General features: G+C 38.4%; 5 protein-coding genes across 13 annotated transcripts; 4 read left to right on the top strand and 1 right to left on the bottom strand.

The window, feature by feature from the left end:
* Positions 1 to 14805: 14805 nt before the first annotated feature.
* opn4b (opsin 4b) lies at positions 14806 to 40104 on the top strand. Its single transcript, XM_084435097.1, has 11 exons — positions 14806 to 15284; positions 23301 to 23443; positions 24354 to 24487; positions 28917 to 29120; positions 29217 to 29388; positions 29644 to 29808; positions 31152 to 31259; positions 33306 to 33492; positions 34137 to 34349; positions 38919 to 38984; positions 39174 to 40104. Exons 1-11 carry the CDS (start codon positions 15141 to 15143, stop codon positions 39357 to 39359), a joined length of 1722 nt encoding a protein of 573 aa, XP_084291223.1. The 5' UTR covers positions 14806 to 15140; the 3' UTR covers positions 39360 to 40104.
* Positions 40105 to 46965: 6861 nt separating this feature from the next.
* On the top strand, positions 46966 to 73922 carry ldb3b (LIM domain binding 3b). 6 transcript variants are annotated; one of them, XM_084434118.1, is made up of 10 exons: positions 47021 to 47077; positions 47314 to 47533; positions 56440 to 56591; positions 62981 to 63056; positions 66756 to 66778; positions 67351 to 67551; positions 69049 to 69078; positions 69645 to 69811; positions 69993 to 70029; positions 73348 to 73922. In XM_084434118.1, exons 2-10 carry the CDS (start codon positions 47438 to 47440, stop codon positions 73442 to 73444), a joined length of 879 nt encoding a protein of 292 aa, XP_084290244.1. In that variant the 5' UTR covers positions 47021 to 47077; positions 47314 to 47437; the 3' UTR covers positions 73445 to 73922. The 6 variants fall into 6 exon arrangements, with proteins under 6 accessions (XP_084290242.1, XP_084290244.1, XP_084290246.1 ...); XM_084434119.1 differs by having other exon boundaries at positions 47044 to 47181; XM_084434120.1 differs by lacking the exon at positions 69049 to 69078.
* A 1659-nt stretch (positions 73923 to 75581) lies between these two features.
* On the top strand, positions 75582 to 108967 carry bmpr1ab (bone morphogenetic protein receptor, type IAb). Its single transcript, XM_084433464.1, has 13 exons — positions 75582 to 75802; positions 84240 to 84369; positions 92947 to 93194; positions 103794 to 103965; positions 104079 to 104181; positions 104265 to 104364; positions 104669 to 104765; positions 105049 to 105184; positions 105365 to 105557; positions 106049 to 106346; positions 106502 to 106677; positions 106796 to 106926; positions 107631 to 108967. The coding sequence occupies exons 3-13, from the start codon at positions 93122 to 93124 to the stop codon at positions 107754 to 107756; spliced, it is 1605 nt and encodes a 534-aa protein (XP_084289590.1). The 5' UTR covers positions 75582 to 75802; positions 84240 to 84369; positions 92947 to 93121; the 3' UTR covers positions 107757 to 108967.
* mmrn2b (multimerin 2b) lies at positions 108954 to 118457 on the bottom strand. 2 transcript variants are annotated; one of them, XM_084433462.1, is made up of 8 exons: positions 118146 to 118457; positions 114852 to 114971; positions 114627 to 114757; positions 114406 to 114468; positions 113626 to 113727; positions 112531 to 112949; positions 110950 to 112438; positions 108954 to 110727 (listed from the first exon to the last, which is right to left on the bottom strand). In XM_084433462.1, exons 1-8 carry the CDS (start codon positions 118343 to 118345, stop codon positions 110309 to 110311), a joined length of 2943 nt encoding a protein of 980 aa, XP_084289588.1. In that variant the 5' UTR covers positions 118346 to 118457; the 3' UTR covers positions 108954 to 110308. The 2 variants fall into 2 exon arrangements, with proteins under 2 accessions (XP_084289588.1, XP_084289589.1); XM_084433463.1 differs by having other exon boundaries at positions 114651 to 114757; positions 118146 to 118422.
* An 11991-nt stretch (positions 118458 to 130448) lies between these two features.
* sncgb (synuclein, gamma b (breast cancer-specific protein 1)) lies at positions 130449 to 141133 on the top strand. 3 transcript variants are annotated; one of them, XM_084434191.1, is made up of 6 exons: positions 130616 to 131011; positions 134057 to 134098; positions 134179 to 134306; positions 134577 to 134594; positions 137274 to 137321; positions 139601 to 141133. In XM_084434191.1, exons 1-6 carry the CDS (start codon positions 130891 to 130893, stop codon positions 139607 to 139609), a joined length of 366 nt encoding a protein of 121 aa, XP_084290317.1. In that variant the 5' UTR covers positions 130616 to 130890; the 3' UTR covers positions 139610 to 141133. The 3 variants fall into 3 exon arrangements, with proteins under 3 accessions (XP_084290318.1, XP_084290317.1, XP_084290319.1); XM_084434192.1 differs by lacking the exon at positions 134577 to 134594 and having other exon boundaries at positions 130449 to 131011; XM_084434193.1 differs by lacking the exons at positions 137274 to 137321; positions 139601 to 141133 and adding an exon at positions 136818 to 137267 and having other exon boundaries at positions 130617 to 131011.
* Positions 141134 to 144179: the final 3046 nt, after the last annotated feature.

Here is a 144179-nt window from a genome sequence, read left to right as displayed (position 1 = left end):
TTTATTTACCACAGCCTTTGACATGTATAAGCATCATTTTAAAAACACCTGTCCATGTCTGCAGTGCATATATTCAATGCTTATATAAAGATTAAACATATTTAATGTTAAGCATATCCTTCTACTTTCAACATATATTCATATTTTAGTGACTACTTTGCTTAAAGGTGCTCTAAGAGATGTCACGCGTTTTTTAGACCAAAACATTTTTTGTCACATACAGCAAACATCTCCTCATCTCCTCATCATCTAAAAAAACGCGGTCTCTGTAGACAGCCCAGGCTCCACAAACGGCAACAAAAACAAACTGGCCCAGCCTGGACCACAAAACATAACAAACAGTTTTCCAGCCAATAACCGACAAGAATGATTTGGAGGTGGGGGTTGGGGGGTTAGTGCGCGTGCACATGAAGGGGGGTGTGGGGAGTGGAGGAGAGAGAAGCATGAAGAGGGAAGTTAGCTAGAGGAGAGATTTCCTAGACAATTGCTAACGTTAAAATTTTATATTCTTGAGAATTTTGATATGGCCGACACAGAACCAAAGAGATGACGTTCCGATGAACAAATAACAAAGAATAGGGAAAAGGAGAAGGAATGCGTGAAGTCCCGAATTTACATCGGAAAAGCGTTCAAAAGCTGGTGAGAACTCCGCCGGCAGAAGGGCTTCCAATCCGACATTCAGGTGGCTCTGTTTTTGCTGGACAGGTGGGTAAATCCAGTTTTTTTTTTAAATGGTTCATGACTGTTTCAGGAAGCACGGAAGGGAGGGGGGTGGGGGGACGGGATGAGGAGGAGGAGGGAGGGTCGAGCTAGCCTCCATTTTGTTTGACAATACTTTGAACGTCAACAAGAAGTGACGTCACCCAGCATCGCTTAGAGCACCTTTAACTCATTGGTAGATCTTTATTGTTTTTTTTTACTTATTCTTTGCCATCTAAATGGTTTTGCTCGTTTCAATAGGTATGTTTAACAGTGTGTATGTTTCATGCACATGTATTTATTGCATTACTGCAAGGTTACACAAGGCTTTATCGTGGATGCTGAGGAACTGTAAATCCTAAAAGCTGTTTAGTTTAGGGCTAAAACCGATGATGGATACGATCTGGCTCCCGTGTTTGAAGGTCATGCAGTCAATTCTTTTGATGCAAGAGTGTATGATCACAGAGGCTTTTTAGACATGGTGCATGACCTACCATTACCTGCGAGATGATGCACTGTTATTGGAAACCTCTCAGTGCTCTCTTTATAGTGCTCTCGTTGAATCCTTGTCGCTTAGACCATTGTGTCCTCACTCAAAGAAATGATTAAGTGAAGTTTCCTGTCAGATGTGCGGTAAATGTCCTTTGTGAAGATGAGCAGAATTGGTGTGCTGTTAGACTGCTTCGCAAGTTGTTGATAAAAATCATTAGCTTTTTCCTGAAAATGGTTTCAAATTACCCAGAATTATCAGCCTGCCACTAGTGTGCAAACTGACTCAATTATTGGCTTCATTCAAGTCTACAGAGAAATGTTTTACTTACCGTCTATCATCTGTTACTTCTGTATTTAATCTTTTGCTCTTAAAAATAAAGGGGGGTTCAGTGATGCCATAGAATAAACGTTTTACTGTAGGTTCAGAAATTAAAAATTTTTCCCCTTAGTTTGTAGAACATTTTAATAATCTGAAGAACCATTTTCAACTATAAAAAACATTTTGTGCAATGGAAATGTTCCACAGATGTTAAAGGGATAGTTCACCAAAAAATTAAAATTCTGTCATTAATTATGGACCCTCATGTCATTACAAATCCATAAGACTTTCATTCATCTTCAGAACACAAATGAAGATCTTTTTGATGAAATCTGAGAGCTTTCTGTCCCTCCATTGACAGTTACGCAACTACCACTTTGACGCTTCAAAAAGTTCATAAAGTAAAACTATTCCATATGAATTGAGCAGCTTAGTTAAAATTTTCTGAAGAGACACAATCACTTTATATGATGAACAGATTTCTCTAATGTGACTGTGACTTAAGACCTATACTCGAATAGACTAAAAATGAATATATTTAAAAATGAACGGTAGTACAGGCAATTCTGGAGAGGCTAGCAATAGCAAGCTAACTTTGAAAGCATATAAGATCCCATCCTCCTGAAGGATTACAAATTTAAGAATCTATTTCAGATATGCTTCCTTACATACTGTAACATCATGGTGAATAATATTGTATTTAGCTTTTAAGGTTAAGATGATGATATCACACGAATGATTCTGCTCAGCAAAGTTGCAATTCCTGTTTTCTCCATTGTCACCTTTTGTTCTGCAAATGGCTTTCGGAGCCCAAATGGCTTTCGGAGCCCCTGGCCCAGACGTTGAATCGTTAGGCTGATTGGATTAGCAATGCAATAGTGTGTTATGCTGATTGGGCCTGTTTCTCTTGAGCAAGCCAGATAACCTGCCAAACTGGTTTTTCACTTGATAGAATCAAATCATCACTACCTTTGTATGCTTTGCTTTGCTTTGCTTTGTCTCCACCTCCATAAGTCCCTCCTCCTAAAATGGCTATAAGATACCATGTAAAGTTATGTTAGATTAGATTGTTGGATGACTGCAGCAACGCTCAGCGAAATCCTCAATAAAGAAAAACTTCTGCTTGAACGATATCCCAACATCTCCTGGTCTTGCTTCGATGAAGGAATAAAGTTTCCAACACTCCCTTCAGAGCGTCTCCAAAACCACGCCTCCTTCAAAACACATGAACACACACAGCAAAGTCTGCAAAGCTTCACGAGACGAGAGTCGGCGTTAAATGACCTCATGTCTCAAAGCACATAACATTACAATAATAATGAATGTAAACAACTTACAGAGCTCGGACTTGTGACTAAAAAAAGACTAAACTGACTGCTACAGATTCATTTCGGCGTTGATAGTGTTGACATAGAAACGCATAAATCCGAGTCTGAAGACTTGATCCACTCCTAGTAGAATGTCACGTTACATCTCGTAATTACGGTTACAACATGGCATGAACGCAGCATAAGCTTGTTGTTTTGGTTCAGGAGGAACTGTAAAGGGTGGCTGCTGTTTGTTTGTGGCACAGAATGCAATGATTGGACGAACATATTTTGGTCCTGGGATTTCTACATAAGATAAATATACATGTTTAATATTCAGACCACTTCTATTAGTGATTGCTATCAGGATGTGAGGAGAGAACCAGTATAACAAAAAGTACCTGTAAACGACCAATGACCCTTTTTTTTTACACAATGAATGTGACATTCATTTGCTTTTGCTACTGTATTCATTTTACATTTACATTTATTCATTTAGCAGACGCTTTTATCCAAAGCGACTTACAAATGAGAACAATAGAAGCAGTTAAACTAACAGTAGGACAACAATATGCAAGTGCTATGACCCTTCTCAGTTTAATCTAACGCAGTACGTTAATTTTTTAATTTTTTTTTATAGAATAGAAGAGAAAGTGTTTGTATTACTGGATCAAGTGCTGTCGAAAAAGAAACGTCTTCAGCCATTTCTTGAAAGTGGCTATGGACTCAGCAGCTCTGGTTGAGTTAGGCAGATCATTCCACCAGCAGGGAACAGTCATGGTAAAGGTCCGAGAAAGAGATTTTGTGCCTCTTTGAGATGGCACCACAAGATGTTGTTCGTTTGCAGAGCGCAAGTTTCTGGATGGCACATAAGTCTGAAGTGGCTGTGGAGCCAGTGGTTGTTCTGTAGGCAAACGTCAGTGACTTGAATTTGATGCTAGCAGCAACTGGCAACCAGTGCAATTTTGTGAGGAGAGGAGTGTCGTGCTCTCTTCGGCTCGTTAAAGACCACTCTGGCTGCAGCATTCTGGATCAGTTGCAGAGGTTTGACCGTGCAAGCTGGAAGACCAGCCAGGAGAGCATTACAATAGTCCAGTCTGGATAGAACTAGCGCTTGGACAAGGAGTTGTGTAGCATGCTCTGATAGGAAGGGCCTGATCCTCCAAATGTTGTACAAGGCAAATCTACATGACAGGGCAGTTCTAGCAATGTGGTCTGTGAAGTTCAATTGATCATCAATTACCACTCCAAGGTTCCTGGCTGACCTTGCTGGAGTTATGGATGACGAGCCAAGCTGAATGGTGAAGTTGTGATGAAGTGTTGGGTTGGCCGGGACCACAAGTAGCTCTGTCTTCACAAGGTTTAGTTGAAGGTGGTGGTCCTTCATCCAGCCAGAAATGTCTGTCAGGCAGGCTGAGATACAATCAGCTACCATCGGATCGTCAGGCTGGAATGAGAGGTAGAGTTGTGTGTCGTCAGCGTAGCAGTGATAGGAAAAGCCATGTTTCTGAATCACAGATCCTAGTGATGTCATGTAGATGGAGAAGAGAAGTGGTCCAAGCACTGAGCCCTGAGGCACTCCAGTAGCTAGATGTTGGGTCTTAGATGCCACACCCCTCCACGATACCCTAAAGGACCTACCTGAGAGGTAAGACTTGAACCATTAGAGTGCGGTTTCCGAGATGCCCTTCATCTTTAGGATTGACAGGAGGATCTGGTGGTTAACTGTGTCAAAGGCAGCAGCCAGATCCAGCAGGATGAGAACTGAGGATTTGGAAGCTGCTCTTGCCAGTCTCAGAGCTTCAATTATGAGAGCTGGGCAGTCTCAGTTGAGTGTCCGCTTTTGAAACCAGACTGATTGTTGTTCAAGAGGTTGTTCTGTGTAAGGAAGGAAGAGATCTGGTTGAAAACATCTCGTTCAAGTGTTTTCACAACAAATGGAAGAAGAGATACCGGTCTGTAATTTTCCAGATGTGCTGGATTTAGAGTGGGTTTCTTAAGCAGTGGGGTTACACAAGCCTGCTTAAATGCTGTGGGAACGGTACCAGTGTGAAGAGAGGTGTTTATGATGTGTGTGAGTGCGGGTACAACTAAGGATGAAATGGCTTGAAGTAGGTTAGTGGGAATAGGATCAAGCGGACAGGTGGTAGGGCGATTATAGAAAGGAGGAGTTTGGAGACTTCTGCCTCTGAAAGTAGAGAGAAGGAGGGTAGAATGTGTGTGTTAGCTGGTAAAATGTGTGTGTCAGTTTGTGGATTGGTAAATTGGCCGCTGATGGTGGTTGCTTTATTTATGAAGAATGTGGCAAAATCGTCAGCTGTTAGGGTTGATGAAGGAGGAGGAGGAGGAGGGTTGAGAAGAGAGGAGAAGGTTTTGAAAAGCATGCGAGAGTCTGAAGAAGAGAGTATTCTCTTGAATACGAGAGTATTCATGTGGTCAGATGCCATGTCTTGAATCGGGTGAGTAATCTTAGGCAATGATACATGTCACTATGGCTACATCCCCTGCACACTGAAGTGTGAAGGACTCTCATCAATCACCACCAATTGTCGGTTCACTGATTTCAAAAGCGATTTCAGAACACAAGAGAAAATAAGTCTATTATGTCACTCCAAGACCTCTCACCTCTTTTGCAGTGCAATGAGAAGCTCATCTTGTCACCAGGGCACGAATACTGTAATGTAACTTCCTGATCAATAGAGTTTCCCATGTATTGATTTGTCACATGGAAAGTGGCAGTCAGAGAGTTATTAAAAAGCAGTGTGGTGCAGTCTGCATCCCACGTGTCCGCCGTGTTAGAGTTTGTGGTAATGATTCATAACAAGCAGCATTGTTATGGTCTGGATGTTCCTTTAGATGAGTCAGTTTTCCCTTAAACCACTGCTGCCTGCTTGATGAGAACTTAGTGTACGAAAATCCCATTTCAGGGTTAAAATATATTTGTAATAAAAAAAACATATTCATTTATTGTTTAATGAGAGGATAAAAAGATTCATATATAAAAAATTTTTTGCTATATTGCCCAGCCCTAGTTGCTGACCTTGTTTTGTAACTTTATTTCTGTGATTTAAGAAATAGTATTTCTCTCACTATTGTTTTTATAATGTGCATTTATATTTATAACTTCCTTTCCATGCTATAAACGTTTGTGGTTTAGTCTATTTTAAATAGATATTTCAGAATAGCTTTCCATTCGGTTTACTTTCCTCACTTCTTTTCCCTTTGCTGTCTCACCTGGTGCCTCCTCTGACACCTGTGACTGATTCTCTGGGCTTCCTCTTGCAGTTTTTCATTCTCTCTCTCTCACTCCCTGCCTCTTAACTCCATGTCTCCACACATTATCTCACCCAGTGCTGTTTGCTCATGCGACCCCTGTTTATGAAAGGGACGCGAGGCTGTACCTGCGTGTGTTTCAACGTGGGAGGGAATGCTGTGGGATGGGATTATTGTGGGATTTATGTTCTTTAAAAAATCCCATCTCCCTGTTTTCATGGTAATCCTTCCATCAGTGTAAATCCAGGCGATTCAGAGAAGGCTTCTAATCACAGCAGACCTCCACTCTGATGCTCTCTGACATGACTTAAGTCTTTTATGTCTTCAGAAAATCCACCATTTCCCTGTGGCACAGTGAAGTCAACAGAAAACACTTTTCCGAGGCGTAATTCTTTGACCACTTGCCCAATAACTGTCTTTATTCTCAAGTATGACTGGATGACACAAGATAAATGTAGTGCAGTGATGAGTCAGTGATGAGTGCGATGTACAGACATGGATTCATATAATGAAAACTACAGATGTATCTTCGTCACCTCTCAAAGTGTTAAAAGGTCTTTGAAGTCATTCTAATATTTACTTAAATGGGACAACAAAACTTTGTTCTTCTACAAATAATGGAAATTAGAGTTAAATTATAGTGATAATATACAGCGAAAGATATACATGTTTGATGTAATCAATGACTTTCAATTTGAGTTTTTCCAACTAGTCATATCGAAGTAATCCAGCATCGTGACAACACTAATTTGTAAAAATATACATATATATGCACTAGTCCACTTATATATGCCACGTATGGGTTGTATTTAAACACGACGAAGAAGATGAATCACAAATCAAGTCTTTAGATAATCTATAAGACAAACACTGAGGAAGAAAGGAACATAGCACAACACATATACACTGACGAGATCGGACAAAGGACTGAAAGACACAGTGAGTATATATACTAGAACTAATGTGATAAGTGATAACCAGGGCACAGGTGAATGACATTCCTAATTAGACAGACTGGGGAAAACTAGGTCACAGGGACTGAACCAAAAACACACAAGATAGAGCATACGTGTAACAATATATTATTTGCTAAAAAACATTTATAAAGACGGTCATAGAATTATCATAAATGTTATCATACGATTTCCTACTGACGATTTCTAAAACATCCTTACGCATACACATACACACACACACACACAAAAAAAATCTAAAATGCATCCTATATAATTTAATGAATCATATATAATTAATTAATTCATTTCAGTGACAAATTTATTAAAAAGCAGTTGCTCATATAATGAAATAAATGCATATTGTGATTGTCTGTTTATCTTTAAGTTTTAGTAAACAATGTTAGATTATTTCTCTCTCTCTCTCTCTCTCTCTCTCTCTCTCTCTTTCTTTCTTTTACACCAAATTCAAAGATTAATGATAGTGATCCTTGCACTTCAGCTACACAATCCCACTTCATCCCTGTATGAGCTTTGCACAATGCAGAGAGTCACTCGAGCGTCTGAAGCACAGGCGGAAGCCACAGCACCAGATGTTCACTCTGACAACTGTTTTTTTCATCCCATATTTGCCATCTCACCTCTTGTATATCATGCATTGTGCATTGCAATCTATGTGCAATGTGATTTTAAAAGGAACGACATGGCTGGTGTCAGGCCATATGTGAACCCTGTGACGTTAATTTGATCATAAATGATTAATGGGGCTGCCCAGAATGGCATCTCTGTTCCCACTGTGTTGGATGGTGCTAATGATCCTATTCGATACACGTCCCTCATATCTGTGCAACGGAGTGTTACTAGAAAGCTCATCTTCTGCACGAGTATAACAAAGTTTTCAAAAGGTATGTCAGTGCAACAGATAAAAAACCTCTCACAAGATGGGTATATCTAGGATCTGCATGTCCTCTGCCAGAATATTGATTTCTTCGCTTGCTTCCAGGTATCTAAGTGCCTTAGGGGCATGTAAAGTCAATATCTGCAAAACACAATTGAGGTCACACACTGCAGGAACTTTTTACACTTTTTGAGTGATACAGGAAAGCATAAGCTCGCCTGGTAAAGGAAGCTCTGGTTTGAGTGATGGTGTCTACCACCACTGGTTGTACAAAATATACTATATGACCAAAAGTACATGGACAACCCATTAATGGGTTTGGCATGGTCCCTTCCAATTTAATTCATTGTGTTCACTGCATAAAAAGGCAAACAAATAAATAAATAACCCCCGTCTGTTTATGTACAATCTTTTATTCATATATATTTCAAATATAGCATTTTAGTATACAGAATGCAATAAAAAAATGATATACTCTACAGTTTCTTTGTGAATTAAATTATTACTTTTACTCAGCAAGGATGCATTAAATAGATCAAAAGTGACAGTAAAGACATTCATGTTGCAAAAGGTTTCTGTTTTGAATAAATGCTGTTCTTTACTTTATTCATCAGAGAATCCAGATTTTTTTTATCACGTTTTCCAAAAAAATATTAAGCAGCACAACTGTTTTAAAAATGCATAATAATAGGTAGGCTACTTGAGCACCAAATCAGAATTAATTCTGAAGGATCATGTGACACTGAAGACTCAAGTAATTACTGTTGAAAATTCAACTTTGATAAAAAACAGTTTTTCTAAAACTCAGAGGTGATTGGGGCTCCCAAGTGAGATCCTATTTGTCAGTCAACATAATGTTGCAGTGATTGACAGATGGGGAACAGCTTATAAATTATACAAAATTATGTTTTTTTAGTTTAATTTTTTAAAAATGTTTAAGGGTTGTGTTTAGGGGTAGGGGATAGAATATACAGTTTGTACAGTATAAAAATCCTTATGTCTATGGAAAGTCCCCATAAAACATGGAAACCAAACGTGTGTGTGTGTGTGTGTGTGTGTGTGCTTGCGTGCGTGCGCAAATGTGCGAAATGAAAATGATGCCATAGCTCTTCAATACAAATGTAGAAAAAATAAGATAAAAATAAAGAAGGATTATTGGAACAAGGTGAACATAGAGTAAATATAAGTCACGGTCTATGTTGGATATGATTATGAAAAGATGGATTAAACTGCAGAATTTAAATAGGGAATTTGGAACACATGTCCTCCTGAGACAAAAGAAGAGATTGGTCATATTACTCTCCTCTCAGACTCCAACAGGCTGGTGAGGTAATTTTACCACTTCAAATCACCAAATAACCCTGTCCAATTGGAACTACTTGTAGACGTATGAATTTTTGGCATAAAGGCTTGGCAATCCCTCAGTGCTTTCCTTCAGTTGTGAAGTGCTTATCCTTAGGCTTTAAGACAGATTTATTTTCTGATTATGTGCAAGTGGAGGCCATTGTTGCACCTGCCATTCCTATGAGTCTGGACAAGTTATCGTTGTTGACAACTATCATCACTTAGTGACAAGATCCCCAAAACAGATGTTTCATTTAAAAGTAAGGCAAACAGAAATAAATGAAAATGAACCAGAAATAAGTAAACAATAAATAAAAGATACATGTAAATGATTATATTTCAAATTATATATTATAAAATATCTAAATGTTGTGATGTTGTTTAGAATTAGTGTTAGAAGAACTGTTGCCAAACATATGTATAACATGCTAGAGACATAATAATCACTGCAATAATTATCCAATTATGAACTCTTAAGCATCTGCCTATTTAAATCTAAACAGCAACATTTTGCAATAGCAATCAGGGTCCAAAAACGGTACTTGTAAAAAAGTAATAATCAGCTAATAACATAAAAATTTGTATGCCTAAAGTTATGTAATTGGCCTCAACTTCATGTGTCTTTGACAATTAGCATAACTGGTGTGTGATCAACAAAGGTTGTGTGTTCAAACCACACTTAGGCTATTCTTGAATGCAATATTGTCACTGAACTCTTTCATTTCATTTATTTTATTTATAAAGCACAATTAAAACAACGTAATGTTGACCAATGTGCTGTACAGTCACACAATGAAATTAAATGTACTTTCTAACAAACATCTGTAAAGAGCCTCTTGCCAATCAACCTACTGAACCAAACGCTAATTCTAGCTAATGTAATTTCAGGTTTCGTTTAAAATAACCTAAAGAGGCCAGTCTAAGATGTAAAGGTAGATTATTCCAGCGTTTTGGAGCTGCACTGAAAAAAATGATTCGTTGAAGTTAATCAATTTTTTTATGGTAAATGGTTGCACACAATTGATTTTAGCTATATTTAAACAAATACATTAAGTTGAACTAAAATTGATTAAGTTCAACAATGCATTTGTTTAAATGTAGCTAAAATCAATTGTGTGCAACCACTTACCATCATTTCTTTTAATTAAATTCAACGAATCATTTTTTTCAGTGTACAGCAAATGCCCGATCACCACTCAATTTCAATCTAGTCCTTGTAATGTCTAGGATCATCTGATTTGCTGATCTGAGAGACCTAGAATGTTTATGTATATGAAGGAGATGCGCAAAGTATGGTGGGGCCAAATTATGCAATGCTTTGTATACAAAAATCAATAATTTAAAATCAATTCTGAACTGCATATAGGCAACCAATGAAGTGATGCTAAAATCGGTGTTACATGGTGCTTTTTACGAGTCCCTAGCAGACGCATTTAGAACCAGTTTAAGACGATTCAATAGTACTTGGCTGACACCCATACAGTGACCCACATACAGTGAGTTACAATAATAGTCGTACAGAAATAAAAGCACGACTAATCCTTTCAAAATCACTGGAGGACAAGAACGGTTTTAACCTTTTAACCTTTGCTGTTGATCTTAAAAAGGAAGAAACAAGATTTTACCACTGAATTGATCTGTTTGTCAAATTTCAAAGAACTATCAAATTGGACACCAAGGTTCTTCACTACAGATTTACAGAAAGGGGCTAACTCTCCCTAGTCAAAAGAGTTTTGAGTGTCAGGGGCAATTCAAATGAATTGTATGTGCCTTGTACAAATAATGCATTTTCATGAAAGGAATAAAAGAGAAAAATGAAAAATGTGACATCCAAAATTTAACTTCTTGTAAACATCTCAAAAGTGACTCAAATGACCTTTTGTCCTGTTTCCGCAACAGTTATGAACCAACCATCCTTGTAATACGCTATTGAATATTACTGATATTTATTTATTCATTTATGTTTTTATTTTGTTTGTTTCTTTGTTAGTTACAAGTGATAGTATTAGATTTCAAAACATGACTCAGTTGACCTCCACATCGATCAGACACATCATAAACTGTCATCTTTGCTGGCTTAAAGCTTAACAGTTATTTATGACATTTTTCCTGTGGGAATCTCCTGTGAGTTTTCTTTTTATACACAATGTCAAAAGCAATAGGGGATTTAGGAGTCGTAAGGCTGTGTCTTTAGATGGCCATCTGTGGGTTACCTGACCTCTTAATTAAAGCAATGGAATACAAAAAAACCCAAAAAACAACAACAACAACACACTTCAATGGTTGAAAACTCCATTATGACAGACTCCATTCAATGCACTGTTAGCAGGGTAGGAAGTGAAGGATGGAAAACCTCCTTCATAAGACTGACAAAGAGCGCAGATTGTAAGGTCAGTTTGTGTGGTCTGTATTGGATGAGTGCAGCTTCCCTTAAATGGATAGTCGTTATTAACTCACCCTAATGTCATTCCAAACCTATATGATTTTATTTCTCCCATAGAATATAAGATAAATTATGCAGACTGTTTTATTTTTGATCTGCACTTATCCTCATTTAAAAAGAACGCAAATGCACCATAAACATATCATTAAAAATGAGAGAGATGTTATTCACTGGAAATCAGCCCTGAGAATCAGCACTGTATCAATGAGAGGTTAATAAATCATTCTTTTAAATTAGATTTGTTCAATAAATTGGTGGATCTAGTTCACAAAACTGCTTTGAATGTGTCATTGAATGTCTCACTGACTCATTGATTGGGTCTCAGCAGTTTTAAGCTCAGTGGAGGTCTCATTATTTAGAGTTTTTACGTACAATAATGTTTGTAATTTCACCATTGTAACAACATAAAATATTGCTTAAGTTGAAAACCATCGCTGCTGCTGAACCATTTAGAAAAAAAGAAAGGGAAAGAAAGGGAGGGGGAGGCAAATCCATAGCAAGAGACTTTTACCTCCGTTAATTTATTAAAAATCCGTTGAGTATTTGACTTTCATCGACTTTCAGAGGAGGCTTGCCTCCCTTCATTTATGAACCAATCATTGTAGATACATAATTTATGTGATCATTTGAACTTCTCCCGCTGATAATCTATAGCAACTACTTTAACAATTGAAGGTAGATAAATTGAATATTTAATCACCATTCAATTTACTAAGCTGTCATTCAACAGCTACAAATTAAAAATAAAGGAAGACCCCATGCATGGGATGTTTTTTCTTCAGGTGATAGGTGAGTGAAATTATATTTATATCGTCTTGCATATATGTGTTATGTTATTTTCTTACATTTTCTGTCTAAAAGTGACAAAAAAACAAAAAATGTAAGCAGTTAAGCAAAAATAGACAAACAATTCCCAGACCTCTAAAATTGAGTGTGCCTCCTCTATTTTAAAACCCACCACCACCACTGATCAGTTTATTATAACATCAGATGCCTTGAATCATTTCACATGGGTTTTATGATTCCTTCATGTTTCTGAAAATCCTCATCCATTATAATTGCATGGAAAAGCATTACCAGTACTCTATTCAGAATGTCCTTTTTCTGTGTTCCAGAGAACAAATTGATTTGGGAATGACTTTGACAGAATTTTCATTTCTGGGTGAACTATCCCTTTAACTAACCCCCACATCTATACCGGAAAGTCCAGAAAAAAAAAAAGAAAAAAAAAAACATTGTTCCTCTTAGTCAACAAGTCTACACGTGATTGTTGAAAATCTCATGACTTGACGGTCTTCATCTTTGCTCTTTGGTGCCCTAGTTTCTCAAACAAGAGATATTACACAAAATAATCCTTTTGATGAAAACCATAGATAACTATGAATGTGGGGCTAATTACTTGCATTTCTTTCAAGGCCAGGCTTTAGAGATGTCTTTAACTTAACTGAATGTTCCAGGTTAATTGTCCTCGAGATTCCAAGAATCAGAGGTCAGCATCACCTGAAATATTTACCAATTGCTTCTTACTCTTCCTTCTATTCTCTCTCCAATCTAATGAAAAACTGAAAACACACTAGCTAGCATTCCTACCAGTGAAATGAAGATGTTTTACCTCACCATGGCACTACAACCATTTTCAACACAATGCATTCCAACTAGATCTGCTGGGATTTGTCCATGCATTGGGCAATGTGTCTCATGACACTGGAAAGCCAACAAAATTGCAGGAGCCGAATAAGAGGATAAGTCTTGTGGAAGCAGTGACAAGCACCTTATACACAAAAAGCTTTGTATAACAGTAGATTTTACCCAAATTAACTCCATAAATCTTTTTTTTTCTCTCCTTAAATAACAGTGCTGCCCTTTGTTAGTAATTCATGACCCATATTCATGTACTTCCTCCTAAAATACCTCCAGTGGTCAAAATACACAATTATACATTCAGATGGTCGTACTCGCACATAATATAATAAATAAAAGAATAAATAAATAATGTAACACTATATAATATAATAATTGATATAAACTCCCTGTCAACTGCTTTTTTTTACTGGAAATTTCTTAACGTGTAAATTAACATAAAAAGATGTAACATCTGGGACAAACTGACCACATTTCACTGAAATTTCATGAACAGAAATGGAACAAAGAGTCCTTGAACAAAGGGGGGTCTGTATCAGTCAGTATCTTGACCCCTGCTGCTTTAAGCAGTGCATCTTGTCCTCAAGGACTGCAGCAGATTTGTCCGTTCTTGTTGTGAGATGTTACTCCAGTCTTCCACCAAGGCATTTGCAAGTTAGCAAAGACATTTAGGGGGACACAGGGATTGGCACTGCAATTACGATCAGCTGTCCTTGCTGTCTCCCTGTTTAGGCATCTTACATAAGGACATTGCAGTTTATTGTTCTGGCCACATCTGCAGTCTACATCATGTCTCTCTGCAGCAGGTCTAGGCATGTTCATGCAGGTGAGTAGGGCTCTGGACACCTTTCTCCTGGTGTTTTTCAGAGTAGAAACGTCTCTTTAGTGTCCTAAGTTATTGGAACTGTGACCTTAATTGTCTCCCGCCTGTAAACTGTTAGTGTCTTAAGGACTGTTCCACAGGTGCATGTGCAAATATTGTTTATGGTTCATTGGACAAGCATTGTTTAAACTCCTTAATCAAGATCTGTAAAGCTTATTTGGATTTTACAAAAATATCTTTAAAAATACAGTATCCTGAAAAAAGGGATGTTTATGTGGTAACAAAATATTTTATTAAACAAATTTATTTAAATGAATGCATAGTCAGCAGTGTGCAGCTTGTGTGTGTAATGCAGTTGTTGTTCATGACATTTTAATTGTTAGCTCTGGGGTTCACTCTGAATTGGCATTTTAAAAGTAGCCTATGTCTGTGCTGCTGAGCTGACCGCATGTTTATTAAAGCTGTTTCTGAATCTGAACTGGATAGGTGGTTTGAGAGAGAGAGAGAGAGAGAGAGAGAGAGAGAGAGACAGAGAGACAGGGGAGGACTGAGGACTGAGCATGTGCAGGTTCTTTACATAGGCTATATGAACATCCTGTTGGCACATATTCACATGGGCAAACAGGCACACAAGGCTTACGCTTGGTGTGATTATGAAGGGCTTAGCACAGGGCTGTTGTTGTGTAGTATGTGGGATGCTTGAGTTTGCTTAACTGAGCATTCCTCCTCATGCATACTGGAATCGGCACATGGTTACTGGCATTGACAAACTCATCACACACACACATGTTGGGCGCAGTTGACAGCTTAGTTCTAGGTTGCAGACAGATTGGCAGAGGAAGACATCCAACACATTATCATATAGTAATGCTGTTTCTCAGGTTTAAGCTAACTCTTTTTGCGTACCAACTCTGAGCTCCTTTCCCTGCGCCCGCCGTGTCCACTGCGATGAACGCTTCGCGCTCGGTCAGCATGGGAATCCCCACTCAAGTCCCTAACGGCACCGCGGTGAGTGCGGACACACTGGCCCCGTGGAATTACAGCGCAGTGAGCGCGCACAAGCTGATGGAGCTGCCCGCGCGAGCCACTACGGTAAGATGATGGAGTTTGTATTGAACCATGTGTTTAGTGGTAGGGTGCGCACGGATTCTGATTCTTCTGTGAGCGTATACTACTCTGTTGTAACGCATTTGATCATGTGTGTTGGATTTTTAGAGAGTTGTATATTATTAACGCACACTAAAAATGGAACAAAAATACTGAAAGTTAACGCTCAGAGCGCGTGCGTAATCGGAGGAGCGTTGGGAAAGTTCAACCGTTTCAGTTTGTTTCAGGCGAATTGGGATGACTCCCTCCAAAAAGGTAGTTTAAAAAAAGTACATGGAAGTATTTTTACATGATGCACATGTTATGTTTTAGACGCGCTTTAGTACGTTTCATTATCCACAAAAGTTAGAAGAAGTTGCGTGTTGCGTCGACGATCATTCGCTTTCGGGTATTTTTTTTTAAACATGCCCTTTTCTTGTGCTTAATTACAAATTTAGTTACCAAACGTTTATTTTTTTATTTTATTATTTATATCTGTATGAGAGGAACCTCATATATTCAGTTTAAGTCTCTCCAAATGGACGTGCAGGGATTTGCCTTATAAATGTTTTAGCTACTTAATCACGCCTCATTGTTACTGCCTCTGGAGAGTTAGATGTGCGTGGCATGGTTATGCATAGTTGATTCACACACAATTGTAAGTTTAATGAAGCATCGAAACGTATTGCTCGTGTCAAAATATACAATTGAGACATACTGTCTTAAAACACCAACAAAGGATAAACCAGGGAACTTCATGCTCGTTTTAATTAGGAACATGACCTAAAATTACTGCATGAAATGATGTTCAAATTTTTTTGAAATGAAGATAGATCTATATATCCATTTTGTGAAATTATTTTTTATAGTTATTGCTCAACAACATCAGAAATATGTTCCATATAGGTATTTCTTTGGTTAGCATGTATCAAGTTAGTCTAAAGAGTAAACTAAATATAATGGCATTTTGTCTTTTTATTCCGTGTTTCGCTGTATTGCCCACATAGCTACATGCAGCCTATTAATTTAGTTTTAGAAACACATTTTATGCAGGTTAGACACTTGTTTAAGAATGTTTAAGAATAATTGAAGTGGTACTCATTTCTCATGGTGATAAAATGCAGACATATTTGGATCAAGTCTCTATATGTCTAATCTGTGTGGTGTCTTCGTGATAGTACGCAGCTGGATTGCAGCTGTTCGCAAACACCCGCACACACACCAGAGGTGTTTCAACCCTGGAATTACTCAGCAAATTAGCTTTACCAGACCTGGACAAATCAGACTGAGTAAAAATCAGCCATATTCAAATAGAAGTTATAAAAGTAGTCCTATAGGATCATGTGGGGATCTCGCACATGGGATTCATTTAAACTATTCCTGGATATTTCCTGTTTGCCGATTAAAATGAGTAGCCTACTTGGGCATATAGAAAATGAATTCGGGAAGAAACAAAACAAATAAAATATACCAAACATGCATAATGTAGTGCAAGAGAGCAAAATTTGCATTTGCCTATATCATATCATTTCATCACATGAAAATGATATTGTAATAGCATAGTAATGAGGAAGAGCTTCATCCCATTTTAGTGCTTTAAAACCATTTTTTGCTAAAACATAATACTATCCAGGAAAACAAAAACTATTTGCTGATGCTTTACTGACAGTTCCACACAAATGCTAGGGGACTGTGTAGTGCCATATGAATGAGTGTTATGGCATTTTTCAAACAGACGGGGGCCCTGTTCCTATCATGAATCAATACTTTATTTATTTTTAATATCATACGACACAGCTTGCATTAATATTCTGAGGTGATGTGAATACAAAGCTTAACCTCTATATCTTCCATTTCCCGAATTTGATATTCTTCAATCCATGTAGCCTATTATTTTCTCAAACATCAACGGCAGTCATTGTGAATCTAACTAGTTATTTTCACCCAATTATGGAGCACTATAAATTAGGGTATGGAATTATTTACTGATCTGAACCTTGTGTCATTGTGTGTTGTTATCCCTGCTGCTACGTATTATATTCTGTGTAACTGTTTTCACCTCTCACATATCCAAACAATAGACTGATTATAGGTGTGGAGAGAATCAATGTGTGGGATATAAAAAGTGATGCAAATGTGAGTTTGAAAAGGAGCTTGAAAGGAAAAAGGAAAGTTCATGGTAGTACAGGGACTACAGATAATACAAATGTTTAAAACTGCGCCAAATACATTTGTAATTGTTGGTGAGGCTCTCACAGTTTGCCCACAGCTATATTTGATTATCTATCAGTCAAACAGGTCATGTGATGATACTACTTGACAATTAGCCATTATATATTTGGTTGTCAGGGTTTGAGGAGATGAGGCGAGGACTCAAATGCAGGAAACTAAAATAAAATAAAATCTACCCTGAGGGGGAAAACAACACATACTTGACTTGACAACACACAGGAGGAACAAACAAGTGTAGAAATACAAAAACAAACCGACACAGGGAGACTAAATGGGGAGAGCAAACAAAGTATAACGAGGGAGGACAGGTGGGGCAAATGAACCAATAATCTGGTAACAAGATGGCCGGGGTTAGACAATGAGCACAATCCATGTGCTCACACCAAACATGACAAACACATGAGCACATGGGCCAGCAAACACAATCACCAGCCATGTGCCCCAACAAAACAAGACATGAACACGCAGCTAATGAGAACACTCATAAGCCACGCGTTCACACAAAACATGTCAACATGAAAGCACACAGCCATAAACACAAGCTGCGTGGAACACGGCACAAGACAAAGCACGACATGAAACAAGGCACAGACAAGACAAAACAGGAGTGTCAGGGCTCTGTCACAAAACCAAGAAATAGACTAGACAGAAGCGACAGAACCCTGACATTGGTTGCATAAATTCCACAATCCAAAGGCCTGAAATAAAATTTGAGAGATGCCCATGTGGTCTCAAAAACAACAGGTGGAATCAGCTACTTTTTTATTTAAATAAAAAAAGCTAAATACATGCATTTGCCCAACAATAGTGAAAATATCAATTGACCATGTGTTTGGCTTTGACAATAAATGCTGTTTTACTCTGAAATCTTGAAAAGACAATAGTACAGGTTTTTCTGGGTAATTCACAAGGCCAACATGGCCCTGTGCTGCTTTAATGTTCTTCTGGATCTTTGACGGTTATAGGATTTCAGCCTAGCATGGTATTCTGTTGGGATGCACTGCTACAAAATGATTTATTACTGTAGCATTTTAAGGTTTCTTAGACGTAGACTTCTCCTGCATGATTTGATAGATACCGATACAATTTCTGAGCCATGACTCCCTAATGTAAATGAATTTTACATGAAATGTTCAAGCACTGGCTGTTGTATTTGAATGTTGTCATACTTTTGACATATTTAAACATCAGAAAGACTAAGACAATGAAAATAAGAGGGAGAGAGATTTAAACAGAACATCTGTTCAAGCTCCAGTGACTTTTCCGTGTCCTTCAAGGCTTCCGGACATTAGCATTCTTCTCAACATCTGAATTGATAATTCTTCATTGAGGACAACATATTGTTGATTCTTTAGTACCACTACAATACCATTGTTTATTTATATTTATGCATCTGATAGATGCTTCTAATTTTAGCACCGTACAGTTGTAAGGTAAATATTTTATAGCATGACCTTAGTCATTAAAACACTAGTTCAGCTCCTGACAAAGACATGGAATAATAATGAAAGATGTGCTGTGTAAGATTTTCCTTCAAGTGCATGTGTCATGTCAGATAAAGCAATTCAACTGAAATCTTTGCGATGCGATTGTTAGAAGATATATTTAACCCTCTGAAGCATTAATCATTTAATTATAAAAGGAACAATTAGGGCCTACCTTTTTACTTCAAAACAAGAATATTATCCTTCTCAATCTAATTTCACCAAATGATAATAGTAAATATTCCAGAAGTGCCTGGTGCATCAGAAATGTTGCATTTATAGAAGGCTAAATATTCCAGAGGTGCTTGGGGCATCATTTTGTCATAAACTGAAAAAGACACAGGACAGTCATATAGAATTAGTGTAAGGCCGTGTGTCCACCAAAGTTTTTTTTTTTTTGCTCTCTCAAACACCTGTGGCTTGACGTTTTCAGAAGAACACCTGCCATTTTCAGCTTGCTAAAGATGCTTTGTTGGACACACAGCCTAAGGGTCAAAGGTAACCACTCCGGGTATTTCGGATGTAGCATCACACCCGGAATGGCTAAAAATGGCTTTCAAAGATTTGTCCACTGTTGTGAAGACACGCATCTGAGGGTTAAATAATGATTCACTACGGGACGAACTACCAATGAGATGCCAAGAAAAATGGGTCATTGGTATCAGTTAAAGCATGCATAGACTGAAATCATCAGCACCTCTGAGCTGCACATGTCAGAGTGCTTTTTGAAAATTGTCTCTCGATATCTCGGTATAATGTTTTTCCCTAGTAATGTTGTAGACATCATTCAACAGGAATTTGTGCAGTTTGAATTCAACTCCACCTTCCCTCAGGAAAGTTCTTTCAGGAAATACACCCCTGTTCTTTGTGGAAAGGTCTCAGCTTTTGTTGGACTGGCGGAATAGATAATCTCCCCAAAAATAACCTTTTTTTTTCAAATCAGTGGATCAGCCGTCCTTTATCACAGTTTCTGCTTGAGAAGTTTGGGGCCGTGGGCTTCAGAGACGTTCCTTACTGATCAGGAAACTGTCAGCTGACGGATTTGTAATTGATTGTGTGCTTTGCTCTTATCCAGACTGTTTCTGCTAGCCATAAGCTTTGATAAGTAGGACGGCACAGACAAACAAGTTCATTCAACACAATCTGTTGCTCTCAGTCTTTTAAATAATGAAAACATATCAATAGCACTTAAACTGGTAAGTTATTTGGATTATTTAAACGGAATTAAATTATTTCGGATCTTAAATAGCATGGCATCAGTCTCACTCAACTAATGGTACAAATAAGCTCCTTGCGCTGTGGTGAAGTGTAATTTCCTCTATATCCATTTCTGTCTTTTTCTCTTTTTCTCCTTGTCTCTTTATATCACTCACTGAATATCAAAGTGATAGTGACATTTTAAGAGCACTTCTCATCAGAATCCTCCTTCCAAGTAGCAGCGCATGCTCTTGTTCAAATCCCACGTCGACAGTCTTTACAGAGAAGCACTGACATATGAGGATTAAAGCAAATATCAGTTCTGTCTCTTCAGATTAGGTGAAATGACAGTCGAGGCCATGTGCATTGGACACTGCTTTCTGACTTGCTTTCTGGAGTCTTCGGAAATTGTGCCGTTGTTTTTTGGGTGGTTATTTCATTTGAATAGTTACTGCCTATATACCATTCAAAAGTTTGGGATCAGTTCGATTTTTTGAACGTTTCTGAATAAAGTCTCTTATGCTCACCAAGGCTGCATTTACAGTTTTTGATATATAAAAAAAGTAATATTGTGAAATATGTTTTACAATTTAAAATATCCTTTTTCTATTTGAATATATATTGAAATATAATTTATTCCTTATCAAAACAGTTGTGCTGCTTAATATTTTTGTGGAAACCATGATACCTACGAGTTTTTGAAATTTGAAAGATAATAATTTATTTAAAATTAAATATTTTGTAACATGTCTTTACTGTCACTTTTGATCACTTGATGTGTCCTTGCTGAATAAAATGATCAATTTCTAAGAGTTAAAATTGTCAATTTCTAACATGTTTTTTGTTATACATTATACAAATTCAAATGTTATACATTATATGTTAGTAGTGCAGCATGGGCATACAAATGGCACTGTTTGCTGTGAATAAATCTACTCTGAGTTCCCTTAACATGATGGAAAAGACAAGGTAATAGTGAGGCAGAATTCATTTCAGTTCATTTCAGTTTTGATTTTGAGTTCCTGTGAGTGACACCTGATTCAAGTTATAAATGATCACATTGTAGGAGAGCACAAACCATGATTTCTGCAAACCTCCCGCTGTGTAAAGAAAAAACCCTGTAAATGAGAGGCACCAAAATGAAAAAGAAAAAAGAAAAACACTGCATTCAAGAGCTGTGTGTTCATAGATAGCCTGATATGTGTTTACATGGTTTTCCTGCATACAGACCTGAATGGGTGGATAGACAGGAATAGTGAGTGACTTGCTGAATCACGTCTTGCAGGGTGTGAAATAATTGGAAGCAATTTTAATCTGTTGATCATTTTGGTATAGGTTTGTCAATTGATTGACCAACAGATTGTTGAGTGGTAGAAATGAATAACAGTCTTGGCAGAGAATGTCATTCATTGCAACCTAAACAAACTGTTAAAGTTTGTTTTGGGGAATTGCAACCGTATGCGTTATCATGTGCTGCAAACCAATTATTGTATTACTTTTGAGACCAATAAAGCAGAGTATCGCATGTTGGAGTGGATCAATTTAGGAAGTGTTCATGATTGACCAAAGTTAAATACGGTTCTTCACAAGCTTTACTGAAACACAATGTTGCCTTCTTTTGTTCAGGGCTTCGGCTTGAACAAGTCTTTTAGACTGAACTGAAAAAAAAAGAAAAGGCAATTTGTACTCTCTCTCTCTCTCTATATACATTTTCTGAAACAGTATTAAATGGTAAGCATTTAAAATCTAATTTAGAATCGCCCTTTGGAATCTAATTTAGTCAAGACCCGCTCAAACATTCTTTTATCTGTTACTTAAAATGACATATTATAGCGCACTAACTAAAAACTTGGACGATCAAGAGCCATCTGATAGGATTAGTTGTGACCAAAAAGATCAGCATTATCTTATCAAGGTTCTCACACCTGCTTTTGTTTTAAGATTAATTTTATTCTCAGCTGGTTGTAGGAAATATAATCGGATTCATAGTTTAACCCACTTCTAGGATACAAAATCCAATTTAAACCTGGATAAAAACAGACAGTTTATGGATTTTTTAGATTCTACACTATTTCTATATATAATCAATTAAGATCATACAAAGTCAGATGTTCTTTTGATCATTTTCAAGAGCATGATCATCAGGTTTAATGCTAAATGTATTAAACTAAAACAGTGTTTTTGCAGAAAAGAAAGTCTTCTTCCATTAGTAGTGGAGGGGGATCTACTTCAATGAGATGCTAAACTTATTTAAGGACCCATTTATTTTCCCTCTGTTATATCATGAGCAAAGATGTCCACATACACACACAGTGCATTAATCTGCCGCTGATGTGGCAGATTATAAACTCATTAGTTCTAAATTGTCCTCTTCTCTCACTTTGTATTCGAGATACTGAGCAGTCTTGCAATATCCACTATCTATACAATCTCCACATCCCCTTCTTCAAAGGCTAGCCATAAACTTTTTTTTCCAGTCATTGTTCAGCAGAGTGTTTTATTTATGAGAAATGTCAATGATTGCCATAATGTACTAGTCTGTATTACTCATCCATTGTATGCTCTAACTATGAAAGTGACCTATAGTGTGAATTCCACTTGTTTTGCTCTGGCTGGCTTCAGCCATTCGAGTCAATCGAGTGGTTCAGTGAATGATAGAAGTAAATGGATAAATTGAGGCTAAAAGTGGCCGACTAAGACGTTGACACTGGTGAATCAAACTAGTGTTTGATGTACTAATTGCCTCTTAAGAACTGAGCCTGACACAAGGGCGAAAAACCAAAAGTGGGCACCGCTTGCCATTCTAAAAGCTTTTGTGTTCTCTGTTCCACACACTAATAAGTGAATGCAACAGCACAATCCACTGCGTCTTCAAAAACACTAAATATGTCTGCTTAATTCTATCTCAGCTGGCTATTGATGTATTAAATGGGTGTTATAGAGGTTTTAGGAACTAGGGGATTTGAAACTAATGGTATCTTGGTGAATTAAGATATTAATAACTTTATAAGTAATGTAAAACTCAGTTATTAAGTTTCAATGTCCTTTAGTACATTGTCCTGATCTGAAAGCATTTTTTTTCTCTCTCTGTCTCTCTCGCTGCCCACAGGTGGCAATGGTGCACGATGTTCGATATCTTTTCCCCACTGTGGATGTCCCAGACCACGCTCACTACACCATCGGCTCTGTCATTCTGGCAGTGGGCATCACCGGCATGGTGGGAAACTTCTTGGTCATGTATGCCTTCTGCAAGTGAGTCTAGGCTATATCTTGTTTGTGTGATAGCCAATGAAATTCTTGTTAGATCTGCTCATCTGGAGTCATGTTTGCACTGCAAACTGCATATTAAGATTTAGACTGGGTTTTGCCAAACTGAGCACTGCAGGGGATTCATAAATTGATGAAAAGCTAATAGTTAATTACATATGTATATAAAAATTTAAGTTAGAATAAATTAATAAAAAACAAAAAAACAATCAAAATAAAATGCTTACCAAAAACTGCATATGACCATTAGCATCATATAACCTTGAACATGTGAACATGCTGTTATAGTATTGAAATATTAATTTAAAATCTCAGGGTAAAATATAAAAAAAATATAAAAAATTCCCAAAGTTTGGGTATCTCTGATTTAAGGCCTGTTCTCACCAAGAGCAGTAGCTATAAATATAACGATAATGATAACTATATTATATATAACGATATCTTCCTGTTTATTCTGAGTGTGCTGCAGTTTTGTCGTCTGGCACTTTAAATGCTTGAGCCCTTTAAAGCAGGAAGGATTCTGATTGGCTGATTCATCAGCTGTTCTGAAAGTGATTCCAAATGATATTATTTCTCGGTGCCGTTATCGTTATAGTTATGGTATGGACTTTTCTCTTTTATATTTAGAATGATTTTTAGAACTACAGTATATCTTTATATTTATAGTTATTGTCCTTTCTAAATGAGAGAAATCAGGGAACAGAAAATATGATGTTATTATATAAAACCTAATTAATTATTATATATGAATAGGTATATAATTTTAGATCCATTCATACAATATATTCTATTTAACATTATTGTATATAAATAAAACAACATAAAACACCACTGCCATTGATGAGCTTCTTCTTTCTTTGACAGTTTTTGACAGTTCTTTTGTGCATCTTTTCAGGAGTAGGAGTCTGAGGACACCTGCCAACATGTTCATCATTAATCTGGCTGTCACTGACTTTCTGATGTGTGTCACTCAGACACCAATCTTCTTCACCACCAGTTTGCACAAGCGATGGATCTTTGGGGAAAAAGGTAATCCAGCTGTCAGAAAATCATGGGCACTTGATCAAACCCATGGTTCATTTCCCGGCATTCAAAGCTGCGCGCACAGATGCTAAGAAACAGTGAGATGTCAAGACAACTTTGCAGGGCATCTTTTAACATCCGATTATCTACACGCGACTGATTCTAGTGCAGATGAGAAGAAAGAATAACAGATAATGATAAAGGATCTCAGCTGGAGAGGGATTATGCATTGATGCATAACTGTATCCTGGTGAAGGAGAAGAAACACCTTAGTGTCCAGAGAGGTTAAAGCGTATCTAGAAATGAATCAGTGTTCGGTTAGCTTGAACTCTGCAGGCACTGGAAAAATGTTTTCGGCTCACCAGACAGATAGTCTGATGAATCAGTGCTCAGAAAAATAATTAGGGATCATTTTGGCTGTTTTTATCAAGCTTTGTTCCATTGGGAAAACAGTGATTATATTTTCATCATCATAGGAAATATAAAATCAATCACATTAAATGAACCGTTTAACACAAGTTACACTTTTTGGGGAAATAACAAACCTAATTTGTTTATAGTGCCTTTTCTGACTCATATGATTTAATTGATAAATGATCATTTTTCACTGTAGTTTCTATGTTTCTAGTTTCTAAACTCAGAGGTTTGCTTTCCTGATCAGACAAAACTGAAAAAAGTCAGAGGGGAACTGAATGACTGCTTACAGATTGTTTCAATTGCTAACAAGCATCTGTCAATACCGAAGTCACATTTTCAAAACTCTTCACACATTCAGCGAAACAGAAGTCTATGCGGACCAAACTGTGAATCGTTTTCCATTTCTTTCACACAAAATGCATTCAATGACCACATTTTCCAAAATCTGCACTGTAAAAAATTATCGTGATTTTAACAGTAAAAGACTGTAAAAATGCTAAAGTGAAAAACTGTTAATTGGTTAACAGAAAGTTTGCGTACTATATACGGTAAATAACTGTGATAGATCTAATGGTACATTTTACTGTAAAATACCGTTAAATTGACAGTTTTTGGAAGTAAAAACGAACAAGTCATTGTATAATTTACAGTGAAAAAACGTAAATTGACATTCCCACAATTCCCTGCGTGACACTTCACATTTGATGTATTTTTGTTGAAATAACTATGTTTCGTCATAGTTTTCTTAGTTTTTTTTATAATCAGTTATCTACATTAGGGTTTTATGTTACAATTAATGTTGTTAAATGAATGTGTATTGTATTTAAAAAATTTCATGTGTGTTACCATGATGGTGTTTAATGTTTGTGTGAATGACACTATGCACCTTCTATAGCCTATATTAATATTAACTTTCTTGTGGAAGAACTACTTGTGATGAGCTTTGATTAATCATGTAACTCTCATTACTGCTGAGATTGTTGGTTTGTCAGTGTAATATTATGGTACAAAACAGATATTAATACTTCAATAGGTCGGTAAATTAACATTATATCATATTACTGAAATCCAATGTTAAATATACATGTTTAAAATGTTAAATTTACATGTAACTCCGTAAGTATGTTTACGGTATTGTTCTGGTAACCACAGCTGCCAGTTTTTTTCCGTAAAAAACAACGGGATTTTTTTTACAGTGTGTGAACACTTTTGTCATTCATACTTCACAATCTGCAAAACACTATATTTCCATGACATTTTTTGAATGCTAACACACTGCTTTCAAAACTTATTGAAAGCACATTCAAATCAGAATGACTGCAAACTCTGTGCATTTCTGCAGTAATTCTGCAGGGCCGACTACAGCTGGGACTCCAAAACTGCACATACGAGAAAATTACAATAAATTACTACAGTTTTTTTTTTTCAATTGCTAATAAGCATTGTTTAATACTGAAGCCACATTTTCAAAACTCTTCACACATTCAGCGAAACAGAAGTCTATGCGGACCCAACTGTGAATCGGTTTCCATTTCTTTCACACAAAATGCATTCAATGACCACATTTTCCAAAATCTGTGAACACTTTTGTCATTCATTCTTCACAATCTGCAAAACACTATATTTGCATGACATTTTTTGAATGCTAACACACTGCTTTCAAAACTAGCAAAACAGCATTTCTGCAGTAACTCTGCAGGGCCGACTACAGCTGGGACTCCAAAACTGCACATACGAGAAAATTACAATAAATTACTACAGTTTTTTTTTTTTTCAATTGCTAATAAGCATTGTTTAATACTGAAGCCACATTTTCAAAACTTAGTTTTTTGCATGTAAATTACTATATGTAAAGATATAGAAAAAAGCAAATAGCTGCATTTCTCATTCCTTCTTTATGCTGTAATACAGTCAGTAAAATGAAAAGATCTTATTCTTTTCATATAATGAATATTAATGTGAAAAACAAACATTCAAACGTTAAAAATAAAAGTTCATCATTAATGTAAAGTTCCCTGTTGTTTGTGTTTTTTAGGTCAGTGTGTTATGAATGAAATGTATGTTTTCTGAATGAGAAATGTTGCCAGTGTTATGGTGGAACGAGTTTATTGAGACATATATGAAGTGTTTTGTTGGTGTGAGTGAGATTAACTGATTGGCCAAGATTCATCTTGGAAATGCAGACTATATGAAGAGTTTTGAAAAAGTGGCTTCAGTATTGACCGATGCTTGTTAGCAATTGATAAAAACTGTAATGCTATAGCCAGTGTCTCCAAACTATTTTGACAGTATTATTGGTTCATATTGTTTAAAAGTTTATTTCACATTTGTTCAGTGTGTAGTCCTAAAACCCAGAAGAGAATTTGCATATTGAGACATTTTCTCTCAATGGGTTTTCAGAATAGCAGTTAGTGCATCATGACTGAACCTCTCCATACAAAGGCATTCTATTACAAATGTGATCTCTCATTATAGAGCTCTCTTAAATCTATTATTTCAGTTAGAAATTTCAATATTTAACATTAATATACAGGTACGTGGAATTTATGTGGTGCTGTAATGCTAGGCTTTCAAATAATGGCACTGATAAAACGTCAGGTCATCCGTGGATCCCTTGATCACTGATGGTTTAAATTCCAAACCTTTTAAGCACTTAAAGTGTGTTCTTTGAAGTCAAGTAACTGCTGTATGATTGATGAAGTGGAATGAGCTCACTCAAACTCTCTCGAGGTCTCTCTTCAACCTGAGGTATCTGTGAGAGATCTGCCATGCTTCTTCTGAATGATGTTCCTTAAAAAACCCGAGAAATGTGACATCGGGACCCACTCACAGAAAACTATGAAACACCCATCCACAATCATCTTATGAGTTAGACCCCTTTGCGGATCTTAAAGCTTACTAGATCAGAATTTGACATGCTTTATTTATCTCCTTTAGACATCGTCTTGTTTAGTCATACATTGTTCATATTGCTTCATTGTTAACATTTTATCCAAGGTGTTATTGTAGTTTTATATGCAGAAAATCATTGCTCCGCAATACTTTTTAATATTTTTTTCTAAAAGTGCTATAATGAGTGCAACCAATTAAATTATAATTAGGCTAATGTTCAGTCAACCAGCCATTAATAGCAAAAAATATAAACCTTAAACCTTAAAAAATATAAACCTAAAAGATCATATGTTTATACATTATCTCTAGCTACACTGCACTGCACTGCACTTACATATACACAATATTCAAGAATTATGAAACAGTAGGCAGGGCTATAATTGTCAGGATTTGAGTTTATTTGTTCATGTTTAGAGTTTGTTTTTCCTGTTCAGTTCCTCTCTGAGTTTTATGTCAATCTCAGTTTATTTCCTAGGTAATCTTCTACCCGTTAATTAGTTCAGTCTTCCTCCATTCACTGCCTGTTTGTATCCTTGGTTACTGATTGTGTTAGTCCTTCGTTCATGTGTCTTGTAAATTAGTCTCATTAGTTCCTCAGTAGTTGTTTGCCTGTGTATTTTAGCCTGAGTTTAATCCTGTCTAGTTGTCTGTCTGTTCCGTGTTTTAGAAATCCGAGTTTGAGTTTGTGATTAATAAAGACTGCTGCATATAGATTTCCTGTGACAATTAAAGACGAGTTCCCAGCAATATTTAAATTAGTAGCCAATAAATATGGGACAAGTTAGTGACAATTCCAAGTAATTATAGATTCGCAGGGTTACATGGGTTTTCATTATTATTATAATTACGCATCTACAGTTGCCAGCATGTACACCGTGAATGAATTAACAGGTATTTCTATGTTGATAAGGGGAAAAAAATAATAGGCAGTTTTCAGGAGCAGGAGTGAGGTGGTTGATTTAAATGTACTCTTTATGGCCTGTGGTATGATTTATTACTCATAAGAAACAATGTGAACTGAAGGACTTGCTTTATGAATGCAGTGCTGGATTACATATTTGGTGCATTATGAAATGCAATAATGTTTCTTTTTACATTATTTCTTGGTATTTCTCTCTCTCCACAGGCTGCGAGTTATATGCATTCTGCGGCGCTCTGTTTGGTATCTGCTCAATGATGACGCTCATGGTTATTGCGGTAGATCGATACTTCGTTATCACTCGTCCTTTGGCCTCGATTGGCGTTATGTCACGCAAACGAGCCCTGTTGATACTCTCCGCTGCTTGGGTGTACTCTATGGGCTGGAGCCTGCCCCCATTCTTTGGATGGAGTAAGTGCTTACAAACATTCAGTTTTGTCTAAGGAGACAAAAGAGGCATTTAATTTTAAAACTGTGTATAAGAAAAAACGTGTTTTATATTCACAGGTGCGTATGTTCCTGAAGGTTTGCTAACATCCTGTTCGTGGGACTACATGACCTTCACTCCTTCAGTACGCGCCTACACAATGCTGCTCTTTACATTTGTATTCTTCATCCCCCTCTTTGTCATCATGTATTGCTACTTCTTCATCTTCAGGGCCATCCGGGATACCAACAGGTAAGCACTTTTACCATTTCTGTGAGCGTGTTTGACCACGGGTCTGAACCAGAAAGAGGAAGTATACCATTTTTTTGTTAAGGGCAATTGTATTATTTATCAAAAAGAGATCCATTTTAGATTAGTGCTGTGTTACGGTGTTCTTTACAAAAGACAAAGATGATCAAATCTGTTTGTACGCTTTGATGCATGTTCCGTCTCTTCCTGTGTGTACTGAATCTGTTTGTTTACATGTCTATATGATGGGAATAACAGAGCTGTGGGAAAAATCAATGGAGAAGGAGGACTCAGAGACTCTATCAAGAAGATCCACCGAATGAAAAATGAATGGAAGATGGCAAAGATAGCGCTTATAGTGATCCTGCTGTATGTCATCTCTTGGTCTCCATACTCCTGTGTAGCTCTTACTGCTTTTGCTGGGTAAGAATCAACATGTCTTACACCCACAATCCATAGCTTTTTTTTTTTTTTTATACATCCTTCTTGATTATGTTATTTAATTAGCATTGACTTTAGTCAGAAGCAACTTAAACTGCTAAACAATTTTGACAGATAAACGCACACTTCGGTTGTCACTGTGCTTACACATGATATTGACCATTAGGGATTTCAATTATTTGTTCAAGACCTTCAAGGTAGAAATGAGCAGAGATTAAATATAATAAAATAATCCATTTATCTGAATCATATAATATAGTGTGTTCCATGTGAGAAGCAGATATCTTTTCAAGGTAGTTATGTGTAGCCAAAGAGCTAGTGATGGGTCATTCATGAACGAAAGACTCGTTTCCTGTAAATTATTTTTGACTTCATTATAATGATTTCTTAATTCAGAATATGATCAAGATTGCATAGGTGGATGTGTTCAGGGAATTTGCCTGTTAAAAGTATAACATATAAAGCCACTTAAATGAACAAAATGACTCATTTTGATGAACGAGATCGAACAAGAGTCAGTAAAATGATCCGAACTTCCCATCACTACAAAGAGCTAGCAAACTACCTGATACCTGTACCACAAATATAATATTATTTGTCACATTTCTAGTTTTTGTTCTGGATCTGTTTTTCAGTTCGGTTCATGTCTGATTCTCATTGTTAATCTTTCTAGTCTGTTAATTAGTTCAGTTGTCCTCCGTTCCCTTCCTGTTTGTTTCTATGGTTTCTGATCGATTTTAGTATTCTGTTCAGTTGTGTTTTGTTAATTAACTCATCAGCTCCTTTGTTAACCCTAATGTATTTAAGCCCTTAGTTTCAGTCCATTCCTGGTCTTGACATTTTGTTGTTATAATATCAGGTTTTCTCAAGCTGGGGGTTCATGAGTGGTTTGAGAGTGAACTGCAGGTGTTCATTAATTGATAAAAGAAAATAATTAAATCATGAAAATGTAAAAAAAAAAAATGAAACATTTAGTAAAATATGAAATATTTAATTTCTTTACCTGCATGTTAACATTAGATAACCATAAGCAAGCAAATATATTAAAGGTTCATAATCTTTATAATAATATAAAATTATATAAAAGACTCTTATACTCTTTTAGTCTCATGATTTCTTCCATCAACCCCTCAGAGAAAATGTGTCACAGACTGTTAATGATCACATGTACCTGATGCTACATTTCCTAAGGACTGTATGGTTTTACTCACCACCTCTTTGTAGTCTAAAATGTCTGTGTGGAGCTGTGATGCGATGTCATGCGGGTTTGAAGAAATGAATGCATTATAATGTGTAATGTTATGTCCCTTTTACTCTTTCCACAGATATTCTGACATGCTCACACCGTACATGAACTCTGTGCCTGCTGTGATTGCCAAAGCATCCGCCATTCACAACCCAATCATCTATGCCATCACTCACCCCAAGTACAGGTATGATGATGCTGATGAGAGTAAGCCTTTTTACATAGTTATCTATTCTGCTGCATTTAAAAAGAATTTGCAGTATATTCATGGATACTAGTTGCAGCGCATTCTCATTCATTTTAACAATTTGGTACAATTATATGGTGATTATAAACTGTAACTTCACAGTGAACAGCAGCACAAAATAACTGTGGTATAGCAGCATAGTGTTTTTGTTTCAATAAATTGTTGTATTGTGGCGTAACCAGTGGCACACGATGCCAAGCGTGATGTGCGGCCAGCGACACCAGTTGTAAAACACTTTGGTTCTGCGTTGTAGAGTTAGACACAGGACAGCAGGCGGCGGTTCACTTGGAATCTTTTATTCATCCCCTGATATAAAACACAAATAAGCAGCTTCTTTGAGAGTGAATTGTCTTGTTCTCTATAAAATAAATATGCACACTGATCACCATTTGATCAACACGTGCTCTTATTTTCACATATTTAGCAGAAGACAAAAATATAACCCAGAGAGTAAAATGACAAAAATAATCAAGTAAAATAACATTAAACACATGAATTGGAGTAAAATATAGATGAAAAAGCAATAATTACAATAAATAATAAATAAGATCATCAGAAGTCAAAAGAAACCTACCTCTCCCGTGAGATTACAATGTAAAAGGGAAGAGGATTAAACAGAACAGGAAGTTATTGTATAGCGCTAAGTCCACAAAGATAAAAATAAAATAAGTTTTTAGGCAACTGAGTATCTGTGACAGTTATGTTGATTTGTGACATCACAACAATTAAAGGGGAAAGCACTCATTTCGATCAGGCAGCTACATCAGGTATATAAATTAACAATTTTGTGTGAAATCTACTTGATGATACATCTATTTAACAGTATAATTTCTATACCTGTTACAGTGGCAGAAAATGACCAAGCTTACATGATTTTATTTTAAAATCCTGTATACACACACTATAGGGGTGGGTAAGTTTTTTTTTTTTTAAAGCATTATTATGCTCACCAAGGCTGCATTCAAAAACAGTAAAATGGGGAAATATGATTACAAAATAACAATAATGAAATAATTACATAATATAATCAAATGTAATTTATTCCTGTTCTGGCAAAGTTGAATTTTCAGCATCATTACTCCAGTCTTCAGGGTCACATGATCCTTTAGAAATCATTATAATATGCTGATTTGCTGCTCAATAAACTATCAATGTTGAAAACAGTTGTGGTGCTTAATATTTGTGTGGTTTTTTTTTATGAATAGATTTAACATTTATTTATTTAAAAAGTATTTTGTAACATTATGAATGTCAAACGCTTTTGATAAATTTAACACATTCTGGATGAAAGGATTAATTTCTTTTTTTACTGACCCCAATATTTAAAATATATATATTTCTTTTGTAATTTATTTGAAGTTCCTCTTAAATATTGTAAAATCCTGGCAATATTTTACACTGTATTGATGTGCACAAAAATTGAAAGACCTTGGCAGCATATTGAGGCACTGAAGCGCGCCGATTCAGTTTCCATTGCAAAGAGACCTGTCCAGTGAAATGAAACATTGCTCCACAAACATGCATGCTGCGTGCTTCAAGGCCAGACAAACCCAAATTGATCAGCGGCTTTATGTACAGAGTGCTAGCGCAAATACCTTGAGACGACAGAGGTAGATTCTGACCTTTAAAAGTCAGCTTTACTTCAGATTGATCTGCTCTGGATGCATTGGGCCATGTGTTGCTCATAACAGATCTGCGATGGGCTGCACAAGATTAATGCCTTATGATGAAGCAACTAAATAATGAAGTCATCATTTGCCCATTCCTTTTGCCTCAATATGACATCCTTTTAAAGGATTGATCTGAACTGTTAAGTCTGGTTTTGAAATAAGAAAACACAAACACAAAATTCCATCGCCACTTCAGTCACTTATTTCATTGACAGCTCTGGAAAGTCGATGTGAATTGCAATTTGACATTTCCTTCATTTTCCCGCCCTTTTTCACAAATCACCCCTTTCTTTCTTTCTCTCTCTCTCTCTCCCAGGTCTGCCATTGCAAAGTACATACCATGTCTGGGAGTGCTGCTGTGTGTACCTCGTAGAGAACGGTTTATGAGCAGTAGCTTTATGTCAACACGACGCTCCACTTTGACTAGCCAGTCCTCTGAGACCAGCAACAACATACACCGTGCCGGGAAAGCACGCTTGTCCTCTGTGTCTGACAGCGAGTCGGTAAGAAAACACCTTTTGGCAAACAAACTCTATACAAGAATTTATATATATTAATTTCTGTACCCTGCAGTTAATAATGTTGACCAAGTACACACTGTAATAGGTACGTCACCAAGTGAACTGAATTGCCTTAAAAGGATAGTCCACGCCAAAATGAAAATTCTGTAATCAGTTGCTCACCCTCGTTCCAATCCTGTTTGAATTTTAATTTAAATTTTTTTTTTACCAAACAAGAAAATATTTTGAAGAATGTTGGTAACCAAACAGTTTCGGTTTCCATTGACTTCCATTGTATGGACAAACACAAACAAACAATGAAAGTAAATGGGAACTGAAACTGTTTGGTTACCAAAATTCTTCAAAATATCTTCTTTTGTGTTCTGCAGAAGAAAGAAATGTATACAAGTTTGGAACAACATTGCGTAAATTATGACAGAATTTTCATTTTTGGATCAACTATCCCTCGTGTAATATGTCGGCCAAACATTCTCTTATGCATGCCATTGTGTAAAGTATGTTTCTGGCCTTTCTCATTCAAATGATCACAGAAATCTCACAATTATTTTTATTTGATTTTTATTTAAGCTTAAATCGTGCACTTCTCCTTATTGGATGAGCATTGAGTGTTTGTTGTGTATGGACAGGGCTGGACAGACACTGAGGCAGATCTCTCCAGTGTGACTTCACGGCCTGCTAGTCGTCAGGTCTCATCTGACATCCGGAAAGATCCGTCAGATATCAAGCGCACCAGCTCTCTGAGGCTGAAGGTCAAGAGCAGAGACTCTGGTATCTTCGACAGAACCTCAGCTCAGAGTCTAAATGAGCCGAGCGTGAACCGGACCAGTGCATACATCAGTGTAAGTAAAAGTCTTCAATAAGTGTCATATCTCACTTCATTAATCAGAAGCTTCTCAGCTCACTCAGCGCTCCTTGATTTATGAAATTAGGAAGCCCACATTCATTTTTAGGGAGGAAACGACTCCATCAGATTTAAAATTCATTTGGAAATTTAATTCCATCCTTCATATCTTGAAGTTCACTGCCCTGGTTTCAGTCAGCGTAGTTCGTGACAAAAGTGTCCTCAAAAGTGTGCATGGTTGTATGTGCTCTTCTGTTATTTCGTTTGACTGTACATAAAGTTTGAGAGAGAGATTTGTACTTCTTTCACTGGCTTTTCTCTTAGATGTAGCGGTGCGGAGCTATAACTTTCTAAAATCTACATTTGTTCTTCAATAATGATACATTTTCTTTTCCACTTGAATGATAAATCATGAGGGAACCTTATCATAAATAACACTTATTATCGAAAGTCACTTCTGAATCTTCAGCACGGAACATTCAGTGCGGCCATTGTAGTCTGTTTCCCAAAGAAATGACTCTTTTGAGACACTTCTTTTTAGTGAATCAGAAACAGTGCAACCAGTGTTAGCTTGATTCTCAAACGATTTAAAAAGGTGCCATTAGTGAATTAAACACAATGAGAATCAACTAATGTACAAACAGTCAGTCGGTCTAGTCAGATTCCTAAATGAATGACTTGCAGAACAAATGAATGGTGATTTAGAAATGTACAGCTCAACTAGTGCAGTCCAATTTGTAGTCCAAACGACTCCTACAAGCCAGTTATTTTTAGTGAATCAGAAACATACAGTGCAATCAGTGTAGACCAGTTCCAGAAAGAATCATGAATGAACGACTCTGAGTCAGTTCTTTTAGTAAATCAAATCAACAGCATAAAACTAACTGTGAAACTCAAATATGACTGATTGGTTGTTATATGAAAAAAATATAAAATTAAAGAAACGTGTTATGCTTTTTGCCAGTGTTAGGGGTTAACAGTTTAGGACCCAAGGACCAGATGTTTGAAAGAAGACCCGGAGTCAGAATTAAAAAAAGTTTTACTGAAGATAGTTTGCAGTTTCATCAGCAGAAGTCAGCTTCAAGACTCACACAGGAGTTCGTAGGCTGCCCCGCTTACAGTTACAAAGATCACAGCAGTTATACCATTTCCAAGGTCTAAGCTAAGTCATTGCTTACAGGTTGAATGATTCTGATTGGCTAAGAAATTGATAAACATAGTAATTTTCCACACATATACAGATAGACAGAAGCATATCTCCATAGATTATGCAGCTGACACTCGGACCCTGAAGTTAGGCACGCCGTGACCTTCCAGGTCGCAGATTTGGGTGGCTGGGTGCCAGCATGTCTCGAACAACAACTCAGTCAATCTCCAACAATGCCAATGGTTCCTTAACCTGTAAGCAAGAAGACTAACACACACACCGACACACAGCTTTTCCAAGGTTGGATTTGGCCAGGCTCTAACTATAAACAGGAGTCTCGTCTCAAAACATCAAGATAATGCGTTCTTTCTCAAGAAGAGCTACATTTTAGTCTAACTGGAAAGTAAGGCTTTAACTGAGAAATGGTCCCTTAAGCTAACGGCTTAAACGACCCCTATGTGTTTTAACATGTTGAAGACCTTTCTCAACACAAAACATTTCCCTTTTTTATTTCTTGAAGCCAGGTTAAATGAGAAAGCACTGTTACTGCATTCAGATATCAAATACTGACATTAAAGAATACATGAAAAGAACATTTCAGTAATCACACTGGTAACTTCTATAACAAAGTAAAATCTCCAGAGAAGTCATTCAACTCATTTGATATTTAGAAGGAAAAATATTGATTAATTGATTATAATCACTCATTACATATACATTGAAGCAGCAGTAGATTCCAATCCACTCCCTTCACCAGTATTAGTTTTTATAAAAATGAAATTTTACCACATTCTTGTTTTTTATTATTATTATTATTAAATGTATAGTTAAGGCCAATTTGTAGACTGCATTTATATGGCTTTAAAGGTGCATTGCGCGAGAGTCTGAGTTTTCGCAGAACTACGCCCCCTCTGGCGGCAAGCGAAACTGCAACCAGAGGTGTGCACGCTCACGGACCACACGCACACGCACGCTTGCACGAGCTCGAGCTGGTCATAACCCAAGGAGCATCAGCCGCACAAATCTTTTGTTTACAATCATAATGTCATCAGAGGTAATAAAGTTTTAAATCTGCAAGTAATTTAAAATATGTGAAAGGAAAGGCAATTGAGTAAATAACACACTTATGTGTGAGGGAAAAAATGGGGGTAGTAGAAAACTTCGTTTTTTATTCCCATCTATCTCCATGTTGAACTGTGTTATGTGTTTCCTGTATCCACTTATGACTATTATTATGGAAACACGTTCATGAACAATATAAGTTATAACTTTGTAAAAGCTCAAAATTGTAATCATGATACCATACCATACACAGTCGGTCAACAAAGTACACCCAAATGTCTCAAGGTAATAAACAATCAAGTGGCACTATGACGTTACCATAAAAGCCAAACAGGCTAATCCGCCGAAGATTTGCGGGGGTTTAGCCTGTTTTATTGATCAGCTAAGTAGCATATTCCAATAGCAATACATCGTAATTAAGCAGTAATTTGCTCAAAATTTGTGTCTAAGTATCTAACTTATATATCAGCATTTTATATCACAATCATTCTGAACCTGATCACTGACAATGGTAAGTTAGTAAAACCTATTCCGATTGTACATTTATCTAGCTTACGCTAAAGCATTACACATTTTATGGATCGTCATTTATTGTCATTATTGGCCGTATCAGACATTAGAGAATGGGATATATCTTACCTTTTTATCAAGAAAAAAGCCAACTGAGGATCCCGTTTGAGCCCTAGAGCAGACCGGAGATCTCTCCATTTGTTGAAAGCCTTCCCTATGTTTACTCTCGTCTTACCCCGACGCCTGTCTGACTCCAATTTGGACCTTTTGGTTGCACTAGACAAAAGTTCTCTTTTTTTTTTATCTTACGTGGAGTTTGCGTTGGTGTTTGAAATGAACTACAAGCCGGTCTCTTAGAATCCATTTTCTACGGAGAATGGCGGCGTCGGCGCATACACAATCACAAACCTGCCAGACATATGAGCGTGCCGTGAACGCGCATGACGTCACGCCCAGTCTCAGATTCCGACCCGAATCCCTCTTATTTATTTTACTGTACAGGATTATAGAGGCAATCGCAGTGATCAGAGAAGGGCTCAGTCAGCCCATCAGGCAATTGTTTAAGCATGTATGGGTTAGAAAACGGGTATTTTTAACATGAAAAGTTGCGCAATGCACCTTTAAAGCAACACTAAGTAGGATTTTTTACCTTCAAATAATGTTTCCAAAATCGTTTCAGTGGTTCATCAAGTCGTGACAGGGTGAAAGGCACTTATGCCACCGCTTTGCGGTCCTTTATCTGGTATATCCACGCTATGTAAGATTGCCAGATCGGGTCGCGTTTCCGTAGTTCTAATGAGACATAAGAAAACTACAAATTTGACTTGCTTTACGGCAAGCGTTACAATTGTTGATTCCAAAGCCGGTGCTAGATAAACTGTGAGCGTGCATGTGCGACAGTAGGATGCGGTAGGCTAAATTATTTACGACAGCGGTAATGGACAATTCCGCTTCCAACCTGTAGGGCGACCGCAGAGGAAAAGGTCCTTGGTGTTGCTTTAATTAGAATTTATTTAGGAAGCATTTGACATATTCATTGGTTTTATTTTATATTATTTTAAACTATAATATGATCATATGGTTTGTGGCATTTTATTATTTTGCATTTATAATTTTTATTTGTCTGAACAGAACTGTGACCCATTTTTGGATGGCGACACGCCATTTGAGAACCATTGATCTACTTCACTGAAGGGATTGCACAACATAAAGTAATATCAGACAATAACTCTCTCATATTAATGGACTTAAACAAATCCTGCTTTTGTGCCTATCACCAGTCAAAAGGATATACAATGTAATAACATTGTTTCTAGTTTCCAGTCACAGACACTTGATTCTAATAAAAGATCTGCTCAAAAAGTTCTGTTCATTTAAAAAAATGGTAATCAAATTGATTCCGCTCCTAAAGGCTCCCTTTGTTAATATAGTGTTATTGCACACAGGTCTTGAGCCAGTAGAGCATGTGAAAGATGTACAGTGTGGATCAGTGCGCATGACGTTTCTTTCAAGTGCAGGCTTGAATGAGGGTCCATTACATTGATATTAAGCCTGCTTTAATTCTCCTGCCCTAATCTGCTGGTTTTAGAGAGATAATCCCCATAAACAGAAGCTCATCCCATGTCATCAAGATGAACAGCATCAGCGTGTCCACTGGGTGGCACCTTCTGCTCTGCCCTTCCACCTTTTTCTTTTGACTGGTCACAGTCCGTTTAAACACTGTGCAAACTTAATCAGTGATTGAATATCTGAACTTTAAGAATGAGAAAGAGAAGTGCTGAACTATGCAACTATGGCAAACCCTCATAATCGTCAATTTCATTCGTATCTCCCCTCTCCCTCTTTCAGATGGCAGGCGACAAAGAAGAGATCTCCATGGCTGAGGGGAGCCTGTCCAGTTGTCTTTCGTCCTCTGTAAGTGCTCTTTTCGGACTGGGTTAGGTTCTAAATAACGTTTGAGTTACAATTATTAACATAGGATCCCAGTCACTTCATGTACTAATTCAAATGGGATTGATATATCTATCTATCTATATATATTAGTTATTTAAAATTGTATTTATTTATTTCCTCACTCACTGTCTTTTCTCTGTCTACATTTAGCCAGATATAGTCTCAGACAAAGTTGATGAGAAAAGACTGTTGGTTCGGATCCCTTCCATCATTGTGACGTCAGAGTCCAGTCCAAGCCTCCTCTCAGTTGGGTGCAGCAGTGGCTCCTCCAGACAGCTCCCAGGTGCTTCGGTGGAGGAAGCCTCTGTCACCGTGGATCCTGCTGGCATTGACTGAATACGGGCTACACTACCACTGACTTATACTTAAGGACACAATCTCAACAAACTCTTGGTCATCTGACTTGTTCTTTCCACCATTTTGTCTCCTTTACACAGGGCTCAAAATTGAACCTGCATGCTGTTACAACTGACATCTGAAATTTGGCAGTGCTGTTATTGTTGTATACTTTTGCCTGTTTCGAGGTGGAAAATGGGTGACCACAGCCTACAAGATGAACAAGGTCTGTATTTCTATAGGAAAGTAGGGTCAGGACACCCTTTCGGGCTTCTTTCAGTGGTGTGGAGATGATCCTCTCCTCTCAGGGAAGAATTCGTCAGATCTGAAAAGCAGCAAACAGTGATTCAGTTGTGGATTAACACTGCTCTGAATGTTTTCAGATACATCCATCCCTTTAGTGAGCTGCTTCATTCATTGAAGCTTGTGCTTTAGGTCATTGGAATAAACTGTTCCCAGTGCCTGCACAAGATCAAACACAACACATGATCTGTGACTTGAAGATTCTAACGCCTAGTTTTTACCCAGCCAGAGATTTTGGTCTCACTATAAAAAATGTAGAGCCCTGTCTACAGGTGTAAAAGTGGATATTTTGATGTTTCTTTAAAGGTGAAGTGTGTAATTTCATGTACAAATGTAAAAATATTTTCATTGTAATGGCTGATAAACGATATGATACTTACATTCTATGCTATTTTTGTCTACATTATTTAAAAAAAAATAAACGTTTTAAATGATACAAGTGAATTTATGCATCACAGCATTATAATGTACAGTCTGAAAAATTAATATAAATATTCCGATTTGATAAATATTACATTTATCAAGACTTCAAACAGATTAACTTTGCCATCATCTAATGTTCACTGGGAATTGCGCATGCACAATTAAATGCCCAATAACTAAAATCTAATATTGGGAGATAACTGATATGGTACAGATATATTATGCACCCTTAATTTTAAGATTGAAAGATAAATAAATAAATAATTTAATAAAACACTTCAGCTTTAAAGTATCAGGTATTCCCACCAACATATTCATAATGAAATAAGCACTTTGAGAACCAATGACCAATGATTTTTCTTGCTGCTGATCAAAATACATTTTTTGTCTTGATTATAGTTTATATATATATATATATATATATATATATTTTTTTTTTTCAGAACTGTATGGCCTATACGTATATTTATCTATTGAATGTTAATACGAAAGTTTGCTCCACAAATGATCTTGACTGTATGATTTTTAATGCTTTTGTGTTGTGCCATGTTTCTCAATCCACATGTGAAAATCCCCATGGTTGTGATCACCTGCATGCTTTCTTAATGTAAAATAGGCTTTTTTTGATAGAAATATTTGGTTTTAAATGTTTTTCATTCTCTGAGCAGGCTACAATAACATCAAAACCCCTATAAATGTGAAAATTGTCTTTTAAATTCCACCGACTGGTCTCAGAGCCTGTGGCTGTAATGAACTGTACCTTTCAGATGCCTTTCTGCTGGATTTCAGAGATGCTTTAGTGGGATTAATATGCCAGTTTCTGGGAGTCCTTAGGGATTAGAGGGGAAATGCTTTTAACAAGATTAGTTTGGGGGAAGTACTCAGCCAGAACGCTCCATTGCTTTTAAAGGCTGCTGTGTTCTCAAAGTTACATACACTTTCTCATATAATGGTCTCTGAAACAGATCAAATTCAGACTGTCTCTCCTGAAATATATGTTTATCTTTTTTCGTTTTGAGGTAAATATGCTTCGTAGATGTTTTATGATTTTCTATGGGGTACTTGGCCTGCATATTTACTGATGTTGCCAGAATGTTCACCTGATTAGCAACTCTTCATTTAGCATTGATACACATTTAGCAGTAGACACCTACTTTATATCCAGTCACTCACAGTTATCAAGGAGGTCAATAGTGTGTCCTGCTGACTTGCATGTGATTTGCTGCCTGGACGCCGTCGGAGTGACATAATCAAGTGCTATATGAATGATAAGTTAGCTTATCAGCAAAAGCCACAGGTCATACATTATATGTGTGATAACATTTTCACTTCTTCATTGCCCTTCCCTATGTTTTCGTGACTCCTATTATAAAGCTGTCATCATATTATATTTATATGTGCATGGTAAAGTTCATACAGTAATAAAAAAATAAAAATAAAAATAAACTTTTTTTACCAATGCACCTAAAAATGGCAGATGAACTGAGAAAAAGATTCTTAAAACTTCATAAAACTGCATATGTCATAATTTTTTATTAAAACATTTGGTCCCACTTTATATTAGGTGGCCTTAATTATGTACTTACATTTAAATTAATCATTTGATACAATGTAATTATTGTGTACATAGCCTACATGTTTTTACATTGTAAAAATACATGCATGTAATGACATCTGTAATTAATTTCTATAATTACATTTATAATTACACTGTTAACCCATTCCTTACACCTTAACCTACCCTTAAACCTACCCATACCACCACACCTGTCCCTAACCTTACCTGTATCCCACCTCAATAGCAGCAAAAGTGTTTTGCAATAAAATATGAACACAATAAGTACATTGTACTTTTTTTTTTAATGTAAGTACATAGTAGTTAAGGCCACCTAATATAAAGTGGGACCAAACATTTAGATGTTTCTTCTCATATACAGTAATTGTGATAAACAGTGCAGCATCATTTACAGTCTCTATGAAACGGTACCCATCAAAAAAAAAAAAAAAAAAAAATTAAAATTAAAATCCTTTATAATTTCGTTCCTTATATTTGTTTGTTTAGGTGATTTAACGTTACATATGTTTTGGGGGAATTTTTTTAGTTAAACTTATGGCTTTATGATTCTTACAGTTTCATTTAAACCACTTGTGATGAGTAAACCAAAGTGTGCATGACACATCAGTGATTTGGGTCGGCATGAAATGAAAGTTGCAATAGTCTTTTCTTTCGATTGTGACATATATCCAAGTGAAACGGCTTGTCAAACAAGAAAAAAATAAAAATAATGTAGGGCAGGACTTGATTTTGACCATCTGGGATTGATTGGATTATGTGGTTTGCCATTGCTGTGATGTCATTTGAGTGACAGTTTGTCCCGCCCTCACGCCAACAAACATGTAATCAATTAAGATATTTTTACACCTCAGAAATAAAGACCTCATTCACCAGCCAAGACTAATATCACAAACTCCCTTTCTAAAGCATTCTATTCTATTCAACTATTTTTCTTCCATTTAACTATTAAATATTTATATGGATAAATTTCACAAATATGAAAAGAAATTAAAAAAGGCTATTTTTCCATAAACTGTAGAAAAAACCTTGAGCAGCCATAAAGTATATATGTACGCAGCTGCTGGCTCTGCATTTATATAAGATTCACTCTGTCTGATTTCTACAATGAGCTCTGAACAAGGTCACAAGCCCCTGGAGATAAGATTAAGGAGTAAACAGCTCTGTGCCATTGACTCTTTCCCTTGTAGCAATTTATAATAAAGCCTGGACTCTCTGACCTAAATTAGAGGTGATCTGAGTATCTCTGCTGACCATACTGGAGTCACTGCAAAACAATATTTAATAGTTCTATAGCTTTGGTATTTAAAATGTATTTATAGTTCTCCTAATTGTGGTACTATATTGTGTTTTCTTCACAACCGTTCTTCATGCACATGTTGGATGGCCAAAAGCATTAAAATTTTAGTCCATCTTGCAATGAGTGTGTGATTTCACTTTAATTTATTGAATGATGTATTTGGGTGATTGATAATGTTAATAAATAATATATTCTAATCAGTATTATGAATTATGCTTGCATGTAAGAAAATATATATTTATGCTTTTGGGTTTCAGAAATATGTTAAATGTGCAATGTAGTTCAAATACAGCTTTATTTTACATGGTTTTTGATGTTGAACAGTAAAGAACAAAATACATAGATATACTTGACAATACTGTACATAGGCTACTTGGCAAATGTCAGATTAAAACTGACTGAAATAGTAAAGCTTGTTAGAGACAGTTACACTTTTGTCACTTCTATTGCATTGTTGTATCTGTGACCCAGTGTAAAAAATTCTTGATGACAGGAGAGAAACCATCTGTGCAGAAACAATAAGCCCTGTGATTACAGATGCTGTGACGTCCTCCATGGTAACTATCACAGATGTTCAGAAGAAACTTTGCTAGCTTGTTAAGGTTATTTTGGACCAATTTACAGAAAGAAATGCATTATAAATAGCACATACTTTTAGAACGGGACAAGACCAAATAGTCGTTACATTTCCAAACCTGTATTTAGAAAAAGCATTTCCGGATGGCATGCAACTATAAAACATTTATTTATTTATTGAATAAAATTTGACCCAAAAATATTTTACTCTGGATTACTTGATTCTGGTTGGACAATCACGGCATGCAAATGAAGATAATGGTGACCCAATAGAAATGACTCAAGTATTGCCAAATTACCCAAAAAGGAATTACTAATTATTTGGAACAGGAATTTAAAGTGAAAAACTCTCTAGAAATGACTGAAGTCATTGTAAACTTTCGAGGTTTTTGTAAGGTTTTGTAAATAAGTAATTCCTTTAGAAGGATGTAGTAACACTTGAGTCATTACTAGTGGATTACCATGATCTTCACATTAGAATTAATTAATTGACAGATTATTCAATTTAAGAATTAACTTAATGACAGAACATTATTCTAAATTGTAACTTGAAAATTACATCAAAGGACTTTAATATTATTGTAACATTGTTGCATTTTTCATCTTGTCTCTCATCTTTCATCTGTCGCGCCGCACTCCACTTTATGGGTGATGTCAAGCGACTGTCGCGCCCGCAAAGCATTCCGGGAAGGCGGCGCTTCATTTGGAAAAATCATAGACAGTAAAAGAAATGGACACAGCGACCCCATAGACTTCAACGGAGAAAAGTGAAGCAAATTAGAAGCACTCACTTCCTGATGGCTGAGCATACTGCGCAGACTCAAACTGAGCTTGATGACGTAGATGTGACGTGAGAACCTGTCTGACAGTTGTAAGTCTTCTAGTAGCTGTGCCAAGAGAAATCTGAATCATTCCCTTCCGAATCTTGCAGAGACGGAGAGAGTGAGTAGGAGGTGTCCATGAGCTAGGAGCAGGAGAAACTTTATGACTCTCTATGGGCTTCTCCCTTGACTTTATCTGACTTTATGCCTCCACGTCCCCCCGATTGACTGCGAGCTTCTCCTCCTGTCTAAACGGTAATTTCCAGAGAGTCGCGTGGTTATGACGCAATCGTTAGCCTATTTTTACAAAAACTGCTTCTACGGGGCCATAACATAAGATACAAGGTAATGGAACCTTTTATACATTGTCGTGTTTCTTTAGAAATAAACAATGGACAAATAGAGTCTTTAAACGCCTCAGATGTAAAGTTATTCGCTGTCAAAGTGACGCCAAAATGAATGGGAGTCATTGGAATGCTAACAGCAGGTGATGGCTTGTTAGCCAATGGCGGCCCCCGGGGATGGTACGCGTGCTACCAAATGCTGCGCATCAAAAAGCTGGCCAATGCCCATCTTTATGCGAATTAATTCCGTTGAACGCGACGCGGCTATCCAATAGAAGTAGAGCATATGGAGACTGGGGGAAGTCTCTCGCAGGTTTTAAATACGCAACATTTCCCGCTCTGTCAAAACCACGCCCATCAACGTACAAATGTGGGGAGGCGTCGCGACACCACGTGACAGTCGTGTCGCAAAAGTGGATCTGTAGGTCGGCATGCGCGGGTGTACATAACTTGTGGACTCCTCCTATCTAGTCCACATTTTCCTGACATTTTGCCGCTTTATAGTCCAGGGTCAGTTGTAGTAAACCAACCTCATCATCGTCTGTCCAGAAAAAATTTAAATTGCCATCTTGATTATTGGTATTCACCACTCTGTAGAAGAATGCGTATATGTATTGTACGCAGACGCATAGTGTTTCTTTACAAAGTGACATCGCCAACTACTGGCCTGGCATGCATAATATTTTTTTCTTTTTTTTCTTTTCGTTTTGACGTTGTTGTTGTCTGTATACGAAACCTTCCAAAAGCGTAAAGGAAAAAACTTTTTTTGTTCTTAGTACATCGTTGTTGTGTAAACGTACGTATAGTTGTAAAAAATACATAAACGGAAATGTTTGCAGTATTATGCACATCATTGTCCATTCAAGGCAATGGGAAGATTAATGCTTTTCATAACTGTGAATTTGAATGACGACGTCCCCATGTCCCATGTCAGAGTGGACCAAGACAGAGAGGAAAGTTATTTTATGGCTGTGGAGGGTGAGCTTTACTTTTCCATAGACCAGCATTGTTTATAATAATAGCTATTGAGTGTGTCATTGTGTAACATGATGGAGCCACAATACTTTCTATACTTGTCACTCTTAAGAATAAGAGTGACAGGATTCAATCAGAATGACCTGGCTAAAATATACCTCTGATCTTTCACAGAGAAGCATGAATGGCAAAGGATGGCAGGTGGGTGTCCTGTCAGAGTGTATTGACTGTGTCACTCGTCTTCTCTGGTATGTGTGCTCATTTTAAACCCATCTGATGACAACAACATGGGATGACAGGAAAAGAGACTTTCAGTTTTCTTTCAAAAGAAAACTTTTTCTTTTTTTCATTCTCCTTAATCTACTGGTAATATCCTTAATCTACTCTACTAACGATATTTGAGATAAACGCAAACTTCATCAATACAAGTGTCTACTCATTTAGAATATGTTCATTCTCCTAGCTTAAAACAGCTTAAAACAACCTTGCAGCAGAAATGAGTGCCCTAAGCAAAGATGGAAGAATACAAATCACAAACTCTTGTGGGTCCCGCACCAGCTGAGCAATTGAATTGAGTTGAATACGCCAGGTATTATGAAACCAGAGATGGTCTTATTATTGAGAGGTACCAAGGTCCGCGGCTCTTCCACTGGAGAAAGCATTAACGTCAATTTGGATCACGTGTGCACATTACATCGCCTTGACATTGAGTTGTAAAACTCAGTCAGTCAGTGTTGGCATATACCATAGAGATGAATGAGAATTGCTGTAAACTGAATCATACCAGTTGCAAAATTGTTCAAGACTTGTCTTATAAAATTGCATTTTTTCCCAGTGTAAACTCTAAAAATAAATCCAAAATTAATGTTTAATGGCAAATATGGTGAAGATTAGCCGATAGGCTGTCAATTTATTAAATGATAAGCTGTTTTGAAGGCTTGCTTTAAAGTGGCTTTGATGAAACTCCTTGGTTCACACAGGTTTTGTAAAACCCAGCAACCTAAACCTCCATTGGGAAGTTAGAAAGAAGAGACGAGGCTCTTGATGAAAGTTATAATCAGTTACATCACCTCAAACTAATCTTACAGCCTTCTATTTGGATTTACACCCTGACACTGTTTTAAAGTGACATTACGTCAGACTTAGCCACTATGGCTCCTTGTTGTTTATTAGTCGTTTCCCACTAGCTCAATATCCATGGTGCTCTATGAGTGGACGCCCATAGGAGCAGAGTGGAAAAATGTGTTACCCTAAGAAGAGGCTATATTCGCCATGTGAATCATGGGGGCTTGGCATCTGGGGGTGTCCCCTTACATGCCATATAAGGGCCCGAGGGCTTTAGTGTTATTGCTTTCTGCAGAGAGGATCTATTCTTAGGCTGTCTGTCCAGGCCATCCGAGCAGGCAAGAACTCTCCTCCTTCTGCTTTTAAGACTTTTTTTTTTACTTATTTTGTCAGTGTAAACATTGAACTATTTGTTATTTTTTAAAGTCTGATTCATTCTGTGGTATGTTTTTGAGTTGTATTGATAGTGCAGATATATTTCCTCACATCCTGTGTGATGGTCGTATACTGGCATAAGGGAATACAGCTTTTTTTCACTCTATTGCATTTCATGTCTGTTGTTGTTGTGTTTCAGAGGCTCCTCGGTGCCTGCCCGTACCCGGGTGTTTGGTCATCCCTACTACAGGGAGAAGAACTGAAAGGAAAGATAGGACTTTACTGATCCGAGAAGAAGCTTTTCGCTTTAAATTCTCTCCAAAATGAGCAATTACACAGTAACCCTGTCAGGACCTGCACCATGGGGCTTCAGGCTGCAGGGAGGCAAAGACTTCAACATGCCCCTGACCATATCCCGGGTGAGACAACAGCTCTAGAAAAAAAACAATGCTTTATTTAAACAAATTCCTGCTTTGATAAAAAAAGAAAAGAAGAGATTATTTTAACTCGCTAAAACAATGAAAATCGCATTTATGTTGGCATTATGTAACAACGTGTTGCATTGGTTATCATCCAAAGCTGGCATTCTCTAACCAGCTATTTTGGCCCTTTGGCTTGAGAGAGTGGTGAATTAACAGTGGAAAAATCTATGAATAGCGTTAGATGAGGCAAGCCTTAAGAAAATCAATCTGTGCATGAGAGGTTAAAAGTGAAAGTTGAGAAGCCTGGACGTACAGTATGCTACTTGTCTAGTTGAATCACATACACAACCGCCAATGCTAATTCGCCTAATTTGCCTAAAAAACATGCTGGATATTTGTTTATAACACTGATTTAATTGATGAAATGAAATAAAAAGGAGCCTTTAAATGTTCTCAAGTATAACCCCAGAAGAAAAGTAATTAAAGGGGTAGTTGACCAAAATATTTATTTTATTTTATTTTTACTCACCCTAATGTCTTTCCAAACCTCTGTGGTTTTCTTATTTTTTTGGAACACTAAATAAGATATTTTGCAAAATGTCTGTGTTGTTTTGGACCCCACTGTCTTTCAGTGTTTAGGTGATAGGCCTACCTGTTTTTCAAAATATCTGCCTTTATATTCTTCAGATGAAAGGAATGATATGAGGGTGAATAAAGGATGACAGAATTTTCATATTTGGGTGAACTATACTTCTAAGTGTAAAAGTCATTTGCTTTTGGATGTCCTTCTGTACCATCTGTCATTTACGCTAAGCAGGAGTTGACGTCATGTTTCGTGGAAAGACGCGCAAATTCTTGTTGCTCTCCGATGTTGATTCTCCTTTTAGCTTTGGGATTTTTAAAAAACGCTGTTTTCCTAGAAGTCATTTCTTGATGGTAAGCTGTTTTCCATCTATCATCTCCTGCAACACGACTTCTATGAAAAGAACATTATGAGTGACACTGTAGACATTCACGGCACTAAACAAAGAAGCAAAGGGATTGTCCCACCTTTCCAAATTGATCAATAAGGTGTGGTATTGAAATAGCAACACTTAACATTAAAATAGAACCACAAAAAACACTGAACTGTGAATACAACACATAACGAACAGTCTTCTGTCTATTCACCAAGTGTGCTCATCCCATGGCACCTATAGAATCTTCATTGTGTTAGTGTATGGATTCAGTGAAGTTGACATGCCTTGTCCAAAGGTTTAGAGAGAGGATGAGGTGAGTTTCTATCTGCTATGAAAAGAAATCGCTATCGCTGTATAATCAGTCACAGGCGGTTCAGCCCAGTTAGTTTGTTTCACTCCCTTCTTGACACTTGATTGGCCTTCACTTCAATAAGGGGAGAGTCATTACCTCTGTTTGTCAAGGTTGTGGTAGGTCTGACTCCTCATATATTGGCCCCTTGTCTGCAAATAATTACAGACAGGGCCATCATACCAAGTAAACATTGTTCGGATTTCATTACTTTTCTAATCAGCATTGTCGGTGGCTCGCGCTTTGACGCTGTAATCAGTGTCAAGTCGTCCATCTGGATATTATAGTCTCTCCTGACCCAGCTGTCACTGAACATGGCAGTAAATTGAAATGTGGAAGGTATATGTGTTTGGATCAGGTCTCAGATGATTGATGGACATTTAACTGCCAGAGGTGACAGTTTATGCATTTCACAATCAAATCTTCCCACAGTATAATAAGAGATCGGTCTCTATCCTAAAGCACTGTATACAATCTACATTGAATCTTAATCCTGGTCCCAAGGCTGATAGAGCTGCTGTCTTCCACAAAGCATCCCATTAATAGCTTTTACTGCTTTTGTAATACTTGTTGGTTTTCTGTAGTCTTTTTAGACAACGTGTAAAGCGATATAGAGACGTGAAGTTGTGACGTTTGAAGACAATGAAGGAGTTGATGATCTAATTTAATACTTTGATTCAGTAAATTATTGCAATCTCATATTTTGTCCTCATACTTGAAAAAAAAAATCCCCAGGATGTGTGATATTAGTGTCAATAAAGAGCTGACAAACAGCTCATGCTGGACAGGAGAGTCATTTACAGCAGCTGTTGACAAATGGATTTAGACCTGAGATGTAACCTTTTGAAATATCAAATTCTTCAATTGTCGCTTTTCGTTTTTCATGCAAGCTATGATCCAACTTTAATTAAGGTATCTTGGCTTTAGTGTTACAGACATGGATAAATGACAACACTAATATGAAGACCATGCTAAGTGAGTGACAGTACAATATGAGGTTGTTAATATAGGTGTATTTGTTTATGTGTGTGGGTTGATTTTGATGTTGTGGATAGGTGGGAAGAGCTGCCTTATCATTTTCTAATGAAACATTATAGGCTGATTTTTTAATAAATAAAACAACAACAACAACAATAATAAATAATATTCACTTACATCACTGTCTATTCGCTATTTACCATTTATCTACTTTTTCTCCTTTGTAACAGCATATAAAAAGCTCTGTGGGAGCTAATGATAGCACTGACGACCTGCGAGTGCAATGCCTGACTTATGGTCACTGATTTTAGCTTAGCACTGAAGGTCAGACCAGCAGAAATACATGTGGCCATAAATGTGAAAAGCACAGAGACAATAGACACATGAGGTCATCGTGAATTTAAATATTGATTTGAGAGAGTTGCAGGAAGAAACTTAACCAGAGATGAGTTAGTTCCCTTTAAAACTGTTGAAAATATATGGGAGACTGGGGCTAGTTGTCACATTTATTACTTCATTGACTTTTTTCTGATGGTAAGTTTATTGTACAAAGTCGATTTTAATATTAAATGGCTTGTTTAGTAAAAATGAAACAATACAATTATGAGGTACAAAGACAAGATTTCCAATAGAAATTCTAAACAATAGATTTCATAAAATGACAATATTTAAACCGTGACCACATGCCCTGACTGACATCTTTGAAAATGTTTTCTTCAGTACACAGTTCAAATCCTTTCATTATGGTTGTAAATTGGAAACATTTTCATTTAAATTATTCTTGCTTTCATCTTTTTGTCAACCAAAGTATTGCATAAAAAATGCAAAGAGCAGGAACGAGGAACAGCAATTGCAGCAACAATTTAAAATTGAGAGATTCTGTCAGTGGCTTAAGCGCCGGACAGCTTTGTGAAGCGGCACTGCTGATAGCAGAAAACACTGGCACTAAATGTCCTCTCAGAGATCATTTCCGTCATTATATATTGTTGCGCATAATGTGGAAGTTCAGCTTTATAAAGTGCCAATATTATATTCTGTGAAGCACTTCATAAAGTCCATGACAAAGACAGTCTGTGGAGTCATTTGTGATGTAAAATATAAAGTAATTTCACTGCAGATGAATCCTTAAGATGCAATCATCCTTAGTGATGTACCCAAAATGTATTTTTCTTCATTCTGTTGCCCTTTCATTCTCACATTGTGTCTCCTGTGTATTGCAAACGTATAGAACTCATAAGTCTGTTCAATTTCACTTTGGCTATTGCTTTGTTAGCTCTTCAAGGTCTCTGACCCTGACTTTTCAGTGCTGTATGACATCAAGCTACATTATTCTGAGGTCAAGGCCTTCTCTACATAAAGGTGGACAGAGTCAGGGCCTATTATGCACATATGTGCTAGCCTGGCAAGCCAGACCCACATCAAGATGTTGGGTCTGGGAACTCACCATTGGCAGGGCTCAATCCGAGGGGCGGGATAAACGGTTGTCTTTCAAATTCCCTCTGCACGCAATTGGATAGCACTACAACCAACCAGAGCGTTTTCCCACCAGCGGAGCTAGTTGATAGATTAAACTTTTGCCGTATTTGGTCGGCAAAACTATGAACACATCTTCCTTTTTTAAGAATGACTAAAGTGCCGTTCTTTGTTCTTTTCTCAAAGAAAAGCTTAACTCCAAGTCTTCCAGAATCGCAGCCAAAGCCGATTCGAAAGACCGCTGTTCGCCAGCAGCAGCAGCCATTCTTTGTTTTCAAGTAGCAGGGAATTCACGCGGAACCGTCGCAACTCTGTCGTCATTATGTTAAGCCCGCCCCCCGACTCTATACACAATGTGATTGGCCTGACTAGAGTTTGTTTTTTCCAGCTCGAAAGCCAACGGAGAGTTGATAGACCACCCTGGCTGCAAAATAAAATTTGCTGCCGCTAGGGTGCGTCTAGATTTCTAGGCTACATGTGTGCTGGAGCTTAGCAACAAAAATGGAAAATAATACTGTCAACAGCCTTCAGAGCCTTGCAAATACCCACAGGTACTACAGATAGTCCAGATCATCACCCCAACCTTTGCTTTTAGTCAGAACAGTCCAGGAAGTGGAAAAAGACCATTAAAGTTGGCATTTACCAAGGGCTGCCTCATAAATCACAATGCCAACAATGACAGGCCCCCCATTTCAAAACTAAACAGGTTCTTCTGGCAGACTTCTACTATCAAAGATAAAAACAGATGCTGTCACCTATACATTCTGGAATATCATTCCAGAGTTGCCATCTGGACTAGATTTTTATAAACAGTCCCAATGTATCAAATGTTTTCATATGGATTTTAGCGGGTCATTGGATTTACTGTCTGTTGTAGTGAGAGTGGCAGCTTAGCATCTTAAATTAAATGAACAGCTGTATTTTTGTATTTCTTTTGTGCTTGTTATGCAGACAAAATTAACATGTGAGCGAATAGTGATTCTTGTTGTTAGTGCATCTCAATTCAATTGACAAGTAGTTTAAAACTTCCTGAGAAATAAGTTTAAGTATGGACTAATGACTAATGAGATTTTCATTTCTAAAAAGTGTTTTTTAGAGTAATTCATTAAATGTTTCAGTAGGACTCTGTCAAGACTCTGTCTGGCTTTAGTAAAAGCATGGCAATAGAGATACAGGAGATACACGCAGGAGATCACAAGGGAAAGATACTAACACAACCACATAGGCTAATACCATGACGACACGGAACAATGAAAAGAGGAAACTAAGGGCTTAAATACACAGGGAGTAATCAACAGCAAACAGTTTTAGAACTCAAATCAGCAACTGAGGTCACTAACAACAATGACAGGGAATACTGGCAAAAATGGATTAGGGAAAAAGAAACCAAAACACACAGACAGGGCTAAGATTAAGCCAGGATTAAGCCTGAGTTCAATTAGGACATTTAAGTAGATTTTATAAACCTGCCTTAGAAAAGAACATTACTGATGTGCATCTTGAGACAAAACAATGGCAGTGACATATTGATATGTCAGTGCAAGTTGCTTTCAGTTAAGACAGCTCAAACATGTATTTTAGTCTAAGACTAGGCTTAAAGGTATAGCGGAGGATTTTCCCGAATTTTAGAAAAGAACCGCCCTCTCCACTTTTTGAAAAAATGCACATGCGCAACACTCTACTCCCGAGAGGGAACGCCTATTAAACGTGTGCACGAGAGAGCATGCACGAGCTTATCATAGCTTACATTAACTTTTACTAGCAGTGATTTTAAATGGATTTCTCCAAATAGCATGCCAAACTTTACCTGTCAAGTAGAAACTTCGCGACTGAGGCATCAGTGGGAAGCCCAACCTGTGTTTTGAGCGCACGCCATCGTGTGAATCGTGTGCACGAGCACGTACGACGGCCTTACATAAACATATCACCAGAATGATTGACACTTAGGAGGACCAATAGTCTTGATGATCCACCCGGAAAAAGAAAATCCTCCGCTATACCTTTAAGCCTTGCCTGTGAAACCGGGGGAAAGAAACTAAACAGATTAAAGCATAATCCTGATATACTCAAGTAAAGTGAAAATTCTTCAAATTAATAGTTGTATACAGTATGTTCAGTTACTCACATACTCTTTATTAACTTTTTGAAGCGTCAAAGTGGTAGTTGTGTAGCTGTCAATTTAGGGACAGAAAGCTCTCAGATTTCATCAAAAAGATCTTCATTTGTGTTCCGAAGATAAACGTAAGAGTGACGGGTTTGGAACGACATGAGGGTGAGTAATTGATGACAGAATTTTCACGAATGTTAAGAGAGGCTGGGGGATGGGGAGTTTTTCTTTTTTAATCTAGCTTGTAGTATCCTGACCAGTGATGCATGCAGTGGGATTTAAGGAGAAAAATGTCTCTCAACAGTAAAGTCAGGGAAATACAAGCAACTAAATACAAGCGTAAAAATGCAGTGTGTGAACGCCAAATGGATGTGAATCTTTTCCAATTTATTATTATGTAAATGATATAGTAGCCTAATATTTCTCATTTCCTTGCTGATTTGGAGTTAAGAGCAAAATTACTTTTTCTAACTCCTATCCACCTTAAAAAAAGAAGTTTCCACCTTCAGAAGTTTTAAGTTGCTTGGCAGTTTGGTATTTACTAGTAGAACATTACATAAAGGAGAGCTCTCTCAGAAACCTGTACATGTGTGCGCGTTGAGTAATGGCAGCAGGTGGGACAAGGGTTGGTGGCAGGGCCCCAGAATACAGGGTAAAATTGAGGGAGGCAACAACCACCTTTATTTTTAACATTTTAATGAGGTATAGCCACTGACTTATTTCATTATGGGATTTCAGTCTTCTTCCCCTTGGTTTCTGAGCTTTTTCAAACCAATCTATGTATTTATGTTCCACTGCACTGCTTTTTAAACGTTTTTCCTCCTTTTTTATACTGCAGTTAGTCCCGGTTCTTCAGTTTGATTGACCGAGCAGTGTTCCAATAGTGCCTATTTATACTGAGTCTTTCTGCTACATTGTTACACCAGTAGGTGATGACAGATCACTGATTCAATCAAAACAGTATGAGTAAGTAATTGGTGATTAGTTTAGACACTAATGGCTACATTTTTTTCCTATCAGTCTATATCCAAAATGATCACGATAAATGTCAAATCTTTATTTCTTAAGGCAGATTTTTGCTACTAAGTAAAAAAAAGTTAATTGTGCTTTTATCATCAGAACATGACAAACACTTGCCAAACAAGTGAACATTTCGCAAATGAATAAGACATGTTTTGTCTCTTTGAAATGTAGCTTGTTGAATGACATTAGCAGTAGTTAGGGTGAAAGTTGGGATGAAGATGTACTTTTATGTTCATTAACAATTCTGTAAAACTGTAACAACCACATTTTTATAGGGTAAAATTTAAAGGGGTACAATTTGGTCTTCCATAGTATTTCGGATCATGTTTAATATTATTTCTATTTGTTGTGAAACACAACAGTAACCTAATAACTTTATAGTATAATACAAATGCACAAAAGAGATTGACATTGAGACATTGAGATCAGATAAGAGTAAATCAACTCACTCTAAGTTCACGCTGCGGTGCATTTTTAGCCACGCTGATAATAACTAGCATTATTTGCATAGTGTATAAACATTATATTCAACTCAACTCAACTCAACTTTATTTATATAGCACCACTAAAAACAACGATTGTTGACCTGTATATTATTGCACAAAATATTGGCATTAACATCATTTACTACATAAGAAAACATGACAAAACACAGAATATACCAGACACCGCACAAATCAGCTACAATTATAAGCCAGAGAAAAATAGTAGGTTTTGAGTTTAGCTTTAAACTCATGTAGTGTAGTGGCAGTTCTAATAAAAACAGGTAAGCTGTTCCAAAGTTTTGGTGCAGCAACGGCAAAGGCTCGATCTCCTCTCGTTTTTAATCTGACCCGCAGAACATTTAACAGTCTCTGGTTGGATGACCTAAGAGACCTTCCAGGATTGTGGATGGAAAGTAAATCAGAGACGTATACAGGAGCCAATCCATTGAAGGATTTAAAAACCAGCATCAAAACTTTAAAATCAATTCTGTAACGGACTGGGAGCCAATGCAGAGATTTAAGAACAGGGGTAATGTGCTCTCGTTTGCGCACATCAGTAAGGAGCCTGGCAGCTGCATTCTGCACCATTTGCAGACGGTTAAGAGTTGCTTGATTAGTGCCCAGATACAGGGAATTACAATAGTCTAGCCTTGTCGAAATAAAAGCATGAATCACCCTTTCAAAGTCCTTAAAAGAAAGAAATGATTTCACTTTGGCTAAAACTCTGAGATGAAAAAAACTGGTTTTGACTACCGTATTAATCTATTGAACACTTATCAAACTTTTGTTATAATTTTATGAGGAAAATATCATGATAATAATCATTTTTGTTTTATCGCCCATCCCTACACATGAGTGCCACTTTTTAAGACCCGTAATACTGAAACAGTCATGTGGTTTTCAGATGAACACATCTTCAGAAGTCATAGATCATGTGATTTTGGCGTAAAAATTAATCAAGCTACGTATCAGTGCTTTCATGTGAAATGTGTTGTTTTTGTTTTGATTTTCTCTGACAAAGATTCTGAGCTTTGGTGTCGAACATAACATCACTACATTTACCATACATGCCATACATCACTACACTACATCACACTTCTATGGCCCATGTCCCATTGTCCCATAAAGACATTTGTTAAGATGTATGTATAAGTCCCATTGTCATTTTCATCACTTAAAGACATTTGTTAAGATGTATGTACTGTATAATATACAAAAGCTAAGCTGCAAATGGATTCTCTATATGGAGACATTGTTTGTGTCGCCATGTACTCATCTGTTCAGAACCAGCTGCTGCACTTGACAGTGACAAATTATTGATTAAATGTGACTGATGTACCTTGCAAAGGTATGTGCTGTAGCAAGCAAAATGTGTGAAGATGAATTTGATAGTAATTGTGAATTAAAAAAATTTAAATAAAAGATTTCTATAGTCATGAGAATTTTACATTGGATTTTTGTGTGTGTATACAATTCAATCTGTGGATTCATTTGTAATTATTTAATTAATGTCTGGTGTCTTTCCACAGATCACACCAGGGAGCAAGGCAGCAAGCGGAAACCTCAATCAGGGTGACATCATTTCTGCAATAGATGGAGTTAGCACTGAAGGCATGACCCATCTGGATGCCCAAAACAAGATAAAGGCAGCCACCACAAAACTCATCCTCACCATGCTGAGGTAAACCTCAACAGTGATGTGTACAGAGGACAACTTGAACACATTCACATTCACATTTCATGTTTCTGAACACATCTTTTATTTCCTCCAAACTAAACGTCTCGGGTCAGTTGACTATAACCCTGTTTCCTGAAAAAGCGTGAACGAGATGTTGCACGAACAGCGATATGGGGAAGAACGTCTTAGTTTGACCAGTTGTGAACACGTGTGGCAAACACGCCAAAGAGTTTGGCTTAAATAACCTCTGATGATGACGTCAGAGGCTGTAAATAGACGTGTGACAGGTGTGCTCATCAGGTCATTTTGTCTGAAGAACGTCCTGAACGTCCTCAGTGTGGCAATGAAGCTCAGCATCTCGTTCCCGCTTTTTCAGGGAACAGGGTTACAGTCAAGTAACCCGAGACGTTCCCTTTCAAAAGCGGGAACGAGACGCTGCACGAACAGTGCTATGGGGAACGAGAATACCAACACAGCCGCACTGGAAGTGTCTGGACTAGAGTCCTGCACGGGTTCGGCTACCCGCGGGTTATCTGACGAAAACAATATTGTGAAAGGCTTTGCTGCATACATTATCGTGTTGGATAGCCGCAAATGTGGAACTTCATCGCTGAGGAAGCACGCAGATAGGCTAACTGTGGTAACAAACCAAGCAGTTATATCGAACAGTATTTTTCAAATTTAACACTGTTAAGTATGTGTGGTGTGCAGGGCGTGTTTGAACCCAAAATTGTCAGATGTAGGCTAGACGAAATTGCGTGGCAGATATAGTGTTGTAGCCGCGTCTGTTCGATTGGTAAAATGTTATAAGGCTACTCAGTTTTGTGGTAACGTTAGCCATGTTCTTCATGTAGGCTACCGGCCTTTTGACAGCTTCGGCTGAAGTTGTCCTTGTGTTAATGGTCGTGTGATAACTTCTGTATGATCTGGCAATAAACTTTTTTGTAAGTGTGTCTATAATGTGATAGTCTAAACTGATTTGATTTCGGTTGCGGGTCGGGTGGTCGGTTCTTTTTTAAGCGGGTCAGGTCGGGTGCAGAACGGCTCGGATGCGGCATTAAGCACTGCGGGTATGGGCGGTTGCGGATTTATAAAATCGGTACGGGCGGGTGCGGATTTACAAAATCGGACCCGTGCAGGACTCTGGTCTGGACCCCTCAAGGGTGTGTAGGGTGTGCGCACAAACGCCAAGAGGGGCCTTAGACATGAGCTTGTAATGTCGACTCAAAGGCATGAGAGCCCGGAGTAACGTGAACGTCCAAACTATAGAATCTAATAAATGTGTGTGGAGAGGACCAGCCTGTCGCATCACATACTTGGTGCAAGGGGGTGCCTCTTGCTAAAGCCCTGGAGTATGCAACCCCCCTGGTAGAATGAGCCCTGACGCCTAGAGGCGAAGCTTGACCACGTGCCTCATAGGCTAGAGCAATAGCATCCCTCACACAATGCGCCATAGTTTGCTCTGTGGCGGCTACCTCCTGTTACACCCATGAAAATACGCGCCCTTGAGGTCGATCGTGACAAACCAGTCTCTGTGTTGAATTTGAGACACAATCATTTTGATTGTCAACATTTTGAATTTGAATGCCCTGAGAGAACGATTCAGACCGTGAAGGTCTAGAGTTGGATGCAACCCCCCATCTTTTTTGGAAACCAGAAAATAATAGCTGTTATAACTGTCTGTCTGGGAGGGGAACATGTTCTATGGCCTTTTTGTCCAGCAGAGTTTGCAGTTCTTGTACCAGAAAGTGCGCCTGTTCTGGTTTCACGGTAGAGGAGACCACGCCGTTGAAATGCGGAGGACGGCGCGCAAACTGTATTCTTTCTCTATGGTTCTCAAGACCCAAGGAGATATGTTTGGCAGTAGCTTCCACGCTGCCAACTTCTCTGAAAAGGGTTTTAACGTCGAGTGACACAATGGGCCCTATTTTAACGATCTGAAACGCAAGTGTCAAAGCGCAAAGCGCAAGTAACTTTGTGGGCGGGTCTTGGCGCTGTTGCTATTTTCCCGGCGGGATAAATGACTCTTGCGCCGGGCGCAAATCTAAAAGGGGTTGGTCTGAAGTAGCTTCATTATTCATAGGTGTGGTTTGGGCGTAACGTGAAATAAACCAATCAGAGCATCATCTCACATTCCCTTTAAGAGCAGACGCACTTTTTCCTTGGCGTATTGCTATTATAACGGCGGATTTGCCAGGCGCGCGTCAAGAGCGGTTCACAGCCGAGGAGAGCAACGCTCTCTTCACGGCCGTAAAAGAGAGAGAAGTGACATTGGGGATGGGAGAAACACACCCAAATTAGCTTCGGCTAAACAGGCATATAATAATGTGGGTAAATGTGTAAGCTAGATGTATGCTTTTATAATAAATTATTATATTTATAATAAATTATCTATCTATCTATCTATCTATCTATCTATCTATCTATCTATCTATCTATCTATCTATCTATCTATCTATCTATCTATCTATCTATCTATCTATCTATCGTTTGTAATAATATGATTTGCAAAAATGAAAACTGCTGCTTCTGTGTAGATTAGAGAATCACAGTGTATGAGCGTTTGTGCACTCTATACATTATGGTCAAGCATGCGCCCTTAAAATAGCATAATGAACAACGCGCAACGCGCCACTGACTTTAGACTAGGTTTTTTCTGGCCAGTGGCGCAATTGTTTTATGGAACAGTAAAATAGCACCAGGGAACGTTTGCGCCAAAACACGCCTCCTTTTTTGCGCTGAACCGCCCAGAGAGCGCAAGTTCATTCCCTAGTTTAGCGACGTGCTTCTGTGGAGGGAAAAGCGCGCTTTGCGCGGGTGCAAAATAGGAATGAAACATGCGTCGGTGTACAAAGTCAATTGCGCTGGGTGCAAGATAGGGCCCAATGTCTTGTTGATGGGGGAATGTAAAATGTTTCATGTCCTGGAAAACAGCAGGAGTCAACTGAACATTTAACATTTCGCTGGAAACCGCAGCTGCCCCCTGAAACACCAGAGGTGGCGGGGATGGAACAGCGGTGTGAGGGTGTCGGGAAGGAGCTCATTTTTGCCACGTCCTGGACGCAAAGGCTTCAGGACCTCTTCTCTCTTTATGAGATCAGCGATCTCAGGTCCAGCTTCTTTTTTGATGGTGGAGCGTGGCGCGCCGGTCCACAGTCCTTATGAGTTTCTGAGCTTCTCGTTTCTGAGGAGCTGGACCTGGTTGAGTTTTAATGGCCGACAGCCTCGACCCATGGCGAGGGAGGAACTTATCAAACGCGTCCTTGTGTATTTTAGCCTCCCGGAATCTGCTGATGACAGTATTGACTGTGTCGACAAATAGACTAGAAGGCGACACGGGGGCATCAAGGAGAAAAACTTTATCTCTCTCCTTGATGCCGGTGAGGTTCAGCCACAGATGTCACATAGAAATGTGATGATGCGTTGCCAGGGGAGAGATAGCCCGTGAGCTTATCTTCAACCTGGGGCATCATCGTATAACCCTGCGCCTTTGCACCAATGATAGTCAAATAAACCGACGTTGCAGGCACAAAGACACAGGAAGAATAGGGTTTATTCCAAGATTTAGTTAGTTCATCATGTAAATCTGAAAAGAAGATGGAGGAATCGCCTCTCTGATGCCTCCCCCTGGCCACCCAACAGAAATCTGTCATCTATTTCAGTACATTCTGCTGACGTCATCATCAGAGGTTATCTAAGCCAAATTCTTTCCCATGTTTACCACACGTGTTCACAACCAATCAAATGAAGATGTTCTTCCCCATAGCACTGTTGGCGCAGCATTGAGTGTAGCTTTTGAAAGGGAACTCCCTCTTAAAGTCCCCCTCTAGTCAATACTTTTATCACTTGAAACTCATCTTTGATCCCCAAAATGACGTATTTAAATGTTTTTTCCTTGAATTATTTTTTTTCATGCCTTAAAATAGCTTGAATGTAACTCTAAACCTTTGCTTAATTTAGTATAGGCGGTTCTAGAAAATTAGCCCCGCCTCCACTCACTCACACCAGCCTAGAGATCCACTCGTTGATGATCACACGTTGACGTGATTACGTTGACGTGATATTACATATTACAAGGTAATATGTGAAGTCAGAAACACCAGCGATTTCAAACCGCGTTTTTGAGACAGTCTTTGGTTCACTGCAGTTTTAAGGAGAAAATACTCAGCAATGGTGTTGACTTATGACTTTGCACATGGTTTGTCTTAAAGCATATTAAAAACACCACAGAGACATATAAACAACATTAAAAACTTGATTTTCACCACAAGGGGGTCTTTATTAGATAACTATATTAGCAACCACACTGATGCACAATAACGTTCTGTTTATAATAAGACCGTGCTTTTGTCTGCCGCTTTAAATGCTCAAGCTCTTTAAAGCAGGATGTATTCTGATTGGCTGTAAATTTTTTTATAATTTTTCAGCTGGAAAAATATTATTGTATAAGTGATTCCAATGATATCGTTCCTCTCTGCCGTTTAGTTAAGACAATGTCGTTACTATTATAGTTATTGTCCTTGGTGTGAACAGGCCTTTAGTCTTTCCATCTGACAAATTCCCATTATGTTTGTTGGTGAATGGGTTTTCTTAAGAGGGCATTAGCAATGCATCTCATTTACTTTGGGATCAGTCAACTCTGGCAAATAAAAGTTCTCTGCAATTAAACAGCTCGTTCATGATGAATATAAGCAGTTGAGCTGACACAAACTACAAGTGATGGTTAGCATACAAATATTCAGACAGGACAATATAATAAAAAAAATGTGCCTGTGATAAATCACCTGGTCTTGTGGAGCCCTTCAGTTTGCCTGAATGCATAAATTAAAGGCAATGATGTTTAGGACGTAGGGGAAATTAAATGGCTTTCCACCTTTTTAATATAGTTTATTAATTTAGTACAGACACCCCAAAGCCTCTATCTGAAAGAAGATTAAGTCCTTTCATGTGTACGCCTGCACTACAGCAAAGCGAGGAAATGTTACTCACAAAGATACCTTGGCTACCCTGTGACATTTCTTAATGCTGGCTCTAGTGTTCACTTTTATAAGCTACTCCTCCTCTTTCTCCATCTTTCAGCTGTGAGTGATCCTCAGAAACTCGATTCTCCTTATTTATTGACAGCCTATACATTTATTGGTTGGATGAGGGTGGAAGTTGCATGCATATATTAGACATTAGTATTGTTTTATATTATATGATAAATATAGACAATAGCTGCATTTGATTTGATTGGGTAGATATAACAGATTTATCATTGACAGATTTATGTAATTTTGCACCATCTTTCCTTGCCACCTTTCCTCCAATTAAAAGCATCTCAGGAGGAATGACAGGGTGCACGTGTATTTTCCCTGGACTTCATTTGATGATGGATTCCAAAAATATTTCTCATGCATAGTGACTTGTGAAAATCCCCCCAGTGTTACATCATACAGCAATGCTGCTGTTGTTTGACAAGAGCACTTACAGTAAGGTCACTCAATGAGTGCTCTTTCTCATTGCTTAAGGATTTTCATTTTTCAAGACCCAAGACGTAGTACTTTCATTGCTTTAAGCTTTTTTTTGTATTGCTTTATCGGCCACCCTACAAAACTGGAACGTGACATGATTTCAGTCCCTGACCCCATTGATTATAGCCCTCGTGTCTCTGTTTTAAGGAAAATTGTGTCTTTGAGAGATAATATTTGTGAAGTGTTGTGCTGCTCAATGTGATTCATGATCAATTAAGTGGTTTTTTTTCTTTCTTTTACATTTCTGCTCGATACACAACCATTACAAATTTGGGGATCTCTACGATTTTTAATGTTTTCAAAAAAAAAAAAAAGAAGCTCACCAAGGCTGCATTTATTTGATAAAAAATAAATACATTAACATTGTCAAATACTATTACAATTTAACTATTTAATTATAACTTTTACTATATTTCAAAATGTAATTTATTCCAAAGTTGCATTTTCATTATCATTACTCCACTCTTCAATTTTACATGATCCTTCAAAAATCATTCTAATATGCTGATTTAGTGCTCAAGAAACATTTCTTGCTATAATCAATGTTGAAACAGATGTGCTCATTAATACCAGACATTTTTTTTCAGTATTCTTTGATGAACAGAAAGTTTAAAATTACAGTAGGCCTATTTATTTGAAATAGAAATATTTTGCAACAATGTAAATGTCTTTGTCACTTTTTTCATCTTACTGACCCCAAATTCAGGTAAGAGACATAATAGCTTTTACTGGGGTAGAGTAATAAATCGGTGTTTAGGTTCTTTTCCCCAAATCTTCTTAAATATAGTTCTGACTCACTATAAGTATAAGTAAAATGACAGTGAAAGCCTGATGTTTTGCATTATTGACCGTAGCTTTTGAATTCTGTTCTCTTCCCAGGTCGAGACGTCCTGGTCCTGTACCCACAGCCACTCCAAGAATGGACTCACCCATGCCTGTTATCCCTCACCAGAAGGTAAAGTCTAGTTATCCTTCTTATGCCGAGTATGTTAAACTGATTGGTTTATGTCTGATAGGTGTACCAGTGTGGTGTAAAATTAGACTCCAACACACTGACCTTTTTTATTGGAGGGGACACAAATTTTGAAGGGAACTCAATGGTCGTTTTTGGTTATAGGCGAGCCATTTCTTTATAATCCTCTTAATCAGTCATGGGAGTTTCCAAGTCATATCATAGAGAGGGGAAAACAGAGGAGGGACTGTGAAAACAAACATTCTCTGTAAAGCTGACATTTAACTCCCTCTACAGGCATTTGTTGGTCAAGCAAGAATAAGCACATCATATGAAATCCTCATTAGTTTCCCACTGGTCCAATTTCCATTTGCATTATTGTTGCTAGATGAATTCTGTTTGATGTTTTTGTGAGAGCTTCTTCATGCCTCATTTGCCTCTTTCCTAAACATCTCTTTTTTCTATACCTTGCCATTCTGGGCTAATGGCTAATGGCTAATTTGTTGGTCTGATCTAATGGTTTATTTTATGCTAAGGAAACCACGGACACTGAGGAAGGAGAAGATGATGAGAAACCTGTCAAAAAATATGGCATCCTCTTGGCCAAAAAACCTTCCAAAAAGTCTCTTATCCCAAACACTGAGAAGCAACCTCAGGAGAATGTAATTCAGTCTCCTGCTAAAAGCCCTGTCCCTACTTATTTGTCATTCGGCAAAGGGGCAAAAAACACCCCAAACCAAAGGGGACAGTATAATTCTCCCATAGGCCTGTATTCAGCAGAAACTTTAAGGGAAATGGCCATGCAACAAGACAGTCAAAATGGCCTACAATTGTTGGGGTAGGTAACATAATAGCTAACCCACAAATCTGTATCTTCATGAGCAATTCCACCAAATCTGCTTTAACAAACTAGATGCTAGTACTCACTTTTTCATTGACGGGTCACAGGGGCTTTGGCTAGCCTCACCTGTATCCCTGCAGTATTTTTAACAAAACTGTGGCAAAGAGTACTCAGAACATTCCGTCCTTACCTCTGCACATGCTGCTCTGCGTGCACCGGATCAGCTGGGAATGTGCTTGGCAGCAGGGGGACCAGTGGTCCATCAGGCACACATGACTCCCGGCCTGCAACATGAGCAGGGCCTGGCCCGAGTCGGGTCTGTATCTAAGAAAGTTAACTGTTTCCAAATGACAACATTCAACGGTTATTTTAGTCGTGTCAGAACTACATCTCCTGCGATTAGAGGACTGCCAAGCTTGAAGTTGGCTTATAAATGATGCCAACATATTAAAAATGGGGCTTTCAGCTTCTTTTAATATGTTGGCATAATTTATTGGCTTCATAAGTCTCCTAAATCTTCTCTGTCCAAAAACATGTGAGCACAGGCACCAAGCATTGAGCCGAAATTGAACATGGGTGCAAATGTGTTTGGCTCTTTTAATGTGCTCAGAATCCTGTAACAGTATATCCCAAATGATGTCCTATACCGAAATGATGCCGTCACACATCCTCTATTTGCAGCTCATAGGAACAGAATTCCCGCTATGCAACATAACGTGCGTAGCTGAGCAGAGCATGTGTGTCCATTGACTGTTCATTTGGTTACTCGAGTGGTCTGATACTGTACGCTACACTCTAAACTTTGATTCTTGTTGTCATGCAACTAGCAATACACATATGAGTTGTGATTGGTTCAGTGTTATTCTAATTCTAGTATTATATACTATTATAGTATTTGTGATCGTTTTGATTTGGCTTTTATTTTAATATTTTCAGTTGTAATTTTTAAGTTTTAGTACTTTTGTTATGTGCTTTTGTAATTTTTATTTATTTTCTTAATATTTCTATTAAGCTTTGATTTATTTTTATTTTAGTTTTAATTTGAGTAATAATTACTTTATTTTTGTGTTAGTTGCCAAGACAATATTTCTAAATTTCATGTAGCCTATAGTTTTTTAAGCGTAAAGGGGCTATTTGTAAGAATTCTCATGTATTACTCGCTTTTTTAAAAAACTGACTTCCTAGGTTGTCTATAATTTTTATGTGAAGGATTTAGGTCTTTTTTGCCGGGAAAATCAACAGGATGTGATAGTTTATGCATGCACCCGAGACTATCTTCCATACGATGACATGTAACGAATGCTTATACAATGTTTAAGGATAATGCCGAAAGAGCTAGTCTGTTCTGTGTCAGTGTGGCATACAAAGAATAGAAATTAATTCAAAACACATAGCCAAATCTATAGGTACAGTCTATATTCGCAAATAAACTTTATAATTAAACTATCATCATTTTAATTTTAATAAGCCTACCTCATCTATCGACATGATGCCGGTGAACTGCTGCTTTCTTACCACTGTCGTTTTTGATGTGTGTTTATTTTGTTATTGATAGGATAGTGTGCAGCACATGTATGTTTACATATTTATCTGAACGTTGCTCTCAGCAGTGTGGACAGCATCGGGATGTTTGTTAAAAGTATATAATTGCAAAGGTATTTTCCTATTTCTTTTTACTTCTAAGCAAAAAACAAAAAAGAACTACGCCGTGAGTATATTGGGGTTCAGTCTCTTCTACGATATGTGTGCACGAGTGCGAGCACGTGCAATAAGTTGCTGGCTGCAGTTCACTTAACGGCCACCGGTGTCGCTAATAACAAGGGTTTGAATTCTACATATAGCCCCTTTAAGTTTTTCATCTAATATTTATCATTTATTTTATTTCAACTTTAATTCAGTGAATAAAGGCTACTTTTAATAGTTTTAATACAACCCTGGATTGTTTATTTTATTGAATGAGAGGATGAGAGTTATTGTTTGTTCTGCTGCAGCCAAACTCCTGTTCTAGTCAATCAATTATAGGAACAAACCAGAATGTCATTGTTATGAAAAATGTGACCAGTAATAACCATCATTTACATCATAGCAACACATTTTACAAGACATCTGAATATGACTGTTATCATTTACTTACCCACAGGTCATTCCAAACCTGTATGCCTTTCTTTCTTCTGTAGAACACAAAAGAAGATATTTTAAAGAATGTTGAAGAACTGTTTTGTCCATACAATGAATGTCAGGGATATTTGGACCCGTTCGCTTTTAGTTTACCTTTCGTGGACTTTTAGTTTGTATTCATCAGTCACATGTGTTCTCTGTCCACTCATTTGTTTCCATGGACACTAACCATTCATCATTTAGTTCGTCACCACTGTATATTTAACTTCCTCCTTGTTCACTCTTCAGTGGTCGGTTATTATTTGTGTTAGTTCACGCTGTTACGCCCATTGCCTTCTAGTTTAATAAAACTTTGTTTATGTTTTATAATCCTGTCATCTGTCTTCATTTTCTTCAGGCTATCTTGTGACAGTGAAAGTCTTTCATTGTGACGGGAAAAAAAATTGTATTTTGTGTTCCACAGAAGATGACTTGTGGGTGAAATACGATGACAGAATTGATTTATTTTTATTTATGTATTTTTTAACTCTCACCAATTTATTCAAATATATTCAGATTTAAGGTGCAAGTTCTTTAGGCGCAAAGTGAAGCAGTTTGCATTCTCTGTTAATGTTGGGTTTTACCTGCTAATTTACATATAGATCCATTATCATGCAACACACTGCCAAATCAAGGCTAACACTGCCTCTTTTGTCTGTCTGTCTTTTTTTTTTTTTTGTCTATATTCCTCTATGTCATCCCAGGTCATTGCCAACACAGCTGCCAAGTCAGTAACAGATTTTGAATACAAAATCACCAGAGTTGCGTGTGAATCTGTGTGCTCTGAAGCATGGCCACATGTAGTACCGTGGCTGTGGTTTGCATGCTTATATTTTCAACTCCTGAATGTTCAAAAGCTATTTTGAACAATTTGACATTTCAGACATGATGAAATGTTAAATAATCTTGAGTGAAGTATTTAAACTGGATAAATCTATAGTTGGGTTTTGGTTAAAGTTTTATTGGTCAATGCATCTTTGCATGATGTTTTGAAATATCATAATGGGAACTATTGCATGCCATGTCTTTTACATTTTTGGATTGAAAGCCCAGATGCATTTGTTATACAGGATAGACATGGTATTTTATAAAACAAGAAATTAACAGCTGATGTAAACAATTCAAACTAGGTAGAAAACTGTAGTATTTACAGATACAGATGTATTAAGTAAGGTAAGTCAAGCATAAATTGTTCTCACTGTCTCTCTCTGTTTTCACTCATATTTCTGGCTCCTCACAATCATCCACTCTCCTCTGCACTATCGTACCCCGGACACTCCCTCACCTAAACTCTTACAGCCAAGAATATGTTCCCAGCTTCAACCCCATTGCACTGAAAGACTCAGCTTTGTCTACTCACAAGCCTATTGAGGTGAAGGGTCCTGGTGGGAAGGCTACTATCATCCATGCCCAGTACAACACTCCTATTAGTATGTACTCTCAGGATGCTATTATGGATGCCATTGCTGGTCAGGCCCAAGCCAGAGGAAATGAGATGAGGTAGGTTTCTTGTCATATCCAGCACTTTACATTTTACTACACTGATGCTTAAGAAAGTGATACAAAGGTCCCAAAATGAACATTTAAGCCACACTACATGAATTTCATTGCATTAGAAACGAAAACAACCGTGAAGCAATGATATTTTTAAAGGAATAGTTCACTTATAATGGAAATTCTGTCATTATTTGCAACTTTCATGGACACACTTTTCAATATAATGAAAGTGAATGACAACTTGGACTTGGATAAGTAGCTTATCATTAAAAATGGTTTACACAACTTTCCACATCTTCTGAAGTCATATGATAGTTTTGTATATTTAGCAATGTTCTGTTCAGTATCAAATCGTTCTTTGAGTCTGATCTTTTCCATGAATTGGTCGATCCAGTACACAAAATTGGTCTGGGATGCGTTTTTCCCAAAAGCACCATGAGCCTAAATATATCATTTGATCATTGGTGGTTTCTATGATCTAAAGTGCACAATGCTTTTGAGAAATGCACTAAATCAAAGCGATTTATTCATGATCCGGTTCTCAAATGGCCCATTCTTTAACACACGCAAGAACTTAAACTTAAAGGACGCCTCCATAGAGGGCTATTTTGTAGCCCATCATTTTTGTAGTTAGCATCACCCTAGTTCCCTCAACAGAAACTCAGTAGGATTTTTCCATTGGCTTTTGGATTATTGCCAAACATAAGCTCTGTGACCTACGCCATGGTCGCATTACTTCAAAATCACCACCATCAAGCTACCGACAAATCTTTCAACTTAAAAGTTTGAGTTAGAAGAGTTTGAAAGAGTGGGATTATAAACACAAGGCTGTGAAAGCGAACTAGTGAGTAGATAAGTTTACCTGCCGCAATGACGTTTAATGTCCCAGACCATATAGTCCCATTTAGCCACATTTAGCCACAAGAAAAGTAAAAGCATTTTTAAATGCTCAAAAAAAAAAAAATAACAAGAGGGTATTACTGATTTATTTTATGTTGTAGAATGTGAAAAAATCTTGATGTTCACCACAGACCTTCTTTCAGGCATTTAACCAAAAAACCCATTCAAAAACCCAATTGATTCAGGACGATGGAACAGCAAGGTTTAAAATTCTAATTCGTTTTAGGGTTTTGACTTACAAAATATGTCATCCCTGCAGCACTCTTAAAATAAGAAAGAATATTCTTGCAATTTGTTATGAGATGTTAGTAAAAGTAAATGTTTTTCCCTTAATTTCGCATCTTTTGTTTATAACAGTAAGAGCTCAGTATTGGTCATCTAGTCTGGGCTGATTTCAGGCTTCCACAAGGTCATGTATATCAACCTCATCTGTGCTTTTCCTCCCTCTTCTGCTTGTAATTGTGTCACTCCATCCACAACCAATCACCCAACCATACCTCATCACTCATCCTCGCCTCACCCCCTCCACCATCCCCATCCCTCCATGCGACACGACTCTGTCTTGCTCCCTCCCATCCCGGTTCATCATGTGATTGACAGTGGTGATGACGCCGCTGGATCTCCCTTGGCGTAAGTAGCCAACAGTCTATTCAGATCCATCACAGCTGCATTGACTCATCTCACGTTATATTCTCTGTTAAAGGCCGATTGCATAAACACTGAAGTGGACTTTTTTGGTAATTTTTAAATTACCATGTTACACTGTTGGGAAAATGTAAGTAAAGTAAATGGAGCTCAATAAAGAAAAATAAATAATCTTGTATTAAAAACGAATGAAGACAAAACCTAAAAGCAATGTTCTGAGTATATCTGCCATAACATCAAAAATTGCATAACATCTAACATTTTAATTTACCTTCTCCTAATATGGGAACTCTGCATACTGTTTTATCCTAACTCATTCTTGAGTCACTTCCTCCATCACAGATCTCGCACTAAGATAGAACTGTAATTAAAATGCACATCTTCACGAGAAGCATAATGTCAAAAAGTTTGGCAGCAAATACTGTCCTTTTTTATGATTATTGAAACTGAAATTATGTAATCATTTGTAATTATTTGATGTTTCCGAATTCAGAGAACACAGGTGAATGACTGATCTTGTTTTTTCCCCTTTTCTCTTTGTTTGGGAGTAGCACACTTCCTATTAAAGACCCTCTTGTGGACAGTGCTTCTCCAGTCTATCAGGCCGTGATCAAACCTGACGATAAGGATCCGGAGATGTCTGAGTGGGCCCGTCGCGCCGCCAACCTGCAGTCCAAGTCCTTCCGAATCCTTGCTCATATCACAGGGACGGAGTATTGTGAGTACAGCCTTTCTTAATCACATCACTGTGTGGACTGGAAATTGGTTTAAACTGAAAGGGATGACATGCTTTAAATGCACTGACATAAGATGACAGCTAGTTTATGTGATACAAATCACTTTATTTTGGAGACTTGGCCTGTAAAGGATGACTCAATTAGATTTTTTTTATGTCACAGTGCAAGATCCAGATGAAGAGGCTCTTAGAAAATCAAGGTAATCCATTTTGTCTATATTTGTTTGCTGTCTTCCCCTATCAAAAGAAATAAACTTTAGCATAGTTTTAAAAAGATAACATATTAAGTAAAATATATAGACATACGGTCGCCAGAGAAACAAGCACTGCCATCTTTTGAATTTTGTGTTTGAACTTCCATTTTTTGCGGTAGCTCTGTATATTTCTATGGTATCGCTGTCGAAGAGTAATTAGCTGGTTTTATTAACTGGATTTACTTGTTGCAGAGAAAGTTATCATGAGCATTGTAATGTTTGAAGTGGATGTCATAGCAAATGTCAGTATACCGGGATGATTTTAAAATGAGCGGTTCATTAATTAATCTACAATCTTAATATAAGGAAATACAAACCGGAAGACAGAACATAACCAGTCCAGTGTCAAAAAGGGGGCGGAGCTACATAAGTATATACTTAAAGGGGTGGTATAATGCTCTTTTCACAAGATGTAAAATAAGTCTCTGATGTCCCCAGAGTGTGTATGTGAAGTTTTAGCTCAAAATACCCCACAGATATTTTTATATAGCATGTTAAAATTGTCACTTTTTTAAGGGTGAGCAAAGATGCACTGTTTTTGTGTCTGTCCCATTAAATGCAAATGAGCAGCTGCTCCCAGCGCGGGGGGCGGAGCTACAACAGCTTGTGTCCTGAAAAAAAAAAAAAAAAAAAAAAGTATGTTTAAATTTATGTAGCTGATGTGGAGTTAACTATCTCTAATCACTGATTAGCATATTCTGTCTTGATAATCTATAAATCATGTTCCGGGGGTGGGGTTTGTGTAAATTTTAGAGAGGAATGACGTGTAGTCCATACCAGCCTTTTGTTGTAGTCCTTAAAAAGCAATTTCTTTAAAAGAAAATATCTCCCTTTGCTTCGAACTTTGAGCATCGTGACTTGGCAGATGTTGTTTAAGCTCAAACATCAACTAAAGTTAAAAAAGTGAAATCATAATCAACCACCCCTTTAAGTGCTAAGTAAATGTAATGTTTTAGGACACTTAATTTTCATGATATTTACAGATTAATTAAATATATTAGCCTATAGTTAAAATTTATATTACATTGTGTTCCAAATATTTATGACATATCAGTAGGATTTCAGTACAATAAACATTTAGATTTTAGTTTTTCAAAGAAAGTGTTTGTTTTATTTCTCATATCTTTTCTTAGATAACTGGTGAATCTCAGACAGGTTCGTGAAATAGTTTGCCAGGTCTTCTTAGGTAAATGGAAAACCTACTTAAAGAGGTTGTTCCACATTAATAAGCAAGTCACAGTTCTCACGTAATACGGGGATGAAGAAATATCTTTCTGAAGATGAAATGCATGAAATGGTGCAATGTCTTGCAAAAGGCATGAAAACAACTAATATTTTGTGAAAACTGAATGGAGATTATCAAATTATCAAAAGATTTGGGAGTGATATAGAGCACAGAAGAACTTGGTCAGGGAAAGTTTCTGTCAGACAAATTAATTGTATTAAAAAGGGCAGCTATATATATATATAAAAAGCCACTGTTGATCATCAAACACGTATATTTGAAGTTGCTGGTGTCTCTGGAGTCCCAATAATCTCATGCAGGCTGGCAGTTGTGCATAAAGTTGCATTTCAGCAACCCCTTACTAAAGCTCACAAAGAGAAAGTGAGCTTAATTTGAAAATATATAAAATATTAGTTGTTTTCATGCCTTTTGCAAGACATTGCACCATTTCATGCTTTTCATCTTCAGAAAGATTTTTCTTCCTCCCCTTATTGCCTGAGAACTGTGACTTGCTTAATAATGTAATTTATTTAAGTAGGTTTTCCATTTACCTAAGTAGACCTGGCAAACTATTTCACAAACCTGTCTGAGATTAATACCTAAAAAGACATGAATAAAACATTTTCTTTGAAAAACTAAAATCTGAATGTTTAAGATTTACTGAAATCCTACTAATATGTCACTTGCATAATAATTTGGAACACAGTGCAGATGCAATTCCTTTACCTTAAAAGTACTTTTTAACCCACTTAAGTAGGACTTAAGTACAAATTTATGCTATTTCATAATTATTTCTATTGTCTTTCTGTTGAAAAGTGTACTGCCGAATGTACTGACAAGCATTAATGGTAACTAAAATATACTTTAATGTAGTTTCTTTTGAAATCTGTATGTCATGTATTAAATTATATTTAAAAATATAAATATATTATAAAATATAAGTTTAAATTTAGTTTATTTAAAATATATTAACTTTAAACCCAATATTGAATAACAAATAACAGTTTGTACTTTGTCAAGTACAGACCCTTTCCAAAAAATGTGAATATCATGGAAAAGTTTATTTATTTCCATAATTCCATTCAAAACGTTAAACTTCCATAGATTATAGATTCAGGGCCCACAACTTAAACGATTTCAAGTATTTAGTTGTTTATTTGTACATAATTTGGGCTTCCAGCTCATAAAACCCACGAAAACAGGATTTCAAAAAATGTGAATATTACATGAAATCACACAGTAATTACACAGTGATACCATGGTCATTGAACAGAATGGTTATTTTGGCAGTGTGGGCAGGTGCAAATCCTGCTGGAAAATGAAGGAAGCATGAAGTGCTCTGAAAATGTCCTGGTAGACGGCTGCGTTGACTCTGGATTTAATAAAGCACAGTGGACCAAAGTCCTCTTTTCTGATGAGAGCAAATTGTGCATCTCATTTGGAAACCAAGATCCCAGAGTCTGGAGGAAGAATGGAGAGGCACACAATCCAAGATGCTTGAAGTCCAGTGTGAAGTTTCCACAGTCTGTGTTGGTTTGGGGAGCCATGTCATCGGCTGGTGTTGGTCCACTGTGCTGTCCACTCAACACAGCCGTCTACCAGGACATTTTCAGAGCACTTCATGCTTCCTTCAGCAGACAAGCTTTATTTTACAGCAGGATTTGCACCTGCCCACACTGCCAAAATAACCAAAACCTGGTTCAATGACCATGGTATCACTGTGTAATTACTGTGTGATTTCATGTAATAGTCAAATTTTTTGAAATCCTGTTTTCGTGGGTTTTATGAGCTGGAAGCCCAAATTATGTACAAATAACAACTAAATACTTTAAATCGTTTAAGTTGTGGGCCCTGAATCTATAATCTATGGAAGTTTAACGTTTTGAATGGAATTATGGAAATAAATAAACTTTTCCATGATATTCAAATTTTTTGGAAAGGGTCTGTACTTTACATGTACATTGACACACATAGACCATAAAGCCCTTTTGTCTAGTATAATCTTTTCTTCTTCTTCTTCTTCTTCTTCTTTTTTACAGGGAGAAATTTGAATCAGAGGTAAAAGGCCCACGATTTGCCAAACTGAAAAACTGGCACCACGGCCTATCTGCACAGAGCCTTAACATCCAGGGGTAAATGCCTCCTGATGTTGCTGGATAGAAGTTGAGGCAACAATCAACAAAGAAACCAGAAGACTATATGTAAAGTGAGGGTGCAATAGGTATAGAGGAGTAGTCTAGTGACTGGAATGTGAGTTAGAGTTATAAACTAGCCTGTAAGTGAACACACAAAGCGCTCTTGTGTTTGATGTTCATATGTTTGTTTCATGTAACTTTCAGTCACTGAAACATAGTGCATATGCTCAGTTGTCATTTTCTTTTTCATTTTATGTTTCTCTTTTTTTCTCTTTTGGCTGCTCTGTTTATCCTAAATTATTGCTGAATAATGAATTTCCTGAATGAATTGCTGATGTAAAAAAAACTAACCCTGAGAGAAATTATAAAATGATGTACCACATCCACTGCAATACTCCACAGCACATATTGTAATGCAAACCAACTGTACTATTGTTAATGTGAATAAACCATTATTACTTTGAAAACAAATAAACAAAGGTTTCAGTGTGACTTGTTGTTTACAAAGTAGTCTTCTGATGATTGGATTAAAGGTATAGTGGAGGATTTTCTTTTTCCGGGTGGATCATCAAGACTATTGGTCCTCCTAATTGTCAATCATTCTGGTGATATGTTTACGTAAGGCAGTCGTACGTGCTTGCAAGTAAGCATGTATGAGCGATGCCGACAGCAAACTGTAAACAGAGCATGCACGAGGAGAACTGGGCTCGTGCATGCTCTCTCGCACACGTTTAATAGGCGTTCCTTCTCGGGAGCAGGTAGAGTGTTGCACATGTGCAAGTGGAGAGGGCGGTTCTTTTCTAAAATTCGGAAAAATCCTCCACTATACCTTTAACTATTTTGGGTGTACTGAGTTCTTTGTAAGGTAAAGCGTAATAAATTCCCACACAAAGAAAAAAAAATGGAATTATAAAACCATATGTAGGCCTACTTGATAATTTGGCAAGAAAACGTTGATTGTGCAAAGAAGGTTGGGGTCAGTAACATCTTCTTTTTTTCTTTTTTTTTTAAATGAATACTTTTATTCAGCAATAATGCATTAAACTGATCAAAAGTGACAGTATATTTCAAATAAATGCTGCTCTTTTGAACTCTCAAAGAATCCTGAAAATAAAAATAGAACAGTTCCACAATATTTGGCAGCATGACTGTTTTCAACATTGATAATAATAGGAGAAGACTGGAATAATGGAAAATTCATAAATAAATTCTATTTTAAAGGTATAGTGGAGGATTTTCTTTTTCCGGGTGGATCATCAAGACTATTGGTCCTCCTAATTGTCAATCATTCTGGTGATATGTTTACGTAAGGCCGTCGTACGTGCTTGCAAGTAAGCATGTATGAGCGATGCTGACAGCAAATTGTAAACAGAGCATGCACGAGGAGAACTGGGCTCGTGCATGCTCTCTCGCACACGTTTAATAGGCGTTCCCTCTCGGGAGCAGGTAGAGTGTTGCACATGTGCAAGCGGAGAGGGCGGTTCTTTTCTAAAATTCGGAAAAATCCTCCACTATACCTTTCAAATATATTCAAAAAAAAAAGTTATTTTAATTGTAACTGTTAAATTATTATTAAAAAGAAATGCAGCCCTGGTGAGGATAAGCATTTTTTTTTTAAAAATCTTACCGACTCCAAACCTTATGAACTTATGAAGTATGTATTTTAATACTCGTTATCTAAATTCACACCCTATGAAGAGTCTGGCAATAGTCAGTTTCTGCAACACCAATACTGACCTGTAGATGGTAGGCTACTATAATTCAGAATGAATTCACTCTTACCTCCGCTGTGTGTAAGTTCATACTTCTCCCTTACATTTATGAGTACATTTACTAATATAAAAAAGCGGACACCTATTTTATGTGTGTATTTAATTATTTATTACGTGTAGGGTAGCCTTCTTTATAAACTTAAAAGTGAAACCACTACTATATTCTTCCTCGTGTTGACACCAGATGGCATCCGCGGCTCTCATTTTTGGGCGACCCCCTCCCATTCATCCATCCTCTCTCTCTGCAGCGCGTCTATCCTGCTTGTTTTTCACCGCGCGGGTCTGCGTGTGGAACGCTCGCGCTCAGCCGCGCTGCTGTGATTGGAGGACTGAAGCAGCGCGCGGCTGTGATTGGAGAATTGAATCAGGTCTCATCTTGTTACGTGCACGAGTGGAATGTTCCCTCTACACCGAGGCACAACTACAGAGAAAAGAACGAAAGAAACCGGAGAAAAACGTCCACGAAACCAGGAGAAAATCTCACCACAGAAAGTCTCTATAATTCGCGTTTTGTAGTAGACCTTCGTCACGAGTCATAAGTCCTAATGTGGATGGATTTTGAGTTGAATTAGCGGCTTCATCTTAAGGTAAGTGGGAATTCCGGATATTTGCGTGATGATTTTCTTTCCGGTTGTGGAGGGGGAAAGTTTGTTTTCTCTTGTCATGGTTTCGTTTTGCAAAAATGTTTACGTTTTAAATGAGTAAGACAATTAATACAATAATTGACAACGGGTTTATTATCTACAGCGTTTGTAAATGCTTCTTTTCTCTTGTATCTGCTATTTTCTTATTCCAGACCTTTAGTCATTTTATATAACGTACTTTTTCTACAACAGCCATGTTCTCATAAAGCAAAAGTAAATTAAATAGCTCATTCCTGTCTACGTTGCTGCTCCATATTTTTATTGTATTTTTGTTTGGTGTTGCTTCGATAACATCTGTGTTTGGGTTTTGTTGTCAAGTCCCAACATGCATCGTGTAAAATCACGACTACCTTATTGTGTAGCTCGGATTGGCAGTTGGCAGTTTGAAACAGTGTGTCCTTTATTAGTGAGGTATGTTGTCTTTGCATTGACGATAGCTTACATAAAGATTATTATTATTATTATGTCAAAGTGTCCAATAACCAATTTCCCCAGAACTATGGCTATATTTCTTAATAACACAAGCATAACTAAATGACTACAACAATCCAAAACATTATATTTATTATGATTATTGCATTGACAACAATAATAATTACTATTGCTATTGTTATTTATGCAAACCTTTCAAAAAAAATATTTTGATCTTTGTTTTAGGCTCTACATTACTTTACTGTTTTTGGGTGCTGACATAAAATTATGCCATTTATCAATAGACCTGATATTAAAAAAAACATGAACTGATTAAGTTGAAAACATTGGTCAAACCAATTATCAACAACCAATCATTTTGTCTCATTTGTTGCACTTTTCCCTTAGTTGTTTTCTTATTGTTGAGTGTTTTTAAACTAACAATTTTGTAAGACTTCTTGGAAAAATGTTTCCACAATTCAATCAACTTTCTGTGTCAACTTTTAACACCCTTAACTATGAGCTATTGGTCTATAGTTTGGGATTTATGCCTCTCTTTTGCAAACTCTTTCAGGTTCTCCTGAGTTGTTTTAGAGGGACATTTCAAATAAAGTATAAATCTTTTTTTTTGGGTCCACAGCACCTAGAGAATGAACAGACCCGTGATTAGTCCCAGGGGTAATTAAACACGGAGACAGAGATAAATCTCGTACGTGGAGAGAGGCAGTTCTTTCCATATATCTTAATTTACCGTGGTATTGCTCTTTCAGATTTGTGGAGGGAAAAAAGTGCAGAAAACTCCAGATGAAAAACAGAGAACCTTTAGAGAGGGCCTGTGCTTGCTCTTGGCTCTTCTGAGAAGCCCTCTCTTTTTTTTAGTGGCAGTGTTCGGAAACACAAATAGACCTAATGCTTACAGTTTATTTTCCCTCTCTCTCTGTTGTCGTGAATACGAATAGTTGTTCATGTAAACACAGGGCACTTTCTGCTACTTAATATCCTGAAAGTCTTCGATTGTGGAGATATTGATATGAGATGTTGGCAAGTGTGAATAATGTTAATGAAGGAAGGCACACTGTTTTCTAAATGGGGTCTCCTTTTGCCTGCATTGGGCTGTGGTGTGACAAAACAAAATTCTTTCAACTCTTTGTTGTCTGAAGAAAGTTTTTTTTTTTTTTTTTTAGTTTAGCTTATGGTGTGAATCCTACTTTTGCATTTTAGTATAAATGCAAACATGCCAGTAGATTACAAAACATGATGCAAATGGAAAGACATTTGATGCCAATGGTTTGTGAGAATGAACAGACATGAGACAAATCTGTCTGACACAGATGTGAATGTGAATTCCTGTTTCAAGGGCTGGGCTGACCTTATAAACATGCTTCAGGTCAAGTAGTCCTATTTAAACAATCCACTGGATAATCATACGCATTAAATGTATGCAAGGACACAACAAATAAAGAGAGTTGTCTTATCTAACACCAACATTACAAAAAAAAACGAACCAGTATTTTTCCTCTTGTTTACCAAAACATCCCAACATATTTTTACTTGGGAAGCGATACTGCAAAATATATTGAGACCGGGCATTATGTGCAAGATGTGGGTTAAAAACAACGATGACCCCAGCAGCACCCCTCCCACTTCTTGCAGCAAAATGAAACCTTCAGCATTCATCTGAAATGCTCTTGCAGCCACAGGCCAGAAAAAGGCCTGTGCTCTGCTTGCAACTAAAATAGAAGGCCTGGAGTGGGAGGGGAAGAGAGAAACAAATCTAATTTTCTCCCTAAGAGCCAGGCTTTCTTTATTTATATATCGTTACGGCTGTATTTAAAGGAGAAATGGTGGCCCGCTTCCTCCATGCATGACTCGCTCTTTATTTTTCAGCCTGTGGGCCTTCGTCTGGCCATAGAAGAGCCTCTCCTTGGAAAGGGGGGAGGAGAGAGAAAGAGAAGAGGGAGGGAGAATGGAAAGGGGGGAAGAGAGAGAGTAAAAGAGTCAGGTTTCGGTCCCTGTGCGCTCTAAGCTGAATCAGACAAGAACGTTTCTTTAAGCAAAGCTGCTTTTAGTCTTACATGCTCTGATTTGCTTAAAGGGATCATTCACCCCACAAAAATGAAAATTCTGAAATCATTCACTCAACCTCAAGATTTTAGTCCAGATATTTAAAGTCAAAGGGGTCCAAAACAATATTAACCCCCACTGATTTTTATTATATGAGCAAAACACAAACAAGCATTATTAAATTTGATCTTTCATATTTTGAGTGTCATTAGGGTAAAAAAAGATGACAGAATGATCAATTATACATTTTTGGATGAACTAATCCATTTAAGACTCAGTTATATGGAGTTGCATGCAGTCTATTCAGTTTTCGGTTGTGTAATTAACCTTGGCTGTAATAAGACATGGTAGTGAAAAACCAGAGGAGTACTAGTTTCACGGCCTTGAATTGCAGAATGAAATTGAGTCTGGGGAGATTTTATCACTTTCTGCAGTAACAGTCAGCCTGTTTATTTCCCTTTTTTAGTGCATGGAAAGGTGGAGCACACGTCCCCGCTTGGTGAATCTTTTCTCACTAAATGTTATCTTCAAATCTTAATGAATGCCAAATCTGCAAATGGCCTATATGCTGTTGGCAAGTGAAGAATGATTCTTTTGAGAAGCTTTGAGAAAGGACAGAAGTTGTTTCAGGTTGAAATAACACGAAGAAATATCTTGTTTACTACTTCGAAGCGAAGCACATCTTTCATGCATGCAGGTTGAGTTCGTCATAATAATATTTGGCGTATGACTTAAAAGAAACTGCACAGAAAACACTTGTTGTATTTGGAAACTGCAACTAAATTGCACTTTAAGCCTTTTACAGCCTCATGTTGGGGTAGAGCTCTATGTAATACCTTTTTCCATGTCGCTCTCTTTATCTGTCTCTGTATAGAAAATGCCATGTCTTTCAGGAGCGTTTTGTTGTGACCACACAGAACAATAGAGCAGAGTTGGTTGTGGTTAGCTGAGCGTGCAAAGTACTCACACGTCCATTATTTGCTGTGCCAAGACCTCAATGTTGAGATCCACCATCTAGTTCTACTCCTTTATACCAATCCGGGACCGGTAGTGACTTATAACTAAAGCATGCCACTATGATCCCAGGGCTCAACGCTAAGGATTTTTTCAACTGGCCCCCGCCACAAAAAAAGTAATAAATAAATAAAATGAAATAGGCCTGCTTATTGTTTTAGTTGTTTTTGACCCAATGTAACCTTAATAAATAAGGTTATAACACCAAAACTACTAGTCTAACTCGTATACATTTTAAATATTGTTAAAGACAAGTAAACAGTCAGTTATAAAATAACTAATAATCATATTACGAGCAATAGTATATAGAACAAACAAACCAATTAAATAATGCTTTTCAGGTTTTTCAGGTAGGACCAATTCACGGATCCACTATACTGATACACATTTTCTTTCTCATATGTTTATGTTCACTTAAGCCATACTGTGTTTACTCGGATACTTGCCAATATGGGCATTTTGATATTTTTTTTTTTGTGTATATGTCCGTTCAAGCGCAAGAAGATGTGAAAGAGAACTTAATTTAGTATAGGGCTGGAACTAACGTTTTTTTTTTTTTTTTTGCCGATTAATCTATCGATTTTTTGGGGGGTCTAAACAATCTTTTAGGGTTAATCTATTGTTTATTTTCTAAATAGTCTATTAATACTTTGGTTAATTTACCAATAAATAATAACCTTTAGCCTAGTAATCTATGTATGAACTTTTACCTAATGATATTATCACAGAAGATAAGGTGTATGCAGTGTAGGCCTAATTAAGAAAGCTTTTTACCGTGGCTGCGTTCACAGTAATTTTTCGGGATTTACAGCAGAAATTTGTGTGGATCCTGAAATGTTATGTTCATGCCGGAGATTAAAGTAGAGGCTTGAATATGTTCATTCGGCTGTATGATCAAACAGCTGCAGTCACAACCACATTCTACTAACCTAACATGGCGGTGCCCATAAAACGGTGAAGTTTACAACGACTGACAGCGCATTATTAAATAAATGAGTCCAATCGAGGTGTGAGTTCATCCATTAGATATGTTAAATAACCAACAACAGTGTTAAATGCTTTGTAACTGGTTGCAGAGAGTACATTTGAGCGGTGTCTCACTCTCACAGCCTCACACCTACGGCAACTCATAAAAAGCAGAATGCTGTATAGTCGTATTAAGCGCAAAATATGGGACTGACAACATTATTCTAGTGCTGTTTAAAACTTCACTGCATTATTTGGATTTAATTTGGATAATTACAAAGTATTCCTTTTTTGAATACTGTTTTGATTGTTTGAGTATTGGATCTTTTCCCTCTGCTTTACATGGGCAGTTATATTTGACATTTTATTATGGAAAGAACTTCCCAAACCATGCCGTCTGCATTTTTGCAGCGTATTATGTCAGGTCTGAGATGTGTTTGGCATCTGCACAGAACCACACAACTATAAAGAGGGGCATTTCCAGAGTCTGACTCTCAGTCTGAACTTTGCATGTGCTCAGAGCACTGCTGAACCTGAACAAAACCCTCAATAAAAAAACATTCATTAGCACTGAGCCCTCCAGCAAGACACGTCCAGCCATTACAGTCAAAGAAAACAGGGTTTAATTTCTGCATACAGGTTAAATGCAAAGAACCCCAGGGTTTCGCAATAAGGATGCCCTTATGGCTAGGGGTCAATGTGAGAGAGTTTTGGAACAGTTAAGGATTCTATTTTGATTCTATTCTGCTCAAATGTTTGTATTGTTGTTCAATACTAATGTTTTGAATATCACGTGTCAGTCTTGAAAGCATAGATAGATAGAATGAGCTATACTGACTTTTATATGAATCAGAACAGAGAACTAAAGTGAAACCATGACTTTGAAAGCATGAAGTGATGCCTTGAATCACTTTGGTAATAAAAATAGAGTAAAGTGCAAGATGTGCTGCAGCAATCTGCCATCTCAATAACTTTATAATGAGAACACTATTGTTATAGAATGTTGTAAATTCGTTGTGTTTAATTTAGTTGCACGTCGTGTTTCAGCGTTGTTGTTACAGGAAGAGCGCATGCAAAACGGGAGTTATACATTCAGACAAGCACGCCAAGTTCACTTTCGCATTCGCGTCCTTTTGTGCAGATGTAAGATGTAATATTACTTTTGTTTTACATTGCAGATTCAAGGAGATATGGCTAGCTGAAGGTCTTATACAGCATCATGAGCTAAAGCCTACATATTGTGTTATCTGCTTAAGAGTCATAACCTAAATGAATGGAGAATGGCTGGTTGTAATTGAATGACTTCCTCCATAATAGGTCTCTGCTTTGTAGAGGAAATGAGTAAGAGTTCCTAAATGGTGAATATGAACAGATGTGTTACATGGTGGTCATCATCACTCAACTATTGTGAGCCCAGGGTTAATTATTGCCTTTCTTCTTTATACTTTGCCAGTCGCACATCTTAATGGACTGTTTTAGTGTTTCAGCACAAAAGGAAACATCCGGTGGTTGTTTGACTGATCACATTCGCATTTAGGCTTGGTATGATTATCTGGCTATTTTCAACAATATATTTTGGCTTTTTGCTCATTGGTGGTTTTAAATTGTGCTTGAAGCCTGTGGCTTTGACAGTAAACAAGTTTGCTGTCATCTCACAAAACTAAAAGTCCTGACAGAAAAGCTTAGCTGTTGCCATCCCACAAAGCTGAATCGTGACTGAATGCTCTTGTAAAAAACACAAACATTAAGGAATATCATAACCACAGTGCAAAAAGAATGAGTGGGTGCTTTGCAGGCACAGTTGAGTCCTCCCTCAAGGCATCTGTGTTCCCATCCACAGTGCCTCAGTGAACCACGCTAACCTTCTCATTTCATGGGCTTTAATTTCAATTAGCTATGGCTGATCGTTCGCTTTGATCGTATTAGTCTCCCCTCAGAGCCCCAATTGCTTTTTATACACCCTCGTGCTTTCCTGTTGGTTTTACTAAACCCTCTGGAATTAACAGCAGTGATGGAATCTTCATGTTTGATTTCCACTTCCTACAGCTGTCGCTCATCTTTCAGCACTGCAACAAAACAGTGTCACAAATCAAGTCGCATGTTTCTGGTCAAGAGTGTGGAGATGTGCATGCATACGCAAGCCGCTCTGATGTTCTGCACACTTCTTTCCTAATCTGAAGCTTGATTCTGTTGTTTTTGATGAGGCATATTTCAAAGATTATCCCTAAAGCTTCAGATTTGGGAAGAAGTCAACATTCCAGGACTTGGGAAATAAGTTGTAATCCTCTTTCTCAGTGAGGGCAATGGGGTCAAATCCTCCTGGCACCTGTGTGGATATGAATGTCTCAGGCTTGGTGACACTCTGTCTAAGAAGCATGTCTGCCCTGCGTTTGGCGCTAATCCACACACGTCTTAGTTCAGTTTAATCCTGGGATCTCCTTTGTGACATTTTCAGTGTTATTTAGTGACTTGCCGTGTTGATTTTTGACATGAACTTTCCTGACATCAAACAATTCCCCCTCTCAATTTCTCTCTCTTAAATTACCATTTAAGCTTCTATTTTTGGTGCATGGTTCAAAAGTCATATGGTTAAGTTTAAAGCGCCCATATCATACCTTGTTATACTGTATCAAACCTCACTTGCATATGTACTTTTAGTTTTCAAACTTAAGACTAAACATGGAAGTATAAATATGAAACTAATCTTAGGCTGCACAAGTGGTTTTTAGTGAGCAGTGTGGCATTTTATTTTTATACTTCTTTTTAGTAGCAGTTTAAAGGTAATTTTCAACATTTAGGGGGCTTTCACACTGGGCATGCTTGCTGAAGTCCGAATCTAAGCAGATAGTTCTCAGTTTCCCTCGAAGCGTTGGTCTGGTTTCACACTCAACTTGATTCTATTGAACCCAGGTGCATTTGCATTCATCTTATGTCACAAACGTGCACGGTGCATGATAGAAAATGGGACACGGGTCAATATATTTAGTTTTTTTTATTAATTTGGTGCTATTTGGTGCCGTTACATGTGTTTTGTTGAACTAATGACTAAAATGCATGCACCAGGTTACTTTACTTTCTGAATAAGTGCGCACTGAACAAGTCCGACTTGCTTTCACATTCACGCAAATCGCACCACTGTTCGAGTGCAACCGAACTCAGACCACCTCCTACAGGTAGTCTTGTGTTTGGTGCCCCAGTGCGCTCTCAGGTCCACTTGACAGCTTTTAATTACCAAATTTTTTATGTGAACTGTGCCCCGTTTCGAACTAAACTGCCATTGTGAAAGCACCCTCCAAGAACAATTCATCCATGTGTTTCTTGACCTCCTATTGTTTAACGCCGCCCCTCCACAATTGTCTGTAAGCTCGTGTTCATTTTTGAGTGCAGTGGCCATATCTCAAAATCCATTCAACAACTGATGCATATAACCAAGTCCCCGCCCTACATTGTTTCTTTTTTCTTTTTTGATAATCCAAAATCAAGTAATTCTGAAAATGCAAAAATTATCTCTTGCTAAGTTGTGATTTGGCAGTTGTTCAACTGTGACACACGTAAAGTGTCTTAAAGCAACTCATGAGAAAACAGTCAAGACTATTCTATTTTTTTTTTTGTTTACACACCAAAAAGTTACCAATGTATTTCTTTAACATGGTTACATTTTATAATTGGAATAATATAATGAACACTTTATATGAGATCTTTTCTTTTTTTTCGTTTCTAAATGTTACAAAATTGAATGAAAGGTAACCAGATTGGATTATTTTGCGGAGACACAATTATTTGACCAAGTGTAAATGGAGCCGTTTTAAGCTATCAGATAGCTATCAGATCAGTAAAAATGCATGAAGTGACCAGCTGTCAACAGGCCATTAGTTTTTCACCAGATTGTATAATCATCCTTTTTTTGCTCTCCATGTCTCTTTAGGTACTACAAAGGTTTTTCACGGGAGTTTGTGGCTTTACCTTGAGATACTGCTCCAGACAGTAGCCTCTTATTACTGACACTCATGAGTACCCCGGATCATGATGTACTGCCACACTTGCTACCCTGTGAGGTAAGAACCTGCTGCTTTTTGTTGCAGACTAGTGTATGATGCTCTCCTTTAATTTGATTGAATTTATTCCTTTTCCCTTTGATCTGTGTGTTTTTATACTTTTTCTCTTTTGTAAATCGTGGTCTGTCGTATATCACAGAAGCCTTTGTGAAATTAAACTGCCAGTAAATGGTTGGAGCGCTCGGCTCTGTTACCAGAGTGTCACCTCTTTTTCAAAGACTCACTCTAGAGCCAACTACATTAGTAAATGCTGCAGTTTTTCTTTACTTCCTCCAACTTTGGCTGTATTTTCGTAGGGAGAGAAGGAGCGTACAACAACCTTGATTACCGAAGCCAAGAGATTAACCCTTAACCCTGTCCCTGAGACAGACCTACACAATCAGCGGGTTTCCTGTCTCATAATTATTGGCGCTTGATTGGTCTGTCAGAGACCAGATCCCCCTGCAGCCCACCTTCACCGTTCCCCCCGCATTAATGACCCACGACATATGATGACCGTGTTTACATGCAGAACTCCATACCGCCACATAGACTGGATCACTGTTGGGATTTTCTCAGGTACATATGGGCTTTACTTTTGATTAGACTGTAGTACGAGTTTAGATGTCGCTTTGAGGCATGGGTCAATCAGTCTGTGATGTAGTGAGTTGTATGGACCTGGGATGTTTACATGGGGCTGCTGGGATGGATAGCTGGAGGGAGGGGCTGTTCCACTCAATTGCAGCCACATGTTTGCAAAGGATGTGGAGCTGAACGAGGCCGTGTGATCTGCCAGACTTTAAACAGGGCCTTCGCCTGTGGGCAGCTCTAAAGTTTTCCAGCGCGTTTCTCCAGCCTCTTCGTTACTGTGGTTTCTGGGCAAACACACTGCCCTGTTGCCGTACAATTTGGAATTCATAAACTGCACTCACACTGCCTGAGATTCCCATACAATTGCTCAGACAAATCCGTTCTTGTACTGACTTACACTAACACAGAGACCACACACATATAACTAAGTTACATTGAGATGGGGCATGGAATATTTCATATATGCAGTTGAACATTTGCAGAAAGCAGAAGCAGGAAAACTTTCAAACATGCACATGAAGCATAATGGAAAGTGACATTGTCAACTAACTCTGGTTTTTGTTTGTAATACTTTTACCACCTGTTTTATGTGGTCTGTCTGTGTGTTTTGACCTATTTATATACGTATCTGAATTTTACAGTGAAAAATATATACAGGATGCATGTATATTTTACAACTTATAACCATAGGCTATATTTCATCAAGGGATATGATGTTAATATACCTACTTAATGACCAAAATCTGCCTTTTTACCTTAAAATGTACAGATAACCACCATCATAATAATACATGTGGCACAATAGAAAGCCACATGATGAATCAGTGCATCGCTAGCAGCCTGTCCATAACACATGGTCAATACTCGTATATAGACGGTGCACAGGGTCGTACATGCAAGTGCAACTTCACAAAAAATAAACAGACTGGCATGAATTCAGTTAGACTAAATGGTTTACATTTTAAAATGACAGAATATTGTTTTATTCCGACTAAAATCGAACTTTTTAAAGCGAATGTAAACAAACTGATTGTTGGATCTGGGATCAAAGTGTCCAGATGTCACTCTTTAACTGGAACAAAGGCTTTTACTGCTCTTCCTGCTGCTGTAATTAGGTAAACTCAATATGAAGTTGTAAAATGACAGACATTTAGTAGTTTAACAGATTGGCCTATTTATGTTGCAGCATTTTGGAAAATATAGGAGAAGTTCATTGGATCAAAGGCTTAGTTAGTTTATCCAAACTGGAAATTCTGTCATCATTTACTCATCCTCATTTCGTTCCAAACCTTTATGACTTACTTTCCTCTGTGGACACAAAAGAATATCCTGAAGATTCTATACAATGAAAGTCAGTGGGGGTCATTGTTGTTTTTTTGGACCCCATTGACTTTCATTGTATGACCAAAAACTGCTGAAACTTCTTTTGTCATAGAATAAAGTAAGCCATACAGGTTTGAAATGACATGAGCAAATGATAAGAGAAGTTTCGTTTGTGGTTGGACTATCACTTTAAAAGCATGGAGTTTTCTTAAAAATGTGCTTGCTTTAATTCGGATACTCTGGACTTGTTGTGTACATGAACCATCCCAGAAGCCTCAAGCTGACGTTTTCCGCTTATACCAAACTCCCTCTATGGGGCAGGAAGATCTCAGGCAGGAAGAAAGCTTGCCACAGATGATAAAACCTCTTTATCATCCCACGGCCATGACATTTGTGAGAAGGTAATGGAAAATACAGCACCTCTTTCATTTCTGTGTCATGCCCCAATGCCTTTTGAGAAAAAACAACTCAAACCTTGGTGCTTGAAAACAACCATCACCCCACAGCGATAAGAAAAAAAGATCTTCAGCAGTGCCATAGTATGTCTCTCCAATCTATGTGGATAAGAAAGAAAAAATAGCATCCTTTTAAACAACTTGTGGCAGACATCTTGATTTGTAAGCTGATGCAGGAACAGACATTCTGGCAGCACGAGCTCTGCAGAGTGTGAAAATGATCTGTTTGATACAGAGGAACCTCCTGCCGCAGCCATTAAGCGTCCTGCCTAGAGAATTGGAGACATCGGAGACCCCTGCATGAAGTGCACTTTTATGCTTTGCTCATCAGGGCAACGTCCTTCAGCTCAAAACAATTTGCACTTAGTGTTTTTGGGGAAGGGGGCAATGTCACATTCAGTTGCCTGCTGGATGACATGTGTTTCTATACACAGTGGGACTAGCCACTTAGTAAAATGGATTTTGTTCTCCGTGTCCAAAAGGAATTGGCTTGCACAGGTCCACACTGTGGTCTGTGATCTGTCAGACAGGATTTCACACTCATAAGACGTGTAGATTAGGGAACTCAGGTGACCATCCCGGGGTAGAGAACATAACTTTCTGAATCAAAAATCGTCCTAAGTACTAAGAGAAGTACACATGCTTGTGGCTCCTGCAGTTTCTTCTAGCCCCACAAGTCTTTTCAGTTTGGAAGTATTCAGTGTTTCTACTTGTAAAAGCTTGGGTCAGTGAGATTTGTTTTCTCCATTTCTTATCAATTTAGAAAAATGTTCAACAATGATGCTGCTTTATTTTTATTTTTATTAATGTAAAGTTCAAAAGAACAGCATTTTATAGGATACATTTTATATATAATCTGTATCTAAATGTTTTTATTGTCACTTTTGAATAATTTAATGCGTTCATTCATGCTAAATAAAAGTATTAATTCTCGTACAAAATCTTACTGACCCCATATTTTGTATAGGAGTGTAACAATGTAATGCAGGACATTATTTTGTTCAATTCTGTCTAATTTCCAGCAGAGCTGATCTGTGATTGTTGAACTGAGCATGGGCGTTCTGGTGTGTTGTCCAGAACTGGACCACCCTACCATATGTCTCAGTGACGTGAAGCCCTCTATGGAGAGCTAGGCTACATTGGTCGTGGAATGTGCTGGAGCGTGTGCATCTGCTTAAACAAAGCCTTATTTTCAGCTCAATGTTGTAATTACAGACTAGAATGAATCTAGCCGTCTTCTGAACCCACAGCAGCCTCTGCGCAAGTTTCCCAGGATCTGCCCAGGGCTTGTAAGTCCAAACAGAGAGTGTTTACAGCAGTAAATCTGAGCCACCATTAACACAACTTCTCTCAGACATGTTTACTTACTTTTAGAAAAGTGTGTCTTCCATGTGAGGAAATCTTATGTTTGTAAAATTACATTGTGTTGGAATGAGATGCTAGCATTAGCAGCATTCCCACTGGTGTTGAAGTGAGACTAGAGAAATGGGTCTCTCTGGAAGCGGTCAGTCTCAGCGCAGCTTGTAGTCTAGTACTCGTCTAGACATATGGATCGATGGGAGTTGGACTTAGCCTACTCTTTTTCCTACGAAGAGGAAAAGTGGATTGTAATTTTGTTACATTTGTGTACTGAAAAAGAAAACTCATCAAATAATTTTTTTCCTATTTTAATAAGTTGTATCGGTGTTATTTGTGTATATTAAAACTAAGTTAAAGTATTTTTCTGTTAAAATGATATATATTTTAATGTTGTGTATTTATGATGATTTTGCTGTTACAATAAAATGTAAAAAAATAAAATAAATTGCTAACAATATAGAATGAGTAAGTGTTTGCAAACTGTAGACTGGTATTGTGTGTCAGCCAACATGAATAGATATGTAGTTCTGTTTCATCTAGACACTCAGTAGTAAAAACCAACTACCAACTCCACGTGGGTGATTGGTAGAGCAACACGACCTCAATAGACTACGCACACCATCATCAGTGTGTTCTTGAACCCACGACTGTCTGGATAGAGCCCTGCGTCTGTTGCCACAAACCTCCGCCCTCGTTTCCATCCTTTCAACTTTCTGCACTTTCCACTCGATTTCTCTTTTGTAGATGTACCCACAAAAAGATTCATTTTTACCCACCTGCACTTTTTTTGGGTATCAAGGCAGATACAGTAAGTTGTACCTAATAACCCCCTTTTATATTTCCATTAGAGTGTTGTGTGTCTCTTGAGGGTTGTTCAACATCCAGTATACAAACCAAAGACTGGCTGTAGGTGTGGAGAGAAACTGAAGGCAGGCTGTGAGAGGGCTGTGCTGGTAGCAGAGCGTGACTGAGATATTGGAAGAGGACTACAGGGAATGATAGATAGAGGAGGGCAGAGAGGGGGAGGAGGACAGGAGAGAAGAAGTGCAGCAGGAGGTTTGGTAGGGGAGTGCTCTGCAGGAACGTTTCAGTATTCTTATGGTAATCCAGCCTTGGATGAGCCTCAGAAGCAGCCAAGCAAACAATGAGAGTGGAGCCAGGAAGTCTGCTCTCCCTGCTGGCCGGCGTGACTTGAGAGGCAAGAGCTGCCTGTAAGGAGGGGCCCCCAGGAGGGGCCAGGGAAACGCATGCCAGCACACATATCCACATACCACATTTACTCAATCTACAAGTTAGAGAGCATGGCTGGCGTTGGTGAAAAGCATGTTTGTGTTGTTGTTTGCGTGTGCTGTGATGAGAGGGTTTTTCTGAAGACTGTATAGAAATGGATGCATTTCAGTTCTGTTATCATTACTAGCACAGTTTTGGTGATGTACTTTTGCCATTGCTTTTAAGAGATTATCATTACATATGCTTTATAAATCAGTACCATATTGGTTATCTGCTGATATTAGAGGGTTTTTTTTCACTATAGGTCGATATTGGTTACTGAATTGTGTATACTCATTTAACCTGTTTTTTCAATTTAGATTACTTTTATCATCATCGAATGCTCCTTTAATAATGTTTAAAAAGTTATAATATAACCATAATATATAAAGTTAATTTTTTTTTAAATATTAAGTGAATTGTCCATGTTCTTTTCCTGTTCTTTTGCTCTGTGGTTTTTGTTTTCATGTAAGGCTCTGGGTTTGAATGCATTTCTTCAGTGTGCACCGATCAAGACCACAGACTTAACAGGATCTCGGGTGATCCCTTTAGTTGTTCATCTCACCTGCCTTTCCAAAACCTGTCTGAAAGGGGATGTTTGGCGTCTTGTGGTTATCCATTTATTCTATGAAATGGACTTAGCTGGAAAAACAAAGATATTCAAAGGCCCTGTCAAAGCAGCATTATCTTTAGGGAAACGAGTGACACAGCTCGCTCTGTTCTTCCTCAGATTTCTGTCTCCACAGTGACTTCCCTTTCAAGCATCATATGATTGACGACTGTGGGAATGCCTTCCCAGAAACCACACGCCATGCCTCAGTGATTTGCTATAAGGTGTGGTCATTCTATATGGTGGCTACAGTTGCTTTACCTTTACCCCCATCTCTCTGGTCTTTCATCCATTCAAAGGAAATTAATGAGGAGCTTTCCTCTGAAAGAATGCTCAGTGAGACTATAAATTATGCAATTTGGCTGCACAACTCCATGGCATCTTTGCCTTCTGATTTAATAGTGGTCCATCTGCTGCAGGGATTTGCTTTGTGCCAGTTTTCAAACTCTGTTATTGTACTACCACATTGGTAGTAATTCTAGTAGTTCTTAACTAGAGCAAATTGATTTTCCAAACCATGCCTTTATGTGATTTGGATTGGAAATCATTTAAATCATTTCTGAAACATGAGATTTGTTTTTATGAGCTATTCATTTTTTTCTTTTTCTTTTTTCTTCTTTATGCTATATTATTTGTGTGCTGTGACTGTGATGGGAATGATCTTGCTGACAAATGTAAGTGTCAGGGGCCTCAAGATAGGATTGTTCTTTCTCCTTAAGCACACTTCCTGTCCTCAGGCCCTGAAGCTTTCCGCACTGACTAGTCCTGGCATTCTTTTACTAGTCTTTGGCCTTTATCTCTCCTATGGTGAAACTACAAAGGGATTCTGGTTGTTTACAGGCTTTAGAGGTACACTATGTAACATTTTGGCCCTCTAGCAAAATGCATGCATTTTGCGGAAGAACATTGTTTTGGTTGTGCTTCGGCTCTGCATGACTGTGCGGATGAATATGGTTATCCTACTGCTCATAAAACATTCACTACTAAGCTTAAGATATAAACAGTTTAGATGGAAAGGATCTTTAGCTGACTAGCTGAAGATGTTATAGTAGCAACGGCCATTAACAGACACTAATTCCTTGAAAATAAATCCCAGCACATCGCGTAAAGTTCAACTTCTGTAGGAATGGATTGAAAATGCTTGCTCTGCTCCACGCCAGTAGACACGCACCGTGAGAGGCCTTCGGCCATCACGCTTCTGATATGAACGCTCTCATTCATTGATATGGACAGTGAAAAAACACGTGCTGTTCACGCTTCGGTGACGCTAGCGATGTGAAACTGTTTAAAACAAAGACTTTGGTTAACCTTTGAAAGTGCGATCATCACACTGCAACATTCAAATCTGCGTTCGCGCTACCGCTGATCCGGAGAGAGCAGCTGCCGTTTAAATGTACAGTATGAAGCAGCTTCACAAACAGTGTTTTCAACCACACATTAACGTTATTTATGTGTTACAAACATTTAAATAAAACAGGATAAAAGTTTATAGTTTGGGTATAAACACAGTATTTATCAAAATAAGGGTAATTAATTTTTTTACAAGTATTTTGACAATAATATGTATTGTATTGCTTATCGTTACGGCAGGAGTTTGCGACAAGTGAGTGTTTAAAAAATCAGTCATTAAATCATTAATTTAAAAGAGTTATTCACAAATGCTGATTCATCCAATGATGGCATTCAAATTATTTTTTACTTCATTCAAATGAATATATCTTTTAAATAGACTAAAGCAATGACCATTTTGCTGTTGCTTGGCCCTCTGTAATTATAAAGCTGGACCACCAATCACAGAACTGAAAGCATTGTGTGGAAAAACTCTTAATATGGAGAAAAAATCTACACAACACAAACTGAATAGGCAGATTTGAAGGGTTTATTTCCTCAAAAAGATTTAGATGTTTATTTTCAATTTATGAATTTCCAAAATACAAAAGTTTATTACAAAAGTTTTTACTTTTTAAACTATTATTAAAAAGTTTGAAAATATTTTTGATAAAGAATTGCATTTATTAAACATTCTCTTTTGTGTCATTGTTTTTTCTTGTTTGCTAAGAAGAAAAGCCTTTGTGTACATTAATTGTACTCCCTGTGAACTGGCTTCTTTTTTTTTTTTATACCAGAGATGGGTTAAGTTGTTAACCTGTTGCAGGTCGTATCTCTCCATCCCTTGCCCTGTGGTCCTGTGTGGAGAGGGATCCAGTCTTTCTTAAGGGGTCCCAGTGAGCCAGGGGAGCCCCGCCTTTTGTTTCCCCATTACCCAGGAGTCAGGGAAGTGTGAAAAGTAGGGCGCAGGTCGGGGCTCTTTGTCCCCCTTGGCCAAATGAAAAGTGACAGACACCGGCCCCCTCTCTGTGCCTGTTAATTCAGGCCCCCAGTCCTGCAGAGCCTCTGGGAGCCACTAATTGCATCGAGACAAGCAGGAGCTAAGAGAGAGCAGACACATTATGTTATTAACGCTGGACAGAACCCAACACCAGCCATTTGAAAGGGACACTCCTTAAAGGGATAGTTTACCCCCCAAAAAATTTAAATTCTGTCATGATTTGTCATTTACTCACCCCCATTTTGTTCCAAACTTGAATGTTACAAAAGAAGATATTTCGAGGAGTGTTGGTAACAGTTCTGATGACCATTGGCTTCCATTAGATGGACAAAACAGCACTTTCTCAAACTATCTTCTTTTGAATTCCACAGAAGAAAGGTTTAGAACAAAATGAGTGAGTAAATGATGACAGAATTTTCAGTTTTGGGTGGACTTTCCCTTTAGGCAGCCTTCCAAGACTTGAGAGCCGCCATTCCACATCTCCACTCTGATACAGGGTCAGGGGTCACGCTCTCACGTCACAATGCTAAGATGGAAGTGCAAAGGAATTTTAATACCACCTCTGTCCTTTCTTGCTTGCTTGCTTTCTGGCACTGTGGAAGGAAACATGTCACGATGATGGATCTGAAATATTAATAAGTGTTCCTCTCTCTTCATTACAGGGTCTTAAACAAGAGGAAGCTGTAAAGAGGCCTTGAAGTCTTCATCACGCTAGCATACTCTTCTTCAGTCTACTCGCGTTCATCGCTAATTGGTCACTTCGTTGTCTTAAAAGTGGCAGAGTACGACACAACCAAGACAGCCATACAGCTTTGTAGCCAACATCAAGCCAACATCATGAAAAGCACCTCCATGGTCGTCTTATTTGCCGTTTTGGGAGCTGCCGTCCTCCTCTCACTGCCAGCTGAGGGTAAGACAGTTTGATTATTGTAAAGTGTCTACACTTGATCATTTCTTCCTTCTCAGTGGCCCATGCAGATGACAGTAGATGCAGAGAGTGTCTGTTTTGAATCGCAAACACCTATAGTAAACAAAAATGTGTTTTTTGTTTGGTTTCGTTTGAGTGAGGGAAGAAGGCGAAAACTGGAGATGACTAAAAGGGTCATCTGTTTTGTTTCATCTGGATGTACAATAGAAATGCAGCAGCAATTTATAATACAAACCAGCAGGAGAATTGATTTTGCCGTATTTGGATGAGACCCAGTGTTTGCAGAAGCCTCACTGCCTGTTTTAATGGATGGTGGCCTTTAAAAACATAGCAGGATAATGGCATCACTTTTTATTCTCATCAGGCCCCGAAAGAGTCCGTCTCTTCACATTTGCGATGCATTAGCGAACAAACACTATCTGCCAAGATATTCATCTGAATTACATTATTTAATTTTATTGATTTGATGCCCTTATGATCTTCTCTCATATGGTTCTGCAGTAATGGAGACTTTGTCTCCATTTCAGGTAAATGCAGACATGAGGGACTGCACACTTCTTTTCTCTCAAATGACTCGCATTATCAGAATGTAATGGCCCCCGTTAGAGACTGTTGTGTGGCATTCATGTAGTCTTTAGGTAGTTCATTCATTTACTCAGCAGTGATTGTATTGGAGAATACACATCTTTGGGTGTGTGGAGAGGCCATTGGGGTCACATTTGACTGTGCATAGAAACAATGGTTTGGGTGATTGGTTTGAAATTGTGAGTGTTTTTATATGTTAAGGAGAGGGTTGGGGGAAGAGGGTGTCAATGGGCAAGATTGTAGATGTGTGTATTTTAGGTGAATGCTGTTTTTCCTATAGGGTTTTACACTAGCGTGTTAATGAAGGCAGTTGTAGGTTGAATTGAATTAGTGTTGAAGTGTTTGAGCAAAGCACAAAAAACTAGCTATGATCTATGGAAAATGTTTTATTTTATTTTGAATTTCTTCAAAATGGGGGTATTATGCAAAATTGGTTTAGATATGGTAAATTAGGTTGATAAATGATCAAATAAGGGGAAAAAACAGGTACAGTTTAAATGTTTTTTGAAAGAGGTTTCTTATGCTCAACAAGGATGCATTTATTTGATCAAAATTACAGGAAAATAGTAATATTATGAAATATTACAATATATAATAATAACTATTTTCTATTTAAGTATATCTTCAAATGTAACTTATGGTTCAAAGCTGAATTTTCAACAGCCATCACTCCAGTCTTCAGCATTATTTTTTCACATATTTTATATTATTGCATCACCTCTCTTTAAAGTTTGTCTCAGATGCTCTGTTAAGTTCCTGTTTCGATGAAGCCCCTCTGAAATATGAAATGTGCTCTGATAGGTTAGCTGGCCCAGTGTGTTGTGATTGGCGAACTGCTTGGAGCGTGTTAAACATTAACAATGGCATTTTCCCATACCAGTTCGAGCCCGATTCAGACCCTGGAAAAATTTTCGAACAAAATGATCGTGCAAAACCTTTGCAAGCACAGATTTTACAGGACTTTTCAGAGTGGAAAGTTCCTAAGGATCAGTGAACAGTCTTACAAAAGTGAGAGCCTCGTAGCTAAACACTACATCAACATTGTAATGTTAGCTAGCAGGCTAGCGGAGCCAAACAACTTTGCCCTTTGTTTACATCGTGGCAATAACATAGAACTTTTAATTGGATCTGTTAATAAATAGCAAAACAACACGTAATAAATCATACTTACATGTTGTGATCCATAAACAACTGATTGTCCTGACAAAGCTGTCCTCCGTAAAATGTGCAGCACACAGATAAACTCTGTTGCGTTCTCTTTTTGCAACCATGAGCTTCTCTGTTCGGCTTTTTTTTTAAACAGGTGATTCCCCAGAGGTCTTTCTCACTTGTTGTGACAACTAATCTATGCCACTCTCATGCTATACATGCGTCAAAGTAGCCGTAGCAACTTTTCTCTATTTACAGATATGACGAGACACGCACAGGCGAGTGACGTATGTTCGCAATTTCCTGCGAAAACCATCCTGCTCTAAAATATAAAAACGTATAACAGGCTTAGTTACCTGATTAGGGAATCAGGGTAAGACAAAAACACATTTTGGAAAAAGGATTGATGATGTATTGACTCATTATTTACATATTGTTAATTTGAAACAAAAAAAGTTACATAGTGTACCTTTAATCAGAGTTTTTGGTGGTTGTCGTTTTGTAGACAGACAAATTGCTATAGACACTGTCTAAAATTACCTGATGTTTATCTAGGCCTATAGCTGAAAGCTTAAAAAGTAAGCCAGAATATTCAATAAATAAAGATTGTGGTGATGTGCAAATGCAAAACTTTGTCTGTGATGGGTGCAGTTCTGTTGAGAACAGTGCCGTGTACTGTGTATATTTGTATACACAGATTCCATGTGAGCCTAGCTATGAGTCAAAGCACACTTAGTTACGTAATATTTTGCTATGCAGTCAACAAGTTTTTTCAGGCTACAAAACAACACTCAGCAATTTTGCAGTGGACTATCCTTGTTGCTTAAAAACAGTAGATTCATTGTTTACATTTGACTCTTGAGTATCTCAGAGTTGCCCACTTATGTCATAAGGTCTTACTATCTGTTTAGTTCTTTGAAGTTTATTTGCCTTTCTATTCCAGGGAATGATATCTTCGAGTCATAAACGCTGTCTATTCTTAGCAACATGAAAGCCATGGGAGAGACTGAGAGAGCTTTTTCCTCCGATCAAGAATTAGAGTTACAGTTACGCCTCTACGGAGTCTGTTAAGAAAATAAAAAACAGATCGAAAGAGATTAGGAAGTTTAAATTACTGTCAAAGCTCACAACCCCACTACCTCCTTTTAGAGTTAAGCTCGTAATATTGTATACAAAAGGAAATGACCAAGGCAAATTGAAGTCTCTGGGGTGGGAGATTTCCCTCTGTTTTTTTGGTACAACAGTTTAAAAGTTTTTTTTTTTTTTCACTGCACTGACACAGTTTTAACCTTACAATTGTTTGGAGTGGTCACTGTCTGCTTGTTAGGTTCTTTTTAAATATATTCTTCCTTCTGGTGTTCCCCTCCCTGTAAAGGAACAAAAGAAGAAATGGGTGCTGGCTGCTGGCAGCAATTTCTCTCACTCATAAAGTCAACCAGAGCCTTTAAAACAAAGGGTAACTACCCTCGGTCATTGCAAAGGTTCCTGTTAAATGGGGAGGGAGTCTAGAGTGTCAATGAGAACAAGACAGAGTGAGAATTGAACTGTAGATGAATGCTGCTGAGCGTGTTTTGTAGTTTTTTTTTTCCCCCTCTTCTTTGTGAAAGCTGATCTGAGGGCAGGTCAACGTCTGACACAGAATAATCTCTCCTGACTGAATATGGCGGCATGTTCTTCTGAGAAATGTCATGTCATTCAACACATTTAACACAGGCTTGAACTAATAAATGAACTATGGAATTTTCTGCCTTCATTGGAGAAGGTGAGGTTGAGCACTTATAGGTTGAGCCCCATAGGACAGGAAAACGGCAGGACGTTATAGTTATAGAAAATATAGAAACCCAAGTAGGCTGAAATATAACATCAAATTGAGGCATTTTTATTTATACAGTAAATTCTCAGAGATTGTGAGAATAAATATTAAGCAAATCTCAAATTGTAGTTATGTCTAATTTTACTTGTAGCATTTAATACAATTACATTTTTTGTTGTAAGCTTTTATTGGTTGATGGCCACAACATGCTTATTAATATTAGCTTTGAATAAATCACTTGATTCAGTGTTCCTGTGCCCTCATTTCCCATCCTGCACTGTATACCACGCTGGGCCGCCCGCCCGGGTCCTACTACAGGAAGCTTGTTGAGTCTATTGTCGATGCTGTGAGTTTCCCTGACACTTTAACTATTTCCGGCATTGCACTGGCTGACAGGTAGTAAGCTAAATATGCCAAATGCGTGCTGCTCTCCAGGAAATAACCATTACTGTCTGACAATGAAGGCCTGTGCTGGTGTGAGTCACTGTGCTTTTTCTTGTTTTTGTAGACCACAGGTTCTGAAGCATTTGAATAGAGGACTACGTTGAGCTCCTGTACGCTGACATGCGTGCACTCTAGCGAACATATGTTCAGCGGTACGGCACAGGGGCCTGTTAAAGGCGTTCTGAACTCTCACTTTTTACAGCTTGCTGTTGGGTACTTGGCTCTAGAGGTGTCTCCATGCCCATTAGAGCTTTACTTTCATAAAGGCATCCAACTTTATTGGTCTGTGTCAGGCAGGCCGTTGTTTTCCACATGTTCCCTTTTTTTCTTTCCCCTCATTCCATTTTTAACAAGCTGGTGTTCAAATAGTGTTGGATTATTATGTGTTGGGGGATTTGGCCCTGAAATGGGAGCCCATGTGATAATTATAATGATCGTTATTAAAGAGATGAAAGTAAATAAATAATAATGGCAGGTTCAGGTTAACGGCCACTTAAAGCTTAAGTCGCTCCTGCCAGCCCACAACCTACAGCCTGGCCTTTCCTCATTGTTCGGTTACTTTTTGTTGTATACATGTACATAATTTAATGAATAACCGGTGTAGGGATTAAATAAATAAATGTCTCTAATATTTAAGCCTCTCACAGAAGGGCAAACCTCCTACATGTCATCCCTCAAGGGGACATGATTCACATGTTATTTTGATGTATCTAATGGATACCCAGTGATGTATTTTGGAACAAGGACATCTTGGAGGATTTTTGTGTTTTTATTTACCCTCTCCTACGTTTCTGCTGCAGACACTCTGAGACTGTCATGAGGACTAGTGTCTTGATTATAGGCTTGTGAGCCAAACGCCCTCGTAGAGACTTGGCTGGCTCGTTGCATCATTTCCTGTTAAGTCTTACTGCAGTGCTGAGAAATAATAGCTACACCACCGAGAACACATGCAGACTGATCGGTTTTATGTCATTTCTCCACAAAGTGTGCTGCTTTTCGGTCTGTACTTTTAAAATTTACTTGCAGAACAGCTTCTTTGCAATCTTTTGTCACTTTTGTACTTTACAGAAACCAGACGCATTTAGCAGAGTCTGTTCATCAAGGTGTGTGAAGTCTGTGAAGCACTCGTATTCTCCTCTCGCCTCTTGACCAGCCTCCCATTACAGCTTCAATAGTGACTCTGAGCTGCCTACTCTACCCTTTGCTTTAATAGGGTCAAACCACAGATGTTTACCCGCGAGTTAAAGCTTCAGCTACTGCCTCATCTTATGCAGACAAAGTCTTCAAGCAACACAATGTCATGATATAGTGGGCCCTAAAAAGGATATAGACACTACCATATTACAAAAAAGCCATTGCATTAGAGAAATCGGTGGCTTCTGTTTAGATGTATAGCACACTTTTCAGTCAAGACATTGTCTTAGACACTTTCTGGTTGTTGGGTTTTGTGGAACAGTTAATATGAAGGACTACACCAGTAGTTATTCTGTTAGGATGCATTTTTGAACGTGGGAAACTGACTGGAAAACGTCCATGAAAAATTACCTTGACACCACAAAAGAAGATATTTTAAAGAATATTTCAGCTGTTTCTGTCCATTTAATTGAAGTCAGTGGGGTCACAACATTGGTTCCCACTGACTTTCATTGTAAGGACAGGAAAAGAAAAAGAAAATCTTTTGTGTTCCACTGTTCCACAGAAGAAATTCATACAGGTTTGGATTCGGAATGATATTGGCAAACGATGACATAATTTTACTTTTTGGTTGTACTACTACAAACTTGCTCAGAAAAGTTAGTTTGTGTAAGCATCTTTTTTGTTCTTGTCTCTTGGTTTAATATTTCATGCAATGGCATTCAGACCTTTTTAAGTGTGACCGGAACACATTGTATGATTTTTAGGGTTTTCCCAGACAAGATGACCAATTGTAGTGACTTCTGTGATCGTGGCTCCTAAACGGTGGTCCTACATTGTACCGTGAGAGAGGTTCAAATACAGACGTTGTCACGGTCTTGCGACCAAAGATAGCCAGCGATCATTTTCTGAAAGTGTCAGAAATTTAGCATAATCATCTCACAGTGTTTACTGACTAGCAAATAAAAATGCTACATGAAATGACGTATTGGTCAACAAGACATGGAGCTAAAACTTACCTCAAGATCCATTTGCAAAATTGGCATGCCAAGTTTGCCTCTTTTACCTAGCGTCCATATTCCGCCTCTTTCGCTTCCTCTTTTTTTCAGCGCACATAAAAACCATAATTGCCAAAATGCTATTCATCTTGCTCTGTTTGTTTACCACTAGTGCATGCTGATGCTTTATTCTTCTATACTAACTTGTGTCGTAGCCTACGATTCAATAGGTGTCATCGTCGTACAGGCTACATACATGACATACCCAAGTTTATTAGACCCATGTCGTACAATGTGATTTAGTAATGATCTTGCTGAAATCACATTGTCTGCTGGAGTCATTAAGTGTACAAATGTGTTTGGGGCCACTGTGATAAACTACAAGCTGCTTTACCCATCTACACCGTTAGATTTCTGATTGGCTTCACCTGTTGCTTGGGGCTCATGAGCGTGCTCCACAGCACCTACACTGATTAGACATGTAACTGTAGAGTCCTGTGTATATGTTTGGGCCAACTGTATGGAAAATGGAGCCGAAGTGTCTCTTAAAGAGGCTGGCGCTGGAGTCTGAGCTGAGCTGCCTACAGGCTGGGAGAATGCGGTCAGCAGGACTCATTACTGCCTGAGTACTGCCAGACCTCAGACTCCACGGTGACGGCGAGCCACAATCAAGCACACATGTAGGAGCACGGCGATACTCTGTAGATTCTTCTCTCCGAGCCAAGGAAAAACGCAGAGGGGGGAAAGAGAGCAAATGTATTCAGTGGCTTCATAATGTCAATGAATCACTTGGTGCCTCAGAGGTACTTCAGAGGAGATAGCGCAACAAGTCCCATCTGCTCTGATTTAGTAAACCTTCTGGCTCAAAACCTGTTTTATGTGTTTCAGCTCAGATAACATTCCTGAGCCCTGCGGTTGTTTGTGTGCCGCTGTTGTGGTTGCGGGAATTTAGCTCGCGCTTATCTGCGCATTGTAGCTGTTAGGACGTGTAGGGTTCAACACATCATAACAGATTAGCCTGCCTTTTACAATCGCTCTTAAAAGCAGCCTATGTTTCTGACTACACCGTTCGCATTCCTTCAATTTACCGGCCTCTCGCTGAGAGCAGGGATTTCAGAGCAATATTTTCTTTCTTTTTCCTGTCTCTATTCTACCATGTTTATGTTACCGGTTTCCACCTCCATTATCACACTGGGCCCTGTGTGACAGCATCGGCGCCTGGACTAAACTGTGAAGTGATCAAAGATATTACATCAAATACTTTAGCCGGGCATTTTGCATTTTGCCCAAATGGAGGGGGCCATGGGACAACTTCATGGCTTCAAATAAACATTTCTCATCTGCAAAAACTGAACTATGACACATAAACAGAAGATTTATATCGCTGGCTATTGCAGGAAAGCAGCATAATGAATGGACTGACTCATACACCAGGAGACAAAGTATTACATGAAAAGAGAAAGAAAGGACACACTAGAGCGGACTCAAGAGTGTTTGATCAGCCTCCAGAGCTCGTGCCACTCGACCCGGTCTTCAACCTCATATTTACACACTATAATCCTGTCTCTTGTGTTCCTAATCTGGTCTTTCACTTTCCCTTCTAATCCCACTTCTCACCATTTCACCTTCAGGCCATTCAACAGAATGTTTCATGACACGTTCTTTTGTAAGCAATGTTCCACAAATTGACTTGGTGTTGAGTAACATCTTATCGTGTTTGACACATCTGTTCCAGGATCCCTCTCAATAAAACTGATTATAGCCACTGCATTGTCAAGCACACTTTCATTCCTGGCTTGAGCATGATTTTTTTCACGCTCAGATCATTTCAAGTCCCTGGGTGAATCTCATGATGAAACATGCCCAGGTCATATTTCAGCCTGCAATCAAAATGAAAGAAATTACAAAGTGCTGTAAGGAAATAAAGCCTGCATTTAGGACCATTAAGATTTTTTAATAACCATTGATTATATAAAATATACTTCATGTATTATAATACATTCATATATTTAAATTATGCAGATTATTTATGTACAGGTTTTATGCTGGTTTAAATTAAAAGATTATATTCTGGTATTTGTTTTTCCTGTTTTTATTTTTTTATTTTTTTTTTATTGAACATATAATGAGAATTTATTTATAATTTTTTTTTTAAGAATCTGTAACACTTTTTAATAAGGTCTCATTAACATGAATGCATTAACTGACATTAACAATAAGCAATACGATTATTTTTAATGTTTGTTAACGTTATTTCATATTTTGTTAGTTCATATTAGCTTAGGTCCTTTTGACTTAAATAATTTATTAGTAAATGTTTAAATTAACATTAACTAAGATGAATAAATTATTTAAAGTGTTACTAAAAACTCAAATGCAAAACCAGAAATTAAGGTGATGCGAAATTTTGTGGGAAATTAAAATGTCTCAAAGGTCCAAAAAGGCTTAATTTTATTTGTATCCAAATCCGTGTGTGTGTGTGTGTGTGTGTGTTGTTTGATTTTGGAGTGTTATATGATCTGTACATTTATTCATGAGAGTCACTCCACTACTTCTGCCATTCTGTTCTGCCCTTTATTCACTTTCTCTGTCACAGATATAGTCCATATTTCCATATTGCTTCTTTCCACATAGATGCAGCTGTGACTGCACTTAAAATACAGATTTAGGAGTTTCTGATTATTGACATGACCTCCTTCTTCATTGATTGCACTGAATATGAATGTAGACATGTATTGAAGCAACATCTGATCAGGAACAATGTATTTATGAATTGTGATTCACTGAATTGCGTGATTCTCCTGTAGACGTTTAACAAGCGGTTTGTTAATTCTCTTCCTCCGATATTATTGTGCCACGTCCTCTTCATTCCCCCAGCTGATATCAGCTCTCAGGGTTTAAAGCGTCCTGGCTCCACACTTTTGTGTTATCAGACTGTATATCACTTTAGCGGTCTCCACCCCAGCTGATAAGGCTGGAGGTGTTGCTGTCATGTAACTCTGCTGATAGCAGGTAAGATCTTCCTACTGGATGGAGTTTGCCATTTATACTTGTTTGCATTTGTGTCTCCTGCCCATTTATCTAATATTTATGTGAATTTTCAGAGATAGAGATGTAGGGCAAGTCTAAAGTAGTCTTAAGACGTTGGATGGGTCTGAAGCACAGCTCTAGTAATGAGATCCTAGGTGTGGAATGTGGTGTTTTACTAAACAGCAGCATGCCTGTTTTAGTGTGGGCTTATTTTGACTGGGTTTAGGCCTGCCCAGACCTGCAGGACAAGTAGCAGGGCTCTAAGAGGAAGCACCCACAGCAATACTTACCAAACACATGAGTCTTTGTGCCTGAGGCAATATGCACCCTGTCTGTCTGCGACAAATGCTCACACACTCAGACGGATCAGGTTACAGCACAGAGAAATCTCAATTTCTCTCTCTCTTTGTCCACGTTTTAAATCCTTATCTCCCTCTTTTACTCACAGTCTATGGTGATCTGTTTTCCTCACTCCCACCTATTTATCTAAGATCCCTAGATTCCCTGCAGTATAATTCAGCAGAGACCGAAGAGAATAACAGGGGATTTGTGTCCTTGTGGCTGTGAATTTTTCTTTTTCTTTTCTTTTTTTTTTTCTTTCTTACACATCATCAGAGAAGAGATGTCACTGCAGGGGAAGATAATTCGGATTAAAAGATTGTGAGGGGACATGAATTTTAAAAGGGTTCATGTGTTCCTTTAGGTTCACTTATGTTAAAAAAGTTTTTTTTGCACAAGAAAAACAAATGGATATGTGGAAAAGCTGTCATTTACAGACAAAGCAATATAAAATCATTTACATGTGATTTGCAGTCTAGCTGCTGTCGGATCCAATACAGTTGACTGCTACTTCTGTCAACAAATGTTTCTTTGCAAACTGTGATTAGAATGGTGATTATAATGGGTTCTGTTTGCTTTTGACGCACCGCTTGAATACGATTCAGGCAAGTTAAGCAACTGAATGCAAGTGGGTGCAATGATGTTAAACTATTCATCGATGTTTTGTCCTGGAGGCTGGCATATGCATTTGCCCGTGTGATGTCACAAGTCCCCCAATATCAAAACGAGCCACTTTTGGAGCTTGATTAAATAAATGCTTTGTTCATAATGTGGAGGATATTTTAAGCTCTGAAGCTTACGGTATGCTTTAATGGTACAAATACCTCTTGTATATCAAAAGATCAAGGCCAGTTTGATTTCTCATGTCATGACCCATTTAAAGAAAATAATGATGTGCACGAATACATCATTTATAATAAATACTGCAATATTCCTTAAAAAAGGATTGTCTATTTTGATTTCATAGTGACATTAATATGATGTGACTCAATGTTTGTGTAAATATTGAGCTATAATGATAAAGTTATTAGAGACAGTCACATTCTAGGTGGTCTAAAAATCTGACTTCCCCTATTTCAACCCTTCTAGGTGGGCAGAACCCAGATTACATGCTTCACGGCACTGGGGTCAAGCCCGGATCGGATCCAAAGAGACCCCAGACTGGGGACGGGTCCACCGTGGCCCCCGAGGATGCTGCCCGCTTCCTTAGCTGCTATTGCTCGATCCACTGCCCCGAAGATGCCACAAACAACACCTGCGAGTGAGTACACCGTGTGCTTTACCTACTGCTCACAACAGCCACTTTCAACTTCCTCTAACTGCTCATCTAAATCACAAACACTGTGATTAAATGGTCTTTGTGTGTTTACACAGGACGAACGGCCAGTGTTTTGCTATCGTAGAGGAGGATGAGCACGGCGAGGCTATCCTCACCTCCGGCTGCATGAAGTACGAGGGCTCCCACTTCCAGTGCAAGGTAATACATAAATGGGCGAGTGAAGAATAGATGTTTAAGTGCTGAGGCATTATGAATGACTGAATGTGGTTATTGTTGTCCAGGACTCTCCTAATGCTCAACCCAGACGGACCATTGAGTGCTGTTCCACAGATTTCTGTAATAGAGACCTTCAGCCCACACTTCCACCTCCTATTCCAGGAAGTAAGTGGAACGTCCCTTAAGAACCTAAAAAAAATAACTATATGTGTGTATATCCACTTCCATTCAAAAATACAGTAAAAACAGCAATATTGTAATATTACAATTTTAAATAACTGTTTTTCATTTTAATGTTTTAAAATGCAATTCCTGAGATGGCCAAGCTGAATTTTCAGCAGCCATTACTCAAGTCTTCAGTGTCACAGGAATCCTTCCGAAATTATTGTAATATGCTGATTTGGTGTTGAAGAAACGTTTCTTATTATCAGTGATGAAAACTGTTGTCTGTGATCTCATTGTAATCCAGAGCCTCAGTTATGGAACGCCCACTTGCTGGCCTTTCTGATCTCCGTGACAGTGTGTTGCTTCACTTTGGTGGCCATAACTGTGGTGTGTTACTACAGGTGAGACTTTAATTTCATAACGACATGTTTATCCAGCTGAAATGAATGAAAGATGCACTACAGTCTGTTAATTATTGACCAGCATACTGATAACACTGGCACAGACACACCTGTTTAAGATTGATCATCTGTTTAAGACACCTCTTGTGCTTGATCTTAATGCATGGATATATATATATACTGTTGGTCTTAGTAATAAGTTACTGATCCCTTTGTGAAACAGCTTCTGTGATGTAACATTGCATTGAAGGTGATGATATACTCTGTGTGGCTGTTTGATCAGGTATAAGCTACAGACGGGACGGAGGCGGTACCAAAGAGATCTGGAGCAGGATGAGGCCTTCATCCCAGTAGGAGAGTCTCTCAAAGATCTTATTAGTCAGTCAAGCACTGGCTCTGGTTCAGGGCTCCCCCTGCTGGTGAGGCACTGTTTCTGAACATGTTTTTCAAAAAAAGACAGGGTTTACGGTTATGTAAATTAACACAGTTTTAAAAAGGTATGGGAAAGGGCATGGAAATTTCTTGAGTCAATATAAATGTTTGTAGTTATGAACCATTAAATATTTTGAGTTGAATTGCCCAATTCTCTCGATTCACAGGTCCAGCGCACCATCGCTAAACAAATTCAGATGGTACGTCAAATCGGAAAGGGGAGGTATGGAGAAGTGTGGCTCGGTCGCTGGAGAGGAGAAAAGGTGGCGGTGAAAGTGTTCTTTACCCGTGAAGAGGCCAGTTGGTTCAGAGAGACCGAGATTTACCAAACTGTGCTCATGAGACACGAGAATATACTCGGTAGGTTCAATCAAAAAACGCATAGTAGGGACTCATAGTTGGGAGCATTGCATTTTAATAATTTGATATGATACTTCCATTGCAAAACCAGTAGAATAATCATTATTAATGTACAGTCAAATATATTGCATTTATATTTTAATATGAAGGGACGATGAAACATTTTGATGGTTTAAGGTAGATTAATATTTTTCACAAATTGTAGTTTTGTACACTGATGTAAAACTTAGCATATTTGATATTTTCCCTAATGCCTGTCTGTACGATTGTTGCTGTGGTTTTTTAAAAGGGTTATTTCACCCAAACATTTTAATTCTGTCATTAATTGCTCATGTCTTATAAACCCATAAGACTTTCGTTCATCTTCAGAACACAAATTAAATTAGTTTTTATGAAATCCGATAGCTCGGATAGTAATTAATGACAGACATTTCATTTTTGTGTGAACTAACCCTTTAACATTCACACTCTTTCTTCCGGTCTTGCTCCAGGCTTTATAGCTGCAGATATTAAGGGCACGGGTGCATTCACTCAGCTTTTCCTCATCACGGACTACCATGAGAACGGCTCTCTCTATGACTATCTGAAATACACCACCCTGGACACACAGGCTCTGCTGAGGCTGGCCTACTCTGCAGCCTGTGGCCTGTGCCACCTCCACACAGAGATCTACGGCACACAGGGCAAACCTGCCATCGCTCACAGAGACCTAAAGAGCAAAAACATCCTCATAAAGAAGAATGGCACCTGCTGCATTGCTGACCTGGGCCTGGCTGTGAAATACAACAGGTGAAGACACTCTAACAACACATACTCAAACATGCCTGCAAATAAATGTTTTGCCACACTGGCAATGACTAAAAAGTATCATTGAAGCATACTTCATTTACAGCTAGTATGCAGTTGTTTGCAATAGTTTGAACCCTTGTTTGCTTTTATTTTAGTGACACCAATGAGGTGGATGTCCCTCTGAGCACAAGGATGGGAACACGGCGGTACATGGCACCAGAGGTCCTGGATGAGACCCTAAATAAGAACCAATTCCAAGCGTACATAATGGCTGATATTTACAGCTACGGTCTCATTGTTTGGGAGATGGCCCGCAGATGCGTGACAGGAGGTACGGTCTACATGTGTTAGAGTGTTTGAGGTTATAATAATGTATACACACTTTTTGTCTCTCCTTTATACATATGTGATGGATTTGTTTTAATAAGGGAATTTTCTTTTATGTGCAGGTATTGTTGAGGAGTATCAGTTGCCATACTGGGACATGGTACCTTCAGAACCGTCATATGAGGACATGAGGGAAGTGGTATGTGTTAAAGGCATGCGGCCAGTGGTGTCTAATCGCTGGAACAGTGACGAGGTAAGATCAAGCACCACAGTTCAGTTCAACACTGCTCAGATACTAATTTTCATCGATCTTGTGTTGACATACACTACCATTTAAATGTTTTTTATTTCTTGTTTTTTTTTTGGAAAGAAGTCTCTTATGCTCAGCAAGACTGCTATCCAACAATTATTTATTTAATGTTTAATTAGGTATTTTTTAAAATCCAAAGTACAGTAACATTAAGTATTACAATTTTAAATAACTGTTTTCTATCATATTATATTTAAAAACGTAATTTATATCTTTGGCAAAGCTGAATTTTCAGCATCATTTCTTCAGTGTTACATGATCCTTCAGAAATCATTCTAATATACTGATTTGGAGCTCAAGGAAAATTTCTTATTATTGTCAATGTTGAAAAAAGTTGCTCTGTTTAATATTTTGGTGGAAACTGTGATGCATTTTTTTCAGGGTTCTTCGATGAATAGAAAGTTCAGACAGTTCAAACATTTATTTAAAATAGAAATCTTTTGTAACCATTTAATTTTTGTAAATTGCAAATGTGCTTATAAGAAGTCATTGTGTCAACATTTAAGAGTACATTAGGCATATAGTTGATCTCATTGCTAACAGATGGATGCTAAAAGCCACAGAACTTTTGTAAATATCACTGCATTGGATAGTTGTATAAAATACAACCCTTAAACAACTGGTCTCTTGTCTCCATCTCCACACAGTGCTTACGGGCCATGCTAAAGCTTATGTCTGAGTGCTGGGCCCACAACCCATCCTCTCGCCTCACTGCTCTTCGAGTCAAGAAAACACTTGCCAAAATGGTTGAATCACAGGATATCAAAATATGATCAGTTTTCCCTCCATATGCCAGTCTGAGATATATCATGGAGATATTTATGCTCACTTTATGAACTATTGCCTCAGTTCCTAGACAGACCTGTGGGAGCGCTGCTGAGCAGAACATTTGCCTCCCTGTCTGGCTGTAATTCCTCGTCCTGTTGCAGTTATGCTCTTAGTGTCATGTAGCACGCTCTGCTGGACAGTATGTGCCATAACGCATCCACGAGGAAGTAAGGACAGTAAGATCAACAGGCATCAGTACTCACACCATCCCCATCGCCACCATTTCTTCTTCTTCAGGCACTCTTATATATTGGGAGAGAATTGAAGAGCATAATGGTGCTTTCTGTGAAAGCTGTGTAATACAATACATCTGTATGGAGGAGTGGCAAGGTGGCACCATTTGCCATGGGAGCACAGTAATGGAGCCATTTGGGAGAAGGCTTGAGGCTCTGTTATTGACTGACTTGAGATGTGGACATATTTGGACCGAACCAGCCATATGCTTGGGATGTGCTCCAGTATGGCTAGTGTCTAAATGGTCACTCTACATTTGGACCATGTGCAGTTGTGGCCACCGAAACGTCAGAGAACATGCCCTATTTAATTCAAATGACCCATATTGTCATATATATGTATAAAAGAAAATGTCCCGTTAACTACATATTAATATTTTAATTAATAGCCTTTTTGAAGAATTATTCCTTCAACTGCTTTCCTTTCTGAGAATCTGTCCATTAGATGTTCAAATACAAAACTGGGGGTTAGCGATAGGGTTTTTACTTTTGCAAAGACCTGGAATGGATTTGTTGTTAGAAATAGAAGGTTCAGGTATAATGAGTAATGTGATCATAACTCCAGCTCTGGCATGAAGAATTGAAGTACCACCAGTCAAATATTGCCAACACTGCAGCCATAAAATCTATTCATCTAAAAGATATGGTGACTTTCAATCACCCAGAATGGCAGACCTGATCTGCCTCATCGCAGATGTGTCGGTGCAAATGGATGCCTACTGCTCCTGAATGCCTCATAACCGTTGTTTTGTTTTATCCTATAGCCTTCAAGTCAACCTCAGTATATCACATCTGAATTTTTTCAGTGTCAGATTGGATTGCTGTTGTATTCAATGCCTCATTTGAACTGTTTTGCCTTGAATCTAATGTTGTGACGCTTGGAAATCATATGACTCATAAATGTCTAATGTGATTGAATAATGCAAATGCATGTGCTATTTATTCATGTCATGTCATATAGTATGAATTATTGTGGTAAGATACTTTTACTTGCAGGATTATTAACACTGTTCTTGCAAATGACATTCTCAATGTTTTTACTGAGCAGCTCAACCTTACAAATACTAGTAATAGTAAATTTATGACTTTAAAATGAAATTCTACATTTAATGACTTCCTATGAAAGTGTGGGTGTGAATTATCATTTGTCATTGTTCTAATGTGTAAAACTAGACCTTTATCTATAATTTACTCAAAAGTCAGGACAGGCGACTTAAGTTCACCTTTCATATACATGAACATATTTTTCCCCCCATAACTGATGAGATTATGTGAACACATTTTTTTTTTGTGTGCAACAGAGCTTAGTCAAAAATTTGAATCACGCAATGCATTATTAGCACTTGTGGGGAATTCAGGTTCAACTTCAAAACCAGGGTCCTTTGCCTCGAAAACAAGTTAGCCGTTTCTTGAAGATCCGGTTATATCACGGGGGGGTGTATTTATGCCAGTGATTTATAGCTGTCTGGGAAATTCCACTTCTGCATTTCTACAAAGGTACAAGGAAGGAGAGAGACTAGTACAAAAACTTTTGCATTGAAGATTCAGATATGTGTCTTTTCTCATTGTTTGGGCTGCAGTTTTGTGCTCAAGCCTATTCTGTCCATTACAATCAAGCACGTTAACCTGTAAAATAACATTTGAACTGATTTAAGCTTATCTGTCTAGATAAATGACACAATATTTTTGTCCTAATTGTTTAATGTGTAAGGAAATATGTAAAATGGCCTGAATAATATGAACCTTTTTTTAACTGTATTGTGCACAGTATCTGGTTTTAAGAGAGATGCCTTATGTTTACCAAGAAAAGCTGTTCTGTACACAGAATTAGTCCAATGTATCAATTTTTAAGTAAAATACCTTATTTTAGTACACAGTCATGCCTCCTTCTTCTTGATTGACATTTGCATTGAATGTGATCATTTGAATGCATGAATTGTTGGATGTACAGAATTACCCTCACTATTGGTACCTTTTGTTTATTCATATCGCCTCATAGTAACTGGTTTCCATACTATGCCAACAGAAGGTCTGGTGGTATCTAAATTGTTCTGGTATATATGCTTTCTTCCCCTTATTTCTTATCTGTTTTCTCAGTAATATTCCAGAACCAATTACAAAACATAATATTTAAACAAGTATTTTTGCACCTTCAAGAAGAGAATGCATGGCATGCATGCAAATTAAAGCATGTCTGGCAGTGACGCACAGTGCGTCAGACTTGAATGTATCCTCCCATGCCTTTGTCGCTCACCCAGTTCTTTTCACAGCATGTCCTTGTGCTCTGTAATGAAGAGCAATAGTCCAGACAGTTTGTTATCCCCAGGCTGCGCTTTTCGTAATGATCCATGCATCAATTCTAATGTAACCGCCTCCCCTCGCCGAAGCTCCAGCAGAGAGGCTCGGCTCACTGGTCCCCTCTTTTCCCCTTGTTCCTGTCTGAGGGAGGCCACTGTAACTCCACTGCGTTTCAGTACAGCCAATGAAAGGCCTCTCTCAAAGTCTAAGGTCACTAAAAAGAGATAGAGTCCCGTCTCTGGGGCCTGGAACACCCCTGATGTAGGATTAAAAGTACCACCGTAGTTCACAGCAACATTTTTTGATGCAAGCTCCCCATTTGGCCCTATTCTGTAGTCCAGGCTTGTGATGAACACTACGGGGGGATGTGGTAACCAAGCATGTTCTAAAGAGATAAAGTTATTTTGATGATTTGTTTGGGTAAAAATGTATACTTTTAAGTTACAGAAAAACTGCTTTGTCATGATGTAGTTTAAGTGTTGTCCATTTAGAGGCAGTGTTGTGGTGTGTACACTATATAGGCCTTTCAGTACCAAATATCTTCTTCATTCATGTTTAAAACTAATGGAAAATGGGGAAAAAAAACTGTATTAATGAGATATATTACCTGTTTCGCTGTATCTTTTGCGTCGCTCACTGGAAGACTTTTCTTCTCTTTTCTCCTGGTCTTCTTGCTTTTTGTGCCCCCTCCTTTTCTTTTCATCTTTCTTTCTCACCAGCCTCCAAACTTCATATAGGTTCAGGCTTCTGCTCGAGCTGGCTAGTTCTTCTGTATTACTGAACAGTTTTTGAAACATTCTCAAATGATCTTCTAGGCTCTGACGTAGGTATGCTATATCTGCCTGCAGTTCCACAACAGAGCCACCAGGGGGCTCAGTACAGTTGCCACAGCGCTCTTCCAACATGGTTATTCTACCTGCTAATTGCTCCACCTCTTTTCCTAGACTCCAGAAGTCACTGACGGAGTAATCCACATCCTCCTCTCCGGTCAAAGGGTCTAATGAGGACTGGTAACTTTCAGTGCCCTTCACCTGGTTCTTTGTGGCGGTCCCCTCTGAGTATGCTTCCGGGTCATCGCTATTCATCTCATCTCCGTCAGGATGCTTTCTCCGAATAGAATTCAGACTCCTATCATGTGTCTCAATCTTTTGCTGCATCACATGCATTCTCTGTAAAAGATCTGGGATACTGAGCTCTTTCTTTTGGCTATGTGACCAGAGTGTGAATTCCAAGACCTCTTCTCCGAGTAGCACTTCCAGGACTTCAGAGTGGCGTACAGCATCATTCAGGAGGGAAGAGAAGGTGGCTGATAGGCCTCGAATTTCAGTCGACTTGTCCTCATCCCGCTCTCTCAGGCCTTGTATCTCCTGCTGACTGTCCAGGAGTGAAGCCTGTAGCTGGGAAATACTGTCATGAAGACTCCTGCTTCTGCTCTGCTCAAATGCCAATGATTCCTTCATATTCAGCAGGCCCTGATGAAGATCCTCCATTTGAGTGGCCTGATTCCTATCTAGATTTGCCTCCTCAAGTGCAAGTCGGTTCTGTCTTGTTAAATGTGTCACGTTAGCCACCTCCAGCTCCAACCTAGCTAGTGAAATTCCCATCGATTTGCAGCTACAGACCTGCTCTGCAATTACCGAATCATTTCTTTGTAGTTGATGATAGATGTTGTCCAGGTCAATCTCTATTTCTCTCAACAGGCCCTCATGCGCACTTACGTTAGCTGTAAGTTCCCCAATGCTGTTGAGCACCCTGACGCGAGTAGCCTCCACCTCCAGACCTGTCTCCACAAACTGGACCTCAGTGCGTTGTTTGACCTCCCCTAGGCTCTGTCCCAGGATCAATAGGTCTCTTTGCAGATCATTGATCTTTTTAGCAGAATCTTTTGAAGTGTCAGACAAGCTGCTGAGCTGCACAGAGTTACTTTGTGCCTTCTCATCTAGCCGAGTGATGGCCTCCCACACTCCTGACGCCTGTGTTGGCTGGCCTCCACTTTGATCGACAAACTCAGCACGCTCTCTCTGCATTGCCCCTTCCAGCCTTTTCTGGCCAAGTCTCACCTCCTCAACCAATTCAGTTAGAGAATGGAGATTCACCTGTTGGAATAACACACAAAAAAAATATTTATGCACTGTTTCAATGTGTTAAGATTTATTAGTCACTTAAGGAGTCCGAGTGAATTAATGACCTGTGCATCCTGACTCTGACTGATCTGATCATCCATCTCTTCCTTCAGTTTTGTTAGGTTGTGTTTCAGCAGTTCTTGTTGGGTCTGAAAGGCCCTCTCCATCTGGTCTTTCTGTGCCTCCAGCTGGGTTTTCATTTGGTCGACCTGAAGATGACTGTACTCTAGTCTCTGCTCAATAGATCCACTATGACCTTCACCTCTGCTGATGGATCTGCTGTCTTCCTGTTCCATCCGCAACTGCTGCAAGTCCTGAGACAGTGTGTCCACCTCACTGGACAGATGCTCCAGTGTTTGATTGAAGCTTTCCAGCACTGGTTGAAGCTGACTCATCATGGTTGACATTAACAGATGCATTGACAGCAGAATTGATGAATCAAGGAATTGCAGAGGCGGAGAGGTAGGGATCTGTTCTTTGGCACCTGGAATATCATTAACAAGCCTCTCATTTTGGAGAAATACTGTACAATTTGTATATTTCAGATATTAGCAAGGGAAAATGGTGAAATAACTCTGTTTGTTACTTGTGTGAACTCTTAAATATGCAATTAAGATATATTTGTCTATATCAGCATATTGATTCGTCCCTAGAGTATATCAATGTGCCTGACATTTGAGGGTCTCTACATGAGCTTTTATGATGTTTTCATCAGGAATAACCCTTTCCTTACAAGCCTCTCACACAAACACATCTCACTATGTTACTGAATATAAGTACAACTTCTGCATTTTTGATGGATGTTCCTTTATAGGCTGTAATTGCATTTAAACAATATGAGCTCATTGGCTAGATATATGTAAGAGAATATATAAACCCCTTTTCAAACAGCTATTCCATGACTCATGTGGTTCAGTGATGACTTTTTGCCCTTCTTTCTTAATCTCCTTCCTTCTGCCTACATCTCTGGGTGATTACGTCACGGTGGAGTTTGTTTATAAGAAAGAGAGGATATCCTTTAGAGGAAGACGTCATTGTTTATGTAGTCATGCTATTCAATTTAGGGTGGTAAAATCTCACAGTATGCCTATACTGTAATGTGTCAATCTAAATGTTTTCCTGTGTGCTTTGGTTTGCTGGGCACAGATTCCGTGTCTTACCAACAGGGCTCTGGTTTGGCGAAGAACCATGAATGGGAGCCTCCTGTAGATGTTTGTCAGACCAGCTTGCATCTTCCAGTAGGTCTGTTTCCATTTTAACTTCTACAGAAAAACACACCAAAAATTGTTTGAAGGGAGAATGTGGGAAAGAAGTTAACCACAACATTGTGAGTCTGAGGGTAAATATTGGGCCCACGCATATGCTCAGTTTAGAGGGGTTATTATAGCCCTTAAGCATTTAACAGGCTTAAAATACCAAAAGTTACATTTAATGACCCAATATTACAGAATATTACGAAACTAAATATTATTTTTTACTAAGAATAATCCTTTTTTTATTTCATGATACCAGGTTTAAGTATTTGGCACACATGAGACTCTCATAAACACACAATGACTTTAGATTTTAAAGAACTGCCAAAGACTGTACTTTCAAATGTTTTCAATAAAGTATCAATGTGATTTGACAATCTGCTATCAATATATTCACTTGCAAGACATTTTGGAAATTTGGAAAACAACTTTAAGATGTTGTTATTCTTCTTAAACATGATTGCTGCTTTTGCCTGCTGGCATAAGGCACTGCTTCTATCTATCTCTATCTCTAGCTATCCCGAGTGCCAGCTGATTGTTCCTTTCCTGTTGAAGGACACTCTCTGAGCCAGGCGCCTGCTAGATATTTCCTCTGTTTGTCAGAAAGGTTGTTTTAAAGAAGCAAGCTTGCAGAAAGAGGAAAGGTATGAAAGGTCAAGCCAGTTTTGCCCAAAACAACAGACTTGCCTGAGTTGTCATTGTCATTAACCTCAGACTTTGAAGCATGCTTCTCATCCTCTGGAGGTTTGTCTGGAAAAGAACGATAAAGAGGAAGCAACAGATGAGTCACCAAAACTGGATGGGCAGCTCAACTGATGTTCCTTTTAAATTGGCTGAAGAGCAACATGCATACTCCTAACATATTTTATGCATTATGCTTTATTGTGTAAAAAGGATTGTATCCAGACCTCTTCCTGGAGATTGTATGTTGCCTTTTTCCAGGCAGTTGTGTCCTCCATAGCCTGGGCAACACCTCCAGTGCAGAGAAGAGAGTGATGTCTGCTTCTGCTTGTACACAGGACGTGAGGACTGCCTATACCTGATCATCACCATCATCATCACCATCAATAAAGCAAAGCATAGTTTTGAGAAACGTAAGATCTGAGGTTGTTTGAGTTTATGAGGTGACTCACGTGATGATTTGACAGTCAGGAGCTCCATCGGGACAGGGGTTCACTGATTTCACTGTCTGAGTCTCTGTGCAGAGTACGGCTGTGGTGACCACACGGTGATTTACATACGCACACCAGTTTCTGACCAGAGAGAGGAGGTTTGGAAGGATGACACGGAACAAAAACGAGGGAAAAGTGAAAGTTGAGAGCAGAGATTACATGCAATCACAGACTGATGAAGATATATGCTCTTGAGCCCCTGTTGTTTTCCTGTTGTACCCTTCCCAACAAGCTCGGGGCAAGATATTATCGCTGAGCAAAAGGTTTTATATGTTGTTCTATTGGCACGTTCATTATGTTTGTTTTTAGCTTTCTGTTGTATCAGAGAGAATCTGATATGCACACATTGATTACGATGTTTACACATGCTCAATCTTATTTTGACAAGTCTGTGTTTTTCTGTGTATTATTTCGTAAACATAGCCTACAGTAAAGTGTGCAAATTGTATTCTGCAAAAATGACCTAGTTTGCAATATTGCTGGAGTTGCATCCTGTCGAATACTGAAACGCATGTTTGAAAAGGTGGCGCTCACGGTGCTGTTCTCATTATGAATATTATACAAGCTGACATAAAGGGACATAAGATTTCCCCTGTCAGTTCTTTTTCTTTCTGCTGTCTGTTGTTCCAAAGATGCAGCTTATTCTAGCAAAGCTTATAAAACACAATTTATTCCCCTCAAATGACTTGGAGGCATTTCTTAGGGACTGTTCACATGGGATGTGTTCTTGCATCCATATTGTGTTTCTATGGGACACGTGAAGCATTGTTCTGCCTTTTAATTTAACACTAGCAATGTTTCACTACCTATTTTTATGCAAATTATGAGATATCGTATAATAAAATGGTGGATGGAAATGCCAAGATGCTCATACATTCTAAAAATGTGCATAAAAAACATGCGAAGATGTAGTTTTTTTTTTTTTTTTTTTCGTAAGAAGGCATCCACATAAACTACAATGGAAACACATTTACTGAATAAAAAGAAAAGAAAAAGTAATGTGACTTTGGCTCAACAGATCCTGAGGTCTAAACCAGTTGTCCAATTTCATTGCACGGCATCCTAAATGTTGGTTTGGTCATTCTGAAATGACTAAGACAAAATCTATGATGAAAAATATAGGGTATTATTACCTCCCAGTCCCAGAAATGTCTCACACGATTGCGTTCCCAAACACCAGGCATCTGCGTCCGGACGCAGGATAACATGACAGTGTTTATTGCATGCACGCTCTGAGGCATTTATAATGTATGAAAAAGAGCTACAGTGGCTTCCCTGCAGCAACTTCCATTTTTATTACATATATTTTGTGCCAGTTTCACAGAAAGTGACAATTTTGTTTTATTGCAAATGTTTTAGGTGATGTTCCAATATTGTTCCAAAGATGTTCCAAAGTGCATTGCAAATGTTAAAGATGTCTGTCAAATGCATGTTTGCGTATGTACACACATAAAAAAAAAAAAAAAAGAGTGCAGATGGACACAATGCATCATGTGTGAATGGCCCATATATGAACATGCACTAGAAGGACATTTTAACTGCTATGATGTTTCTCCATTTTCTCAGCACCAGGATGTGTTTTTTAAGATTGTATAACATGTCCATTCTGTTAGATGTTTTCAAATGCAAGAACACATCTTGTATGTACAGTACGGCCCATTACTTGTGCTTTTTCAACTGACCTTCCTTTGTGCATCCGTTTCAGTGTTAGTTACAGTAACAAAGAGATTAGATATAAGTGAGCTGTCCTGTTTCCTTTCTTTGCCACCTTGAACCATTATGATAGACCCTTTGTCCAGTAAAACATCAGCCCCTATTCAGCCACCGATTCAGTCATAGTTTGGCTGAATTCTAGCCCTGTCTGCCGCTTTATGGTTTTATCGTTAATCTGTCTCCATGTACCCACATCTGAACATCCTTCATCAGTCCACCTTTCTTTCATCTTCACCCCTCTTTTTATCTCTCTTTTATTTTTCTTTAAACACCTAAACACTTTTGATTAGCACTCCTCCCATGTCTTTTCTAAACACATCTGGTTCTCATATTCTTTTGTTCTGGTCCAGACTAAAAGCAAATGCCCTTGAAAACTGCTGTAGGGGTACCTGTCCTCTGCCTCGCTGTTAAGCTGTAGTGAGCATGCCCAGTCCGGTCGAATTCCTCTCATCCTCAAGACATCAGGAGAGAGCTACTGTGTGTGTTGTCAAGGCTGAAATATCAGCTAACACATCTAAGACTGAGCTGACTATAGAAGTGGACGGCTAACTTCTACGGCTCCTATACATATAGGCCCCCAGGTCATTATGTATATATTGGATATCACAATGGAACTCAGTCACTCCATAATACCTTCCCAGATCACTGAAGCCCTGACTTGTATCTTCATCGTAAGATTACTGTAATTAAGCCTCTCGGGCAAATTCATTCGCTTTTTCTTTCTCAGAACAGAGGGAGAATGCAAAGGACTTTAGTCAGGGTAAATGGCATATTTAATAATATGATATTAAAACAAGGCTGTGTGGGATACATGTAAAGTCAAGTCTGTTCAGCGGGTTGTACTGTTGTATAGTGTTGATCGTTTAGCAAATAAAAAACTTCCAGAGAAAATATAATACCAGTCAAAGTTTTGGACACACTTGACTTGAATTTGTGTCTCGTGATCTTAAAGGTTTATGCTTAAATGCTTGAAATTAGTTTTATAGAAAAAGATTTGTATGGAGGAATTACAACACAAAATTTTTAAGTAACTTGATGTACAGATTACAGTTTATTACAAGCATTACCATTATTTTGTAATTTAAAAAATATTTTAGTTTTTTATTTTATTTTATGAATTAAATAGCTGGGCCAGATAGAGAAGGAAAAGCAGCCAATCGGAGGGAAAACATCCCATGATGCACCTCATAAGCTGAGAGAATGATTGGAGTTGTGACGCTTGGCTACTTTGATTTGGATAGTTGATTTATAACCATTTTTTGGTCACTAATGTCTACTTTCATTTAATTTATTTAACGTTTTTGATTTGTAGTAAATAGTATTAATAATAAAAAAAACACATGTCCAGACTTCTGACTAGTAGTGTAAAACAAGGGTTATATGAAAATTAGACATGACCTATAAGACCTTTAGACATATCTTATTGAAAAGACAAATATCCTTAGTATAATTCACGTCAAATTAAATATTTTGACTAAGACACACAAAATCTGATGTATAGTTATAAATATATATAGTTTTAAAAATGCCCATTTGACTCACCCTCTTTTTGAGCCAGCTGGAGGCACTGGGATGCTGGGATGTTCATGTGGCATCCCAAAGGTGACAGGCGTATGATTTGCTCTTCCTCCAATCCCAACAGCCTCCTCTTCCTCCACATCAGGGTCCCTGGCCCTCACTTCACTGTGGCAGCTCAGAGAGTTCAGCACGGCCAACAGCAGCAGAGGCACGGTCTGGGCCATCTCGCTTTCCAGAGGTACTGAAAGGGTTCCTCCGGATGGCAGTTTTAAAACTAGCCTTAAACAATCCTGGAAACTCCCCACCCCTCTTTCCTTCCCTCTCTCTCTCTCTGTCCAAACCAGCCAGTATCCTCACCAGTATGTCTCTTTCCCCACCCTCTCAGTTCCCACTCCCCCTCTCTCTCGCTCCCTCCTCTCCCTTGACAGTATCAACACCCTCTAACAATAGGAGGAAATCTGCCGCTTGCTAACAACCATAAATCAATGTATTGCGCTACTTGCAATCTTACAGCACTCTTCCATACTCAAGCACGCACAGCAGTCTCATGCATGATGATGCTTTGCAAGAAAATGGTTGATTTCCATAAGCATTTGAAAGATACTCTATCTAAAGCGGCATTGCATTCATAGGTTTTATCAGTATGTGTGATCACTAGGATTGAAATATTTGACCTGGTCATTTGCTAGAACCATGCTCTACCAGTCCATGTTAACTCCTTTTATTTAGGCTATGCAGTTTATATTCTTACACTACACTGTGCGGTTCAATTCATTAACATAGGTGTAATGAACTGACAATGAACAACAGCATTTGATTACACTTTATTTTAAGGAGGCATTGTTACAATGTAATTACGCAAATGAGTACTGAGTAATATTAATTAACATACTTACTGTATGGGTTGGGGTTTGGTTGTAATTATGCACCAGCCAGTATCCTCGTAAAGGTCTTATACTGTTACTACAATAGTAAGTACATGTAACAAGTGTTACTACAATAGTAAGTACATGTAACAAGTGTAACTCATCTTACCCATCATTTGTTATTAATGTTAATTTCTACATAAACGAACTCATTTGACATGTCAAAGGGAATTAAAGTATTTTGAACGAACATGAATTAACAATGAACACTAGCATGTTTAGAAATTAGTATTAATCTATTTTGTTATTCATTGTTAGCTCACCATATCTAATGTATTAACTAATGTTCACCAATTGAACTTTTCTGTAAAGTTCCTCACATTCTTAAAAATAAAGGTTGCAAATAGGGGGTTTTCACAGCGATGCCATAGAATTACCATTTTGGGTTCTCAAAGAACCTTTCTGTAAATAGTTCTTTTTTTTTAATGATTTATAAAGAACCTTTTGAACATTGATGTTAAAGGATATTCATGGATCCATAGATGCCACTATAGAACCGTTATTTTTAAGAGTGTATATTGCGCATTCTGTGGCTCAAAAAGGTTTCCAAAAGAAAGGGGAAACATATTAAATAGATGTCAGCGCAGCTATATATATGTGCTATGTTTCCCGTCCAGAGATTGTCTGCAGTGATAAATGGCAAGAGTTTTTATAACACACAAGAGTCCTTGTTCTTAGCCCTGACCCCGTTTCGTAAACCATGCCTCCCAAACTCCATCCTCGGAGCAGACATCAGCTGCTCCCTCTCAGCCTGGAGTGAAAACATCCCACCTACCAAAAAGTCGGACTAGATTTAGAGAGCTTGCGGTGGGGGTTTGCACAGAGAGAAGGAGTTATTGTCAAACTAAGAGGCCATTTTCTCTGTGGTGTGGTGGTCCTCGGGGTCTCCCCGCTTGACTGCCTCAACAGCGTAGAGCTCAGCTGTGACAACAAACAGGGGGTCTCCTGGGCCGGCTCTCCAAGCCCAGCACTCAGTCTGTGCTTCACAATGTGGCTTCCTGTTAAAGTCTGTTAGGCTGACCGGACCTTTAGCAGTCTATATACTTAAAGGGATAGTTCACCCAGAAATGAAGCTTCTGTCATCACTTACTCTCATGTTGTTCCAAACCTGTATGAGTTTCTTTATTCTGTTGAACACACAAAAAAAGAAGATATTTTAAAGAATGCTGGCAGCACCCATTATGGAAGTCAATGGCTATCGTCAACTCTGGTTACCAACATTTTTCAAAATATCTTCTTTTGTGTTCAATAGAAGAAAGAAACTCATACAGGTTTGGAACAACATGAGGGTGAGTAGCCTAATGACCACATTTTCCTTTTTGAGTGAACTACCCCTTTAAGAGTAGGAGGATGATATTGTCTACTCTTATAATCTTACTATTATTAATTTTTGGGTGTTGTGATAAGAAGGGCATTTTAGTGCTGGACATGTTATCATTTATTTTTCTAAGATAAGTATAGTGTAAAACTTTCTATAGCTTTTAAAAAGACTTCCAGAAAAGCTTTGACACATTTAGCTAAAAACATATTATTGTCTTACATTTTTTATTACTATTATTATTATTATTATTATTATTATTATTATTATTATTAGGCCTATTATTGTTTAAATGGCTGAGCAGCAGTATGTTAAATGACTGCTGTGGTATGTCTGATTTTTTTTGGAACTTCACTGACTTTACTAATGAGCAGATCCACATGGAACCTCCCACGCAGAACGAAAAATGCTTTACAGATTTCCAGAACTCGTCGACTCTCCTGAGTCTCCTGACTCTCTCTTGTTTAATGATTTTATTGAATAAAGTAGCCTATTTCCACAAAATCTTATCCTGCGATCTGTCTGCGTTTGCTCATTGTTACACAGCTTTCTGGAATAGGCCTACTTGATTCTATTTGGTCAATCGCGGCGTTCAGATATTTCCTACTATTTGAACAGCTTATCCGGTCCTCTTGCCAGTTTGCCAGTTTTCCAGTTTACCAGTCCACTCACCCGGGTAAGTAAAACCGGCGCTATTTATGATAGCCTACTTATATCGCACTATAGATTAGCTCCCTCCTTCTTGCATCTCGATAATAATCAAAATGACCTCAGATTACTTATTTTAGAATTATTTTAATAGCTGTTGTAGTGTTTTATTTTATTGCTAACACTCAATTTGTTTGTTCATTGTAGTTAACTGTTTTCTTTTTTTTTTTTTCTTTTTTTTTTTTTTGCGGACGTTTTGACCATAGGCCTAAACACATTTCTAAGACCTCTAACTTTGCTGAAAAACATGCTGTATCATCATTGTATTGCATTGCATTATATGTTTTGCTCCCCACATTTAAAACTCAGTGCTTTTAACTTAAAACTAAACATTTAAATTGAATCTTACTAATACCTATTACTGAAAGATATAGAGTGACAACTGCTATGCAAGTAGATCTACTGTTATAAAGATCTCACTGATTTACATAGCAAACTATCAGAATTGTATCTTATAGTCGAGTCCCAAATTAGATAAATAGCCCTGGATAAGATGCAGTAGGCATTTTTGAGGAAAAGTACTTCAAGTGTTGTTTCTATATGATTTTTAGGTGCTGAATCCATTTCTGCCGTATAACAAGTTGTAAACATCACTGTTTTGGCATAAACAATAAAAACAAAATGGCTGCCAAAAAAAAAAAAAAACGTTTTAATGCATTTATTGCAGTTTAAACATTAAACATTATAACTAAACTATGCATTCTCAGAATATTTAAATATCAGTGGAAATATGCAATTATGCCCAGCCCGAAGGGGGGAACTTGGAATACACATGACCCCAGGGGGCTGCATATTGAGAATCACTGGGGTGTCCAGCCGCAGGTGGAATATTTCAAACCCAGGGGTGGCAAGGTGGCTTGCCGAGGGGAAGACACATGCTCAGAGAGGCTTACAGTGGACTACACACGTGGGGGTCGCCCAGAGGCCGTGTTAGGTGTCGCCCAGCCTGCAGCTCTACAGATGTCTGTTAGCGAGGCGCCATGCGCTAGAGCCCAAGAGGATGCCACACTCCGGGTGGAGTGGACCGTCACACCAAGGGGGGCATGGTCGACCTTGCTGCTGGTAAGCCAAAGCAATGGCGTCCACTATCCAGTGAGACAACCTTTGCTTGGAGAGAGCCTTTCCCTTCAGCTTCCCACCATGACAGACAAAGAGCTGGTCTGAAGTCCTGAAACACTGCGTTCTGTCTACGTAAGCATGGAGGGTGCGTACTGGACAGAGCAGTGCCAAGGCTGGGTCTGCCTCCTCCTAGGGCAGCGCTTGCAGGTTCACCACCTGGTCTCGAAAGGGTGTGGTGGGAACCTTGGGCACATATCCAGGCCGGGGTCTCAGGATCACGTAAGAGTTAGCCGGTCCAAATTCCAGGCACGCTTCGTCAACCGAAAATGCCTGCAGGTCCCCTACCCTCTTGATGGAGGCCAATGCAACCAGGAGCACTGTCTTCATAGACAGGAACTTAAGCTCCACTGATTGCAGAGGCTCAAAGGGAGCACTCTGCAGAGCAGTTAAAACCACTGAGAGGTCCCAAGAGGGAACGAGAGGAGGGCGAGGAGGATTCAGTCTCCTCGCTCCTCTCAGGAAACTGATGATCAGGTCGTGCTTTCCAATGGACTTACCATCAACTGCATCATGATGTGTGGCAATGGCGGCACCATACACTTTCAGGGTGGAGGGAGACAGCCTTCGCTCCAACCCTTCTTGCAGGAAGGAAAGCACGACACTGATCGGGCCTTTCGTGGGTTCTTGAAGTTTAGAAGAACACCAGTTGACGAAGAGGTTCCACTTCAACGCATAGGCATGTCTCGTGGACGATGCTCTAGCGGAAGTGATGGTAGCCACCACCGCTGGTGGTAGGGTACTCAAACCTGCCTCGTCCCGTCCAGGAACCACACATGGAGATTTCAAAGATCGGGACGAGGGTGCCATAGGGTGCCCCGTCCCTGAGAAAGCAGGTTCTTTCTCAGAGGAATTGGCCAGGGAGGTGCTGTCGCGAGGAGTACTAGTTCTTGGAACCAGGTGCGGTTGTGCCAATACGGGGCAACCAAAATTACCTGCTCCTCGTCCTCCCTGATCTTGCGCAAAGTCTGCGCAAGAAGGCTCACTGGGGGAAACGCATACTTGCAGAGGCCCCGCGGCCAGCTGTGCGCCAGTGCATCCGTGCCAAGCGTGCCCTCGGTCAGAGAATAAAACAGGTCGCAGTGGGACGAGTCGTGGGAGGCAAACAGATCTACCTGTGCATCCCCGAACTGATCCCAAATCAGCTGAACCGACTGGGGATGGAGTCTCCATTCTCCAGCGAGAGGCCGAAACCGAGACAGATCGGCTGCACGGTTCAGGTCTCCCGGGATATAAATGGCTCGAAGCAACCTCAGATGCTTCTGACTCCATATGAGGAGGTGGCGGGCGAGTTGCGACATATGACGGGAGCGCAGACCACCTTGTCGGTTGATGTACGCTACTGTGGCGGTATTGTCTGATCGGACTAATACGTGCTGACCCCTGAGCAACGCACAGCGGTGCAGGTACAGCCTGCAACTCGAGGCAATTGACATGCCAAAGGCGCTGGGGTCTTGTCCAGGAGCCCGCAGCAGCATGTCCATTGCACATGGCGCCCCAGCCCATTGTGGAGGCATCTGTTGATATAACAACATGCCAGGAAACTCGTTCTATGGGCACTCCAGCCCATAGAAAACTGAGGTTCGTCCACGGGGTGAAGGTCTGACGGCAGGTCGAAGTCACTGGGACTCGGAGCGTGCCGTGTTGCCATGCCCACCTCGGGACTTGATCGCGAAGCGGTCTCATATGAAGCAAACCGAGCGACGTTACTGCGGCTGCGGATGCCATATGCCCCAGGAGCCTCTGAAATAGTTTCAGTGGAACCGCACTCTTGCCCTCGAACTGACGAAGGCAAGTTAGCAGTGACTGCGCGCGCTCGCTCGTAAGCTGCGCGCCCATGGTGACCGAGTCGATTTCCATACCGAGAAAAGAGATCCTCTGCACGCAGCAGAGTTTGCTCTTCTCCCAGTTGACCCGAAGGCCCAGACAAGCTAGGTGCCGGAGCACTAGGTCCCTGTGCTCGCAAACCTTGTCTCGAGAGTGAGCTAGGATCAGCCAGTCGTCGAGAGGAACAAGGGCTGCCTCGACAACCTTCGTGAAGACGCGAGGAGACAGGGCTAGCCCGAAAGGGAGAACTGCGTACTGGTATGCCTGCCCCTTGAATTATATATATATATATATATATATATACTGGTATGCCTCATTTGCATATGTAAACATGACATTTCAAAAAAATTGTAATACAAAAAATGTTTGTCTCTATGTAAGTGAAAAACTGGAAAGGTTTTATGGTGATATCTATAACTTAAAAATTTTACCCTATCCACCTGTAGTGTTTCGGCTGTGAATAATGCACCTATTGTTTCAATAACAATTACAAGAAAATGGGACCCTTATTTCAATGTTATACGGTGGATCCTTATTCAGGAGACACTGAACTTTCTAAAAATGTGGTATAACAACTTTTCCTCAAAAATGCCTACAGGGTTACACAATCTTGAAGATTCGGACCTGACTATTACTTTTCGGCCATATTTATATCAGCAACTGAACCAAATTTTATATTTTTGCTAAAATTAAATCTCCTCCTCGAGTATGAGCTCCATAATCTATATTATCATATATTGAAGAAAAATGCGATGTGCGATAATGCTTTAAGTGTGTAAAATAAACTTAAATTATCTTTAAAATACACTTACAATTATATAATACGTGTTTCACATTCTTTTTGTGACAAGAAAACCCTACTACTTCTGAAAGTGAACAGCAGTGTTTTACTTTAGCATAATAAGTGTTATTTTAACATCAGTGTAAACCGCAGGGTTTAGGGTTTCAGGTAGGCTTACATTAGGTTTATTTAACAGCAGAAACTGAATAATCAAATGTAAAAATAAACACTGCTTAGTTTTCACTGTATGAATTTAATATATAGGCTACTGATTCTTATTAAAGTTACAAAAGTTATTCAGCCAAGAGCAGTGAGTGATTTTCTCTTTGTCTTTTGTTCATGACCCCATTGCAAGCTGTTGCGATATGCATATGCGATATTTCGATAATTTCGATATATTGTGCAGCCCTAATATGAACCATTATTTCACATGTCAGGCTTTACATGGTTAATATAATGTACAAGTAAGATGATAAAATGATTAATATCCAATAACACAATATTTCATGGCCATGTATATTTATTTGGTGAGTATAGGCTTAAGTGAGATAATGTAACAGTCACAGTTTTTTAAGCACAATATCCACCTACATATTTCAAACTCTGCCCTTTCATTTGTTTTACTGTAGTTTTATGTGGGATCAGTGATCATCACCTGATGTTAATTCAGTTCCAGTGGGAAAACCCAGCATGCAGAAAAACATTGTGTATGCCATAAAAGCATGTTCTGACTGGCATGTGTTTGTTTTTAGAAAAACAGATAACAGCTGGTATACTCGGCTGCAAAGAACTGGCACAGAGGTAAGATGCCTTTAGATGCATTTCTGTCGGATATTTTTTGCACCGTGTTCCTCTATTGAGTCTCTGATCCTTTGAGCTCTTCTGGCAGTGTAGTATCGGCTTATTCTCAGCTCTCAATTTTGCTGTCATGCTGTCAGAAGAACATAATATATCTATGTATAGCTATGTCTATATCTAGATGACACAGCAGTCTGCAGCCTAATCAATGCTTCTGTTCTCTGCATGCTTATGATATCTTAAATACTGAGGATCATTTCCCAGTTGGTGAGATATCAGCACCACTTGTAATCTGACATCAGATAAATACTTCCTTTTCTTACCCCCTCCTTTACTATGTGCTTTTTTGATCAGTCATAGTCTTGTTTTGGGTTGCATTTTTGCACTCAAAGAGTGAATTAATAGTTTATTAATGATGTCATTCATAATTCATCACTGGTGATGTTTGCATTATTCAAGGAGGACTCCTAGTCTACAGTATATTTCATTAGTTATTCATAACTGCTCAGCCTTATGTTTTTTTAAACTGAGCTATTATTTCATTTGAATATCTCGTTTCATCCATAATCTTAATTCTTGTGTTCACGTATAGTACTTTTTATATCGTATTTAATGCATTACACAATTGTTAATCTACTTGATCGCACAAATTCTTTAGTTACAAAATATATTGAATATATTGACTATTTTATATTAAAACAAACCTCATTTTGTATGGTTCATTGTTGTCTTATATTATGTATATATTATTGTCATAGATTACTGATGTAGAATGTCATGGACAACAAGAATATCTCGTTCACTCTCTAACCTGTAAACTGTTTAATCCCGCCTAGAAACAGCTGACCATCTGATGCACAGCGGAGTGGACAAGCAACCCTGTCTGATTCCATCAGAGATAACAGCTTTCAGGCGTTAGGGGTCCTTCACAGCCTCTATTTCCCGTGTCAATCATCATTCTGTGGTCCTTAACCAATCCGCAGCCACCAGGTGGGTTGGCATTTACCCCCCTCATCCAATCAAATTGCATCACACCAAAGAATTCCTGCTGAGTAGTGACTTTCAGCTGACAATTCTAATATGTTTAGCATGGAAAGTAAGGAATCTTTCAGCTGTTTTTGTTGGATCTGTTTGCTGGATCTGCAACAAATACAACATGTTATTTAAAAAATTTTCACAAAACGCTAGTAATGTTAACCCTATAGCCTATACCGTAACAGAAATATTTTTATCATCGTAATAAAATAACATATATATTATATGTATTAACATGCTGTACATTGTACATGCTCAACGCGCTGCAATGAAGAAAACACATGCAAACAGAAAAAGAATTAAGAAAACATCCAACCATCATCTGGCACACAATGGCTGTCGTCGCATTATCCAGATGAATGCTGCACATTGGTGGTGGTTGAGGAGAGTCCCCCTTCAATATGTGAAGCTCTTTGAGTACCCATAAAAGCGCTATATAAATGTAACATATTATTATTTTTATGGGGACCCCAACAAGTGACGAACCTGGCTGGAACATGCTTAATGTTCAATGTCCACTCGTCAGTAGTGATCCCTGATTTATTTGTCTTTGCACGCTACGCTACTTGTATACAACGACCCATGACAGTAGTCAGAACCGTACAGTAAATTTTGGCAGCGTTTTTCTTCCGCCTTTCTTTTTATTCTGTTTAGTTTTGTTTTTCACTCCATTGACCCACCAGCTGTTGAGCTACTCTGCCTGGAGCAGGGATACCATACCGTCTGTTGGAAGACCCCGTGTGGGACTTTCTCCAGCTAGCGTGCCAAATACACTACCCGGACCACTTGCTCTGTGTATTTTACCACACCAGCCTGAGCGACCGGTCTAAGGCACATCTTCCAGCGGACGGTCCAAAGGAAGACTTTGCCAGATTCGTTGAGTGGGTGCTGGTGAACAATGACTCCCCGTTCACCATCTGCCTGGCTGATGACCACACCGACCCCACTCCACATCCAGTGACCAGCCATCCACCGCCAGCGAGCTGCAAGATGGACTTGCTAGAGCCCACCGCTGACTGTGGAGATTGGCCTGCCATGATGGACGAGCCCGAGCCTGCAATGAGGACGGAAGTTGACATGAGTGTTAGTGGAGCTCAGGGGGCAAGGAGGGAAGCCCCACCCTCAACCTCGCCTCTGTGGATATTATTAACTTGGCCTCTGGACATTATTTGAAGCATTTGTAAAAGGGGCCCTTGATTATGATTTCACTTTTTTACTTGAGTTAGTGTGTAATGTTGCTGTTTGAGCATAAACAACATCTGCAAAGTTACAAAGTTCAATGCAAACGGACCCCATCCACGCCCCCCACCCTGTCAGACCAGCCCAGTCTCACGGCAGTTCATGAAATGGTCATGTAATTTAATCTATTGATTCATGTACACGGACACGTTTATCTTTTTTTTTCTTTTTTTCGTGATGGTCAGCAATATTCCGTAGCATTAAGAGCGACTACGTTAGTGAGTAGTATGAAATGCCGAAAATCCGGTTGGTTGGGGTGGTGGATGGGTCAAACAACACAGGACTTTTACCCAGGAGACCGGGGATCGTGTCCCGTGTGTCAAGTTTCCTAAACCCAACCGTCCCGTTCTTCTTTTCCTAAACCTGTCCCGTTGTTGTCCCGCGTGTCATGGAAACGTAAGCCCACCCACAACCTTTTCCTTAACTTAAGGGGCCGTGTTCATTTCACGGAATACTTCCGTGGGCCCATGACGGAATTTTCGGCAATTCTTGCAAAGCTGTATACAGCTTCTCTGCTGCAGCCTGACTGGCAGAAATAATCGTGCTTCTTTTTTTTTCTTCTAACATGCAACCTATTGGAAAGCCCAGATGAGTAATTAGTTGGGTTAGTAAAATAACGAAAATATAGTTTTTAAGTAGAAAAAAAAATTTATGTAAAGAGATTATAGTAAAATAAAAATTGAAACCTCCTGTAAAATCCGTGTTTGCAAAGTCCATGCTTGAAAGTCCATGTTTTTCAGCACAATCCTCTTGTTCGTTAACATTGTCAGGGTCTGAAATGGTTTGAAATTGACGCCATCGTTAATATTTACATCTGAGTAGAGCTTGCGGCCAGACATTTCCCGAACATGTGGTAAGTGCTGCCAATCACAACACACTGGGCCAGCTAACCAATCACAGCATATTTCGTATTTCGGAAGGAGTGGCTTCATCAAAAACGACCTGTTCAACCAGACTGGGGAGAGAGGAGTTGTAATAATGTAAAATATATGAAAAATAATGCGTTTTTTGAACAATCAAGTATGAAACCATATTCTAGTACACCCCAAAAACAAAATCAAGACTTTGTAAAAGGGCATAATAGGACCCCTTTAAAATGTTTGAGGAGGCAATACCTTTTAATCTCCTGTTTCCACTGGTTCCGCCCAGCCCTGAATCTGCTGTTCACCGCTGGTTGGGCCCAGCCCTGAATCTTCTGTTTCCCCACTGGTTCCGCCCAGCCCCATGTTGCCTGTGATTCCTCCCAGCCTCCCTCTTCCGCCATTACCTCTGCTGAGTCTCTTCAGTCCCTCTGCATCTCCTACACAATCTTGTGAGGATCAGCCTTGGTTCTTCAGGCCACCAGCTCCGCCTAGCCCAGAGGATCCCCTGCTCCAGCCTCAGTACCCATCGCTCCACCTCTGCCTGTCGACCCACCAGCCTCGCCTTTGCACCTCCCTCCCTTGGCTCCACCTGAATCTATCGTCCTGACAGCTTCACCGGGCTCCCTCGTCCCACCAACTCTGCCTTTGTCTGACGTTGTCCCACATACACCTTCAGCTCTGTCTGGCTCAGCCTTCCCCTGGCTCCGCCGCAGTCCTCAGGCTCCCTAGTGCCTCGGACGCTCGTCGCCACGGCTCCACCTCGGTATCCAGTACCATTGAAGTCACTTGGGCTCTTCGGCTTCTCCATCTGTCATCCCCTTGGGTGTCGTCTGCCAAATCTCCACCATGGCTCCTCCCTCCCTTGACTCCGTCCTGGGGCTTCGTCATGGTGGGCTTTTTGGACCTCCATCTGGCTCCTCATGGCTCCACTCCCCCATGGACTCTTCTGTTTGCCCCGGACTATGTTTGTCTGTCTTCTGTTCCACGTCCCCCCTCCTGAGGAGTAAAGGAGTCCTGGCCACAGCAAATGACTTGTAGCAACTTGGAGAACAGACACCAAATAGGCAGAACTAGCATCCCGGTGGACATGGATAAAATCAAATGAGCGGTGGCAGAGCCAACATGTTGAAGGGCTAAGAACACCTTGAGTTTGGCGGTGGAGAGCGGGGGTGGAGCTAGGACACTGGTTCTACCATTACAAATAATTTTGTATAAATATAAATATATATATGTGTATATATATATATATATATATATATATATATATATATGACTACGCAAATGATTATATTATATTACATACATTGTAATGTATATAATAAAATAAATATAATAGTATACAATAATATACAATAATATACAATATACAAAATTATTATATAAATTTAAATATTACTAAGCAAATTAATTTATTATGACATTATATATTGTATGACATTAAATTATAGTATACATATTACTCTCTCTCTCTCTCTCTCTCTCTCTCTCTCTCTCACACACACACACACACACACACACACACACACATATATATATATATATATATATACACACTCACACAAAGAAATATTATATAATACAAATATGTTTTTACTGTGTAAAATATTATGGTAAAATATTTATTTTCATGGGCCAGATAAGAATGTTTATACACTCAAATGAATTCCCATAAAGAAATAAACAACATTTTTGAGGCAGAGCACATATCCCCAAGGTGCAAGAGGATGGCAATAATTGTAAAAATCATCTGGCTTTAATGCACTGCTGGCTAGAGCGTAATAAATATGTAATCAGTCTGCTCTACATTGCTGTGAGAAGCAGTGCACGTCTGCTGTGTGTGTGTGTGGTGGGAGGGGGGGTGTGGGTGGAGGCTGTAGCCGCAGCACGACTTAAATGCACTGCAGCATCCAGCAGGTTCTGTCTCTCTGCATCCTGTTCTCTTGCGCCTGCTCGCATCTCTCTCTCTCTTTCTCACTCTCATTCTACTGCTTTCTGTCTAGGGTGTCCGTGTATCCATCTGTCCCGGCGCAGAATCTCTCTGTATTCCTCTCTCCTGTCATCTGAAACTTTCAGCATTTAGCCAGACACCGTCAGTCCTCGCAAACCCTGCCAGGCCCAGTCCATCTGCAGAGCACCATAGTCAAACTCATCGTCCAGGATGGATGCTCTAATGAAGGGATTCTCCATGGCCAAGGAAGGAGTGGTGGCCGCCGCTGAGAAAACTAAAGCTGGGGTTGAAGAGGCAGCTCTCAGGACCAAGGAAGGAGTCATGTATGTGGGTAAGTGTAGATGTTTGCCGCTAGTCTCTCTGTGTGTGTCCCACGCAGGGTAAAATAATGCAGTACTGACAGTGATAATAATAGCTGTGTTCTGTAAAGGTCTTTGCAATTATTCCCAATGGATTTAATACAGATGTGATGGATGAGTCTGCATTTCATTACTATATGTGTGTGTGTGTGTGTGTGTGTGTGTGTGAGTGTATTTTGAGAGGAGGGTCTCAATGAGGTTGTGCTCTAGTCTGCTGAGGATCTGTGAGAGTGTAGATGGAGGCAGCTGTGAATGTGAGATTCATGAATGATAAAAAACAAAAAAAACAATGCTGCGAAAATGGTGCAGGGAACAAAACCTGGGGTGTGGTGAAGGAGAGAGTGATGGTAGTACAGACCTGAATGGGACAAAGTAAAAGCTTATAAATACAATGACAATATCAGCATGGACTAATATTTCAGATGAATTTAAATTTTTTTTTAAAAAAATGTTTTTTTAACACATAAACCCAGACAGGTGTTTTATACAGTTACATTTAATAATTTGAATTATTTTGTTTTTATTTAATTTAATAAAGTCAAGTTGTCATTATAGATCTCGGCATTTATAATAATATAATATAATATAATATAATATAATATAATATAATATAATATAATATAATATAATATAATATAATTAATATAATATAATATAATATAATATAATATAATATACAATTTAACAAAGCATAGTAGTTTATACCAAGATTTGGTGACATTACAATTTTTTTATTCATGCATACAAATGCATTGTGCACTACAATGCTGTAGAAATGCCATTTTTAGGCAGAGATTTGCTTTTTAATTTATTTTATCTTTGTATTATTTTTATTTATCTCTATTTATCTCTCTATCTATCCAATATTACATGAATACATTATTTCATCCTGCATGCATTATAAACTGTTATTTATGTGCATGTGAACGAGAGAGAAAGTAAGGGGGGCATAAAGGGAGCGGATCAGCTGAGCACTGCAGCATTTACTCCCTCCCCCTCTGTGCTTGCCGTCTCCATGCGTATGTGTGTGTGAGAGAGAGAGAGAGAGCGTGTGCCGATGCAGCAGGATTTGCCTGGTTGTGAGTGGACTGAGATGACTAACGCTCATCCTCTCCCTATGCCACCGTAGAGAGAGAGATGGAGAAATTAGGTGGAGAGCTCAGTGTTATGTCATAGGCTTGTAGCCCCATAGCGCCTGCTTATGCTCATCACAACAGAAATGAACAGATGGCATAAGGAGGACACGATAGATGACTGAGACAGAAAACACAAACTACAAACACCGTTCAACGTAAAAAGATGAATAAATGGGATTCATTGCACGGCCAATTTAATGGACAGCGTCTCAAAATGACCTACACACCATAGAGCGTTCCGGTCACTCAAAACTCTCTCCTCGATGTAATTTTCATCACCTATAAATCGACAGTGGTAATCTTACATAATCCAATCAGATCAACAATCAACCTAGCATGCATTTGGGTGCGATGTAATCTTTATAAGCACTCCTCCACCAAGGTCACCTGTGCAGAGGTCACAGGCCTGCAAATCCGCTCTCATCGAAGTGCATGTATTGTCAGGAGACTTCAGAGTGCTTATATGGCATTGTGTGCACTAGGGTGTGAAATCATTACTCATGTTGATTGTTACGAAGGTAGGTTACTTATTCTCTGTTTGTAAGTGAAAAAGCTACTGCGTTTCGTACTGTGATTGGCCTTTGATCCTTTGATTTTTTGAAGATGCGGCGTCATCAGCATCAGCTTATGACGCAGTGTCTTACGCTGATCTCGACTGCAACCGATCTTGCAAACCCTTTATCAACAAGCAGCTCAGGTTCCTCCGACAAACAGAGAATGTGTATTTGAAAAGCAAACGGTGCAGATAGACTTTGACATATATAGAGTGATCTCCTTTAAGGCACATACAGGAAGAGCAGATGTGCTCAGCCATGCAGAAACTACTCAAAACTAAGCTTTCACGTAAAGAAAGACAGAGATGGATAGGGAAAGAGAGGAAGAAGGAAGGGAACTCTCTAAGAATAGACTGAGTGAAGTGTAAATATATATTGAAGACATACTGAAATATTGAATCAGGTTGCATCCAAATATTACACAATTTCAACATCTGCTTAGACTGCACTAATAATCGGACAGCTGAAATGATGTCCTTTGTGTTGAATTTTTAAATGTATGATGACAGCAAGGTTGTGATCTGTGTAATGTAATGATATTGAGGGTGGATGTAAGACTGACAGGCAAACTCTTTGAAGCGTCTGTTAATGAAGTGTTTGGTATCTTATCAGCTTTAAAGTGGTGCTGGAATTCCCCTCTATTTGCACTGATCTGAATAGTCCTCTATCACCTGTGAATAGAGACGAGAGCAGGATTAAATGATAAGATCAGATTGCTTAAACATGAGACTTGCATTTTGTATATGTCTTAATGTCTCAAGTATGTTGCATATTGTTGAAAATCTGTGTACTTTGTATATTTGTATATTGCTTAATGTTTATTGTGTTTGTGCATTTGTATAATTTTTCACTTATAATTAAAAACACACACACACACACACACACACACACACACACATATATATATATATATATATATATATAGATAGATATAAACACACACACAGTGTGTATACAGCACAACATGCATTAAAGAATGCATTAAATTGGCCAAAGGTGTCATTAAAGGCATTAATAGGCATAATAAACCAAAGGTTTCTATTTTAAACAAATGCTGTTCTTTTGAACTTTCTATTCATTCACTTACTATTTTCACAGTATTTTTGATCAAACAAATGCAGCCTTGGTGAGACTTCTTTCAAAAACATAAAAAAATCTTACCAACCCCAAACTTAGAGTAGGCCTATATTTCACATTTTGACTCAGAACATCAATAGGGTGGCTTTTCTTCTACATGCTTTTATATGGAGCTCATTCTTCCGTATAGTTGTAAAATGAGGTAGTTGCACCATGCTCATAAAGAACATTTCATGTTTTTTTATTTCAGGCAACAAGACAAAGGAGGGAGTGGTGTCAGGCGTAAACACAGGTGAGAAATGAATAAGTGTGCCTCTTTAGAAAATAGAAATTGAGAATTGAGAAGTCATTGACATACACTATGCCTCACAGTTGCCCACAGGACCACCGACCAGGCGAATATTGTGGGTGAAACAGCGGTAGGCAGTGCTAATGAGATGGGGCAGAAGACAGCAGAGGGGCTGGAGAATGTGGGTGCATCAACCGGCATGGTCAACCCGGTGAGTGACAGCGCTCTCATGCGGTTCTCCACTGGCACTAGATATCGTCCTTTTAGATGACCCAAAAATCGGCCTTTTTATCTTTCTGTTTAATATTTCATGTGTATATTGCATATTTCATGTGATCCATGTCTAGCCTGGGTTAACTACTAAAGTCAGTTTTGTTTGATAATACTGCACTTTACTACATGTAGCTACTGTATTTATACTGTGTTTTGTGTCTAACATATTCTGTTTGTCCCCCCCCCCCCACCCATGTGTTGTTGACAGGATGAGGCTTTATATGAGGTGCTTATTAAATGGGCTTGGGAATGGTGGTTCATGAGACTGAGCTTTACATTTAGCTGACTGCTGTATGACAGACAACACACTGATGGGGCAAATGTGCGCAACCATCTATATAACAGCAGAGTTCAGTTGGCTTCATTCAATCCCCACTGGAGTCATTCTCTTCATTGTGCATAATGAGATCGAATGGCTGCATTGACTACCTGGATTCCCTTTAAGTTCATGATTTGTCAGTGTTCAGGAATTTTCTGGAAAGAAAACTCTGCTTCTGCTCCGAACTCAAGGGAGCAGATCCATGTTGTTTTAGTATTATTTATATACTATTATATAAATAATATTTCATTTCTAATTTTAGTTTGTTTCTTTAAGTTTAAATTTGTTATCTAATATTTAGATTCTATTTTATTTCAGCAATATTCCAATTAATGTAGTTTTAGCTAACAAAAACAACACTGGAACTTTAGTCACTGACAACTAAGTGAATTGTTGTTCTGAATCTACACTAATAGCATCATCAAGAGAAGCAAATCTCCTCATAACACGCAAATGACAGATCTATCCTTATATTTACCTGTCTAATACAATCATTCCCATTGCATCAACTAACAGCCTGTGCACTCTGTCATGTCTTCTACCAGAACATGTATTCTGGCAGGACAGACCATGTAAATGACACTAAAGCAGTTACACTTTTACATCCTCAGACAGCTTATCAATGGCAGTGTGCATTTCTAACTGCTCATGGATAATGCATGTTTTCCCTGCACATTAATACTTGCTGATGTAATGTTCTAAATAATGTTAAATGATGGTCTTATACATTTTAACAAGTTCAATAATTGTCAGGAATAATGGCTTATCTAGAACCAAAGTTTTGCCTTCAAAACATAATTTAATACATACATTAATATGTATTTATTAATATACATAAAAGTCCTTAAAATTCTTTATCGTACAAAAACTTTTCTGGAAGTCACAGATCAGTTTTCATTCTCAAAAGGGGTTATCATAAGCTTTTTAACTGTGATTATAGATATTCAGAGAGCAATTATGCTTCAAAATAATCATTAAAGGGATAGTTCACCCAAAAATGAAAATTCTGTCATCATTTACTCACCCTCAAGTTGTTCCAAACCTGTATGAGTTTCTTTGTTCTGCTGAATACAAAGGAAGATATTTGGAAGAATGTTTGTAATCAAACAGATCTCGGTCCCCATTGACTTCCATAGTAGGAAAAAAAATATACTATGGTAGTCAATGGGGACCGAGATCTGTTTGGTTACAAACATTCTTCCAAATATCTTCCTTTGATAGAAGGACAATCTTTCCGATGATAGAATTTTCATTTTTGGGTGAACTATCCCTTTAAATCAAAATGACCCTTTTGGGTATTATTTTGGATGATTCATTGGTGCACTTTACTTTAAGGACACCAGGGGTCTCATTTATAAAATGTTGCATAGATCCTACATTTAATCTAAGAGAATGGTTCTCAACCAGGGGCCCACTAGGGCCACAGCAAAGTTCCAAGGGGGCCTCAAGATTACTTCAAAACAAAACACACATTAAAATAAGATATTTCTTATTTTAATTCACTCACTTAACAACTAGGGTTCCCACCACAGTCACAGTGAAAATATATAGGTTGAGAACCACTGAATCCCAAAAAACATGGATTTTAGCATACGCGCACTGTAAGAATCTAATCCCGTATTATTAATATTGCCGTTTAGATGTAACTGCAGAACCGCAGAAGCACACGTCACAGCAGTCTGAGAACAGCAGGACCGGAAGTTAGGGTGGTGCTGAGGATCGCATACCTCGCTTCAACCGCTAACCCTACCCGTCTCCATTACTGTAAGCTGTACCTTAACGAATGCTCAACCCCACCCAACCACTGAACGTACCCTTAATGATGCTACAAGCTCCACCCCAACACCGCGGGCCTAGCGCTGCTGTCCTCAGACTGCTGTGACGTATGGCTCTGCGGTTCTGCAAAATACCTTCAGTACTCCTAAGCTGTCACAAAGAAAAGTGCATACGCCTGCTTGGAACCTAACGTTGTGTTAAGCACCGTTTTGATAAATCTGAACATTGGTGTGGACTTTAGCGTACGCACACCAATCTCTCATCGAAATCGAACTTACTCCGCCTCTGAAACGACTATCCTTTTTGGCAAATGTTACAGATCGCAACATTATTTTTTTTTTAATTTTGTTGAAGGACGGGAAGATTTGATGGGGATGTAGAGAAGAAAGCTAGGACTAAGACTGAGTCCTTTGAGGAGGACAGTGACTCAGCAGAAGAGCAGAACAAATAGAGAGAGAGAGAGAGAGACTGTGGAAGAAGATGTGCCTGCCAGCTGCATTCACCTTCCACAGGAACTCAATGGCCATCGATTACATCCCTCCCTCCTTCCCTCCATCCCTGCAGAGACAGCAGTCATAACACACTGCAGTAAAGAGACATTGTCCCTTTGCACAGGGAGTGTCTGAGAGTCCAGGCCTGTGGCTGTGCTGCATCCCTGCATGTCTGAATGGATATTCTTTAGTATGGCTATGACAAAAGCAATGTTATTGAGCTCTGTATGAAGATTCACTGCTGAATATATGAATGATAGGCGGAGCTAAAGACAGGAGCAGCTGTATCTTGGATCTTAATTGTGTCTGTATTCCACAGGGTGACTTCTCCCATGGGGGCGGCATGGAAGGAGGAGAGGGTGGAGAGGTGAGTACGGAGAAAAAAAAAGCACTTTCCATAAAAAAAATTATACTTGACAAGTTAGATAAACTTGTTTCTAACATAAAATTAGCATGTCGGAAATTGTTTGAAACAAATGTGTATGTCTCCCTTTAAAATTGAGGATTTAGCCTGTTCTGCCTCAGAAGTCTTATAGCCTCTGATTAATTCTCATGAAAAAAATCGAATAAAAATTATATACCGTTTTTGGGGTTGGTAAATCTCTCATGCTAATAAGTTGGCAATGAATTGATCAAAAAATACAATAAAAGCAGTAATGTTGTGAAATATTACAATTTAAAATAACTCTTTTCTATTTTAATATATATTTTAACATGTAATTTATTCCTGTGATGGCAAAGCTGAATTTTCAGCATCATTACTCCATTCTTCAGTGTCACATGATCCTGCAGAAATCATTCTAATATGCTGATTTGTTGCTCAAAAAATTATTATTATCAATTAGTTTTGAACAGTGGTTTGTATAGAACATAGTGTATAATGAATATAATAATTATCTATACTATTCTATATTATAAAATAATAATAAAATATATCATATTTTAGAATGAATGAATGTTTTATACAAACCCATTTTCAGAATAGTTGGAACATTTTGTAAAATGCAATCAAATCAAGAATCTGTGATTTGTTAACCATCTTGAACCTTTATTTAACTGACAAATGTACAAAGAAAATATTTCCAATGTTTTCACTGACCAACGTAATTTTATTTTATACATATATACAAGTATTTTGATGGCTGCAACACACTACACAAAAGTTGGGACGGAGGCATGTTTACCACTGTGTCACATCACCTTTCCTTTTAATGACACTTTTTAATCATTTGGGAGGATACCAATTGTTGAAGTGTTGCAAGTGGAATATTTGCCCAGTCTTGTCTGATACAAGACAGCTGCTCAACGGTCTGTGGTCATCATTGCCTGATTCTCCTTTTCATGATGGGTCATACATTTTCAATAAGAGACAGATCTGCTAGTGCAGTGTCTAGAAACCACTCAGTTTTACCATGTGCAGAATGAGGCCTGGCATTGTCTTACTTCCCAGGAAAGATGTCATCTTGATGGCAGTTTATGTCTCTGTACAATCCAAATATATGCCTCCATGTCAGTGATGCCCTCACACAAATGCAAGTCACCCATACCACTTGCACTGATGCACCCCAATACCAAGATAGATGTTTGCTTTTACACCTGTCACTGATGAAAATCTGGATGGTCCCTTTCGTCTTTGGGACTGCAAACTCAATGTCTGTTTTTTCCAAAAACAAGACTCATCTGACCACAGCACACATTCCCATTGTCTTTTAGACCATCTGAGATGAGCTCGGGCCCAGAGAACTCGCCAGCATCTCCACATAGAACTGATGTATAGCTTTCTCCTTGCGTAACAGAGATTCAAGTGCCATTTCTTGATGCAGCGTCAGACTGTGTTTAGAGAAAATGGTTTTCTAAAGTGTTCCTGAGCACATGTGGCTGTATTTAACAGAGTAGCATGATGGTTTCTCATGTAATGCCGTCTGAGGGCTCAAAGGCCACGCACATTCAACAGAGGTCTCCTGCCTTGCCCTACACAGACTGAGATTTCTCTGGAATCCCGGAATCTTTTCACAATATTATGTGTGGTAGATGGTGAAAGATGTAAATTCTTTGCAATCTTGCATTAAGAAATGGGATTGTTTGACAATTCTCTCATGATATTTGGCACAAAGTGGTGAGCCATGACCCATCTTTGCTTGCAAAGACTGAGAAGCTCCCTTTCCACCCAAACATGATACCCTCACCTATTACCAATTCACCTACTCATAGTGGACTGTTTCAAAATACTTAGATAATCTAACCTTTATAATCTTTTCACTTTTGTTTTGCCTCTGTCCCAACTTTTTTGTAGTGTGTTGCAGCCATCAATATCTAAATTGGTTTACATTTACAAAATACAATTATGTTGGTCAGTGAAAACATTGGAAAACTTTTCTTTGTACTTTTGTCAGTTAAAAAAGGTTCAAGAGAATAAACAAATCACAGATTGTGAATTTTATTGCATTTTACAAAATGTCCGAACTTGTTGTATTTGCATACGTTTATTGCGAGAAAATTGACCTCCTGAATTGAGGCAATCCTGGTAATTTAAAAAAAGAATGACTTGATTCTGAACTCTCTCTATGGAAAGTGTCCAAAGCATCTGTGCAGATAAGAATGACTTAATCTGTGTTGAACATCAATATTTTTCTTTCGGTTCATCAGGGTTATTAGTCCAGAGGGCTGAAGCTGAAACGGTCCCCTCTCTTCCCTCTGACTCTCCACCTCTGAGTTTCTGCTCCAAAGCCTCACCTCGACCCGACTCCAGATGTTACCGATATTTTTTTGTGACTGTATGGAAAACCAGAGTTGAAAAAGACTTTCCCTGAGCCCTGTAGCCATTAGATGTGTGACGCTTCCCCTCCTCTTCATCTGTGGTGGCATCATACTGTTCTCTAGTGTTATTGTCATCCCTCTGCCCGTCCACACCTCATCAGACACGATCAAACATACACCCTCACTCACTCCTTACACAAAAAAATGGACAGGAACCGGGAAGCCTAGAGGCTGATATTAGAGGTTGAGGTTGTGTTTTAGGACCATGTCTGAAAAAAAAAAAAAAAAAGATACCCGCATGACCAGTAATGTAAGAAAAGCAATACATCTCATTTCATCAGGGCATGTAGCAATGTGCGTCTGGATCTTTGTGAGATCATAGCCATTTTTCGATTTATTTAGTCTTGAAAATGCTGCAATGTACGCAATGACAAGTTGTATGTACATTAAGAGATACATTACATTCCTTTAGTTCAGTGTGTGTGTGCAGAATAGAGTTACTGTGTGCTTGACCAATAGACTTACCGTGTGATTTGTTAGAGTAAGAACAAATATGTTTATTCACAAAATGTGAACGCATACTGTATACATAGATACTGTAAAACAAAAAAAATAATTATCCGTATTGATGTAGCTGTGCTAGACTTGCATCTCTTCATTAGCTTGTACATGTGAGGTTTGGTTCAATTTGTGAGTGAAGTCTGTTGAAAAAGGGGTTTTGAATCCTTCGGCTGCTAGGACAACAAGAAAAGACAGTCTTATAATGTTGTGGAAAGAGATCAAATCTTCAAACACATTCTGTTTTGTCCTGATTTTGTTGCAATGCATGTGAAGTCGGTGTGCGATCATGAATTTGTGATGCCCGCAATGTAAAAGCAATACTACAGCGCCGTTGCAAAGTTTGTCTTTGGTCTGTTCTGTAGCACTGTGCTATATGCTGACTCTAGGAACTGTGTTTTACCAAGGGAATGCTAAGAAGTGTAGATCTTTACTAATAAGATGACCGTCTTCATCTTCATTTAGCCTTACCGTCATGGCCACCCAAACCCGTCCCTGTCCTTTCATTCAACGGCGTGTTCAGATCCACCCCAGGCTTGTGTCTGCTGTAGGTAACTAAGACAAAGCTATCAAACATTGCAGTTTTTTCTTTCTTTGAAGCCACAAAAAACTGAAGACTGCATGTTGCCTTATCAGCACTTGGATATTCACACACATGCACACACACATGATAAAAACACAAAAACACACTCTTCTCAAGCTTTCTTTCTTTGAGTCTGTCTCTCTTTGCTCTCTCTGAAACACACACACACACACACACACACACACAAACAAATGTCCCACATATCTTTTATGTTGGCATCAAAGCAGGCAAGCTGATTTTATAAACTGTATAAGTGAAATAAAGAGTTTTGTTGAAATGTATGCCGAATATGTGTCATTTTTTATTTTGCTGGCGGGATTGGAGGTGTCCTTTGCAAATGTACTATGCACTGTAAATATGGTGTACGAATACATGCACTACTACAACTATTATACAGCTCTTTACACACCATGCATGCAGAATCTTTAGGGTTGTATCGATTTGGCACCAGTATCGAAAAAAAAAAACCACACCCAACCCTACTCCTCTTCAATGGCTGTGCGAAGTTGCTGGATATTGGCAGGACCTGGAACACGCTGTCGTAAATGCCGATCCAGAGCATCCCAAACACATTCATTCAAGCTGACTGCAGGAATGTCCATCAGAGCTGTTGGCCGTAAATTTAATGTTCATTTCTCTACCATAAGCCGTCTCCAAAGGCTTTTCAGAGAATTTGGCAGTACATCCAACCGGCCTCACAACCGCAGACCATGTGTAACCACACCAGCCAAGGACCACCACATCCAGCATCTTCACCTCCAAGATCGTCTGAGACCAGCCACCCGGACAGCTGCTGCAACAATCGGTTTGCAGAACCAAGGAATTTCTGCACAAACTGTCAGAAACCATCTCAGGGAAGCTCATCTGCATGCTCGTCGTCCTCATCGGGGTCTCGACATGACTGTATTTCGTCATCGTAACCGACTTGAGTGGGCAAATGCTCACATTCGATGGCGTCTGGCACTTTGGAGAGGTGTTCTCTTCATGGATGAAACCCGGTTTTCACTGTACTGTGCAGATGGCAGACAGCGTGTATGGCGTCGTGTGGGTGAGCGGTTTGCTGATGTCAACGTTGTGGATCGAGGGGTGTGTAGTGGCCAGCCTAAGGCACACCTGTGCAATAATCATGCTGTCTAATCAGCATCTTGATATGCCACACCTGTGAGGTGGATGGATTATCTCGGCAAAGGAGAAGTGCTCACTAACACAGATTTAGACAGATTTGTGAACAATATTTGAGAGTAATAGGCCTTTTGTGTACATAGAAAAAGTCTCAGATCTTTGAATTCAGCTCATGAAAAAAGGGGGGAAAAACAAAAGTGTTGCGTCTATAATTTTGTTCAGTGTATAAATATATTTAAATATATATATGAAGAGTTCAGATGCAAAAGCCTCTAAGTGCCATCTGAATTTTTCTTCAGGAATGATCATTTTTATCAAGCTTGTATATTTAAATTCAGTAATTTCACTTAAATGGCAATGAAAATTACCTATTAATTGTCATTTAAGTGAAATTACTGAACTTAAATATACGAGCTTGATAAAAATTATCATTCTAGAAGAAAAATTCAGATGGCACTTAGAGGCTTTTGCATCTGAACTCTTCATATACACATATATATTTATATATATTCACACTTTAGATTAGGGTACAGTTCTCACGATGAACTATTAACTGTAACTTTTGCCTCAATAAACTTTTAATTGCTGCTTATTAATAGTTAGTAAGGTAGTTGTTAAGTTTAGGTATTGGGTAGAATTAAAGGGATAGTTCACCCAAAAATGAAAATTGTGTCATCATTTACTTTAGAATAAGTAAAGTGCTTTATAAGTACTAATAAACAGCCAATATTCTAGTAAAATGCATGCTAATAAGCAACTAGTTAATAGTGAGAATTGGACCCTAAACTAAAGTGTTACCATAAACTACAGATTCTGCATATATGGTATGTAAAGAGCTGTATAATAGTTGTAGTGCATATATGGACACCATTTTACATTTATAGGATATTTTTATGTACTACTGCCCTGCTAAAATAACATATTTGCACATTTTGCACATATTTATCTATATTTATATACTGCACAAGATAACATAACTAAATTTGTACACATACTCTCAAAGGTTTATATGTTATTGCTTTATATTGTGTCGCTTCCTCAGCCATCAATGATTGTTTGCCGTCTATCATGACAATTGTGTTTAAATCTCTCAATCGCATCAAGAACACTGCAACTGATCATTCAGAATCAAGTATTCCAGAGCGATGTGCACTATGTACATTATACAACATATTTTATTGCATTCTGTTTTGGCCAAACCTTGTAGTGCTTATACTCACAAAAAGGAAAATGATTCCTATTTTTGTTAATTGCAACAAACCTTACACTGTTCTTTGCCTTTAGCTCACTTAGTGTACTTGTATAGGTCTTTTTGTTTAAATGTTCTACGCACGAAACACCCTCTAGCATTTTCATTTGTTGGAACAAGTAGCTTGTTACAGGTCGTTAAATTCACACGGAAATTCTGAAGTTAGTAGAGTTGTTAATTGTATTTACTACCAATGCTGCTGGTCACCATCAATGGAGGGTACAGAGGAGACTAGCAAAGATGAAGAACTGTGTACTAGCCTTTAGTTTCTGAATCTAAATATAATTTACAGAAACATATTTTTTATCATAATAGACATAATAGAGCCAGGCTGTATTTGGGGGCTAACATGATGAATTATTGTTTATTCTATTGTTTTCCTTATCATGCCAGTGTAATAATGAAGGGTAATGAACTGCGCAGACAGATTTTTATTAGCTAGCGCTGCAGGATCAAGATCTGAACTGCTATTTAGCAAACAAACATCAAGCCAAAACACATTCATACAGACCACAGCAATTATCCACCACTCCTTCAGGACATCACGCTTTAGGGATCCATCAGTACACACCCAGTACACAGAGCAAACTATTGGTTAGTGAGTCTGTTTAGCGAGAACATTTAGTTGAATAGAGCAATAACAATGCTGCTGTAAACATATGTATGGAAAAATCTATAGTGTCTGCTTTGAAGAAACTATAATGATAAATAAATAAATAAATGAGAGGCAGGTTGGCCTATATGCTACTGTATATGCAGTCAGTTAAAGGGACAGTTCACCCAAAAATGAAAATGTTATCATTACTCACGCTCAAGTTGTTTCAAACCTGTGTGTTTCTTTCCTCTGTTGAACACAAAAGAAGATATTTTAAATAATGCTGTCAATCAAACAGTTGACAGTCGTTCTATAGTAGGGAAAAAATACTTTAGAAGTCAATGGTTGCCAAAAAACAAAA

The sequence above is a fragment of the Rutilus rutilus genome (assembly GCF_951802725.1).
Source record: "Rutilus rutilus genome assembly, chromosome: 16".
Lineage (NCBI taxonomy): Eukaryota > Metazoa > Chordata > Actinopteri > Cypriniformes > Leuciscidae > Rutilus > Rutilus rutilus.
Note: the sequence above shows the minus strand (reverse complement) of the source record. Positions and strands in the feature narration are given on the sequence as shown.

What these genes read in the sequence shown, in the direction of transcription:
- ldb3b (XM_084434116.1), top strand. Translation starts at nt 47,438, where the DNA reads ATGAGCAATTACACAGTAACCCTGTCAGGACCTGCACCATGGGGCTTC. An exon ending in TGCCCCTGACCATATCCCGG is followed by an intron (nt 47,534 to 56,439) that starts GTGAGACAACAG and finishes GTCTTTCCACAG; the next exon opens with ATCACACCAGGGAGCAAGGC. An exon ending in CTCATCCTCACCATGCTGAG is followed by an intron (nt 56,592 to 62,980) that starts GTAAACCTCAAC and finishes TTCTCTTCCCAG; the next exon opens with GTCGAGACGTCCTGGTCCTG.
- mmrn2b (XM_084433462.1), bottom strand. Translation starts at nt 118,345, where the DNA reads ATGGCCCAGACCGTGCCTCTGCTGCTGTTGGCCGTGCTGAACTCTCTG. An exon ending in CCAGCTGGCTCAAAAAGAGG is followed by an intron (nt 114,972 to 118,145) that starts GTGAGTCAAATG and finishes CTCTCTGGTCAG; the next exon opens with AAACTGGTGTGCGTATGTAA. An exon ending in TAATGACAATGACAACTCAG is followed by an intron (nt 113,728 to 114,405) that starts GCAAGTCTGTTG and finishes GTTTTTCTGTAG; the next exon opens with AAGTTAAAATGGAAACAGAC.
- opn4b (XM_084435097.1), top strand. Translation starts at nt 15,141, where the DNA reads ATGAACGCTTCGCGCTCGGTCAGCATGGGAATCCCCACTCAAGTCCCT. An exon ending in TGCCCGCGCGAGCCACTACG is followed by an intron (nt 15,285 to 23,300) that starts GTAAGATGATGG and finishes CGCTGCCCACAG; the next exon opens with GTGGCAATGGTGCACGATGT. An exon ending in GGACCAGTGCATACATCAGT is followed by an intron (nt 34,350 to 38,918) that starts GTAAGTAAAAGT and finishes TCCCTCTTTCAG; the next exon opens with ATGGCAGGCGACAAAGAAGA.
- bmpr1ab (XM_084433464.1), top strand. Translation starts at nt 93,122, where the DNA reads ATGAAAAGCACCTCCATGGTCGTCTTATTTGCCGTTTTGGGAGCTGCC. An exon ending in ACTGTGGTGTGTTACTACAG is followed by an intron (nt 104,766 to 105,048) that starts GTGAGACTTTAA and finishes CTGTTTGATCAG; the next exon opens with GTATAAGCTACAGACGGGAC. An exon ending in CCGCAGATGCGTGACAGGAG is followed by an intron (nt 106,678 to 106,795) that starts GTACGGTCTACA and finishes TTTTATGTGCAG; the next exon opens with GTATTGTTGAGGAGTATCAG.
- sncgb (XM_084434191.1), top strand. Translation starts at nt 130,891, where the DNA reads ATGGATGCTCTAATGAAGGGATTCTCCATGGCCAAGGAAGGAGTGGTG. An exon ending in GGAAGGAGTCATGTATGTGG is followed by an intron (nt 131,012 to 134,056) that starts GTAAGTGTAGAT and finishes TTTTTATTTCAG; the next exon opens with GCAACAAGACAAAGGAGGGA. An exon ending in GGTGTCAGGCGTAAACACAG is followed by an intron (nt 134,099 to 134,178) that starts GTGAGAAATGAA and finishes TATGCCTCACAG; the next exon opens with TTGCCCACAGGACCACCGAC.